At 46.8% G+C, this 144179-nt stretch overlaps 2 protein-coding genes and 1 long non-coding RNA gene across 8 annotated transcripts in view; 2 read left to right on the top strand and 1 right to left on the bottom strand.

The window, feature by feature from the left end:
* The window catches only part of LOC139049969 (cell surface glycoprotein 1-like), a 52038-nt gene extending 1148 nt beyond the window's left edge, over nucleotides 1-50890 (top strand). Inside the window, exons 2-13 of one of the 6 annotated variants that reach the window (XM_070525914.1) lie at nucleotides 3972-4051; nucleotides 4143-4172; nucleotides 8626-8667; nucleotides 11541-11564; nucleotides 24023-25558; nucleotides 31389-31602; nucleotides 34058-34211; nucleotides 34798-34925; nucleotides 43318-43465; nucleotides 48060-48236; nucleotides 49270-49382; nucleotides 50518-50890. In XM_070525914.1, the coding sequence (XP_070382015.1) occupies nucleotides 4048-4051; nucleotides 4143-4172; nucleotides 8626-8667; nucleotides 11541-11564; nucleotides 24023-25558; nucleotides 31389-31602; nucleotides 34058-34211; nucleotides 34798-34925; nucleotides 43318-43465; nucleotides 48060-48236; nucleotides 49270-49382; nucleotides 50518-50671 (2724 nt within the window). In that variant the 5' untranslated portion in view covers nucleotides 3972-4047 and the 3' untranslated portion in view covers nucleotides 50672-50890. Of the gene's footprint in view, nucleotides 1-3971; nucleotides 4052-4142; nucleotides 4173-8625; nucleotides 8668-11540; nucleotides 11565-24022; nucleotides 25559-31388; nucleotides 31603-34057; nucleotides 34212-34797; nucleotides 34926-43317; nucleotides 43466-48059; nucleotides 48237-49259; nucleotides 49383-50517 lie in introns of all 6 variants that reach the window. The other 5 variants (XM_070525910.1, XM_070525912.1, XM_070525911.1 and 2 more) reach the window with 5 other exon arrangements.
* A 28331-nt stretch (nucleotides 50891-79221) lies between these two features.
* On the top strand, nucleotides 79222-142449 carry LOC135907206 (uncharacterized). Its single transcript, XM_070525909.1, has 16 exons — nucleotides 79222-79343; nucleotides 79949-80028; nucleotides 80120-80152; nucleotides 80665-80691; nucleotides 83593-83613; nucleotides 89597-89606; nucleotides 92358-92461; nucleotides 95384-95512; nucleotides 107401-107478; nucleotides 112900-113113; nucleotides 115201-115351; nucleotides 117714-117838; nucleotides 122971-123118; nucleotides 133548-133724; nucleotides 134733-134855; nucleotides 142075-142449. Exons 2-16 carry the CDS (start codon nucleotides 80025-80027, stop codon nucleotides 142255-142257), a joined length of 1527 nt encoding a protein of 508 aa, XP_070382010.1. The 5' UTR covers nucleotides 79222-79343; nucleotides 79949-80024; the 3' UTR covers nucleotides 142258-142449.
* Nucleotides 92469-130360, bottom strand: LOC139049968 (uncharacterized). The gene is made up of 3 exons (XR_011508680.1): nucleotides 130191-130360; nucleotides 128943-128990; nucleotides 92469-95550 (listed from the first exon to the last, which is right to left on the bottom strand). It is a non-coding gene; the product is annotated as an uncharacterized lncRNA (long non-coding RNA).
* Nucleotides 142450-144179: the final 1730 nt, after the last annotated feature.

The raw sequence follows: 144179 nt of genomic DNA, 5'->3' as shown, positions 1-144179 counted from the left end.
TGAGTCACTGTGGCTCTCGGTCGTTCTTTAAACACCCGGTGCAACACGGGCACTTTCGATTACTATCAAGCCAGATAGGGGATCAAAATGTTTTTCGGTCCCGATCAAGAATGGTAGATCTTACGCTGTCCGACAATACGGATCAAGCTGGTTTAGCTAACTACAGCATTACGGTGCAGACGAGACAGCCTACGATCGCTATCGACTAGATCCGGAGCATGCAAAGTCGTGGTCGAATGTGCCCGTGTAGAAGCTCCCAATACGGATCGGACTCGACAGCGCTCCAATGAACCCGAGAGGCAGGCGTATAACTTCGTGGTTTCAGACAGCTCGGCGAATTCGCAGTCCTGTCACGCGAGGTGATGGTAAAATATTCTCTCTTGGTACTATGGAGGTGGCTTTCCAAGTGAGTTTCTCCACGACTTCTTTTCTTCTTAGCCTTTGACAAATCCTTTGCCTCGCTGCAACTTCGCGAAGCTGTCGCGCCGCCCGCCGCCGATCTGCCGTGAAACATAGCGAGGGATACGAGCCCTCATATCCCATTTATTAAGGGACCAAACTAATTACATGTGAGGTGATTTGTGGTGTTTAACGGCGCAAGGGTCAGGTCTGGCGAAACACGTGCATATGCCTTTTCAATTAAACATTGAAGTGCAAAGCATGTTCCCTGTTGCTCGGAGTCTTGAGGACGCTGTCTTCAACGTTCCATGATGTACGCTGCGAGTGCCACGAAAAAAAATGGCTGTGGCTTAGGTAAGGTTAAGCCCAGGATGCGAAGCATACTAGCCTTTATTTTAGTTGTTGAACCACTGTTTAGCCTGGTGAACTGCTGTTGCTTGGCTATATTTCGTTCGGCTAGACGAAGAAACAACTCATGCATTACTTCTTCGCCTTCAAGAGTGGAGCGCGACAGCGTTCCCGTCGACCCGCCAAGGGGTGTAAGATAATGGGCTACAGGGCAGCGACTACGCGTCCCGCATTGGACGCGGTGAGCGTCGAGCAAAGCAGCGTTCGGCGCGGCAACGAAATGTGCGCCTGAGCAAGAGACGCACGCCTTAGAAACAGCTTGTTTCTAAGGCAACACCGCATTCACTAGAGGCGCTTTTGTACCGCTTTGAAGCATCGTACTCGTGGCTCAGTGGTAGCGTCTCCGTCCCACACTCCGGAGACCTTGGTTCGATTCCCACCCAGCCCGTCTTGCAAGAGTTGAGCCAAAGCCACTTCTCCTCTGTCGTGACGTCACGGTGTCACGTGATTTCATGGCGACACCGCCGCGCCTGAGGAGCTGGGTTGAGCTCTCGTAATATGCTTCGCATAAAAAAAAATACAGGACGCTTAAGCTTTCGTCTTCAAGAGTGGAACGCGATAGCGTTGTCGCACCCTGTTCGCACCGCCCACTCATTCGCTCGGCATGCTCTTGAGTCACAGAGACACGCGGTGAGCGCCGAGCAACGCAGCGTTCGGCGCGGAAACTAAACGTGCGCCTGAGCAAGCGGAACGAATTAAGGAACTTGGTGTCTCGGAGGGACAAATGATCTACGCAAGCAAAACGCCGTGATCGGCCCGGACAGCCGGGCCGCGACGCGCCATGAAGGCGGATGCGATCATGGGGCTGACGCCTCGATGGGATCGTCCTCTATCACGCTTGGGAGCACCACGCAGACGCATGAATCCTCGTCAGCAGCACGGCACACATCGCAGGGGACGCTTTCCCACCAGACGCGCTTAGGCGCAACGATCACGTCAGAGGCGTCCCGCATCGGACGCTGTACCTAGGAATCGCGCTGTGAGCTGAAAGAGGAGCCGCGTCGCCTAAACACGAGAGAGAGAAAGAAGGAGATTCTTGATGATGGGTAGGAAAGGTTGGGGTAAAGTGCAGCGCAGTAACTGGTCCAGCCCATATCACCCTGCAGAGCTTCATTTGTAGTCTTCCCGTGAGCGCCCAATGCGAGGCGACCCACTGACCTTTGGTTAACATCGAGTCCTGATTATACCCCTGATTTAAAGTAAACAACCGCATATCGAAAAGTAAGGCCTGAAACCATTACACCTTTCCGCATACCTCGGAGCACCTTGTACCTATTGTATCACCATAGCGCATTGTATCCCCTATTGTATCCTCACACCGAGTTAAGTAGTGTGCCGCACCACGACTGAACTAGGCACATGTCTCACGAATTATGCGGTGCACCTACTTTTTGAACAGGACACAGTTCTACGCACTAAAGCGTGAAGAAAACTCGAATGCCAATCTATTTCTTCACAAAGTTCGGGAGTCAAGACATAAAAAATTAATTGTGGGGTTTTACGTGACAAAACCACGCTCTGATTATGGAACACGCCACAGTGGGGGACTACGAAAATTCGGACCACCTGCGGTTTTTTAACGTGCACCTAAATCTAAGTACACGGGTCAAGACACAAAAACACGTGTCACGCCATATTTGAATTTCTTGAATTTGCCTTGAAATTGAATCCGCCCTACGATCTCCCTGGATACAATTTGTCAATTGCAATATGTGCCGTATTGTAATTAGTTAGAACTTATTTATTGCATTTTTCTTAAGTAGCCGATTATCTACATTTAAAACTTCTCTTGCACGTCCACCTGTTCGAGCAACGCAGGTCTACGATCACAATTACGCTATGTACCACGCACGATTGTTAAAAAAAAAGACTAGTCTTCGCAGAAACATCAGCTATACTAGCTCGCATTCGCGACAGACGACTCGTAGTTCGTGGCGCTAGTACCCGTCCGCGTTCCTGTGCAGTACAGTGCAAATAAGTCGTTCCTTGCACAACACAAGCGCCGCGGCCTTTTTAGAGGGTGTTTTACCAGTTTACGGGGGCCTATTTGCATTTACTGTTCCAGTAACGTTCTTTCGCCTTCTGCCAGCGCAAGCGCGCCACGAAATGCGCGCATTTACACATTATGACTACGAAGACGTAACACTGAGAAACTTGAGATCGTCCTCTCAATGTGTTCTTGTTTGGTTGTGTTTTTCGCGAAGACGAATACATGTTGTCGGATAGGTGAAAGTTGGGCGAGCTTTTGCTGGATCCTACGATGCGTTGCCCGAGGAACACACCGAGCAGTAAGGAAGGCGCGGACGACACAAGGGCGTGCATGGGTCGTTCGTACATTCCTGTCCTGCCCACGCTTCGGCGCCGCAGCCCACAGTGTGAAGGGTCGAGCAGGTTGGCACGCTCATCCTAGCCGCCATATTGGAGGATCGAGAAGCTGAGAAAGCTGCGTCCATTGGCGTCTCGCATAGTGATACCTCCTTGGGTGGCTCCACGGAGGTGTAGAAACACAATTCTGGAGGCTACGCTCTCGCAGGTTCTTACGAGCAGAAGTGAAGCCAGCGCTTGCGTCACCAGTCAGAGGCGGCTAAACACATCTCACAGCAGAAGTGGCTTTAGTCTGCTAAGTGCAAGGCTGATTACAAAGTAAGATCTGGTGGTTCCAGGCGAACGTATTCTCTTCGGCAAGTAATCATGACGTGATTTCCAATAAAGTTTCCCGAGACGTTTAGCTTAATTATTAAATAAAAGTCAAAGTTCCACGTCGACCAGTCTCTATACGGTAATTTAGCGCTGGTAAAGTAGCGGGATGTCCTTACCATTCCCTCACTAAGATGGCGGCGGCCACGCGTCCCTTTTGGGACATCATTTCCACTATTGAAAATGCTTCTTCATACGCTCTTGAGTGGCTCTGCCGTGGTCCTGGCACATACGCCAGCAGCGATCAGACTGCTTCTCTGCGACATTAAGGCAGGCTGCCCGTCGCAGTGCTGGCCATGAGTGTGATGCACTGAGGTAATCCTAGCCGCCACTTCAGAAGAAAAGCGCCGGTGAGAAGCCGCACCCCTACCGTCATGTGCAAGCTATCTATTAGTCTTAATTAGTCTTTATTCTTGTTACTTTTGGTGATGTTGATGATCACTTTCAAATATTTGTCACGATTGCAGAGTGCCACCCTTTCGAGGCCGACTGCCTGCGCTCCCTGGCCGTCCACCGGTTTCGAGTGGTTGAAGCTGCCCTGCCATGTGTAAGTCTTCGCACCCACTGTAAATTGCGCAATTCGATAGGCGCTGAAGAAGCTTTCACTTGGCTAATTCTTCATTTCTTTTTTTTTTCAGCTGACTTTTCTAACCAGTCATTATACCCGAGTAAGTTCGGGGATTGCATATTGCTGCGAGTGTTAATGCGGTTGCGTCCACGTTTCCTGCGCTTGCCCTTTCAGGAAAGCCCTTTCAGTTTCAGGAAGTCTTTTCAGCTTGCCCTTTCAGGAAAGAGCAACGCCAACGCTATCGACTATCCAGGACAGTCTTTTACATTGGGCCCCCATTTGCACATTCAAAGTTAATAGGCGTCGTGCAACTGTAACGCCCCGTCTCATAATTTTGTATTTTTTTCTCGCAAGGTATAAAAAGTTTCGCTCACCGGCGCAAGAATTCACAGAGGCAACTGAGCCTGCCTGCAGCTGCTGTGTTTGGGATCCCAGCTTACCAGGATGAAAACTACGCGTGACGCTGTCGTGGCTGCTATTAATTTTTTCGATCAGCGTTGTTTATGTTATTTAATAATTTATAGCTCAAATTAAAAGAGAAAGAGAAAGTGAACGGCGTTAGCAATCACATTTGTTTGATGTCCCGATTGGCCATTGCATTTAAAGGAACGCCTTCCATCGGGTACCTGCCATGGTTGCTCCTTGGCTATGGTGTTAGGCTGCTGAGCACGAGGTCGCGGGATCGAATCCCGGCCATGGGAGCCACATTTCGATGGAGGCGAAATGCGGAAACACCCGTGTACTTAGATTTAGGTGCACGTTAAAGATCCCTAGGTGGTTGAAATTGCCGGAGTCCTCCACTACGGCGTGCCTCATCATCAGGAAGTGGTTTTGGCACGTTAAACCCCATAATTTTTTTACCTTTGGGTTCAACTCAAATGAATAAATTCAAGCACATTCGTTCAAATACAAAATAAGCACACGTGCTAATTTTACTCCAATAAACCGCTGTATCAATTCGAATCAAATTTCTTGCACTTCGTAGTGGAGGTTAAATTCCACCTACTGCAACTCTAATATCTCAACACTATAAAAAAAAGATTTGTTAGCTTGCAGCTTAGGTAAAAGCATTGCAATCGATGAATGAACCTCTGAACGCTGTCTTTTAAAACATTATTTTCTCTTTTCGAGCATTACACACGACATGTAGTTTATTCACGCAGAGTGAGTGATAGACAGACGGTAACGAAAAAATCGAGAACAGAGTGATTAACGACGGTCCTACCAATTCATCGTACAGGCATTGTAGCCCTTGTATCTTGATTCGTCATTATTTCGCTTATATCGGCATGATTTTCACCGTTTCTTTTTAATCATGTGTATCAATATTACACTCGAATAATGACCAGCACTGGTGACGCTGGACCAGGCATGGTCAAGCGAAAACAGATTATTTGTTCACATTAACGAGAAATGCACATTTGGCTAAGTACAAATCTATCTGTGAATTTTTTTCACGTTTTCACGAGGATTCTCCCGGACTGGATCGGCGAGTAAGAAATTCCTCTAAAACTGGAAAATCAAATACGTCACGTTACATTCAAAAAGACATAGGATAGCACATGACATAGTCATGCGCGGCAGGTGCCAGGGTATCTTCAAATCGCAAACATGTAATCAACAAACAGGTGACAGACACGCAGTAATGCAGAGTCGATCATAGGGCGCCTAAGTATGTTTAATGTAGTCATTTTGGAGCCTTATAGGTTTAGTGACTATTATTTCAATGACAACACTATTGCTTGATCATAGTGTTGTATTGTATATGTATGAATGTCACACTTCGAACACTACAAGAGTTCGTAATGTCAGACAAAAAACGATGGGGAAAGAAACGCAGCAATTAGAGACAGTTTCTACAAGTACACGCAGCGCTAGCTCGTGATTTTTAACGCGAAAGCGTTAAGGAGCTCGTGTCGCAGAAAATCCGGTGTCGTCGGCGTCGGCGTGATTGGCCGTGAGCGATAAATCCCGAGAGGCACTTCATGAATGATGATGACAAAATGTATTTATTTAGGGATGGCGCGAAGGCCTATAATGGAGAATAAGAAGAGGAGGGGGAGGCGTGTTCAGAGCCGTCCTAGAAGCTGCGCGTCCTTGGCGAAAGCCAAGAGCGAGTCCAGAATGACCCTGTCGGAGTCCATCGAGCCAGTTGCCGGTCTAATCCACTCCTCGTAGGACGACACTCGCACCGCCCTCAGGTGGTGGTCCCGCTGCTGAGTGTGTCGCTGGCACTCCCAAAACGGATGGGCTGCGGATGGCCGCGTGGCCATGTCGCAGTCAGGGCACCTGTGTGGCGCCTAGAGCGCTTCTTGGTTCGCGGAGGCGATGGAAGGCGAGTTGGGAGACGGAGATGGAGGGCGTCTTTCCCGGCGTGGCCGGTTTTGTCGCCACCGCTACAGCCCATCCGGTGTGAGGACGAAGCCGGAACGGAGCCTATGCAGGAGCACCTGCCCCAACCTGGGAAGACCCGCTGGAAGTGGGCCTGGGTCTGAGGGCGCACTCGCACGCAGTTCCCTCTTGCGTCGGTTGGCTGCTGCTCTCAGAGCTCTGTCTGGGTCATACGGGGTTCAATTTGTCGTGTTGCTTGTGCCGGTTGTGACTTCATGAATAAAAAACAACTTGCAAGATGGGCTGGGTGGGAATTGAACCAGGGCCTCCGAATTGTAAGATGGAGGCGCTACCTATCAGCCACAAATTCGATGCTTCAAGGCGGTCGATGCTTCAAGACTGAATGCGGTGTTGCCTTAGAAACGTGCCGTAGAAAGTTATACTGGTGTGTATATCGGTATTTATGAGCATGTAACTTGTAACTTACAGAAGTCGCAGTTACACGAGTAGCGAAGTACGTTTCCGCTACATTTCTTCTGCGCTCTGTGCACACGCAGAGCCATCTTGCGGCAAACACAGGAGACCCCTCCTCGCAATGTGCGGTGCTGCCCCGACACGTGGCGCGCCACTCGCCCGCTTCTCCCCGTCGGACTGTGCAGGGACCGGTGCGAGGATGCCCCACTACCCTAGCGTTTAATAACTTTTCTCGCTCTATTCCCTACCAACTTCACTCGTCACTCGTACCCTCGCGTTTTGACGACGCGGCTCCTCTTTCCGCTCACAGCGCGATTCCTAGGTGCAGCGTCCGATGCGGGACGCCTCTGACCTGATCGCTGCGCCGTAAAGCGTCTGGTGGGAAAGCGTCCCCTGCGATGTGTGCCGAGCTGCTTCCGAGGAGTCATGCGTCTGCGTGGTGCTCCCAAGCGAGATAGAGGACGATCCTATCGCGGCATCAGCCCCATGATCGCGTCGGCCTTCATGGAGCATCACGGCCCGGCTTTCCGTGCTGATCACGACGTTTGGCTGGCGTAGATAATTTCTCCCTCCTATACAACGAGTTGTTTGGTTGGTTCCGCTTACTCAGGCGCACGTTTCGTTGCCGCACCGAACACTGCGTTGCTCGGCGCTCACCGCCTGATTGGTGGGTGCAAAGTCCGATGCAGGGCGCCTCATAAATGATCGCTGCGCCGTAGCGCAATGTCTTACACCCCTTGGCGGGTCGACTGGAACGCGATAGCGTTCCACTCTTGAAGGCGAAGCTTCAGCGTCCTCCATTTTTTCGCATCCTATTTGTTTTACAGCAGTAAAACGTGGACGCAACATGAGGTCAGTGAGAAGAAAACTTGGCATAGGACGAGCCAAGATGTACGCACTGAAAGAGAAGCAGGATAATATCATCTGCAATTTCGAAGATATAGTAAAAGCAGCGGTAGAATTCTATACTGACCTGTACAGTACCCAGAGGAGTCCGGATACCTCCATTAGAAACAGTAATGAACAGGATACAGAAACTCCTCCTATAACTAGCGATGAGGTCAGAAGGACCTGGCAAGACATGAAACAGGAAAAACGGCAGGAGAAGATGGACCACCAGTCGATTTAATCAGTGATGGAACTGACATCATGCTTGAAGAGTGTGCGGCCCTTTGTACAAAATGTCTCAGGACTTCAGTGGTCCCAGAGAACTGGAAGAATGCCGACATTATACTAATCCACAAAATGGGAGACGTTAAAGAATTGAAAAATTACAGACCCATTATCTAACTTCCAGTGTTACATAAAACATGCACCTAGGTAATGTCAAACTGAATAAGGGCAACATTTGCCTTCAGTCAACGAAGAAAATAGGCTGGCTTCAGGAAGGGATACTCTACAATTAATCACATCCATGTCATCAATCAGTTCATCGAGAAATCTGCAGAGCACAATCAGTCGCGCTGTAAGGCTTTCATAGATCACTAAAGAGTATTTGATTTGGTAGAGAGACCAGCAGTTATAGAGGCACTATGCAATCAAGGAGTACAGGAGGTTTACGTAAATATCTTGGGAAATATCTACAAAGATTGCAAATTGGTGGTGGTGGTGGTGGTGGTGGTGGTGGTCGTGGTGGTGGTGGTGGTCGTGGTGGTGGTGGTGGTGGTGGTGGTGGTCATGATGATGATTTGCTTTGCACGTTTGCAGGCGGATTACCCATGATGATGATTTGCTTTGCACGTTTGCAGGCGGATTACCCGACAGTGACAGTGACAGTGACTCCTCGTCGGGTAAGACATTCTACTGAAGATCAAAAATCAAACGCCTTGTTTCCTTTTCCTTCTATTAAGGAGCGACGAGGACAACATGACTTTGACTATGTATGTATGCATGCGCAGCTGTCAGCAAGCACACAGCTAAAGGCGCAAACTGCAGGCACAGGGCCATGATGCCCCAACATTTACGCTAGCCTTTCCCGTGTGCCGCTCAGATCACGCCCGATCAGTATACATGTTCTCAACATCGCTGCTGCCTAAGGTAATGCTAGGGACTGTTCTATCATGACGCTTGCTTTCTTGATCTCCCGCTATCTTGCTGTTTAAGAAGGAACTGCATCAAACACCTTCCTTTGTTCCGATTGCGCGCATGAAAAAGGGTTGATGAATTCGCCTTGAACAGGTTGGCATCGATAGCTGCCACACAGGGGTGCTGCCCTTCTTTAGGCGTTTCAACAAAAGCATTTATGCGAAGGCATCAACATCTTTCTCATAATCTGTCGCCACTTGCATGTGTGCACGTATAACGACTGCGACCAAGACTTAAGCGAAATTCCCAAAGAGTAAAACCGCCGAGGCCCCGTTAAAGCTTAGACACTGCTAGAAGGATACGCGGCGTTATTGTCCACAGGAGTGGCATGTACGGAGGTTTAGCCCAGCCAGGGACGGACGAGTAATATTTCTATTCAGCTATACGCCTCGTCTATCTAGCTTCAAATTATCACTCAGCATTCACAACTGATCACTCTGCAAGATAAAGTTGCGGTATGAATGCAACAGTTCTGAATGATTATGAATATGCGCGGAGACTTCGCGCATTTAGAAAAATAAGCGCTCGGAAATTTTGAATTACGAAGCGCGATAAATGGTTATAAATGAACGTCATAAGCAACAATCGCGAATACAGTTGAGTCGGTTCAAGTTAATTCGACCCTCGCGTGACCGCAAGATTTCGTCAAAATATGCGGAAGGCGGAATTCACAAACGGTAGCAAAGGAGCGAATTCAATGTTTTTAAAGTGATCTGCGATGTCGTTTTGTTCCTTGCTTTTGAAGTGCGACTCAATCAGCATAAGGCGAAGGGCGCCGACACGTTTGAGTAGTGGCTGAACGTGACAAGACACAAACAAACGGCAGCGAATCGCTTCAGGAAGAGAAGGCGTTTTAGTGGAAGAGTGTCGGTCACTAAATTCAAAAAATAAGTTTGTTTAGAACAGCTCCACACCTAGAGAGGCAGTAACTTCGTCTACTGGTTTTCTCCTTTTTCAAAGCTTGTACTAAGCGCCGCACTCCCCAGGGGGCGTCAGTGTGGGAGCGTGGGGATGGAATTATGCAAAGCGGTATGCTTTCGAGATTGAACTGAGCTAACTTTCCTTCCCCTCTAATGCATGTTTTCTCTCGGGACCATTTCAGTTTGTTTGAATCAGGTGGAAGTAAACATGAGCGAGGTCGCATGAACCGGAGTGGACTGTGCAGACACATTTCATTGTGCTTAAACAATCGCAGTGCAGTATTTACCTCTCGAAATGTTGGTTCAAAACAAATACATTGAAAAAATGAGATCAAAGAAGGCGAAGAAGGATTTTATTGAAATTAAAACGAAGTAACTAAGAAGGCCTGCAATTTCATTTTTTCTATAAACAAGCACACGGTTCGGACGATGCCCCCATCTATTTCTTATGCGGATACATCGCGCCTACGCCAACAAGTTGGGGGAGAGAGGCAGGCGCCCAGGCGTAAGCAGGTATGCACTTAAATCATGCCTGTGACTGTTCTAGTGCGCCAAACCACACCAGACCGTACATATTACTTAATACGTCAAAAAAAAAATTAAGCTAAGGACTAACTTCGGTAAGCGGAGTGTAGAGTATCAAATAGCCTCTTTGGTAAATCGCCTAAACAACCTCAGTGATACCAGTCTTTGCACGAATGATGCTTTCACATCTGCTTCAATAGAACATAATGCCAAATTTGTGTAATTGGATATTTTTTTCTTCTTTTTCTTTGTAGTTGTAGTTGCTGCTGTTTTATTTTGTATGCGTAATTTGTGTATATATATTTGTTCTTGATATATGTCTATAATTTTGTTTATAGTTTCCATCATGTTGTATAGTAGTATAATAAACTATTCATTTAGTGCACTTGCTTGCTGGTTCTTGGTCACCGAGCGATTTTCGCATGCTTCTGCTCATCGACCTGCTTGGTGAACTGCCTTAGGAGCAGATGCCTTTATCAGCCTGTATAGCATTAATTTCTGCTCCCGCGCCTGTAAATACGCCGGACAAATACACTGAAACTGAAATCAGATAGTCGGACTTCATGATTGTCGACTAAGGTCTTCCTTCTCTTTAACGGAGCAAATTTTACCGCTCGTTTCTGGCTCAGTTTTCATATTTCATTAAAACAGCAGGTAGTTTATACCATTTAAGACAGCGCTTTTTTGGAATTACGGAGATCCTTTCGCTAATACATCTTACCCCTTCAAAGCTATGAACTCCCATATCAGTTTCTGCTTGAATTCGAATTACACAATTCGTATCTATAATTCACAACTTCATTATGTCATTGAAGCAGTATAACAGTGTGTGCCTCACATTCTTGCGCATGTTGTTGCATAACCGCGGTATACCCGCTGCACTAACCGGGATGCTCACACAGCTGGAAGGTGCATTAAAATTAAAAAAAAGAACTTAGATCGAACCTCAGATTGTACTTGTCGCGTACCATTGCGTTGTGTGTGTGGCTGTGCAGGCCGCTGCTGCAATGCATTCACGCGCCACCAGGCACAATATGGTTACCCTGTGCACGACGATTGGCAGGCAGTCAAGATCACGGTGCACACGCGAGAGGTGTTCTGATGAAATATTTCTGATGCCTCTGGTATTGCAGACCTCGAGCCAAGCGTGCTATTTCGTAAGTGTCCCACGTTATTTTGTTTTATCAAATACACTTTCTTAGAGGCGGAACGATACGAAACAGTTCGGGTAGGAACATCGTGCTACGCATTTCAAAGTGCATTCCCGTACGTGGGTGTCGTTGAGGCGCGGGAAAAGTTCTGCAAACTTGCGTCGTTCAGTCCGGGGCTCATTTGCGGCGCATTGTAGCGAGACATTGAAGCTCGGAGGAAATGTTTCAGACAAGAATTCGTTAGCCTAGGCTTGCTTCTTTCCCACGGCAGTGTTTTATACCTCGTTCTATTCAAGGAGGATGTTAAGTGGGTGCAAGAGTGAAAAGTTAGGTCCGTGAAACAGAGTTGGCATTGTTGAAAAGGAGGGATCGCTTTTGATAGTGAAAGAAAGGGGGGACGGAAAAAGTCTCCGGCATTTTCTTTTTTTTTCTTGATAGTAGCAGGCAGCTCTCGAACCTCCAGCTTCAATGAAACCGTGCAAGTAGGGAACAGTCGGGAAAAGAACGAGAAAACAGTCATGAGCAGTCAAAAGTAGTAGACCTAGTCTTGCTTGCTGAGGCATGCAACAGGAAAGAGAAATAGGTTTGAAATCCGTAATGTCAATTGGCAATAAGAACAACGGGAAAGAACACATCTCCTGCCGAATGTCGGGAGCGAAAGCATGACCACACATTGTAATAGAACACCCAGGTGAGATGCCTCGGGAGCGTTGATACGAAATACAAGGGCAGTAACTCCACAAGAAAACAATATAAAACGAAATGATGACAACCAAGTGTCATCTCTATAGCCTTTAAAGCACTACCGTACGGCAGAAAGCATCGAAACATATGAAAGCATGACTGAAAGAAAAATTGTCCATCTCCCGCTCAGTTTGGAGGATGTACGTGAAGCGGTAAATATATGCTAGACAACTTATTGCACCTCGTACAATCTTGGAAATTTTTATCCTACGCAACGCTAATTTCGTGTCATGTCAATGTCGCACTGTTTTTACACAACTTTATGCTTGCATACTTGACCTGACGTGACGTATTTCAAAGCGTTTTCACGTGCACTGGTAGTTGAAGCGCAGAAAATGTGTTTGCAGCAGTATTCAGTCTTTGGCTCCTTTGAATGCAGTGCAGTCCATGGTTACTGATGGAGAAAACTCTTTAGACCCAGCAGACACCCTCAATATCCACGGCGTCACAGTTTGCTGGCACGTGAAATTCAAGGGGGGCTCACCTCCAGTGTTTCCTTTCTGTGTCTTCTCTGACCTAACAATCTAGCTTTCGCTCTACAACTTGGGTTCTGCAGCACTGCACAACACAAACTCACACACCTCAGAATATTTCTCTCTTTAGTGAAACGACTAGAGCACACAATCGGACAGACTTTGCTGCAGTTTCCGCATCTCCGGGAGTTTCACCCCCCTGCGTTGGTGTCAGGCGTCGAACTCCCCATGCTGCAGATGCCGACTTTTTCTGAGGACCTGTGCGAGTCGCATTGACCTGGATGTTTGCCTAAAGCAAGCATCGACGGTAATGACTCAGCCAAGATAGACAAGCTCAGCTATTTGACGAAGTACCAAATGGGATCAGCCATTCAGCGTGCCCGCTTCGCTGAGGCAAGCAAAAATGCCACAATTCACCCGCGAGCGACCGCTTGGGTCGCGGCTACCTTTGGTCGTGGACCTTATGAACCAGTTAGTGGTAGTGGCCCACGTTCGTAGTTCACATTACTACAACAAGCTAAGAAATCTCTATGACACATTCTGCAGAAGCGTTCTAGAGAGCTTTGGCGTTTATCCGGGTGATTATTCTAATGTTTGAAAAAAATGTTATGCTGAAAGGCTTACCAGGTGCCCTTGTTAACTTGTACCGTCAGCAGCTCAACGATACTTCATCTTCCAATAGCTGCTCAGCTCAACCACAACAGCTGTTCCTGCAAAGAAAGTGTGGCAAGTGAAGGAGCCTGTTACCTTTGTTCGTATGCGGAACTGAGGTCAAGTATGGTACTTGCGACATTACAAAACATTCGTTGATTTTACAGTATTCGTCTGGCTTCACGTCAAGGTGGTAGGCTTTAAAAATTCCACGCCCTTCGCAATTCATCGATGCTGGATAGCGCGGAAGCGACGCGGGGTCCCAGATATTCTTTCAATTTCACCCAATTTTATCTTGTGAATCAATTCATGCCAGCTCATCTGTGAGCAAGTGCCTTATCATCGGAAGTCCCGAGCTCTTGGTATCGTATGAGAGCGATTAGCGCAACAAAAGGTACACACAATGGAAGGGGAGACGAAGACAAGCGCTTCTTCTGTGGTGCCATTTCTTGCACTAATTCCCCTTATCACCTATGCAAGACCAACTAGATGAACATCTAGGCCTTCTTAAGTATACCGCCCGGTCCCTGGAGTTGAGCCCAACCTGCGCCATGGCTCTCCCAATCGAAGTAAGGTCGTCGTACACTCGTCCCTGCCTGATAAGCGCCTCTTAGATCCTACAGTTGCTGAATGCTCCGCCTTGCTCAATCCGGAGAAAAAGAGAAAGAGAGGTTAATCGGGCATGTTCTGCTCCCACCTGACCAACTACCACCACTTTTCCTGTCCACTCAAAACTGCCCTGAAAAGCGAATTTTGCCCTATGTCCTGGGTAGCATTCCACGTCGCTGTGCGAATTCTCCACTCGAATGCAGAGCGAGTTCGAAGAGGGGTTATGGGGAATGCGAGTGCACCACCAGTGCATCCGGACCACACGTATGAGCCCGGTCACACGGCGCCTACAGCCTCAAGAGTGTCTACTAGTGGCATCAGACTCATGCCCGTTGCTCCACACCAGAACTGCCTGGGCTGTCCACAAGCCGAAGTATTGCTACTTTGCTTCTTCCAACAGAAAAGGGCAGCCAAACTGCTTTAATCCAACTAGAGTGTTATTCGAGTTCCATGCGTCCTGTTCAAGGCGTTCGAGTGCTTTAACCTTTTTCCGCTTTTGAGAAACACGACCCCTCATAACCAACGTCTGTATTCGTATCTCGATCACGCTACGAAGCCAAAAAAAAAAACGCATTGAAGCGACCGTACACATTGTCTAGGCCCCTAAAAATGTGCGCCGCGCCCAGCTCGGTGATGTACGGTGAGATCACCTCCAAAATGGCGCTCCGCGATGTAGTTCCAGCTGACGCGCGAACTTTCACCGCGATCTTCATGAACCAGCAGATTTGGCTGGCTGTTCTATTTCATACTGACACATTGGCAGCGGGCATATCACTCTATCTATCATTCCACAGTTTATGGCAGTAGAAACACATTTTGTTAGATGATTCAGGAAAAACTCTGCAAGCAACAACGAAGCTCGGCGAATCGGTGTGCGAAAGCTTCGGCGTCAACGGCAGCAGAGTGGGCGAGTGCTTGCCAATACTTCACCTCGTGCCGCCCTAACGCCCAGTCGGTGGCGATCCCCGAGTGCTCACAGGGGATACGCGCGATTGACCCCACATGTCCGCATCAGCCGCTTAGATCGGACACCACCAACACATGCAGACTGTCGAAGATTGCTCCTTCGTTTCGTTGGACCCCGAAACCCACGACACCTACGAAGTCCGAGCCGTGCAACATTTCAGAATGCGCGCACATGTTCCATTCCATACCCGCTCCATTCAGCGGTAATGGTGCCTCTGCGTTTTTCTACTCAATGCTTGGAACCCCGATACCCGAACTGACTCCGACGAGCAGGGGGGCTATCCGCTCGTCGCGAGGTTGCGGAGCTCCTTCCAGTACTCCCCAGTCCGCGATACGAGCTGGCATGGCGCAGTCCAGAACTCGTCCAGTGAACGAGGCACCGCGGTCATCGACCAAGCAGGAAGCAATGAAGCCATGCTCCGCGCCACGTGGACGATGGTCGCGCCTAAGGACGCCACAGAGCCTTAAAATGATGTGCCCACACACGTCCTCGTATTTGTCGCGTTCAAGTGGGTGCCACGTGCTTGCCTCAGGAGTCGGGCGACGTCCAACCACATTCAGCTGCTACGCATAACACACGCAGGCGCGCACGCACGCACGCACGCACGCGCACACACACACACACACACACACACACACACACACACACACACACACACACACACACACACACTACTTACGCAGTACTACCTTGTACTAACGTGTTTTTGAAATGTGATTTTTGTAATTAATGTAAATGTGACCCATTGCATTTGTATGTCCCAATAGATCAGTGTTTCTATGAGTTGACTTACTGCTGCCATGCAGGTCTGCTGAATGGCGCTGGTCTCCTCCTCAAGAATAATCCACAAACGGGAGTGCACTGGGTTGAGTTGAGGTAGTAAAGCGGGAGGGCGCTGACCCAGTGATGTAGCGTTGATTTACTATTCGATTGTTTGGTGGGGCGCCCTGCTGCTGCAAACTCTAAGACTACACCTCCAAGTGGAACAGAAATCAGGGTCGCGAACGAAGCTCTACAGAATCTTGTAGATACAGGTGGATGTTAACCTTTGCCTCTTTTTGCCACAGAAACGAGAGGAATGTGACCACTAGTGATTACGCCTGCCCAAACCTTGATAGACACTGCAAGGAAGTTTCAAAAAATCTTCGACTCGCTCCGTCTGCAAACCCCGACGTCGGAACAAGCGCACAGGTGTTGCGAGTTTTGTTGCGGGCCTCTACAGTGAAAATATTATCCATTGGTGAAGACAGCTGCAAAGCGTTCCCCATTTGCGGCCCGTGCCCACAGCCGACGGCATTTCCCCATCTTCCCTTTGTCTGCACCTCTGTCAGCACACGTCTTCTCTGGAACTTGTAGTACACCTTCAGATCCTTTCGCACGGCTTCTCTCATTCTTGCCTCCAGTGCATTCAGCTCCAAGGCCTGCCTTCTGATGCTTCTCCGTTGGTTGCATTGAATTCTCTCCCACTCAATTTTATAAAAGTAAGACGTGGCCACAAAGATAGGACCACCACTGCTGGTTACGCCCTTAAGAGTGCCACGTTTGATAGCCCAGTGGACACTCCTGCGATGAACGTTTGGAATATTCGGCGATCTCTGAAGGAGTGTCCCGCCTCGCTCAAGGAAGAGATGGCGATTGGGTGTGATTAAGACTGTACTATTCTCCAAAAAATAACTAAACCAGCATAAAACATGGCCGAAATACGTAAGAAATTTTTTTCGAAATATTTGACGAAACCACGTAGATAAATGTTAAAAAATCAGAGGCACAATTATCGATCAACGTGTGTCGATCAACACTAATAGGAAATGAATTGGCCTGTGTAACCTGTTTTATACCCGTTTCACACGGGCACATTTGGAAGGCCTTCCAGTCGACGGCCTTCGAAACGCCAGAACTCTATCGACTCAAAGGAGTTGTCGCGCTGCTACACGGCACTTTTGAAAGGCCGTTGAGTGGTTCCGGCGTTTCTCGCCAAATTGTGTGGCGTTGCGTATCTTTATTTTCGTTTTCATGTCACCAAAAGTTAAACAAGATTGAAACCACTTAAAAGCGCTATAATTTCTGTTATATTTGTTTATACATTAAAACAATTGTTTATACATTGCCTTACATGTATGTTTAGTTTTTAAGTTGTTGAGTAGCGAAACTGCGGCAACGTTTGCGTCGCTGCACGTCGCTGTTATCGAGAGGGTGCGTAGTTCGCGCACATCAAGTGGCAAAAATACTTTATTGAATAATTGATAACACTCATATATAGTATTTTTAGAGCATTTTGGTTTGATTTGTTCTTTCTAACCGTGAGTTGGAGCACACTGTGAACGAGAGGGCATGTCCGCGCTGTTTCCGTTTCCGTTGCTCAAAGGCCATCGAGATTTCGATAGAGTTGTAAGGTGCTCCGTTGACTCGATAGACTATTGACTCGGCGGCCGTCGAAACCGCCCGTGTAGCAGCTCGAACTTGGCCTTTGAGTCAACTGACTATCGGTTGGAAGGCCTTTCAAACGCCCGTGTGACACGGGTATTATTCGTTGAAGAAGGGTGGCGTAGTCAATATCTTTTCTTTTTTTAAGGAACGCACCCACTCGGGGAGGGGAAGGACCGGAGGAGGAAGGTTTCGAAGTCGGCATCATAACGCACAAATTTCAGGGGTGCACATTTCCGATGTACTGCTACCTGCCTACACCACTGGCATGGGAGCGAAATGCAAAATCCTGTGTTCCGTGCATTGGGGGGCACGTTAAAGATCCCCTGTTGTTCAAAATTAATCTGGAGTGACCCACTATATGGCGTGCCTCATAATCAAATCGTGCTTTTGGCACGTAAACCCCATGAATTCATTTTCCACTGGTAAAGGATAGGGGCTGGGACTAACATATCTGTTTTTGAGACACATTGTTATTAGGTTCCTTTTTTTTCAATTTTTTTACGGGATCAAAGTCAAGCATTTGGGTCTGGCAGCGGTATGGCAAACGGTTCTTGGAAACATTTGCGCTTCATTTTGCAGGTAGGCCACAATTACGCTTTAAAATGGTATAGGAACGATAATCGTTTCTTATTGCTGCTGCCAGTCCCTCAGCACTTTGTGCGTATTTTTTCTTGTGTACTGCATTCCTTAAGAATTTTGTTGCAACTGTCCGGCGATGTCGAGACTAATCCAGGCCCAAAGTCAGAGGAAATGCTAACAGAACTGTTAGCCGGACACGCACGAATAAGCGTAGAGATTACCGCACTCCGCACTAGAATTCTTTCTTTTGAACAGCGTCTTACGCACATAGAGGCGTTGGCTTCAACTGCAAACGAAGCTCTTCAGCGCGTTCATGATCTTGAGAAAACTGTTGATAACCTTAAAGATTTCATCACCAAACTTGACCGCAAAAACGGTGACCTGGAAAACCAATCCCGTAGGCGTTAATTTGATCATCTACGGCTTGAATGAGCCATCAACAGAAACTTCTGCGGAGATATTAACCTCTGTATCTGAGTTGCTGTCTTCCAAACTTGGAATCCAATGTGAAGGTATTGAACGCTGTCACAGGCTTGGCACGCATGGAAATGAAAAGGCGAGACCTGTAATTTTTAAACTGCCAGACTTTAGAACCAAGCTTTCCAACCTTAAAAACGCCGGAAAACTAAAGGGATCTATTACGTACATTCGTGAAGACTTTTCTGCGCGTGTACGGCAAATTCGAAAAGGCTTTCTGGGACAATTCGGTTGATATCCGCAAAGAAGCAGATAAGTATACATTGCAGTACGATTCCCTGATAGTCGACAGTGTTCCTTACACTTGGGATGACGTTTGCATAAGGCTTGTTAAGGCTCCACGTGCTGCAGTGCCTGCGAACACAGAGTGACTCGTTAATGAGCAGGAACTAACTCTTTTGAACATAAATGCTCAAAGCTTGCTTAATAAGCTTGAATATTTCAATTGGCTTGTTGAGTGCTACAATCCATGAGATATTTGCGTAACAGAAACATGGTTAGACAACTCTATATCAGATGCAGAATTTTTGCCTCCAGATTACTCGGTTATCAGAAAAGACAATAATAATAATAATATTTGGGGTTTTACGTGCCAAAACCACTTTCTGATTATGAGGCACGCCGTAGTGGAGGACTCCGGAAATTTTGACCACCTGGGGTTCTTTAACGTGCACCTAAATCTAAGTACACGGGTGTTTTCGCATTTCGCCGCCATCGAAATGCGGCCGCCGGGGCCGGGATTCGATCCCGCGACCTCGTGCTCAGCAGCCCAACACTCAGAAAAGACAGACAGTTTGCTAAAGGAAGGGCGTGTAGCTCTGTTTACTAGAAAAGGCGCTGAAATTTTTGTATTGCCAGAACTTCCGATTACTGATTCTGTTTGGTGCCGGATAAAGATCTCTGGTTTCGTGACAGTTGTGTGTGCTCTATACCGCCCGCCCGGTTCTGAAAATATTTTCTCGAACATTACAGAATACCTAGCGGAACACAGGCTCCACAATTATAAAATGATCATTCCAGGTGATTTTAGTGCTCCTTGTATCCATTGGAACTTGTTCATTTCAGAAGGTTGTGACAAGGCAGTTTGTGAATCCCTAATTAATATGGCTATATCATTTGATTTAACACAAGTGGTTGAATGTCCAACTCGAGTCAATTCTGTTCTTGACCTTGTTTTTGTTAATGAACCGTTGGTACAGTGCGGTTTTCAGTGTGACGTAGTCGACGGACTGTCAGATCACAAGGGTGTTTTCATTAAATTTAACACGGTTTGTGAGCCCCATAAGCCGACATTCAATATGGTTGCAGATTTTACCCGTGCTAACGACCATGCTATTTTTGAACTGCTAGAGTCGTCTTTCAGAGATATCGCGTCTGGCAGTGAAACAAGGAGTGTTGATGCTTTGTTAGAGCAGTTTCCCAGTTTAGTACATAGCTGTGTGCTTCAGTTTGTCCCCACAAAATGTGTGAAACATAACCCAAAGCATCCATGGTATCAAGCGTATGCGCAAGCACAGCCGGTCACAAAACGAAAACCGCTACTCACTACTTATTTCACTCAAGTCTGAGCTAAAAACCAAAATGACAGAAGCTAAACACTTTTACTTCAACACAACACTGTCAACCTTCATGAAAGAAAACCCAGCGAAATTTTGGAAAAGAATACTACCCTCTTCCCATCACCGTATCCTTCATTATCAACCATCAGCCTTGCTCTGATTCCGCAACCATTTCTGAAGTCTTTAATAGCTACCTTCACTCTGTCTTTCATCTTGAAGATAGTACCAATTCATCTTTCACTCATAGCTCGGAACATCAGTTACCCAACCTCGAAAGAAGTTGCGCTGGGGTCCACAATCTGTTATTAAAAATTGACACAACTAAAAGTGCTTGATCAGACGCCATACCTAATATGTTCTTAAAGAGGTACTCGGAATGGAGTGCCCGCTATCTTACAGTCATTTTCAATAAACCACTGGACATATCCGCCGTTCCCCAGGCTTGGAAAATTGCCAATGTGATCACTGTGTTAAAATCTGGCGATAAACAACAAATTAGTAATTACCAACCGATCTCCCTAATTTCCACTAGCTGCAAGCTTCTTGAGCACATTATTCACAAGCACATTGTTCAGTGTTTAAGTTTCATAATCTCACTCAGCTTATTGTACTGTCACTCAGCTCATTGAATTTACTCACGACAAAGCTTCCGCATTAAATAACCGTAATCAAATCTATGCAATATTTAGAGATTATTCCAAAGCATTTGACATAGTCTGCCATAATAAGCTTCTTCGTAAACTACGTATCATACTTAACGGCAATAAGTTACTCGACTGGATAACCGACTACTTATACTTAAGATCCCAGTTCGTCACTTTCAGCCAGCCACAGTCATCGTCAGCCACTGTAACTTCAGGTGTGCCCCAAAGATCGGTGCTTGGGCATCTATTATTTATAATTTGTATTAATGATGTAGCAAATGTTATTAATGACGCCGCAGTGAAGTTACGCCTATATGCCAATGACTGCATGCTTTATCGTAACGTTGCTAACGCCCATGATCAACAGGAACTAAACAAAGTGTTTCACTGTTCTGTGAATAGAGTAACGCATGGCAATTGAAAATTAACTTCACTAAAACAGTTGCGATGACCTTCGGTAACAAAAAGAATCCGCTGCATTTCTCTTACAGTAATAACGGTAACTATACTTGACCCATGTCAGCGAGTTCAGATACCTGGGTGTTATTTTTTCATATAACTTAAAATGGAATGCTCATATTAACAACGTTTCTGGGAAGGCACTTCGCAAACTTGGCTATCTCAAACGAACCTTAAAAATGCCAAGAAGGAATGTAAATTAACTGCTTACAAATCACTAGTTCGACCGATCCTGGAGTACGCGTCAACTGTTTGGTCCCCTCCTCACGCGCGCGACATTGACCATCTAGAATCAGTGAAAAAAGAAAGCAATGCGATTCATCTTCGGACGGTACGATCGCAACTTTTTACTCTCTTCACATAAGCTCACTTTATCTTTGCAAACGTTAGCACATAGCGCACACGTGAACGTATCATCATGCTGCACAAGATCGTTCACACGCCATCTGGCATTCAGGCACTCTTCTCATTTGTGGCCTCAAACGCACGTGCAACCAGACGGAACCGCACATTAAACATTGTTCCTTTCAAACCACATACAGAGTTCTTAAAATTGTCTTTTTTCCAGCTAAGTGTGGAAATCTGAAATCAATTGGACGGCTCACTTCACGCTTTGACAATTGAAGAGTTCGTGGTTCAGTTGCCTAACAATTTGACCTGTTGATCTGTTTTTAATACTTCTATTTTATCTATTTCTATGCTTCCCATGTTATTTTTTTTACTAATGTATGTGTTCACTCCTGCTATGTTTCCCCTACGAGACAGCAGTATTTGTAAATAAAACATAACAATAAAATAAATTTTTCATAAAAGTAAATTTCTGTCTAATTTAGGTGAAATAGGCCTTTTCCTTGCCTCAGTAGGTGGGTTGGTCAAGAATTAAACGAATACAAGACGTTTCTTTTCCGAGGACATTTCTTTACTAAAACCACTTTTTCCGAATGAACATTTGTCTGATGCGACGCAAAAGAAAATATACAGCTGTGACGGCTGCTTGTCAATCGCAAGATGTGTAGTTCAGGACCCGAAAGCGATGTTTGGACACGTCTAAAAATATATTTGATAGCTATTCAGCGAAAACCTGTTTTTCTTTTCGATTGCATAATGGCACTCTCCCTCTGAAGCCATGGCTACAAAGCAAGGGCTTCTTTGTACCATGGTCAGTTATGCATCATATGCAACAAACTTGAAACTATTGAGCACATACTGAATTGCCACGACTCCGTGTTCTTTTGGCACGTTCTGACGAGAACACCGAAAAATGCGCCGACAGGACCCTTCGGTATTCGTTTCTTGCCATGCGCAGACAGAGGGCGGGTGTCAGCTGACATGATAATGCCTTTGTGTGTGAAGAGCGCGTAGAAAACGTGCATGGATGTTATTAACATCCGCGTAGATGCAAAGTCTGCGAGACAAAACATATTTGAAAGTACACGAGCTCTCCGCTAAAACGCATCATTAATCCGTAAAAGAAGTTTGAGGAACTCGTCGGTTCTGTGTCTGCGATGACTTTTCGGAATGTCTTTGAAGTTAGTAGACCAGCCAAATGTATTCATTCATATATTTTATAACTGATCTGCTTTGTACGTGTGTATGTATTGGTGCCAACAGAGTATTAAAGAAAAGAGCGATTGTGACCTAACGATCAGAGTACGGGGCTGCTGTGCTACAAGAGGTTGGCTGCAAGCGTCATTAGCACGTATTTTTCTCTTTATTAAAGCGAGGCGAGTCAGGTACCTACCTAGCCACCCACCGCAATGTGCCAAGAGTGAGGAGAAAGAAACATGTCCCATAATAAACTCTCCCTATCTAACTTGCCTGCTTCTGCATGCATGTTACCGCTTTGTGGTTCCCACGTTCTAGCGCGTGTCCGCTTTGTGAATGTTGCATCGCCGGCACGCGTCGCGGTATTCAGAACCAGCCCAAAAACTCATGCGCTGCGGGGGACGATGGGCTAGACGCAACATGCTTACTTTACCCGCCGTGGTTGCTCAGTGGCTGTGGTGTTAGGCTGCTGAGCACAAGGTCGCGGGATCGAATCCCGGCCACGGCGGCCGCATTTCGATGGGGGCGAAATGCGAAAACACCCGTGTGCTTAGATTTAGGTGCACGTTAAAGAACCCCAGGTGGTCGAAATTTCCGGAGTCCTCCACTACGGCGTGCCTCATAATCAGAAAGTGGTTTTGGCACGTGAAACCCGATAATTTATTTTTAACATGTTTACTTCAACGCGCAGCTCGTTATAGCTCGCTGTCGTCGCTGTGCGTCGGCGCGTTTCAACGCGGTACATTCGTATATTGAGCGGCCTTTTAACACGCAGAAATTCGAGCTCCTCAAAATATAGCGCGTCGCGGGGAAATGAAGTGGCTGTTTTCGAAGCGGCTCTCATACCTATACTGTCGACATGACTGCCATAAAACTAATAATTAGAGATTAGTTAATGAATACTTACAAATATGTAATTAGGAAGAACGCAAAAAAATGCGTGAATCTTGTTCACGTCGCTGCTAACAATATGCGATTGGTTTCATCCGCAACGAAGGCTTCCGTATATTTAGAACATGGTGCATGGTAGCTGGAATGTCCTGTATACCACCTCTTTTTCTTCTAGTTCGCAGACTTGTAGATAATCGCCTGTCATCAACCGCACTTCAATCTGTTCAGGAGGATTATCTGACATGACGGCCGATACCCGCGCGAGAACTCCTAATATCCAGGTGCATAAATAAATATATTCGTGGATTACCTAAGAATATTTCACTTCAAGGACAATCATAGTAATTGTGAAATTTATGCCTAACAGTAGTGAAGTCAGTGCAATGCGTCTCTTCTTTGTTGACCCATATCTTTCAAATAAAAAGTGTGTTTCCTGCAGTACCTGCGCCGGCTGGTCGACAAACACCTGTGCCAGTACCTCTAGCCCCGCCAGTTATTAGCCCATCTACAGTACGTGAGCCTCCGCCAAGCCCAGGCCTGGAGCCTGCACCAGGACCTCGCGGCCCACCGGTTATTGGCCCGCCTGCAGTACTTACGCCTACGCCAAGCCCAAGCCCAAGCCTAGCTCCGACAACACCTCCCGCTCGGTCACCGAAACCAAGGCCCGCTCCAAAGCCCGCTCCAAGGCCCGCTGCAAGGCCCGCTGCAAGGCCCACTACAAGGCCCACTCCAAAGCCCACTCTAAGGCCCACTCCGAGAAAAACTCCAAGGCCCATTCCGAGACGAACTCCAAGGCCCATTCCGAGACAAACTCCGAAACCAACTCTGCAACCAACTCTGCAACCAACTCTACAACCAACTCTGCAACCAACTCTGCAACTAACTCCAAAACCAACTCAGCAACCAACTCCGAAACCAACTGCGAAGCCAACTCCGAAACCATCTCCGAAACCATCTCGAAAAACAACTCCGAAACCATCTCCGAAAACAACTCCGAAACCATCTTCGAAAACAACTCCGAAACCGTCTCCGAAAACAACTCCGAAAACAACTCCGAAACCTACTCCGAAACCAACTCTGAAACCAACTCTGAAACCAACTCCGAAACGAACTCCGAAACCAACTGTGAAACCAACTCTGAAACCAACTCTGAAGCCAACTCTGCAACCAACTCTGAAACCAACTCTGAAGCCAACTCTGCAACCAACTCCGAAACCTACTCCGAAGCCAACTCCGCAGCCAACTCCGAAGCAAACTACAACTACAACGCCAACTCCAACGCCAACTCCAAAGCCAACTCCGAAACCATCTCCGAAAACAACTCCGAAACCATCTCCGAAAACAACTCCAAAACCATCTCCGAAAACAACTCCGAAAACAACTCCGAAAACAACTCCGAAACCAACTCTGAAACCAACTCCGAAACCAACTCTGAAACCAACTCTGAAACCAACTCCGAAGCCAACTCCAAAGCCAACTCCGAAACCAACTCCGAAGCCAACTCTGAAGCCAACTCCGAAGCCATCTCCGAAGCCAACTCCGAAATCAACTCCGAAGCCAACTCCGAAGCCAACTCCGAAGCCAACTCCGAAGCCAACTACAACTACAATGCCAACTACAACGCCAACTACAACGCCAACTCCAAAGCCAACTCCGAAACCAACTCCGAAACCAACTCCAAAGCCAACTCCGAAACCAACTCCGAAACCAACTCCAAAGCCAACTCCAAAGCCAACTCCAAAGCCAACTCCGAAACCAACTCCCAAGCCAACTCCGAAACCAACTCCCAAGCCAACTCCGAAACCAACTCCGAAACCAACTCCAAAGCCAACTCCAAAGCCAACTCCGAAACCAACTCCAAAACCAACCCCAAAGCCAACTCCAAAACCAACTCCAAAACCAACTTTAAAACCAACTCCAAAGCCCACTCCGAAGCCTACAACGACTACAACGACAGGTACAACTACGAAACCATGTAAGTCAGAGCTGCCATTGTAATCTTAAACTGCTTGCACGCAGTGCTGTGCTCCAGTAGGTACCAGTCTAGGGAGTCTCTATACATACGCACGCTTAAATGCTTTTACAAGGGCGTAGGCGTTCGTGGGATAACTCCCATATAAATATATATTGCTTTCGCGCTGCCATTCGATGCTATGCTCATGTTAACCCAGAGCACCGCTTAACGGCGAAAGCAGCTACACAGCCATGCAATGAAAAACAAAAGCAAGAATGTTGGCAGGCCATTCGACCTTTAAATGAAGTCTATGACAAAACAATGTGTTCCTGAGCCCCTTAAGGTTCATTCACAGAAAGCCAACACGACACTGACTTCGGCCTGCCAGATGTCGGCGACAGCATTTTTTCCTTCGTGTCGGCGCCTCTGTCACACTGTACCGACGCCGACAATCTGCCGGCGGCCGGCGCCAAGCTCGGCGTCGGTACAGTGTGACAGAGGCGCCCACACGAAGGGAAAAACGCTGTCGCCGACATCTGGCAGGCCGAAGTCTGCGTCGTGTTGGCCTTGCGTGAATGAGCCTTTAGAGTTGAAGATGGGGCACGGTCACTGCACACGCCACTCTATCGCGTCACCAGGGGAGTAGGAGTGTCTGTCGGCTTAATTTTTTTTATGCACTATGTCCGGGAACTGGCCACGATTTAAGATCGCGCATAACCCACGGGGAGGACCCACCTAAGTGCGCTGCAGAACCTCCGGGATCGGCCCCACATTTCCACAATGCCCGTACCGACGCGGATGGCTTTTGACAGCACCACACTCGGGATCGGCCCACCTATTTAAAGTACACTGTATCCGGGATTGGCCTGGAAAGTGGCTACGAAAGACATACCTAATACGGGAAAAGTGGGAGGTAACTCACCAAGAAACACATTGTTTTCGAAATACTCGCAAATACCAGGCACTATGGGAATTGGTGTAAGCCAAGAGGCGGTGTAAAGAAGAGCGAGCTCGGGCCTGAGCTCCGGTTTTCACCTTGTTCTCGTTTAGCTCATCGTCTTTACGAAAACCAAGCCTTAATTGTATCAATGTAACAGTCGTTCGGCAGTCACTGAGCACAACAAAACTTGCTGAATCGAAGTTTTCATCTTGGCACGAGGTCAAAGGGCGTCATATTCCTTCACAGTCTTGTGTATTACATCATTGCAGCCTGTAAATGTTTTATTCCTTTGAACACGGGTATTTTAATTATTGCATCCTTTCCGAAGGCATTTTGCAAAATTTCATGAATGTCTGCAACATTCTTGCTTAGTTTCACACTAAATTTGAAGCTGATCTTCGTTCAGTCAGTTCGTACATCTCCACTTCAAAAAAAGACTAGGAATGGGTCGCACAAAATTTGCGCGCATAAGATTCCGCCTTGTCTCACTGCGCTGTGGCTCCTACATGATCACCGTTTCTGCAGTTCAGTTTATTACTTTACGTATTTCGGGGGGGGGGGGGGGGTATACTTAAGAGTTTATGTACAACATTGAACCATGCTTAGAAACGCATAATTACTGATAACAAAAGATTGTTACTTAAACGTAATCTATACAAAGTAGTTTCTAGTTGCTTTAGGGCCCAAACTCGCTCAATCTGCCCGTCAGTTCTGCCTGCGTCCGCCTACGTACGGACAGTTGCGGACGCCCGCAGAGCGGGTCGTGTCGCAAAATTTTCGTGTGCGCCGAATCCGCATAAGCGGATCGCACGAGCACAGCGATTGGACGACGTGGTCTGTTAACAGCTGACAATCATTCTGCGACTCAAAGGTGTTCGAAGTTAATTGGCAACTATCTTGAACAGCAGACGACGCCGGTACATTTGTTTTTTTTTTTTTGTATGCGTGAGTTCAAGTTTCAACGTCAGGGTGGAAACGCGACTCTATAGGCTGTCACATTTCTGTTCTGCAGCCGCATGTGCTTGTTCGGCGTGGTTCGTCCTCGTTCGAAACACTGCACAATCGTCTTACCTGCGCCACCTTTCTAAAAGTGCATTGCGATCGCATCACGTCGCAACACAGGACGCATTCTCGGACGATCACTTTCAGAGCGCGCCGCACTGGCTGGTTGAGCAAAACCTCTCGAATCGCCCAAAGTGCCGCGTTCTAACGTCATGCGAGAGAGATGGTATCGCCGAAAGTGATTCACCCGAGAATCCACTTATATCGCTACCTAAACGGTTGTCCCGCGTAACTTAAGCCATAACTTAAAGATATGCGAATGACACGTAGCTGGAGAGAAAACACTTCGTAGTGTTCCCCGTCGCATGGAAGTACATTATTTCTTTTTGCATTTCGTCTAATTACGTAATTCGTCTAAATAATTGATCCACTTCTTAACTATTATAATTAGATGAAATGTGTCAATGAGAAACTTGTAGAGCAACATGAAAAACTCCTGAAACAGCTTTCTGCTGCTAAGTACGTGCTGCGTAAAAGTGTTTTTCGAATGCTTGAAAAAAGCCCGCGAATACACGCAAAAGTGTCACCCAACAGCCATTCGAGGCACCTAGCGTGTATTCACAGTCCATAGGTGTACATGCAGGTATGAAACATAGTTACACCACGTGATAAGGTTGAAATTCGACCAGCTAATAGCTGTAAATAACATCTTTGATGGGGTATAGTTGGTGTGTCATGTCTTGATAGGAGAAGTTGTGTTGTTTTATTGACACTCTCACATGCACACAAATGCAAGGTCTGCATACACCTCGTGTTTTGAGAGACAGTGACATGTGAACACATGTAACACGAACATAACTTATACTATGAAGCCATATCACGTATCATAGTTTGCACAAGTGTCCGTACGTATGGCTCTAAAATTTATGGTTTGACCATGTGTTACCTGGCTGGGTAGTAAATTTATGTGCATAAAATACATAAGGAAACACGATGAGCAACACATATGCACAGGTAACTTCTGAGCATGCGCACATCGTATAAAACGAGCGCTTTTCCGCCTAATACCGCTGCGCCAAATCGCACTTTCTATAAAATCGAAAGCTTGCCCGTAGGCATATTACAAAGGATGTTAAAAGTACACGAACAGATTCGGACTCGTGCAAGAAATCTAGAAGTGAACGGTGATGTGGTTCATGAATCCAACGTTCAAGGTCGGGTGTGCGGCCAGGCCGCAGCCTGTTGCCCGGAGGTGGCGGATACGGCTTAGATGAACTCCTGGGCACGTCCATAGTAGGTGTGTCACTGTCACATTTTGGATTCCTATTTTACAAAATGGGCACGATGAGCCGTAAGGACCATGGTACTGTTGTGGCCAGAGAGCGGTCACAGACCGAGTGGGGGGGACCCTGACACGTAGTATCCTTAACATGACCTCTTCTCGGCGGTTTAACCCACCAGGGAGGTCTGACCCACACGGAGGTATAAGAGCTTGTGTGGTATGTCGGAGGTTTTCCTTTTCCCCGATCAGTCGTCCACAGGCGTCTTTAGTAAAATGTGAAAGTGGGTATGTTGTAATCTGTGGGTGGGTTGCCATATCTGCTTCAAGGAGACCAGGCAGGTCTGCTCGAGGCACCCACTGGACGCATATGAGGATATTCGGAGTGGCAGCAAGACGGTGAATGCTACCTGAGAATACAGTGGACCGGGATGCCCTACGTATGTCGTGGATGGCTTGAGTAGAGTCAGTGCGAATGATGAGTTGAGAGTATCGAGCAGCTTGAACAGTAGGTAGCAATGCGGCCAAGCCGCCTAGTATGCAAGCAAGCTCGGCAAGATAGGCCGGTGGTGCAGGATCGGCAACATACGAGTGCGTTTACGTCTGGCCTGCCTCTGGTATCAATGGACGCACGAGAGCTGTGCGAATCATGGTACCATTAACATTGGCATCAATTTATCATCGGCAGGACGATGCCGGGAAACTTGGGCATTCGCCTGACGAGGAACCGGGCTATACAGACGACCAAGAGGCTTATTGTCACTGAATTGTACCTTCTTCCACGGAGCTACATCGGGTCTCGTAGATGATGCATTGTCTATTTCGTGTCCCATGTACCGGGCCAGTGAAGCAGCCGAGCAGAACTTTGGTGGCTTTAAGGCGCGCACGCATCGACGTTGGTGCACGGGTTCATCGATAGTGCCGAGTAGGGACTCGGCCTGAAGGGTTGGAAACAGAGTGAGACATGGTAGTCCCGTTATGTTCCGCATGGCTTCGTTACTAATGGCCTCAAGGCGAGCTCATTGTGCCTTCGTGAGATGATGAAACTGCGCTCTGTAGACGAGTCGTGGTTGCAATACAGAACGGACAAGAAGGCCAGCCGTGTTGGTGCTCGCTCCGGCAGATTTTATCGCAATCCGACGAATCAACTGTATCGTTTCTGCGGCCTGTTGCTTTGCATTCTTGACCCATGGTCCCCCAGATCCAGAGGAATCCATTTCAAGGCCGAGTACACGGAGAGTTGAAGCCTCGTGTAGTGGTTGCTGATCCAGAGTTAGCTCAAGAGGTCGGAGTGCCAGTAGACAGCGCCCATACTTGTTCGTTACTGACATGTACGTCATCTTGTCGTTTGGAATTTCAAGCTCTATCTGAGCACACCAGTTGTGCGTCACGATTAGGGCCTCTTGGAACGCTTGTTCTTGGCGGCAGATTTCAGGATCAACTGACCAGTCAATGATGTCATCTGCGTACATTATGTACTGTGCGTTACGTATCCTCGCTAGCTTCCAAGCTAGTGCAAGGAGAGCAATACCGAAAAGGACTGGTGCGAGCACACATCCTTGGGGGACACGCCGATGTGCGACGATGTGCGACAAGCGATTCGAAAGCGCGCGGGTTATGCAGCAATTTTCCGGTACTGTCGGGAGCTGGGAGCCTGCGCGCGTGTGATCTGGTAACTCCATGCGCTTCGGAAACAGCGTCGTTGCATTCGCTACATTTGACACTATTTTCCCCCGTCAAATTTGGCAGGCAGTCGGGCAACATTGACCCGCAAAGCTGGCAACAAACTTAAACCACACCGGTTAGAACTCTGCCGAGGAGTGATTGGGTATGCGTGGTTCGAAATTTGGTTTGAATTCCTTTTGGCGAGGCCACGTCCAATGCTCGACGCCGGAAGCGGGATGCCTGATTTTCTGTGACACGGGCTCCTTAACGCTGTCGCGTTAAAACCAAGACGTCGACGGCTTCAACAATTTCTTGCGACGCTCGCGTAATTGCAACGAACTTCCTACGCTCCGTTTGTTTCTATTTGCGATCGCGCGCACTGGAGAGGCCTAGAAGGGTACACCGGCTCGCTGCCTTCAATGGCTTATCTGCGTGGGTGCTGTATAACTCGAGTAAAAATCAGAGAACGAGAAAAATAGACTGTTTCCAACGCAGCTGTACATTAGGCCTCGCGTCCCCGCTTCACATCACTTCGAGCGAACTCCATGCTTGCCGTGAAGATGTCACACGCAGTTCTCCTCGGAACAGCCAACGAGACACGAGCAGGCACCAGGTGACAAAGCTCCGAACGTTCGTCCAGACGACCGCACAGTCATCTTCAAGGCCGAGCGAGGAACGGCAGGTGTACTGAGGGAGTTTTGGCCTTTATACTCTTCAATATGCTCGATGAAATGCTGCGAATATAGAGATTAGCGGGTAACGGCAATGTAGTGGTGGAACGTCGAACGGATACGGCGAAATGGGAAAGCAACTTTCGTTCAACGTAACAATCTGCATTTAGTGGTGCCCACGCGGTCTCAGCAGTTAAACTTCTAATTAGGTCTACATCGATCGATAAATTCGGATGCAGCAGTTTAGGCGCTTCTTTTTGCCGCCCTAACCCTTTCTTCGCGCCCTGTTTGCAGTCTCTGTAGACGAGATCCTCTGCACGGTAGGCGGAAAGGCCGTCTTGTTCTACATGCACCCGCCTGACAGGATCTGCGACGCCGATTACTACACCAGTGTCGCGGTGATTAATGGCGCCATGTACGGCGTCGACAACCAAGAAAGCTGGGCGACGTTTCAGAGAGTAATGTATTGGCGCAGAAAGACTACCGGCGGCATCGGATTCGATATCCGGTAAGTGATTTATAGTTATCTCATTATGCGAAACATAGTAGTGCCGCTGAGAACTTCCGATTTTTATGAATTGGCAAACGGGAAACACCTGGCGCCGAAAAATATATAATTTGAGACGTGCGGAATGCACCGATAGTTTACTGTGTTTAGTCTGCGTAATGCGCAAGTTTAGACGAAACATTTGACCCAGCTACCTCGCTGATAAGGTTTCTGTTTCTAGCCACTACAAAAGCGACCAGGAAATCTAATCGCCTTCTTAGAGAAAATGGCTGAAGGCAAAGAAACCTGTAAGATAGGGTTTTCATAAGGGAGAGCCAGAGATGGCCTCAGGATGCCATGGTGGAGAACTCCGGATTCACAACATGGGCTTTCTCACCGGGTGCCAGAAAAATCATGGACAGGTGTTTTAGCATTTGGTCAGGAATATACGGTTGGATGACATGATTAATGAGCGAAAATTTGCGGTCGATACGCAACCGCAAATACAGAATGTTTGTTAGGTTCAGTTTTCAAAACAGCTGGTTGTTTTTGTGACAGGGTTGTTCACCAGAGGGCGAGCACCAGTACCTGCTTTGTTTCTCAAGAAAGGAAAATACAAAGAGATGCGATCTCAGCCCTGATTTAGCAACACTGTTTAGGAATTTGCCAACGATGGTTAGAACTCAGTCAGAAACATTTATGCTCTATAGAGTATTATTTCTGTTGCGCCAACATACCAGCCGTGGTTGCTCAGTGGCTATGGTGTTCGGCTGCTGAGCACGAGGTCGCGCGGTCGAATCCCGGTCACGGCGGACACATTTCGACGGGGGCCAACTGCGAAAGAACCCGTCTGCTTAGATTAAGGTGCACGTTAAATAACCCCACGTGGTCGAAATTTCCGGAGTCCTCCACTATGGCATGCCTCATAATCAGAAAGTGGTTTTGGCACGTAAAACCCTAAAATTTAATTTTAATTTCTTTTCGCCAAGATCTGCTATTTACTCGCGGACATCTTTTCGATATTTTCGCATTGGCAAAACATGCATTGCTCATCTCTAGACGCCAATGTTTTAGGAGGAATCGTTAGTTCGGGTGGTCATATCTAAAGACATGGAAATAGAGAAATCGTTCTTGTCACCCACTGCACATAATTTGAAAGTGTTCGATTTAGCCCATCGATTCTTTTAAAACAAAGCTTGTTGAAAATGGCAAACTTTCAGAAAACAAAACTGTCTAGTTTGCAACTATGTTCCTTACCAATTAAAAAGTTTTATCACACATCTGTAAATCTAATGGCGCATCTAAAGCCTACAAAATTTATATATAATCCATGGCTCCTAAGTGATTTTTTTAATAAAGAAGATAAAATATCGCAAATTTTCAGAAAACTGTTTGATGAAGTTTGCAGCTTTCTAACTGAGCAGTGAAAAAACGATATAAAAATTCCGCAAGTTCGCCTAATAGTACATCTAAAGCTGGCAAAATTGATATATTTTACATGTCTTTCATATAGACCACTAATTTGTGAGTAGAAATTCTGCAACACCCTTGTACACAATGTAACAAATTCACGTAAGGTATAAATTGACAAACCAATTTCGTGCACTTTGTATGTGCTGACGCATGCAGTTTCAGGAACTGCGAAATCTGTTCTAGGTGCCAAGCTACAAATTTGTAAACTTCGTGCTCCTACCTTTTCTTTTTCAGCCTTACCAATTTTTGAAAATTCTATTTAAAACGTACACGCCAGAAATCAAAATTCCGTTTCCATCAGTGACTAAGATGTAGTCATCTCTCAAATGTAACAAATTTGAGTATAAAATCGGCTCAGTGGTAATATCACAAAATCGTTTCTGCGTTTTACATGCATTTTAATAGGCGCCATTGGTGTTGAGGTCCGAGCTAACGCTTCCTCTTAATATTCATAGCTCAAGAAACCTGCAGCGGCTTAGCGAAACTCCGGCTAATGATACTTTTATCGGTAATGCACTATCTCATAATTTTCGCTTCGTTTACATCGATCGGTGTGGATGGCCGCATTCCTGGGTGAACTCAGCAACACAACGGAGTTCTTGGTGGCGAGGCCAACGAGATCAGCCGATTTCCGGCCGGATCTTTTATGTACTTCCGAGTGGCTTTAGGCGACATCTATTTATTCGCTGCATTTGACGGTGCTCTGCCATACAACACTACGCCTTTCTGACTATTTAGCTAGTTACTGTTAAGCTAGTTAAGCGTTATTCGCTGAGAGCGCCTTCGAGCTCGCAGTCCCCGGCAGCACGACCTACACCACCACCAGCCGTTACGAAATTCGACATTTGTGGCACTAAACGGACAGACGCAGCGCAGACATCGCGTGGTCGCAGTGCGGCGGTTTTGGGTGCTGGGCCGTTTGTTGGAGACGCCGCAAACAGGCAACTTTGTGAACGCCTCCACGAAAAGTGCGCAACACTGCACCACGTCCATTCGTTCGCAGGTACTGCACCCCGAATAGTGTGAATACAGCGACGGTAGAGAGCCTGAAAGATCACGCGAAGTCGCGCCACATCATACACTACGGCGTACTGGACGTCTTGGAAACATCGACGAATGTGAAGGCGCTATACGACAAGGCCAAGGCGCTTCTTGCGGTAAGTGCGTGGCGACGCCTATTTTCCGTGCCTGTCAACACGGGCCTCGCTCTCATCCGCAAAATGAGCGTTTCGACAGGCTTTGCTCGGATGAAGTGGTTTTGTTTGCCGGCGTTACGGAGATAGGTAATCCAGTGCACGGACAGCATAAAAGACGCGTGAACTGGATGACTACACAATACCTATACGTGTGCGTTTTCCCGCAGGAGCATTACCTCTCACAGAACTTGGTGCCATTGTTACTCGATGCTTGCGCACCCTCGTTCGTAACCAGCGCCCGGTTTTAACACGCGCACTATAAGTTTAACAGGAAAAGCTATATTGTCCGTTCTTGAACGCCTTTCCGAGCTTTTTTACAACAAGAAATGAAGATCGTCAAGAAAAACACGCGCTCGAGCATGGTACCTCGTGATCTAATGCCATTGATTTCTTCATATCAACCAAAAAAGCAAGAATAAGAAATATCTACACCTCTAAAAACTATAATTACTAATTGTATCTTTGTCTTGCCATTTTCGCTCTTTACCACTGACCCACACAATCATTTTGACTTTTCATCTTTTTCCTTTTCAATTGGATTTTCCAGCATTTGAAGGTTATACAAACGTCAATAAACGCCAACGAATCGAGAACATTAATTGCTCTCGGCATATACAATTATCGCGGCAATAACGCGATGGGCATCCTCAGCGATATGTTCAACGACGCCGCCAAGTAAGTATAAAATGGTTGAACACATAATTTCTCATCGTGTATTACAGCAAAGCTTTTCATCAAGGTAGAAGCACTTAAAAACTTTCTATGCATGTTTTTACAGTGTTTAAAAAAAACAAATCACTCACGGAGTTTGTACTGTGAGCAAGTGTGGGGAAGGTTAACGGCAGTGCATGGTCATATTGCGTAGGTTAACTAGAAGTTACAAAAAAATTGTAAATTTTCATTCTAGGCCCCTTTAGAGGCGTTATATGAAACCCTCACAAACTGTCCCCGCCCCTTTGGGAGGACCAATAACGCCCGAATTTTCATATTACCAGGAAATGAGGACGACTCCCTTACTACTGGTTGTCGAAAGTTTGAACTGCTTAGGCTAATATTGCGCAAAATATTATGTAAAATAATCACTCGACTTCTCCCAATTCCTCATGCATTATGAAAAAAAAGCTAACTTTTCGTGCACTTTTCATTGAACAATTCGCGATACCTTATTTGATTTCGCTGAAGAAACAAACATACGTAGTCATTGACGAACAATAAATTACGGTATGTAAACGTAGGTCAATTGCAAATTTTTTTGCAGAAGGTACCAAATTGAGGTTTTGCAGTTTGTCATGCTGCGCAATGTTTCTCATAGTCATAAAATTACATCGAAAGACATGAACTTCAGAGAAAATAAATGGAATATTTTGAGTAATGTGTGGCGGAACTATCACATTCATCGCCTCAATAAGAGCGTTGCAAATATTCATCAAACCCCCGTTGTTTCCCAACGTCATGCGTCAAACATGTTTTGCAGTTGGTCTATCCGCTGTGCTGTGTGAACTAAACGAGGAACCTTGTTTCTAATTAGCGAAATTAACGCCAGGAGGCGTTGAGTTCGCGGGTGTGCACACCACGGTACTTATGAAAAAACAGTGGCACATATGCCAACATTTATATGTGAAATGCCTCTCGTACACTTCACCTTGTACTTGCGCTGGAAATGTCATTATCACGTGCAAAGCGGTTTAGTAAAATGGGTTGGAAAGTATACGGCTGAATGTTTGCTGTTAGCGTCCGTATGCCGTCATGTAGTACCGCGCTCTGTACGAGCTGGAACTACGCGGAAGCGCGCGGCAAAGCGGTCGCGCGTACTGGCTCACAATGAGCACGATATTACCCATAGCTGCCCACATTCAGTGTTCCTTCGCAATAGTTTACGTTACACATCTTTTTTCATGTGGCCGGACAGACGCTTTGCGGATGCACCGAACATAAAATACTCGATGCTGTCATGTTTAACTTTCTCGTTGAGAAGTCTCGCATGGAGTCCACATTTCGTAGGCATGAAAAAGCATTCTGAAGAGACGAAAATTCTTAATCCGTTCTCAAACTAAGCTTTTTCTGTTTTCTAAGACGCAAGGAATCCCGTTTTCTCTGAGCAGAATTATTTGGCCCCTAAAGAGGTAAGGTGCACGCTACAGGTAATGTGCAGGTAAACTTCTAACTGTGTCGGTGAATTATGTATTTTTTTTACATACGGAAGTGTTCTGCAACGTTCTGACCCGGTTTCAACTAGCTGCTCAAAATTTAGCGCCCTGCCCGCATAACTATACAAACGCCACCGAGACGAAATATAACGAACATGAAACGAATGCTACGGCAAATACGTGCGTCAGCTTAAACGCATGCGGATAAAATGTGTCGTTTGTCAAACATTCACTGTTGCCTCTTCTCGTTATAGTTTCCGTTGGCCCATGCGAACTCCAGAGTTTACATTCTAAGAAAATAAGGCTCAGGCTACGGGTTATGCGTAGGTAAAGTACAAAGTGCGTAGCCTACTTGTGGGTTTTGCAATAAATTAAGCGCATAACTGCTCCGAAGCTTCGTAAAACAGTTTAACAACAGGCGCAAACTTTAGCCTGCTGCCATGGCATAACTGGAAATGCCAACCAATTTCATATTCGGCGCGCATGGGAGGCAAGTTTTGGCAATTGTATGTGAGTACTTAACTGCATGAGCAACAAATAGGGCATTTGTAAAACATTCCTTTTTAAAGGCTCTAAAGCGTTCTGGGGCCAATTTTAGTAGTTTCCCAATGTACCTGGCAAACACTTCATTACACAAAGTTCATATTTCATAAAAAAAACAAACGGGACGTTACGAGTAATGTTTATGGAACGTTCAAAACGTTCGAGGTAAATAACACCGGCTTAAAATACCGGACAGAAGCACTCCAAAGCGCGAGTGAACAAATTTTGCGAGTGGCAGAAAATGTACCCCGATGCTCTGGTAGAACTACCATCGCCGCTAACTTCAAATTTAGCGACCGTAGGGAGGGGGCCGGGGACAACGCCGTCGCAAATGCGTGTGCGAACTCATATTTATGCCGACCAAATACAGCATTTCTAATGTCAACAAGAGCAAAAGCGCGACATCACCACCCGCACGGCAGGGAGGTACAACGGAGGGTTCCATTAAAGTTGTCACACCGATCAATCGTAGCCGACAGGCGTGGGGTCACTTTGTTGCTTAAATTATAGTACCGCGAAACCTGGTAAGGGGACTGCCGTCCCCACAACCCTTACTATCTGACCGCGCCGTAAGCCCGGCTTCATGCGAAGCGCCGTTACCCGAGCCATCACGGCCGCAGCCGAAGCCTCGCAGGAAACCGAACCCACGACTTACAAGTGGTCCTAAGCGAACTCCATGACAAAGACCATTGCCTCGCTGAAAGCAACGCCTGAAGAGATCGTGACCGACGAAGCTATAATTCACCTGAGGCACTTGATTACCGCAAGAGGATCCGTCACGCCATCCACAGCATCCTTATTCCGGCGCCGTTTTTTGAATCCCCAACGACTGCAGCCAGCCCTTTTAGAGGACCGCACGCAGTATACGTCCAGTATGTCGACACGGTAATCAGGCGATCGCCATCGCAAACGCCAGGCCTACGACACCGCGCATACTAAAACCCAAGCTGCACACCGAGGCGAGGGTCCAGCGTCAGTTCATCCTGAACAACGAGCAGGCGATTGCCGAGACGAGGCCCCAGGTCACAAGCAGGACGGAGGACTAGTTCAAGCTGCCCAAAAAACGGAAGTGGAATAGAAAAATCTTGCAGACGTCGAGAGAGAAGCCACACGACAGTCCAATGACCTGCACAAGGCAGCTGGCATCCAGGCTCCCGACGGAATCCACAAGTAGAAAGACGGCCACTGCCACAAAACAACGTCTCCCGAACACAATGACCAGTCACGCGTAAGCCGCTGAGCCCCGAGCAAGGGGACTTTTGGTTGGCTGTTATATAACAGCCAACCAAACCGCCACTGCTCTTCCTCCTCACATGACCACGACAGCAGTGTGGATACCGATATCACCGGCTAAGCAGCTGTCGCAACCGCAGCTCAGGGTACAAGTTACCAGCAGCGTTGAGGCTTCTGAAGCGTTCTTCTTTGACCACAAAAGGGACATCAGCTGTTAAAAAAGTCGCTAAAAAGACCATCACGTGTGGCCCCTCCCCCAGTTCACGTCGGCACAGCGCGAGGGCTACTTCTTCTCCGAGAGGAAGATAACTTTCTGTTCAAGCATCACGCAACCTAACTACGTTCATGAACGTAGTTAGGTTGCGTGTTGGTTAAAGAGAAAATTTTCGGGTGATTGTGCTTTCTCCACGCACGCGCAGTGGTGTATTTCTGAGATGTACTTATATGTGGTCTTTGTGGAATAAAGATTAGTTGCAAGTCTGCGCCTGTCCTTGTGTGCTCTCTCTCTCTGTGCTCGTTTGTTTGCGCAGTTATGAAACCATTTGCTTAAACAGGGGACCTTGAGTATTGTAAGCGGTGCAAAGACATGTAAAGATTTTGAAATGTAGTGCGCTCCGAGAATCGGGGAGCCGTTCTTGTAAACCTTCACCATGTAAATTTGTACCTTTAGCTTGTTTTCTCATCGCTCAGACGTCGCTTTGGACCTGTCTTCCTCCCGGATTCTGGCACACCACCAGGCATAGAACCTTCGTGGCAGCTCGGACCCCAGACCTCACCTCACCATTCGTAACCCGCGCCAACAGCAGCCGCCATTTTCCTCGTGTTCCTTTTCTGTGCACCTCCTTTGGTCCATGCCTCCGGTAGAAGTTGTAGGGAAACAGTTTGAGATCCCTTCGCGCTGCTTTTCTCATTGTTTTCGCCAGCACGTTCAACTCCAAGGCCTGCCTTCTGCTGATTCTCTGTGGTTGACATTAGACTCTCTTGCCCACAATTTTTTTAAGGTAAGAAGTGGCCACAGGGACAGGACCACTGCGGGTAACGACCTTATGAGTGCCACGTTTGAGAACTCAGTGAACAATCAGGCGCCGATTATTCTTTATATTTGGGCTACCTCAGAAAGAGAGTGTCCGGCATCGCTGAATGACGAGATTGCGGCTCCATGTGATCCAGACCATGCCATCCACGGAAACATAAACAAACCAGCACAGAACACGGTCAAAAATACAGAAGATTGAACAAATGTTTGACGAGACGACCCCGAGGAGTGCAAAAAAATAACGCAGGTATAATCATTGACCACATGTCTGATAGAACTTACGGTGCACGCTGTACCGCACACAGCGTGCATGTTCGACGCGAAAGGGCTGGCGAGGAAACAGCGTCACCTGAAGCTAACTGACAAAAGGTTACTGCGTGCCAGCAAGCGATGAGTCAATAATGTTGCGTTTATTCACAATGTACATTATGACAACAGCATTAAAAACCAAATTCTGTGGTTTTACGCGACATAGTGGTTTGATTATGAGGCACGCCGTAGTGAAGAGCTCCAGTCTAACTTGGTCCACCCGAGTTTCTGGAACGTGCATCTAATGCACGGTACACGGGCGATTTAACAGCGGAGCCGTTCTTCGCCGAGCCTTCGCCGTCGGATGTCCGGTGTCACGCAGGGGGGCAGGGGCAGAGCGCGTGCCGGGAGATGGGGAAGAGAGGGGTACAGGAGCAGGTGTTTCGCCGGCACGCGCCCTTTCGCCCCACGGAGTCCGTTCGGCGCGAGCGGCGGAGGAAGCTCGCAAGAGAGCAGCAACTCAGGTGTAGCGCAAATGCTGAGCTTCGAGAGCGATAAGCGCAAGCAAAACGCCCGCGGAGGGAAGCCACTACCGCAGCAGAGGATGGAGAATACCCCCCACCCCCCTCCTTTGAAGAGGAGGCAACGCAAGCCAAGCGTCGGCAAAAGCAAGCTAACCCCCAACTTCGACATTAGTAGGCCGAGCAGAGACGTCGACCCGGAGAGATTCCTCCCACGGAATGTGCCGATGGACGGTTCAAGAGAGACTTCCTCGACCGTGAGTGCGGCCACAGCTGCAAGGCGTGTGATACACTATGGTTCGGTCCCAACCTCACGCAACTGAAGAGTGTGCGCAATCCGTAACCGAAGCTCGAGCCTGGCAAAACGACGACAAGCAGACAAAATACTATCACGTGGAGTGGCGTATGAAGAACACAGTAGTAATAGTGTGAAAGACGAAGCTAACTTTTATAGTGCGAACCTGTGCCCACAATAAGAGGCTACAATTAAAGAACGGCGACAACGGCGAACACTGTCGGCGATCGTCAAAATCTGATCAGAGAGTCAAGCGCGTCGGCTTTTATAGATCAGTCGTCGAATGTTCCAGAGTAGTCGCTGGGACCCGCGTGCCTTCCACAAAGTTCTACGCCAGTCGCGTCGCACACGCATGCAATCAGGTTGCACAAGGTTCGGCGACAACAGACAGCGGATAGAAGCATCGATAACAATCTAGAAACTTCCGATACATGTAGACGCGTCCTGTGCTGAGCGATAACATTTCTTAGACGGTAATACCGCTCACCCGTAAAAGATAAATGAGTTCACGTGTCAATACTTTCGTGAAAATCGCGCAAAACATGAGTTCAAACTTCAGAAAACGACCACCAGTATTGCTGTTCTGACAGCTCTCACGGGGTGGAACTGGTTTTACTTTTTATTCCCATTTCACCCCCATCGAAATGCGGCTGCGGCGACGGAGCATCGATCCCGCAAGCTCGGGCTTGATTGATAGTGCAACGCAATGCACACTAAGCCACCATGCCGGATACGCTAAACAACGCTGCTGTAGTGCACTGTATATCGATGTAGTTTTGATAATTGTTTATAACTCGCAGGAGGAAGAACACAAAGCACTGCCAGGCACTTTACGGTTTGTGGGTGCGAAATACTTTGACGGCGATGCCGCAAATACAGAACTGGTGAATATTATGCGCCCAACATTTTCTGCCTAATCGTGCGAAAATTATTCACACTGAACGCATGTGCTATAGTACCGCACATACAACGAGTTTTGTGCGAACAAATTTAACCGCAACGTCTTTTACATCAAGGAAAGGAAATGAAAAACAGCTGCGCGTTTGTCGCGAACATCGCAAATTTCTGTATAGTGTTAAGCACAACCATATGAAAACTCTGATTCGCTATCTACTCAGAACCAGTTCATACATTCCTCATACTTAACACAGGCTCCATTGTCTGCTTACGCAGACGAGCTCTATACAGACTGTGTGCGCAAGCCTATTTCCATCGACAGAGTTACAGTTGAGAGCTTTGTGACCGCAAAGATCAACAAGACGCATATGTGTATTCAATAAAATTGTGTGCTGGTAAAGACACCTTCACTAAATACAGGAGAGAATCAACATAAAATAGCAGCTTTAGGCGTTTCGGTGACCCCTAACAACCTCAACTGATCGATGCGGTATATCATGCACATCTTCTCGTTTCGGCAATGGCGTGCAAAGGAATGGAGACGGGACATTGCCCTAAATAGGAAAATTAGCCTATCTCGACATCCATGCGCCTCGGCGTGTTGTCGGAAGTGCTTCGGATTTTGAGTGCAGCCAGCCACCGCTGACTGTTTAAGCCTCGAACGGCTCCTCACCAGGTTTTGTTAACGCCTTAAGACAAGTCCCCTAAGTGTAAGTTGCGCGCTGACGTTCATTTCCGGATTTACTTACGGACACGAACGCGCTGCGCCGCTCAGTGCGAAGTTTCTTACGGAGCCTATGCATTGACTCCCAGCTATTCTACTTCTACCTCCGGTATTACTGAACCCTTAAAATGAAAATGTTTCCGGAATAAAGATTCCTGCTTCGGAGTGTCCGACGGTAATATCGAACAAGCATGTGAGAAGTCTTCTACACAGAGACCATGTCCTTTCGTACCACAACGTCACATTATGGCTTGAGAAAGATGAGGTTGAATGATTCGTCCAGTCGGGGAATCATCTGAGTAATTGAACATGCGCGTAGGCAGACCAGCACATCTCTGTCCAGTTCGCATTCTTATCTGCATAGGTGCTGTTTGCTTTAATGCCAGGAGACAGGCAGAGTAAGACATGATTGAAAATGGCTAGCTCAGAAAGCAACGTACGTGTTCGCCATCAGCTCTTTTGATGTCGCGGACTTAGCTCTAGGGAAAAAAAAGCTTATCATTTCCTCAATTTTTCTGGTGGAAACGAACGCAAGAATACAATGAATGCATTGACGTCCACGACGAAAGATGACGCACCAGCACCTTGCGGTGGGCGAGTGAAATTCGAAAAACAAATTTCTGCCCGTCGTTTCCATCCTATTCCTAACGGATTGTTTATAACCGAACAAATGAAAACTGTTCTTAAAGAATTCCCGCGCGATTTTAAAACTGCTTTGGTTTCACTCTTTAGTGCACGGTTCTTACCAAACGTCGAATGCCCGTGAATTCATATAAATGAACAGCGTAATTAGGCGGCTCAATTGCAGGGGGACATTGGGACTGTGAAGCAACAGGGACGAGCTGGCAAAAAAAAATTACAAAAGTACGCCAAAGGCAAGATAGCTGGCGCGAATCGGTAAGCAATTTGTTTTTCGCAAGATATTTTTTGGTCGTTGTTTATTTTTACTTTCGTTTTAAACTTTTCATCGCACTAAAACGATATGACAGCATTCGCATGTTACAGGACCTTCGAAGCAAGGACTTTTGTTTAAGATTTCATTCGCGGACTTTCCCCCCGTCTTAAGTCCTTTAGGAGTGTACATCCGTTGAAGCGTATGTTTTGACAGGAAGTGAAACAGTGTTTAATCAAGAACATCTCGGGCCGAATGCAAAGTTGTGAGAAGCGTACTTCGGCAGGAATGAACCGTTCGTTGCCAGGGCTGTTGCCTGACCAACCAGTTGCTGCCTCAGTGAAGCACTGGAACCGTTGTAGAGACTTTGACTCCAGCCTAGTACGTCCCGTACTGGGCTGGAGTCAAAGTCTCTACAAGGGCTCCTCTGAACTTTGAACTTTCGATACATATGCGTGCACCAGCTGCTATGCTAGCGAGCAATGCTTGTGTGCCTATATTTGCTGAGCATGGTGCATCCCTCGCTGCAGCAACCACGTGGCGGACACGGTCATCGCCTACAGCTCTGTGGGCTGGATCGAGCGAGAGAGCGAGTGCGTCAGCCACCCGCCATCTGTATTCCAAAGAAGCGACCTAAAAGGCGAGGCTGCGAAAAAGGCTGGCCGGGCACCTGATATCGTAAGTAAACATGCGTCGTTGAAAGCGTGGAGGGCAGAAATGCTCCTGCATTACCGCACCACACTTCGGCACATGGCGCTGCACTACGCGTATCATTTGAGACGCACACTTCGCTAAAATAACAGTAAAATAACAAACCAAGGTTTAGAACTGCTACATTTGCATCAATCCAACGCGAGAGGGCCGTGTCAAAAACACGAGGATGCCCAAGCACTTCTTATCAGTTGTGAATGCGAAAGCATTAACGTCCAATTACACGCCGCCGAGCGGTCCTTCGAGTTGTGAACTACTTCCGGGCAAGGGAGCGCGTTGGCACGCTTGGACTGTTTTGCTTTGTCCTTAAGCCAGGAATACATGGAGCGTTTTTGAGCCGATTTTCGGCTCACGGCGCCGATTTGACGCCCGGCTAGAATTTGACGCGGCGCGCACGCGTCTGACGCTACCGGAAGTGCCTGTCGGAGTCACTTCCGTCTGTTTTCGGCGGGAGCGGCCAGCCGTCTCAGTCGCACAAGGTCGCCAGACGAAACATTTCCGGCCAACTCTCTCCGCTGAACATACACAAAAATATCGATACAATAATAAACATACCTGGTAATGTGCATAGACATATTAGTGGGCTATTTATTGAATAATTTATTAATTATAACACAAGCAAACAACATATAAGCATTGTTCGTTCATTTAGTGGCAGCCAAAACATTTTTGCCTTGTCTGGCCACACTGCGGCGGCATTCACCGCTCGTACGCCTCATGTAGCCTGGCCGGCGTCCCACCAGCGCGTTTCTTTTGTTTTTTTGGCGCGCGATAATCGCGGGAGAAAAACACCCCATGTAGCCCCCGCTTTACCGAGGCGCAGGAATAACGCAGGCGAAAACTTGCGTTGTCAGGGAACGTGCGGATAACACAAGTTTTCGTGATCGAGAGCAAGTGATTGGGCGTCGCGCCGGTGCCCTCTCCCGTCACACAACACCTGGCGTGCCACTGCCGCGGCATGGGATCCCTTTCGCCCAATCCGCTCCGTCGAGGCGCGCTCGTGCCATGGCGTCTCAGCCAATGGGAATTTGGGTGCCGCTTCGCTGCTACAGACGCCGGACATCGGTGTTTTCGCTTAATGAGCCATACGACGTTTTGCGCATGAAAACTCGGCGAGCCAGCGTGGCGTTACTCGCGTCTGACGGGGCTGGACAAAGGCAGCACGACGTTCTGAGCGGAGACATCGACGCGTTCGAGCAGGGTTTCTGCTTCCCATAGCGGTGTGCACCTGATCTGTTTCACGCCCCTCGTCACATGGATGAGATTTCACTGCACAGCTCTTGTATTCGCCCTGTCCCTGTACCATTCCCACTGCCGACGCGGCACGTAAGAGAGCTGAAGTCTCGTTAGACCCGCGCGGGTCACATTGCTTGCTGATCCGACCTGTCTGTGTTTAATGGGTCGGGCTCGGTCAACCTACACCGTGCAGTCGAGCTGGCTCAGCTTGACTCGATCCTACGGCGACGCAACCCGATTGCGTTTCTTCGAACCGCCGACTCGATCCGCCTCTGACGAATTCATGTAAACACTCTGTGTGTTATGGTATGCTGCATTGCTGCGATTGCGAGACAGACATTCATACTATGGGGGTATGATAGGTACATAGGCTATAGAAAGAAACGCGAGAACTATACAAAAAATATGAGGAGCCCATGACAGGTGCCCTCTTCTTGGTCATCGTAAGACACGCCTGCCGTATACAAAGAAGGTGTTCGCTCGCCGCCGTCGTGGCTACACTGTTGCTTGTCTTTTTGAACATAAATTCGCCAAATAAAGTGTTCAGTGAGTAGCTGACTGGCTTAATAGTGTGATTCTTCAGTATTAGGAGGACAGTATATCCTCTGTCTCTTCATTGGAACTCTTGTCTTCTTGTCAGAGCCGAGAAGTCTCTGACAAGAAGTCTCTGCATTCATTTCTTGGTCTCATGCGATACTGCGCTAAACTGATCCCGCAGTACGCTGAATTGGTAGAACCGCTAACTGCTAAAGCAAGGACAACCGTTTGTCTGGGATCAGCATTCTGAATGTAGCTTCCAGACAATTAAGGAAGTGGTTGCATGCGCATTCGGCTCTTACGCCAAAAATGTTCAGACGTACACGGACCGTCGTCGCGCAACAAAATGTCCTCAATTTCGCCCAGGAGATCTTGTCCGAGTACGTAATTCGACAACGTCCGGTCCTAAACACTGTGGTCCTTTTATGATTTACCGTAGAGTAGGTCGCAATACTTTCAAGCTTGAAAATGGCAAATGTTATAATTCCTCCGAACTTGTGAAATGCCCTGCATGACACCTCAACTGAAAGGCGTCATTCGAGTGACTACCCATTTCTTGATGATTGTTTCCCACCTTTTCTTCCAGCTACTACTGATATAAGGGATACCTTACATTTCTTGCAGCGTAAACGTGCAGTACGCACACCATCACTACGGTGATGATGTCACACAGATGCTCGCATTTTCTACTTCTGGTGATGATGTCACACATATGCTCGCATTGTCTACTACTACTGCTCGTTGAGCTCTTTATTATTTGTGATCTGCACGTGCAATTGTGCATCTCGTCCTTATCTTTCCAAGACGAGTACTTTTCAGAGCTGTAGTGCGATCGCGTTCATTTTCAGTCTGCATGTTGTGTGTTTCTCTTAAAATGGGCAAGCCAAAGATGTCCGCTTAAAGAAAGTGTGTGATAGGTACATGCACCTGAATTTTCTACTGTATAAAGATGTCATCACCAAAACGCGCGTGTTACAGTGCTAACATGCGTTCTTCTTTAACTCAGGACTCGCTTTGTTGCGGTTAGAGGGAGTGGCGCATTTTTCTCTCAAGGGCGATGTGATGTAATATCCTGTGTCGGCTTCCAGTTTCGGTTTCGAATCGGTTACGTCAGGGCGCCACTCAGCGCCAAACGCTCTAAGTACACCTGCTGCGTTTCCCCTTGCTAGAATAAAATCATTCTTTGTCTGGTCCCCAACTTGAGCAGTCCGGTTCTTCTTCGCGGCACTGCGAGCCCCGGCCGTTCAGGCCTTATGCCGTAGGTCCCGCATCCGGTCGATCCGTCGAAGCTACTACAAGTATACCTCCTCGTTTATTAGTAGATTAGCTAACTTGCTGTAATTTTCTGTTGAGACCACTCCTGACGTCGCTACTGTTGGCGGGCTCATGTACTGCTCAAGGCGTGATCCAGAGGAGGATGCGGCAAGCGAAGTGTCGAACCAAACCGCAGCCCAAAAGGCGGCGACACCGAGCACAAGGCTACGAAACGACCGCCGGACCCGTTTAAGGGGCCATTCGGCGAGAACATGCGTTATCACTTGTTTGAAACATTCCATGGGCAATGCGTGTCCGTCAAGCTTATCACAATCAGTTGGGCGATGGCATTTGCAAGTAAGTTGTGGACGGCTGTCGAAGAGGCGAAGCGCCTATTTGAACTGATCGATACAAGAGAGAGAACACAGGACTCATAGAACCAAACAGAAGTAACCGTCGCATGCCACTGGTTACCCGTCGCCATTGGCAAAATATTAAAGAAGTGTAAAGAGGAGCACTCCAGTAGCTGCACGAATTGCACGAACATGCACGAATTTTCACACGACTTTTCTTCGATCACACTCTAGGGGGAGACCAAGGTTTCAGTGTCGCTTACGGACCACGTGACCTTCTGACGGTGATAAGGAATAGGTCAGCATAGCGTAAACCGGATTTCCACAATACACACAAAGAAAGGTCGCAACACGCGACATTATTAGCAAGCGCATCGTCGAAAATGCGGTAGAAGTGTTCGGCGAGAACTTCGGTCTGCAGGTTGCATGCTGCGGTGTGGTAGGGTGGACAGCACTGCGATCGGTGAGAAACGCGGTAAAAACTTCCGAAAGGAAGCCACGTCCTCTGTCACTAAGTTTTCAAGGGCGGCAAAAAAATGAAACATTTTAAAATAAAAAAGCAACCTACGGGGTCCGTTCTGAAAGTAGTAGGACGGGCTTTTTCCTTGGCGAACGGGCGGACAAGGGGCGGTCTGCGCACGCAGGATCGGTGAACGGGGATGTTGAGAACGCTGGCAAAAATCGGCAGTCGGCTCTCGGCCGTTGAAGAGAGAAGGTCGCTTGTACTCTGAACCCCCGTCGAAACGCCTCGTCACGGAGAATCATGGAGCGTTCACTGGATCAGCGATACGCGATCAAATTTTGTGTAAAGCATGGTAAAATGGGCAAATCTCGTTGGATGTACCTGGGTTGGGCAATATTTGTGAAACTCCACAACTTTCCTAGTGACGCCTGAACGTTTCAAGCTATATTTAAAAAGTAAATATTTTATCTCCGCTAATTACTAAAAGAAGACGAGCACAAATATGGTAGTGTATGTTCAGATAAACGCCGCTAACATCCACGCATGTCTGTTCTGAAGAACACAGTTCTTTTTCAAAATCTTGGTCCAAGTTCGCTGGGACGCGCTGTGTATATATATATATATATATTTAGATATTGGCAGGTCGCTATGTGCCATTAAAAGAACCGCCTCCTGCACTCTTTGCTTAGCGATTTTTATTTCTGCATTCTGCGCCCAGAAAAGTATTGCGAAGCTCATGGCGAGAGACAAGCCATTCCCTGACGACGTCAAGTTGGGACTCTCCTTCGAGATGGCCACCCTCGTCTACACCTTAAAGAACGCAACAAAAGGTCGCCACGCAGCTTTGGTCAACGCTGTGTGCAAAGCCTTCTATATCAGCAGCTTCGACGTCGCGGTAAGCTTTTCCTATTCTTTTTCGCGACCACAAGGTCACGTTGTGAACACGTTACTTGTAAATTCCGAAAGCGCTTTGCAATTGCCTCAAGCGGGGCTTTCGTTGCACCTGCGGAACAGGTAGGCAATGCATGTAGGCAACAGGAGTCGTGTAATTATGCGATCAAAATTGGGTTTCACGTCAAGAGAGGAGACAGAAAAATGTCGAGGACGACCACAATGTCGCCACATAACGCGCTCACAAGAACGAAATTCTTAGGCCGAGTTGTAATACTTCACGGTAAAAGTGTGCATACGCTTAAATGTGAATAAGGGTGCGTGTTGGTTTTGAAATCGCACCTTCGCACCAAAGAAGGGTGTTCTTGCTCCTATGCTGGAGCCCGTGAGACCAAATGAGGCGACGTGAATAAATGAGGGATCGAGTAATAGCATTGTTTTACACAGCCATTCATTTTTAAGAGAATGTGTCGGTGACGTAGCGTGTCATACGAGGTGCTTTGTTGAGTGATATTTTAAAGCTTTAGCATGTACACCTAAACAACTTGCAGTTTACGGTTTAGCGGTTTACCTAAAGGTAACCTCCCACCGCTGGAGGCTTCGGACCTCAGTGTTTGTTAATTTCTACGTAGTATTTCTTTCTTCCAGCGTTGAAGTTCGCTACACATGACGCCGGAAAGATTAGTAGGTACGTCTAGCACTAGACAAATAAGTACATAAATGGATAAATGCGGCGTGCAGCAGCTAGAAGGTTGAGGGTGCAGAGGAGCGAACGGATCCCCCTATTGGATCTACGTATGAAGTTATGAAGGATCTACGCATGCAGCTGCAAATGGACAAGGGCTCCCGTGCTGAGCCGCTTCTATTTCCTGCAGTGATACGCTTTAACCGCTCGCCTCCTAGACTCTCTGAAGGGGTACGAAGAACAAGCGCTCCTTAGTCTTGCTTCCTCATATAATCTCTTTCTTTCTTTCTTGCGCTAGCTTTTCTTACAGAGATATGCTATTCCGCTCTTCTTATTTTCCAGCCTTGCCTAGGAAACATCAGGAAAAACCGAGAACGAGTATATCCAGGGGTCGACGTGGGTCAATCACACGGCGATCCAAGGCAGGCCATCCTCTTCGAGAGCAGTGATACGCTCGTCTACAAGGTCAGTCCTTGCACACCTAGAGCGCGCACCCCGAATACATTTCTGCACACGTGGCGACACACTCGGTGGTCCGTTGGTTGTTCATACTGCGCCCCTCTTCCTCCTTTACACAGGTGGTCGAACATTCGCGCAAACATCACCTGTTGCGTTAATAGAACGACACCACGTGACTGGCATTCGTGACCCTATCGACCAGTCAGAAATTTCACATCACAAAGCCACCAACGCCGCCTTCTCTGCGACACGAGCTCCTTAAGGCTATCCGGTTCAAAATTCGAAGGCTCGACCGATCTTCCCATCGGGCGACAACCTTCACTGATGTTCGAAGCACTATTGCGGTGTGCGTGTCAGCGATGTAATGTAGCTTCCACGATAGCTCTGAAGTGACAACGCGGTCATTTTACCTTAATTAGGCATCTAGTGAAGCACCTGTGAGGCACATACACGACCGAGTGCGGGAACAGCTACATCCGAGGATCGACCTGTAATGACTCCTGTACAGCGGTGAAGTTTCTAAACAAATCCACAAATCGCCATCAGAGCGAATGTGTGGGTCCCTCTGACGGCGTCCCCTGTCGTGGTCTTGTATATTTTAGGTGTGTCTGTGCCACTACGCTTCGAAGTCGTCTTTTATAACCGCATCAAACACAAGAGCAAGTGTTTGCTTGCGTTCATCTAAATCCCCGTCCTTCGTCATTCAGTTTGTGCGCAACAACTATTCATTATGAGTTGCTACCAGCTCGCCGATACCGGTGCACTTTTTAATAATTTACCGTCGCTCTGCAATCAGCTAGCCTGCTCCGTAGAGAAAACGTAAAGGAAACCTACACGGAAGGGCGTTGTTCCCGGGTTCCCTTTGCTTGCCAGGGTAAATTTTTCTTCCGCGAGAAACCTTCTTTTTTAAAGCCCACGCGGTGTACTTCGCAACGTTTTGCCGCCCTTTGCTCGACCACTTTTTTTTTTGTACAGAAATAGTCCGGGAAGCACCTTGTCAGGACAGTGTGGAAACCTGTCCGACACATATGCCAACTAACGGGTTCGCATATCAAACATGCAAATGACTGAGACGCGCGCAAGCTATGCTCTAGCAGTGAGCTTCATCCGTAGAAAAACGCTTTTACGATTACACGCGCAGCTCAAGAAGATGGCCGACAAGTCCACCTTCCTGCGGCATGGTCTGTCGCTGCTGCTGCTCAACGTCGACCTCCAGGATTTCAGGACGGGCGAGGATAACCTGTGTAAAGCGTACAACGAAAGAGACCGAGACAAGCCGCACACTCGAATCATAACAGTTAGGTATGAGCTCGGGCTGCCCCATAACTTCGATCGTCGCTAAAGCCGAACCGAGACAGCTTGGGGAAGAGTGGTCATCGGACTGCGGAGTGGTGTGTGACAAGGGTAGTGACAAGGTTGTGACCAGGTTGTTAGTGACAAGGAGCGCTAGTGACAAGGTTGTGCCTTGGCCTTGACCCCGTGTGTGCTGGCATAAAGTGCGACACCCACCTGGATGACTGCGTTTGCTTATTGGTCGTCCCATTGCGTAGTTGAACAATATTAGCTTGCCTCTTACTCGTGTGTTTAGCGTTGTTCTAAGCAGGACCTGCAAACCGACAGCTTGATTGCAAGCAGCCACGGTTTTTTAAAAATGGACAGGCTAATGAGCCGCCGAAGATAAACTGCAGAGTGTCACGAATTTTCTAATGCGCGACTGCTCCCTAATTAATCTGTAAAACGCGCACGAAATAGTAAAAAAAAACAGCCCACGCATCAGAAATACAAGTTTGCGCTATTCATCAACGGTGCACGGTGGCCGTGAGGAATGGATGTGACATGAGTAATGCAAAATGCATGTATTTATAGATTTAACAAAAGCTTTTGACACCGTTAAGCACAAAATTCTAATACATAAACTTGAACCTTACAGCATAACTGGCCCACCACTTCAGTTTATTTCTAGCAACCTAACCAATCGTACTCAAGTTGTTCAGATTGTCGTACGGCAAACTCTGATCTGCTAAGAACATATATCAAGGCGCTCGTCAGGCTCGACCCTTGGCCCGCTGCTATTTCTACTATTTATTAACGACCGACCTAATGTTCTGAGCACTACCGACTGTACATTATATGCAGATTGAGACGAGACTATTTTTACTTGGGCTAATAATGTCGACGAGCTACAGCGAACTGTTACGTTGATCTGCATAACCTAACTTCCTGTTGTCGAAAGAACATGTTGTGCATCAATCCGCTAAATACGGTTCTTATGGTTTTATCTTACCCTCCCGACCCTAATTTCTAAATCTCTGTCTGTATGTCTTTACAACAACTTAATGCCAATATCTCATAGCGCAATGCTTCTTGGCGTTTTTTTAGAGAGGCAATTGAAATTCAATCTTCATGCGCAGTCACTTGTACGTAAAATTTCTTTCTGAATATGCGCCATAATGAAAATCCGCTCATAATTTCAGCCGCGCATTATCCATTGCCTTTATCGGACACACATTCACAGCCATTTATCTTGCTGCGTATCAGCCCGGGGTAACACATATTTCGCACACCTCAGCCAACTTCAAAGCGCCTGCAGAATCAGGCGCTTCGTCTCACACCTTTCAACCATTTTCTATCAATGCAACGCCGCTTTTTTGCAGTTTACACATTCATCTTCTTCATCAGTTCTTTCAGTTTAAGTTAACAATCGTGACGTATAAGCCATATCGTAATATTGCACATATAGGTGCCTTTGTCTTTGAAACTTTTGCAAACACTATCATTACTAGGTTCTCCGAACTCGATAATCGTCTTTTACCTAAAGTACGCACAAACTATGGTAAGTTCACTACCACAATTGCGCGAATCAATCTGTGAAATTCTATTCCACGTGCGTATAAATCATCACCCACAGCATATATTCAAGAACCAAGTTAAGAAATATTTTATGCAACAACTCTCTTCATCTTAACAACTGACTTTTGTGATCGTAATAATAATTCGCTTAGCTATCATACTACATCTTATATTACTACTATTTTTATTGGTCTGTAAACTAGCATTACTTGTTTATTGCAAAAGTTTTCTTTGCAGTTTCTAGTCATAATAAACAGCTTTATACGCTCTTGTTTTTCGCACGGTTCCTTTTTTTTTTAATTGTCAGCAAAGTCACTGTAACCAATGCCTGATCTATATCATGTTTTTTTTTCTTTCATTTTACTCATGTATGGAAGTCCCCCTGACAGTTTCTAACTTCGGGCTCCCTGTGTAGTACTAATATTGTGCACAATTCTTTGTATACAAATTCTTTGACATTGTTGATGAATAAACTTGAACTTGAAAAAAAAAAATAATATGGTGACCGTAATGATACAACATATTATTTATTTGTTTGAGTAGAATAATATTTGATGATTTTCCTGAACCATCATGTCACTTCAGAGAAGTGCACTAGAAGGTGGATACGGGTCGTTTTATGTTGTCGTTAACAGAACATATATTTTCAATCACCAGCGGCACGTAGTACACTTATGATTTTCTTGAGCCAGATTATTCACAGGTGCAGATAATATTTTGCACGATATATGAGGAGGAATATCTGAATAACCAAAAGAAGTGTTGCTAATTAAATCTTAATTTAGTTGTACCACGGCACATATCGAATTTACGAATCGTAGACGGTAACTTCGAAACTCGCATGCACTTGGAACAAATTTTGAGGGTGACAGCAGCTTCAAGATATCCCCTCCCCATTTTTACGAACAATTGCGCTGTTAATTTTCGAGCTGTAATGCATGAAACAGCGTTTTGTTAACAAAATAGTGAAACAATAGCGCATTTTTTACCACTTGTTTAAAAGCGCTTTTCTCAAAAGTGGGGCTGTCTCAAATTTCGTACCAAGTGAAAGTGCCTCGTGAGATCACTGGTTCCTATCCGTATATTGTTATATGCGCACTAAGTATACTTGCTCAAGTAGAATATTGAAGGCTCTTAATTAGCGTACTATTGATTTACACTTTGTGTTAGATTAGGCTAGGTTAAGCTAGGTCACGTTCGCGCAATATGGCTCAAAGAATAAATTTTACTATATGCCACACGGTATTTTGACAAGAAGGGAACATGTTAACTTTACGAAAAAACAGCCTGTACATTGCTGGAGACAGCTCTGTCACCGTCTTTCTCAGGCATATGGCTACGTCTAATCAGCTTCCTAGCGAATTCCTGCGTGAAAGTATTTAGGCGTTGAGCAAAACGTAATACAACGATCCTAATGTGCCTAGTCACGTAACGCTTATGAAGGCTGAATTCGTATTATACGCGAAATAAAAGGGTGTATGATCTCGTGCTGCATCGTTTCCAACCGCCAATGAAATGGTCGCCTTAGCCTTTAGCTCAAGCAGTCTTACACAAGGTATGTGAAATTGTTGGCAGGCGCAGCCGCATGCATGGCGACTTGCATAGAGAAAGCTTAGGGTTGTGAGGACCGCAGAACCAATGAACGCGATCTCGTGAACTCGTAAAAGCAGCACTCGGTCTTATCTGCAAGAAAACCGCAGCCACGGCGTTTATTGCTCGTTTCGAAGAGCCCAACGGTTCTTCGGGTTGTGTTATAGCTAGCGATATCGGTTGCATCCGCCATAGATACATAACTTTTTCCACGCCGGATGTATTGGGTGTAGTCGTCTAACATCACTAATCAGGGTTGATTGCCTGGCCTTTTAGATCAGCAAACGCAAGTGAAACTACAAGGCTTCTGAAGCCTGCACGAGAGCGCGGCCAATCACAAAGGGTGCACTTAGGAATCTAGAAAAATAGTTCTGACATTTTCGTGCGTTTCCGAACATGAGTGAGCGTTTCAACGCAGTCGGCCCTCGTTGTTTTCGCCTTCGCGAGACCGCAATAGATGGTAGAATTTTCCGAAAAGGCCTAATTACCAGTTGGCGGGAAAGGACACGCATTTAAACCTTTTTTTTTGTAGATTACTTGAAGTAGTATTACAACAACGATATCACAATAGCGTCGTCGTTGGTCAAGGGACCACGGTTCTCAACAGGGTCATCGCCGCTGACAAAATCCTCAAGAGAGACGTCGCCCAGGACACCGTGCCACTAGACATGGACTGTTCTTCGATGAAATAAAAACGGTTAACAATTTTATACGGCGCCGTATGGAATCGAACCCGTTTGATGTGTAACACTGGCAGAACATGTAGTCATACACGTACCACGCACGCACTTCGCGGCGGCGCTAGGTGGCGCAGCATTCCTAGAGGGATAAGCGAAAGAGTAGCCCGGCTGCATACGCGCTTGGTAGATAGATGCAGACCTTGGGACTTGGTGGCACATGCCCACTCTGGGGCTTTGACCGAGAATAAGGTAGGCTGAAGTAAAATGTCAAATACCAGCGCAAAACTTTCTTTACTGGCTATGTTAGAATCGAAAGATAGAAATTGGAGAGCCTGCGTAATTTTGTAATTATGAAACTTCTACCATAACCATAAAAATAAAACAATTCAACTTTAACGTGAGTGAGAAGAAAGGCGGCTTAAAAGTTTTATAGTCGAACTTTAGATCTCAGCGGCGCTGAAAGAAAATCTCGGATGGCAGCCCTAACGTTCCCGTCGCTGTGCACAAGTGTAGAGGCAGCCAAAGGTGGTACATTCCGAACAGTGAAATCTAATCCAATAAGGCGGAGTAGTGTTCCTAGGATTCGTTCTCTTAGGCTAATAAATCTTCGACAAGAAATAAAAGAAAATTCTATGGTCTCATCTTCCCTACACGCATGAGAAATCGGTGAGGTTGCAAGACCGGTCCTGTGTAAACAAAATGAAAATAATGTATGCGAAAGCGGAGCCTACTAATAGTTACTTCATTTTTTCTCGATTAACATAGATTACTTTTCGAGGGGTACAATAACTGTTTAAAATCCGTGGAACTTATTATTTATGATACAGAGAATTCTGGCAGCATCATTTGTCTCTGAAATATTGCAGATATATGATCAAGGACGGTGTAGGGAGCAGTTGGAGGGCTCAGCGGGCTATCGACGGCTTCGGCAACGAATCTGCCGTTTCAATTATAAGTATGTCTGTATGCCCAGTTACCCAGACAAAATTGACATTGCTAAAATGTTGAGGTGCTAATAATTTAAATATTCTAAAAACCTGAAATTCATTAGGTGCTGTGAGTGAATTGCACAAAGAAAAGAATCAGTTACAATTATTAAATATTCTACATATAGGCTTAATTTATGAATGACCAGTACTACGGCTAAAGTTCTTCAAGAAACATTGGTACAAAATCTGGAAGCCACCGAAGAAATGACCAATCGAGAATAGGGCTGAATATACCAATACCATGTTTTTCTTCGCTCTGCGTGACATCAGTCGCTCTGGCTACATTTGTTCGTGTTTTCATTCAATAATCCTGTAGAGTAGCACTTAACCTTCACTCTAAAAACTAGAGAGGGTATCGCAGGAGTGAAGCGGCCGATTTGCTCTTCAAAGCGTTGTTTTACTCTCTCAAAATGTCGAGTGGAGTGAAATGCATTGTTCACTCCGTCACCAAGGAAAGAGTGAAATGTGCTCTTCACTCTCCCCGTCGGAGAGAGAGTAGAACGTACGTTCTACTCTTGCGCCAATACAGGACAAAACGTAGCGTAATCTTCTGCTTCAACTGTAGAAGGCTGCCTCCGAACATGACAATGTATCAGTCACGCGCGCTGAGCAAAGAACACACCGTTTTGCTTCAAGAGTACAGGCAGCCACAGTTCAAAGGAACACGTAGCGAGTGCCCTACTTTTTCACTGGGATTTGCTCCACCGCACACGCGTTCAATGTCGCGGAACAACACAGCACTGGAGAAAGGTGCTCCGTCCAGCGAGCAGTAACGAAGGCCATCCAAGGGAGATCGTGTGTTAGCCATCTAGCGTCGCCGCGAAAACGCGATAGTCGTTCGACATTCGTTGGATATAACAACAAATCCTCCACGGTAAGTGACTTCTAATTTAGGTTCAAATTCTTCGTATATGTCATGCTATCGCCAGGAAGTCGTCTCGGCGACGCGATTGACAACGGACTAGGCATCACGCGCTGTGTCTCTCGATGTCAATCGAAAAAGCCAGTCGTCGCCAAAAGTGCATGAGATTTTATCACTTTCCGCTATCCGTAAGGGCTTTCCATATCGCAAACACTGCCAGAACCATGGTACGTTCAGTAAGACACGAGGCGAGAGGATGCTTAAAATGGTTTGTTCACCAGGCCATGATTCCGAGCCTATGCGGAGCGTGCCTAGCGTGCGTTTGGTGTGTTTTAATTTATTTAGTTTGGCAGTCTACTGTGTGCGGAATGCTGTTGAAATAAGGAGTCACATAACAGAAGGCGTCATTTTGTTGGCGGCATGCTTTCGTTATAAATAAGCCGCGCGCTTCACGGTGTCTCGCCCATAGCTAATCTGCGACCACTGAAGTTGCGCGCAGCACCATTGCTAGTTAAAACTTTGCCGCAGGCATTCAGCTGCATGCTGTAAGAGGTCAGTTAGGCGCGTTATCTTGAACTTACTGAAAACGCATGAGCAATCCATGTTTTATGCTAAATAATGTATAAACCCCATATAAGCGATCTTGCGCACGACAGCTACAAGCGATGCGATGGAGATGGTTGTCGCGTTCGCGCGTCGCCTACAAGGCGTACTCTGTGTGAGCGACGATCTTGAGCGCCGCCTACTCGGTGTTGCCAGTATGAGGGCTGCAAATACGCGTCAAAACTAGCGTGACGCGTGCTCTAGTAATTTAAGTTTATGTATTTTACTGTAAAAAGTGGCATAAAATATTTCGGAAGGTCTTGCAGTAAGTTCTTATCCCTGCACGTGTAAAAATTCAATTGTTTGCTTGTTTCGTGCGATAATCGGTAGTATTTGAGCGATGTACAGTCGCGGACAGAATAAAATGGACCACGGGATCTCCGAAAACGTTCAATTCCCGAGCAGCCTGTAGCAGTAACCAGTAAAACTGCCCCCGACAACGTTGTTAGCATATTCTAGTCGAGGTCCAAAATGCAAATACCAGATTGCGTTGTGAGGTTGCGGAGATATTCAGCTTTTTCTTAGATTTCATGGTCCGTAATATTCTGTCCGCGACTGTACATCCAGTTCAAGCTTAGCGGGATTGACTATAGCCGCTCATAACACTTCAGGGCGACGAGCGACGAATTCTAGATTTCCAGAACAGAGCGATCTGTTCAAGCGACGGCCCGTTTTGTCGCTCGAAGCCGTCGCTCGTCGCCGTCGCACACTAAATCGCTCTCGTGGTGTTTAACCCTAAGACAGAACTGTTTTAACGCGATAGCGTTAAGGAGCTCGTGTCGCAGAAAAGCCGGTGTCGTCGGCGTCGGTGTCGGTGTCGGTGTCGGCGTCAGCGTTTTGCGGCGTTGACCGTGAGCGATAAATCACGGCAGGCACTCCATAAATAAAAAGCAACTTCCAAGATGGGCTGGGTGGGAATCGAACCAGGGTCTCCGGAGTGTGAGACGGAGACGCTACCACTCAGCCACGATTTCGATGCTTCCAAAAGGTACAAACGCGCCTCTAGTGAATGCGGTGTTGCCTTCGAAACGAGCCGTGGAAAGTTATACTGTGGTGTATATCGGTAATTATGAACATGTAACTTACAGAAGTCGCAATTACACGAGTAGCGAAGTGCGTTTCGCTGCATTTCTTCTGCGCTTTCCGCACACGGAGAGCCATCTTGCGGCAAACACAGAAGACCCCCTCCTCTCCATGTACGGCGCTGCCCCGACAGATGGCGCGCCACGCGCGCATTGGAGCTGTCGCGGCTGGGACTCTCTCCCCTGACAACGCTTCGCCTGGCTCCCTCTGTAGAATCAAGCTTCCTTCCTTTCTTTAGATCACTATCTCTCTATCTCTCTGCCCGTGCCGATCACGGCGTTTGGCTGGCGTGCATCATTTCCCCCTCCGGGATACCGAGTTCTTTGGTTCGCTCCGCTTGCTCAGGCGCACGTTTCGTTGCTGCGCCGAACGCCGCGTTGCTCGACCATATGGCTCGACGCTCACCGCGTAGGATGCGGGGCGCCTCGTAAGTGATGGCTGCCCTGTAGCCCATTGTCTTACACCCATTGGCGGGTCGACGGGAACGCTATCGCGTTCCACTCTTGAAGGCGAAGCTTAAGCGTCCTCCAATTTTTTGCTCATGTATTGCAATGGGGTGATTATATGTATAAGTTTAAGTCTCCTGTTGCGGTTTTCGAGCACGGTGCGAATCTGAAAGGGTGCTTATGTCTGCGAACTCGATGAATTGTCAAGCAGCGAGCTATGCATCGGCATCGAATATAACGGCTGCTGAGTGTAATTACAGTTGCAGGGGCGCTTTGCATGGGCTTATCGTTTTGGACATGCCTGTGCATTCGCTAATATGAGTTGGTGTTTCAGAGTTATGTCATATGCACAGCTAAATCACCCTTCCGCTGATGGTTACAAGCGTAATGTGGGCATCCGATACTGCATGACAGATCAAAATGTGTTTATCGCTTTAATATTTTTAGTAGAGAAATACAGTACCAAAATAAAACGTTGCATTAATTTTGTGTTGCCGGTCGTCTGTCGTGCACAAAAAAATAGTTGGTCTAATAAACTAATAACTGCGGTCTAACTGCAACTTTTACATGCCTTCAAGAATGTAAAATGCTGGATTTCAAACTGCAGCAGTAGTCGAGTCTGTCAAAATGAACTCCATTGCGCACCTCATAAATGAAAATAAGTTCACGCCTTTTAGTAAGCTTAGACGCAGGCCATAGTGAACTTTCTTGTTATTATTGAAATGTGGGTAAGTTTGCCATAGCAAGGCTTGTTGCCCTTCATTATAGGAATGTGCAGTCATGTGCATTGAACTGGAAGGCCATATTTTCATGCCTACTGAGCATCATGATCCTGCCATCATGATTCATCATATGATCCTCAATTTATGGCTTGAGCAGTGACACAACCAGAGATGGTGAGGGGGGCGCACTGCGCACATGCTTAGGGTGTGTCACAAGTGGTGTTTGCGACACATCAGACTAATGACAGACCTATGACATGTGACAATGACCAACATTCTATTGATTAGCAGGAGTATTTTAACGTTGGTACCGAACGAGGATGAACACTCCGTTATTTCCTTTTCGTTTAAATCTAAAAATTGAAGTTAGTTTAGCAGTTGAGTGTTGCAGTCATTTACACGTTTTGCATGCATTTCAGTAAGAAGACTAAGAGCTAAAACTTTCTTTTCTTGACTGTGTTGCTGTTCTTTATACCATGTGCTTGCGTTGACATTCGCACACGATATTTTTCAGGAAATCGCTTTATATACCGCAACAAGGCAGCTGCAAGGACACAAGGATGTCAAAGAGCTAGCCAAGCACGACATCTCGAAGTGCAGAGGAGCGCATGCCAAAGAATCATAATACATTGCCATGCAATTTGGACAAGAAAATTAGACTGTGTGTATATTGGGTGTACCATTTGACTAAATGTCAACAAAATCAAAATGCAGTATGTCACACGAAGATAAAAATTCTCATATGCTCTAGGCAGTCATCTTAACATGGTATATTTACGTAATGTCTCTGATAGGAAAGTCAAATAGAAGTATGCTCTCTGGAGACACAGTAGTAAGTGCCATTGAAAAGTTAGAAATGTGTTTAAATGAAAGCTGATTAGTTGTGAGAAGCTACTGCTTTTCTCTTGCCTCTCAACAGTTATATCCACGTGACAAAAAATAGCGGTACAAATGAATTGCATGTTTGCTTAGTGAAATGATACATACTTGCAATGAGCACGGTACCTCTGTCCACTGTAAAAAGCAACAGCTCATGCTTGGTTAGGTGCTTACATATATTTAACAGCTTTGATAGCTTAGATATACCCGTGTGTGAATGCAAGTGGGCAAATAGAAAGCACTGTGATTCTGTATGTAAAGGCTGACATGAAGCAGGCAGATTATTATGTCTTCCTTTTTATCGATTTTTACACCTAATTTTAGAATTATGGCTTTCTTTTAGGTTCCAGAAAGGGGAAGCATTGGGGGAAGAGAATCGCATGTTTAAGAAGTCATTATCCTTTACGTGCATGCTCATGAAACCAATTCATTAGAACTGCTTGTGCCTCCCAAAGCAAAAGCGAGGAGCAAATAAGGCCTTTAACTGTGTACACCATGGTGTACACCTTACGTCTTAGAAGCCACAGAAACACTTACAATTGAAAATTATTTTAAAAATGTAAAATTGTGGGTTCTTCAATCTACTTGCCAACGAAGTATGCTCATGCCGGAGCTAGTGGAGGTAGCGATGCGTTCAATGCAAAGAACTGAGAGCATCTGAGTAGAACACTTGTTCATCAATTGGCGGATGTGATCATATAACGTTAAGCAAAAGCCCCTTAGTTTCATGGCTTCTGTAGACGTAATCCTTCTGGACTTAGTGCGGACAGTGAGGTGATGTATTAATCAACCTAGACACGTATGTACTTGTTCTGAGACGAAGATTGTGTAAGTGCGATTTTTCCTATTTTAGCGCATCTTTACCACTTCAGTAGGAAAAACACTTTGGTTTTAGGTAGTTCGTTTATTGTGCAAGTGTATGCATAGTTGCATGCAAAATCCATGTGCATGGAAGCGATATATGAAACAAGATGGTGCCATTCTCAGTTTGTTTTGCTTCTTTGTTTGTCTTTTTCATGCACTGCCCTGCCTGTACTTATGCTTATGTCACCTTTGATGCATCATATTCATCACATCTGATGTTTGGTTCACATCGGAAGCCATGCTATACTTCAGTTAGATTGCATATTCAGCGAGTCACAATAATTGATCACTTAATTATGCAAGCTGTTCCTCGGAAGTATAGCATTCTTACCGCAATGGGAATGAAAAGCTACAATATATGACAAGAAATTTGATGGGCAAGATTTTAATGCCAATGCTCCTTGCAGTTTTATACTCATTTGCTACACACTAGATAATATTGTAAATTTAATTTTATTAATTTGTGAGAAAGTGTAACGGATTAATTCCAACACCACCAGGAAACTACTTTCGTGAGGAGGCCAACCAAATAGGAAAAATAATACGCCTCTGTACCGGCTTCGGACCGGGGAGGATATTGCTGCAGAACCACGAGAAGACACACTTAGAAACAATGGGGTGCAGCCCATACATGAATAAAATTATGTAAAATATAAGCAAAGCGAGCTTGACCTGCCGCCTTACATGAGAATATGCAACACCTTTCTAAATGCTCTGTACTCCCAGTCAGAAACATCCATGTGCTGTACAGGACGTTATCAAATCAGCTGCGGTCTTAAAATATGGCACACAAGAAAAGTTTCTTGCACAATTTATCGACATTACCAGCCACATGCATAGCAGCTCATCTGGTAACCTCTGCCATGTAAGTGCATGCATTTTGTGCCAGAAATGCGTTTTCTGGCCAGTAATGTGGCATATATTTCTCTGCGATCACAGTGTCAATACTTTGTGAGTTTGTACATGTTTGTTCTATATTTAACTTTCAATTGTATGCTTTATTTTTGAAAAGAAGGAGCCAATTGAAATTAAAGGATATTTATACACTGTAACATTGATGAAACGTTAGAGAACATACTTAGGTTTTATTACAAGATGTGGTCGAAATTTCATGATCATTATAATTTGATTTTATGTGTTTGTCAGTATGTTTCTCAAATTATCATGCAGTTTGTCTTGTGGCTGATCAATAAAGATTTTGACCTTTTATGAGAGAAAATGTTTTATGTGAATAGCTCAGCGACTACAGATAACATGCCATTCACCAAGCATAAGTGCAGAAGCTGCTTATGAAGGGGATAAAATATTCCCCACATGTAAGTATTGCGAATCCCTTCAAACGTGACCATGGATCTATATCGTGCTTTCACGCCATTGGGAAGAGTACTAGCACTCCGTTCTAAAGGAGTACAAGCACTCTGTTTGGGGGAGTAGAAACACTCGGCTTGGAGGAGCAGAAGCACTCGGACAGGGAGAGTACTATTACCCCTGTGGGGAGAGTATTAGCACTCTGCGGAAGAGTACTAGCACTCCTTTGCGGTGGAGTAACAAAACTCTAAGGTGGAATTGCCCTACTCCCTCTAAAGAGGGTCGATCTACTCTCGAAAAGAGAGTGAAATTTGAGACAAGCAGATACTCCCTCAAAGAGAGTGCCCGGAACTCTCTTTGTTTTTAGAGTGATCTGTAAGGTAGGTGTTTGCCTTACTTGGAAAAATATCGTGAAATTCGATGTAAAGAGAACTTTCCCCGACGAAAATGCACTTCACCTCTCTGGTTCTAACTTTTAACGGATCGAGAAGAATTTGTAGAAAAATAATTTGAGGTGCATGAAATCGTGACCAATCTACATCGAAAAATATACTAGGCTGAGAAACGAACACTGTTTGGCAACGTCTTAGTGGTGATTCGTAGGTCCTTCTAGATTTTTGTACAGCAAGGACTTTATCGAAAAAGGAGGAAGAAGAAGAAGTGACGGTAGAGAGCATCTGTGTTTTCGGCTGTTCCACTTTTCTGTAGCTTTTTAATATTGTGTGTACACAGTGCTCGCGTCGTCCTTCGGGATGGCGGCCACACGTCCCGTGCAGCTTCCCGTCGACGCAGTTGACCTAGCTGCTGCTCGGCCGGTTGGTGCCCTCTGTGCTACGACCGTCACCGACGTGGAGCTTCCAGATTCGGCCGATGACTCCACGGTGCCTGAGATGGATTCCGACAGTAGCAGCTTCACGCCTGTTGAATCGCGCCGCCTGAAAAGGAAGTTGCGCCGGACATCAACAGCTGGTGAGTCGACTACAAAGACTATTGACAAACTTGGCGCATTACGCCGGACATCAGCAGCGAGGGAGTTGCCTGCAGAGAATGTTGATGCACCTGACGGGTTCTCTGTGGCCTTCGTAGCCACAACGGAGACGGCTAATTTGAATACCATCAACAGACAGCGGCTGTCCCAATTCTTCGACCAGCTGATTCCGGGACAAGTCCAAGAGGTCAGAATCAACGCTTGGAAGAATGTCCTTACGGTAGATGTGAAATCTCGGGCGTCCGTGGACAAACTGAAAGAAATTGGAGTGTTAGGCGGTATGCCGGTCCGCCCCTATCTCTCTCACGGCAAACGGACTTCCGCTGGAGTTATCACAGACGTAGACCCTGAAATAACGGACAGCGACCTGCGGACACTGATCAAATCTACGGCCAAGATAGTCGACATTCATCGTTTCGGCCGATCACAGTGTGTTAAAGTTGTTTTTGAAGCCGACTCCATCCCATCCCACGTCAAGGTGGGCTATGTGCGGCATCCTGTCCGTCTGTATGTTCCAAAGCCTGTTCAATGCCGCAAATGCAACAGGATTGGCCATGTGAGTGCTGTATGCAGAAACGACATATCCTGCCGTCGATGCGGCGGATCACACCAGCATGACACTTGCAAGACGGAGACAGTCAAGTGCACCAACTGCTTCGGCGCTCATGAGGCGACGGCTAAAGACTGTCCAAGGATGAAGAACGAGAGGCTTATCCTGAAGAAGATGGTAAAAGAACACTCCAGTCACCAAGAAGCGGCCGCGTCTATTCGTCGCCGCAAACGTCGTTCCCGACACCAACGCCCAGAGTCACGCGTCACTTGTCTGTCTCAGGCGCCGTCACAGCAACTCTCAGCTCCGTTGCCTCAACGTATTGAGCTGCAGAATGATAAGACGCCGCCTGCTGCAGCGGCCCATGTTACCACGGTGGTTCAGAAAGATGCGGGTACATTATCCACCTCCTCTGATGTGGAATGGCCTGCTCTGTCTTCAAAAGTCGTCGAAGCAACGCGTCCATCAATCCGTGCCGGTCCAGTGGACATTAAGGACAAGCCGGAAGACCAGCAGGTGAACGTTCTTCTAAAAGAACTTTTACATTCCATGCGTACGCTGCTTTCAGGCCTCAATACGCCAACAGCAAGGGTTGTTGTTCAGTTTTTGGATGCAATTGAGCCGCTCTTGGCGGCATTGCAGTGATTCATTATGGCGCTACCACACAACCCCTTCTCTGTGTCGATGCACATACGCCGCAGTGTAGTGATGCAGTGGAATGCCCGAGGCCTGCGTGGTCGCCTAAGTGACTTCCGACAGCGCGTCCAGAAGTACCGCTTCCCTGTGATTGTTATATGTGAGCCCAACATGCCTTCTGCTTTCCGCCTTTCTGGATATGTACTGCTGTGGTCTCGAGAAGCTGATGAAACCAGCAAGGTATTAGTGTGCATACGCCGAGATATTCCACACTACCGCCTTGCCCTCCAGCACCATAACTCGAACCACTACATTTGCTTGACGTTAACACTTAAAGGGCGGGTCTTCTCGATCCTCGGCGGCTACATTCCACCCAGAGATCACATTGATTTCTCGTATCTGTCCTCAGCAATCCAGAGTTGCACAGCTCCCCATATTATTGTGGGCGACTTCAATGCTCATCACCCCCAATGGGGAAGTACAGTAATGAATAACCGTGGCAAAGCCTTGTCCGACTTTATGCACTCACAGGATTTCGTCAATATTAATGATGGCTCTCCTACGTTTCTGCGTGGCGCGTCCTATAGTAGCTGCTTGGACCTGACGTTTGTTTCCTCACGACTACAGTCTTCTATTAGGTGGTTCAGTGATGTGGAAACACATGGCAGTGATCACATACCAACGTATATCTGCGTCAAGTGGTTCGCACCTACCACTTCGTCTCATGTGCGGTGCACGGACTGGCCCACTTTTAAGACATTCGTGGAGAATTCCTGTGCGAATCTCGAGTCACCAACGCAAATAGAAGACTTGATCACCTCCGCCCTCGGTGAGGCCACGCGGACCATATGTGCACCTTCATCGGGGTCTCCTATCGACGTGGAATACGAGAGGTTGCGCGCAGTTCGACGGCGCGCTGAAAGGAAATATAGAAGGACGAAATCCACGTACGATCTCGCCCTTTGTCGCCGAGCTCAACGACACATAAAGCGCCATCTCGAGAAATTAGGAAGGAAGCGCTGGAGAAAGTTCTGCTCATCACTGGATCCTCGCAAGCCGCTGTCACGTATTTGGCATGTAGTCAGGAGCCTACGTTTCCCCCCACAAGACAGGTACCCTTTCAGTGCTCTGGCCCTTTACCAACGCCGCAATGATGTAGAGGTAGCGGACGACTTCTGCAAAATGATTGTGGGCACAACTCAACCAGCCTCTATCCAATCCGAAGTTTTCGCGCCACCTTCCTCAAGTGACCACTACGACTTGCTCTTTACGATGCCCGAATTAGAGGCTGCTCTTGCGTCGTGTCGGCATTCATCTGCTCCTGGCCCTGACGGGATCTCGTACTCGTCTCTGTCTCACCTTGGCAGGGCTGGTCGCACTGCACTGCTCAATTATTACAACGACACATGGGTCTCCGGTATTGTTCCGCAGCAGTGGAAGATCAGCCGCCTGGTTGCTCTCTTGAAGCCTGGAAAGACTCCTTATGAGCTTACCTCATACCGCCCAGTTGCATTAGCCAGCTGTGTTGGCAAAGTTATGGAACGAATGGTCCTGGCGAGGCTCGAATGGTTTCTGGAAAGAAATGATCTTTATCCGAACATGATGACCGGTTTTCGGCGGGGTCGTTCTTCAATTGACAGCGTCATTGACCTCGTTACGACAGTGGAACATGAAAAACGTCAACGCCGACTCGTCGCCGCTGTTTTCTTAGATATCAAAGGGGCCTACGACAACATCCTTCATGAAGCCATTCTCGATGCCCTAGATGACTTGGGTATTGGCGGCCGGCTCTACCTGTGGATTGTGAGCTACCTCAGCGGCCGTTTCGTTTACATGTCCACGCCTGACGGAGACACTAACCGTCATCAGGTATGCCGAGGAGTTCCTCAGGGAGGGGTTCTCAGCCCAACATTATTTAATGTGGCACTGATTGGCCTGGTGGGTGAGCTTCCACCTCACATCCACATCAGTGCATATGCAGATGACATCTGCATCTGGGCTTCTGGTACAACACGCCCACAACTACGTGCGAAATTACAACGGGCTGTGTCATCTACTTCACGATACATACGGCGTCAGGGTTTGTGCTTAGCTGCCGAAAAATGTGCTGTGGTTGCATTCACGCGCAAATCCGTCTGCCGCTACCCGATCTCCATTAACGGTGTCATATTGCCGTATGTCTCCCACCACAGATTCTTGGGCATTATCATTGACCGCGATTTGTCATGGACGAGGCATGTTAACATGTTGAAGCAAAAACTTAATCTGTTTTGCCATGTTCTTCGCTTCGCAACAGGCATGAAATGGGGCCCCACGGAAGGCTCTTTACTAAGACTTTATCAGTCTCTTTTCGTGGGCTACATTCGATACAGCCTTCCGATACTCTCAAACTTGAGCATTTCCTGCTTACGGACATTAGAGAGCGTCCAAGCGCAGGCACTCAAAATATGCCTCGGGTTGCCACGGCGTGCCTCCAACAAAGGCACAATTGAGGAAGCCCACGTATGCCCATTACCGATATACCTGTCCCACGAACCACTTCGTGTGTATTTACGCTTACTGACATGACACCATTGCCATCCATTGACGTCGGTTCTACATGAGCGTCCGGAAAGTAGTTTCACAAGTGCACTCCGCTGCCATCTACCCCACATAACAACAGGCTATGCCCTTCCATATCACCCCGTCAAACCACCATGGGTGATGGTTCAACCTTCCGTGTGCGTACATGTCCCCGGCATACTAAAGAAATCATTGGTTCCCGTCAGTGGACTACAACAACTTGCTCTCGCGTACATCTGGTCAGAATACCAGACATATGTTCATGTGTACACAGACGGCTCCGTGTCACCTAAGGCATCGACAGCAGCTGTGGTGATACCAGCCCAACAGATGACTCGAGGTTTCATACTCGACCATAATTCAACATCAACCGCTGCAGAGCTTGTGGCTATTCGGGAAGCGATTCGCCACATCTGCGGGGAAAGACCTCAAGAATGGTGCTATTTCACGGACTCAAAACCCGCGCTGCAAATTTTGGGATGCTTCCTGCGCCACACCGCATACCAGGTTCTGGCCCTGCAGATCACCGAGCTGCTTTCATACGCTCAAGAAAAACACCACCGCGTAGTGTTCCAATGGATCCCGGGACACTGTGGGCTCAACGGTAATGAGATGGCCGATGCTGCAGCAAGGCGCGCCCTCAGCAATGGCCTGCGAACTGCAGTGCCATTCTCCAGACCGGACATCACATGCCTCCTGTCGGAATTAATGAGGAGTGCGACGAGGAGATACTGGGCCCAGCCAGACGCTCGTCACGTCCGCCTTAAAAGCCTGGATCCCGATATGAAATTTCCAATTCTGCGTGGAATTCCACGCCCTCATACATGCCTGATACACCGACTGCGATTAGGCGTCGCCTTCACGCGCAAATATTTGCACATTATTGGACGGACAGACTCCCCGGACTGTTCAGTGTGTGGCGTGGTAGAGTCTATAGAACATGTGCTCGTGGTGTGCCCTGAGTATGCGCGAGAAAGACTGACATTGGCAGGTACATTGAGACAATTACACAATGGACCACTGTCAGAGGACCTCTTACTAGGCGCGTGGCCACAGAGTTGGCAGACGACAGAGACAATGCGTGCACTGTCACGTTTCCTATGTGACACGGGCCTGGACTCACGCCTGTGATATTAGTTGTTTAATGTGTCAATCACCTCGTTCCTCCCATTATCATCCCCCATTGTGACCCTTTTTCTTCCCCTCTTCCCCTTCCCTTACGTAGAGTAGCAGGCCAGATGCTCCATTATCCGGCCGACCTCTCTACATTTTCCATTCATTAAACTACCTCTCTTATTGTACAGCAAGAACATGAACATGAAACCGAATTACGGAAGAAGGAATTCTTGCTTCTAGGTACAAAACCGTATTTGCTACAAATTTAGGTAGCCGTAAAGACAGTCCTAATGCCTGCTTTTCTAGAAACAGGGCGAATGTTAAAGGCAGGCGCGCCAGCGTTTATTAGACAGCCGAATTCCAAGACAGATCATTGTTCTGACTCGGTGTAGCATTTAGGTAAGAAATCCTCCAGACATAGGGATGAGTACGTCTTGGGGTAAGTGGCACTCTTTGGCGATACAACCCCGTGCGCAACTTAACGCACTTTCATTCATTCCGATAGTAAGAGGGAAAGGATACATTTTACATTATTTACACTGGCTCAGATACGGAAGCGCGCTCCGTGCTGGAGCACTTTAAATGTCTACATGTCTGATTACACATCAGGATGCGTCAGGACACCCTCACTGCTCCAAAGGTGTCCGCTTTTAAAGCAGTCGTCTTCCCTAGGTGACTCGACTAGGGAATCTCGTGACTGTGCTTCGGCCAAGCACAATAGTCGAATCTTTCGCAATATGCCTCCCATGACGTCGCGCCATTCCTCTGGACACCACCTCCAATGTTGTGCGATCGCCCCCCGCATACGAGGCAATCACGCGGCAATTTGGGAAACCGAAGTCGACGCCGTTCCCGCGGAAGTCTTCGACGTTGGCCCTTTTCATCAATTAGTGGGTACTCCGTGACGGTCAGGTTGTCAGAGTCAGGAGAGTGGCCTCCACAGTAGTTGCCGCTTCCATAGAGGGCGGCGGTTGTCGCCGATTCGAAGTGAGCTCCTTTGTTCTCACGTCACAGTCTGTGTCGAGCCCGTTGCCGTCTGGGCCAGTGCTGATGAAAGCGGTTGCCTTGTGCGAAGCATCGTTGCCGCTGTGAGACGTAGCAGCATGCATACATATGGTAGATTGATAACAACGTGGCTCTGCGCATCCCTCATCCACTGTTGCTCAGTCTACATTTGCCTTGGAGACTGACGCCCTTTGCTGCAATATAATCTAGGTGCGTGCGTCATGAAAGAGACCTATCGTATATAACACAGAGATACTGGACAACACCTACTTGTGGAAAGATGGCGAACTGGTACGACAGAGGTATATGTACTGGGTCTTTCAGAGGAAATACAAACAACGAGCACGTGTTCGCGTTTAGAGCCAGGCGAATTGAATTCAACCCTTCTAGAACAAATAAATACCTTTGCATGTTTTCGTAAAGTGCGCCAATCTCCTTTGGCGATAGAAGAAGACTATGTGATCCGCATACACGTAAGTATGCGTGTTTTCTTGGAATGGCATGGAGCTGAGCAAAATATTACATAATACTGCAGGTAGCAGTGCCTCCTGTGGAACTACTTTTGTCTGCTTACGTGTTCTCGAATTTAAGCCGTTCTTAAAGCAATACAATTTTCAGTCACTTAAATATTGCGCAATCCATGCTTGTAATTATATTCGTAGCTTAAGTTCTCGCAGCCGGCTTACCAATATCTCCGTGTTCAACGTTGTCGTATGCCCTGGTGATATCAAGCGTAACCAATGCCGCATACTGGCCTTTGCGCCGTGTAAGTTGAAGACGACTGTCCAGATATATATGCGTCTGCCATACTGAGCAAACAGAACCGAATCTAATTTGACATGGGCTGAGAATCATTCTCACATTAATAATATGCATAAAGCAAACATGCAAGACTCTTGCTATCGACTTTACAAAATTTGACGTTAGGGCAATTGGCCTGATGGTAATGGTGTCTAACGTATAACCATCTCCAGGTTTTTTTTTTAGGTAATGGTACAACCTTCGCAATTTTGCTTTCTGACAAGCCTCTCTGACAGAATATTTTATTGCGTTCTGCAGACCTTCTTGACGCTGTTTACATAAGATCGAAGTTACTCCATCAGGGAGTAGAGCCGCGCTCAGAATTTTCCGTAATACGTTTGGCACTTTATCCTCAGATATATCCGTAAAATCATCATGAATAGGGAAAAATCAACGTAGGGGGAGGAAGATTAGGAGAAAAGCGATGATCCAGCTCCTTAGCAATAACCTCCGACGATTCCATTTATGATTTGTGGAGATAAAACTGCAGATAGTACGTTTTTGGGCAACGAATTATTTTCTCATACTAAAAACGCCCAATAGCACATGCCGGTTTTTGATTTGGCATGAACATCAAGACTACTTTGTCATATTCATCTTTTGCTTTCTAAACAGTGCGCTTAATGTACGTACAAAGAATTTATACATTGACTAATTTTTTTCGGGCATGGGTTATACAATTTCTTCTAGTTAGCTTTTCTGCTAAAATCGCGCGAGCAGTCATCATTCCAGCAGGGTTAAGAGGATTTATTTTTAACTGCGTGAACCTCGAATTCAGCTTTTCTACGGAGCTCCTTAAGAGGGAGCAAAAGCTTAATGCTTTTTGCTTAGAATTCGCTTTAGATAGGTCAGCGAATGATGACCGTAAATTACTTTGAAATTTACTATAATTTATGTTTGTTGGCGTCTGAGACAGTAAGTACGTCAGCGGATACATCATCCCAAAAATCACCTGAACGTTGTCACTACTCGTGGCATAGTCAACAGTCGATCAAGATGATACGCAAGGACCTGAACCTGAAAATGTCAAATCTAGAGCAGAAGCAGCTAAACCTCTAACAAAAGTAGAATGCCCCAAACTTTGACATAAGAGATTGTTGTCCTATAACCAATGCCACACTCGAGTACCACACGAATCTGTTTTTAAACCCCACGCCAGATGATGAGAGTTCAACTCGCCCGCCAATACAGCATAATTTCCTCTAATAGAGATTACACCATCCCGATGCCGTCTGCTGTGAACATCTGAAATATAGTATACATTCGCGCTGAAAAATTAATGGCATAAAAGGTAGAGCTAAGGTTGTTAATATAATTTCGAATTCAGGGGACTGAACTTTCAATGCTATCTTTGTTTTGCGGCAAATTCTGGTTGGTAATAATGTAAGGAATATTGTAAGTGAATAATGTAAGCGCTTTGACACATGACCCGTTCCGGCGGCGGGATTTCGATGAGTCACTAAACTAAGTTGACGCCGGTCCACCCCCTCTTGTAGACCGAACTAAACAAAAAGAGAGAGCTTTTCTGAGATTAAAACTTTCTTTGCGGGGCTAGCCAAGTTTGTTGTTAAATGGTTATGTCTGCAAATATTTGGGCATTGAGAGAAGACAAATCTGTGGAGGCAGGAAAAATTGAATTACATTTTCACTGCGGTACCGTTGAAGAATCTACGGCAGAGACAGGATAGCACTAGCAACAGTTACACGTCAGTAGAGACGGACAACTACAACGTGTGATTTTTATCAGAAGTTGCCGAAGATTCAGATATCACACGGTTGTCATCATAATAATTACTTCTTCTGGAAACTTAGAAGTTACGAGAGCACGAGGTGGAGTTATATTTACCAAGTTAATAATTGACATGAGTACTTATTAGCTGGCACAAGCATTCTAAGAGGCTGGCTACTGAAAAAGATCCATCGCTTTCGTCACTGCTTTTTCAAGTGCGGCTTCAGCTGTCCGCGCAAAGGTGGCATCCGTGAAGGAAGTTGATGTGCGGTAACACCAGCGTATGCGTGTGCCCTCTTCTTGATAATCATCGCAGCAACTGCCCTAGAGCACCTCCTATCAATAGCTCCGAGCACTTGCACTTCTTGCATACGAACGGGAGAATTTGCGTAGTCTGTAATGTGTTCACCTTCGCAGAGGTACCTTCACCTTTTCATCTTGGGCAATGCAGTCGGTATTAGAGTGGCCCTCTCCACAGTGCAACAGCGCGAGCCAGATTTGCACCAATCTGCACTATGACCGAATCTCCAGCAAGTACGGCATTGTAGGGGACGTGAAGCGCTTGACTCACGACCCATTTCGGCGGCGGCATTACGATGAGTCACTACGCCGCTTCGATGCCGGTCACAATAAAGGGACCCTGAAACGATTTTGACAATTGTGTACAAACGTGCTGAGTCATTAGATTAGGTCCTTCTGATCATTAATTGACGCACCTAAGCGCTCCACGTAAAGCGTGTAATTTATCATAAGGTTTTAAGAATGTACATCACTGCCGATCGCAGCACACTTCTCGGAGGAATTTTCAGCAGCCCCTGCCCATATGACGTAAGTCACTCATTTGCCCAGGGCGCGTCATTGATAAATTTTCCACCTTAATGGTGAACAAATCACGTTCGTAATAGTTGGAATGTTAGTTAGCCTGATTCTATAAAAAGAAAGTAACAGAAAGAGAATGCGCAACAACTATTTCTCACTAAACTTAAGTACTTCCGGCACACAGCGAGCGTCGTCTGCATGTGTCCCAACGTGCTCAATTTTGACAGAGAGCTCCGCGGTCAGAGTCGGTCTCAGTTTTTCGCGAGCACTGTGATTCGACTTTCTTGCGTTGTGGACTGCAAACGTAGCCGCTGGCACGATGTCAACCTGCGACATTGTGTCCCTCTGCAAAGCAGCAGACGAGTGGGCTGGCAGCAGCGCATCGGACTGCTGCTATCCGATCGCCGCCAGGACATGCGCGTTTGCGGCAGTCACTTTTCACCGGAAGATTACTAACGCAACACCGTTTCGCCAATCCGGTATTAGGGTAAACGCAAGCGCAAGGGCACAGGGCCTGGCTGTTTAACCATGTCATTTGACCGAACCATTTCAGGGGCCATTTCACGTCAATATTCGTTGTGAAAAGCGTTTTGCAGGAGCTTTTAACACGGTCTTCCACGGCAGCATAAAGGCAAAGGATATTATGTTGGTGGAATTCTGGTTAAATTACACTGACTGCACAGCATCTTTTCTCCAAAACCAATACCGTTTCCTTTTCCTCTGCCACAGTCGGTCGTCGAACGAGCTACCTCGTGCTAGGCTACAGATAGCCGTAAGCACAAAGTCGTAGACAAAAAGCTGCCAAGGGCGGTTCATTTCGAACGCTGCACTTCATTATAATGTTTTTCTTTAAACTTTATTACAATTATCTTTAAGTAAATTTTTAAGCTTTTACAACTTCGTTTTCATACCGCCCACCACGTCTCGGCACAATCCACCATAGTGGGCAAGAGCTACAGCCTGTTCGAACCGACCCTAGCAATCAACGATGTGATTGCACGTGAACCTCGTGGTACCCCGTGACGCGAGACTACCGTTGCTGGCCCCGACCTCCAGTTCGTATATCCTCGTCGGTCCGCGAACAAAAGCGGCCGTCGCTCTTCGTCGCTGATCTCAACCCGCCCATTCAGGCAGCACTAACCGTGTGGCTGCGTCTGTGACCTTCGCCACCCTTGACCCCATCTTTTGTCCTCGACCGGGCACCTAGAATCTTCCACCGCACAGGCCGAATAAGGTTAGCTTCCGTTCAGTATACGAAGTCCTCCCAGCGACTGTCGCTTCAGGTGGGAGCGAGGGGTCGTGCCGCGATAGAACCGCAGGCAGCCGCCTACCGTGAGCCGTAACGTAGACTTCGAGAAAAAGAAAGCTACGGTCGCGAAAAACAAATGGGCACTCGAATACGGGCACCGTATTCGAGTGCCCGCAAAGCACGCGCTTCGTACTTACTCCAATGTCATCGATAGTTAAATGTGACGGCAGCGTATCTACACGTCGTGTCAGACTAACGTCGCTCCTAATCGCTTTACACTTAACTTCCAGTTCCAGTGACTTCAACTTTTAAACATTTAACCTGTTGACTGGTAAGAATCGCGGCGAGAAGAGAGAGATTACTGTAGTGAACGGTATGGTGTGATTGAGAGAGATTACTGTCGTGAATAGTATGGTATGATTGCCGGGTCGGCGCTGCCTTTTCACGAGCACGCGTAAATATAGGCTTTCTGTATTTCTTTCTTTTTTCTTTACACCACAGAGTGACCTTTCAGTTCTTTGTGTGCAGTAGTTGGTTACGTGATACTCAAGCTGCGTGGTTCCCAGCACTTTTTGCGCTAATGAGAGCGTTCGACGCACCGAGCTTTAAAGCGTATCAAAGCATTAAACGAGTCAGCTATCGACAGAAGCGTAAAAAAGCTTTTAGTGTTAGCGAAAAAACAAAAACAAGGAAGAGGTTAAGAGGACAGAATTAGTGAGACATAAGTAACTGTATGCGGGGTGGCTATAGAGGTTTTAAGGGAAGAAAACATATTTAGGAGAGGTAATCAAAATGGCAGCCTTATAAATATCTATAGATCACTTCAACAACTCAAGCAGGCTACGTGACTATTTGTCCTGGCCCCTCTTCGAAGGTGATACCAGGAATGAATCATCATCATCATCATCATCATCATCATCATCATCATCATAACGCATATATTGTGCTACACAAAAGCGAGAGTCTTGATGCATTGCGGCTACGTTCGGGCCCTCATCAATCATCGGTGCCAGCCTTCACAGGTGGCGAAAAATCCACCGGCCGCCATGAGGCTCACGTAGCGCGTTTCCATCGCTGAACACTCTACATTTGTGTCGCTCTTCTCGTTTTTCCAATTCCAATTTGCAGTTAACCATGCCATCTGTTACCTCGTCGAAAGTTATACGTGATTACAAAAATGCTGATTTTGCCGCAATTAATAACGAACTAGAAACTTTCATCACTGACTACATTCCAAGTTTCCACACTCGATCGGTTGAAGAAAACTGGTCAATATTCAAAGAAAAAGCCAACTCCTTAATTAACCGGTACATCCCGCAAAAACGTATTTATTCCAATTCTCGCGCACCCTGGTTCAACGCGCGTCTTAAACGTTTACTGAACAAAAAGAAAAGGCTTTTCCGACGAGCAAAATTAACTGGCAATCATGATCGTTGGAATGCTTACACAATAGCACTGAGCGACTACAAGAATGCTGTAGCAGAGTCCAAAACAACATTTTATGAGCACACGTTGCCTTCTTTTTTGAAAGACAACCCACAGAAATTTTGGAGTGTGGTCAACGGTAAAAAATCTAGTGCCATTGAACTGTGTGATCCTAACAACGAACCTGTCGATCGGAGTGTCTGTTGTGAAGTATTGAATGACGCGTTCATATCTGTATTTTCTGATTCTGTGTTGTGCGCAAGCGCTGTTTTTTCCGATATGCATTATTTTCCAATGGTCCCCATTACCATTGACCTTGATGGCGTTGTAAAGTTGATACAGACCTCAAAAGTTTCTGCATGTAGTGGAGTAGATGGTATAAACACGAAGTTTCTTAAGGGAACTATTACTTATTCATCTATAATTCTTAGCGAAATCTTTGCTCAGTCACTTCAAACTACCATCCTTCCGAATGATTGGAAGGCAGGGATGGTGATTCCCGTACATAAGTCTGGCAGTCGGTACTCCCCACTTAATTACAGACCTATATCCCTAACTAGCGTTCCCTGCAAATTAATGGAGCACATAGTTTACTCACACCTGGTTTCATTTCTCGAGTCAAACTTATTTTTCACCCCCTACCAACACGGATTTAGAAAACACTATTCCTGCGAAACACAGCTTTTGTCATTCACTAATGATTTATTCCAGGCGATGGATGCTAACTTTATTATTGACTGCATTTTTTTAGACTTCGCCAAAGCATTCGATACTGTTTCACACGAATTACTTTTAACTAAATTAAGTAACCTCAACATTGATCCTAACGTGCTTGCTTGGATCAAGTGTTTTTTGTCTAACCGTTCCCAATTCGTTTATGCTAACGAATACTTCTTATCCACTGGTCGAGTAACCTCCGGTGTACCGCAAGTCTCGGTTCTGGGACCATTATTATTTTTAATTTATATTAATGACCTCCACGACCAAATTAAACCATCAATTAAGTTATTCGCCGATGACTGTGTTCTCTATCGTGTCATTTCTAACCCTGGCGACTGCGATACTCTTCAATCAGACATTGGCATAGTAACATCATGGTGTGCTAGATCCCGAATGAAGCTCAATTCTAATAAATGTAAGGCGATGCGTGTGTCCCGTGTTGTAAGAAATACCACCCTTCCTACGTACAATATTAACAACATACCTGTAGAAAATGTATCATCATATAAATATCTTGGTATCTACATTACACACAATCTTACATGGAACATTCATATAAATTACATTTACGGTAACGCTAATCGCATGCTTGGGTTTTTACGACGTAATTTTTCATCGGCAACTGCAGCTGTCAAGTTATTTCTGTACAAAACTTTAGTGAGGCCTAAAATTGAATATGCATGCTCCATTTTCGACCCTTCTACTCTAAAGCTAAAAAACACCATCGAATCCATTCAAAACCGAGCTGCTCATTTTATTCTTTCGAATTATTCTCGTCATGCAAGTGTCTCATCAATGAAACTAACCCTTGACTTGCCTAACCTAGCGTTACGTCGTAAGTACATTTGCCTATGCCTTTTTCACAAGATTTATTACTCTAACGAAACACTTAAGGATGAACTAATCTCCCCGCCATCATACATATCGTCACGCACGGATCATCGTTTTAAGGTTGAAGTTCCAACTTGTCGCACCAACGTTTATTTTGATTCCTTTATACTAAGAACGACGAATGACTGGAATCGCCTCCCTGCCTCCATCACTGCCATTTCTGAAGCCACCAACTTCAAGAATATTGTTAATGAATTTGTTTGCAGTAATCACCACTCCTCTCTGTAATGCCTCCGGGCCTCGAGAGTATGACAATAAATAAATAAATGACAATAAATAAATAAATGTCAGCATTTGCAGCCTCCCCCCCCCTCCATTTTGCATAACACGACGTAGGCACGACCGCAGTTCGCGGTTCACTGTTAAAGCAAACACATTCTTGTAGAGTGCGCAATGTGACGTCAAGAACATTCTTATACAAGGTGCTAATTTCCCTGAAGACTAACCCCCCTATTCTATAATGATAGTTAATTAGGAGCCTTTTCTTCACTGCAGCGAGGAAAGCAGTGCGCGGCCCCTCGACTGAAATAGGCACTACATTTCTCCCGAATTCCCGTGAAGTATTAAAAAAACGCAGTGACCAGTTCTGTCACTCGTTGGCGCTGCATGCCATCCACTTTCTCGAGTCGAGGTCGATTGTTAAGTGGGCGAACGTTCTAGATACGAAGGTAACTAATTTGCATAAAATAGCCTCGCGAAGGTAGCACAACTCTAGTCCTTCAGCGCGTCTGTTCGAAGAGGTGTTCATCACTTGCATGAGATTGAAATGCATAATGGACTAACTAACAAAAATTCAGGAATTTGCTTTTTTGTCTAATTACGCCACGGAAACTTGCAAACAGACAAATTATAGCCAGTGAGCATTCAAGGATTATACTGACACGTGCACTTGTGTGCCCTCACTTCTTTTTTTGAGAACAGTCTCTGAATGACATCTCTCAGTTGTGAGGAATCAAACTCGCAGTACAAATGCACAGTAATTAAACTTACTTGAACAAAAGACCATTCCAGGAATTATAGCGAGAAAGTAACTGAACAGCCAGTGTATTTTTGTTCGCAGAGTTTGGGAATCAGTTCCTCAAAATTAGTATCATTGTATGAAGTGTTCCAACTGAACCTGCCTTGCGATTTTGCTGGCTACAATTTGTAAATTGTACCGTAAGGTATTTAGTTAGCACCTAATTTTCGGTAATTGGTTGATTGTACGTATTGACGTCTCTCGCAAATAGGTCCACCTGTACGAGCAATAGAGCTCAAGAATTCAAATGGTCCTTTCTGATGCAAGTGCTATATTCTTAAATTGCAGCAACAGCCATCTGTGTAGATGACTCTCGGCGGTAATGCATTTAACAGTGAACCACTACAGCAACACAGCGTATTGCCACCGTCGAAGCGAGTTATGCGTGAAGTTTCTAGTGCGGCGGCATTCCTCTTATCGCTTCCCTAAGAACACTTAGCGCCATCTGGCGCCGCTACCGCGAAGCCTGGGCGTGGCCTCAGAAATGCACGGCTCTCCGTGCGTACGCACGCTGAGAAATCTCATGCGGCAAGAGAGCTCCCATCTCGCGCTCCTTTCTGCACACGCTGCGACATCCAGTGGCAGTGCCAAGCGCGCTGGTGCCTGCGAAAGCTGAAAATTGTTCCCTGGCTTGCCAAACTCTCAGTGGCACATCCCCAGTCAACGCAGAGGACTTGTAGTTTGTGGCGCTGGCGCCCGTCTGCGTCCTGTACAAGTGCAGCGCAGTGCATCTAAGTCGTTTTTTTTTCTCTTCGATCTTGCCATTCTGTTTTTACCTTCCTGCAGCGTAAGGTAGCCAACCAGACGCTCTTCTGGTTAACATCCGTGCCTTCGCCGTTTCTTTCCCCCTCCTCCTAAACCCACCCAGTTAACAGAATGGAATCGGCAGTCTTCGTTCATTCAAGCCTTCCGTCTACCTCGGCTAGAGCAGCGTAATAAAATATGGCTATTGAAAGGACAGTCACCGGACACGAGTAGCCCGAGCGTGCGAACGTTTGATGTTCAGAATTCTAAAGCGTACTGGCGTGTGTAGCTACGAGGTGGCGCCACGAAATAAGTTATACGCGTTCGAAATTCGGCGTCCCGAACGCGCCTGTGCAAGGACTTTCCTCGCTGTCTTCTTTGCAAAAGGCAGCCGATTTCACTGAGAGTCGTACAGTAGAGGTACAAAATTATTTGCTGTGCATAGCTGCAATCAGACAGAGGTATAATTTATTTGGTAAAAAAGGATAACTCAATAGACACTACCCAATAGAACCCAATAGGCCGTTAAGACACAGTCGCCGATGTGACCATGGCTCGGGTCACCACTGTGGGAAAAATCCACTACTTGGAAGAATCAAAACTAACGATCACTGCTCTCTACCGTAGGGGGCAAAACACGGTAACGCTGACAATGATTCTTGGCCGATCTCCCACAGTGGGTATGCACCACAGTTTCCGATACCGTCTTTCAACGGCTGCCAGCGCGCGTGCACTTCACGCGACCGTTGCGTGCCCCCGAACGTTGATTCTCATTCCTTCGGTGACGTGTGCAGCCGAGCGGACGTGTACGGTCTTCGGGAAGCGCCGACCTCTCACCGTGAGCCACACCGCCTTTTAACGTCGCCTTTTTCTCCTTTCACGTCCGGAATTTCCCAGCGCTAAGAAAGTAGGCCTCCGTTCTGTCCCGAGTGCTTCCCACGCCGGTCGTGGGAAACAAGACGTCGCGCTGCAATAGCATCGCGTGCAGTCAAACCCGTAAGCTGTGCTGGTGAATTCGGTATGTGCGAACGGTGCTGCGCAAGGGGAAATACCACTTAGGGAAGAACGTAGCCCGTTTACCTTAGGCAGTCCCGTTTGACCGTTAGAGCGGTTGCAGAACAGACGTCGTGCCGACCTTGCTCTCCTTATCTGTCGGCAAGCAGTTTCTTGCAAGTGCACTTGGCAAACGATTTATTCCGCTTACCTCCGCTTACCCTCGTTTTAGCTTCCAGCCCCTAATGTCTTGATTGGTGACGGCCAATACCATAATATAGAGAGAATGCTCGTGAATTACGACGCATGTGGGCTTGTCTGCGTGTGCGTGCGTGTGTGCGTGCGCTGCTGGACACATAATTTAGCAACTTCTGTGCAGAAGGCTATAGGGGTGTTGTTGCTCGTGCGTCTTGGTCTCTATCTTATACGCTTTGCTTTAACTCTTCGCAGAGCACGCCCTTCTGAAGACATTCTGTGTGTGTTCCTGGACCGTTCTCCGGTTTCGAGCGAATAATCCACTCCAGCCATGGGTAAGTCCCGGTAACCACTAGCACTTCCGGAATTGATTCGCCCGTAACGAGCTCGAACGTGCTTAACGCCCGATTCCCTTTTTTTCTACAGCTGAGATGTCTGAGATGTCGGCATTTGGAGGTGGTGAGTCACTTATGTTTTCGTCCTTGTTTTCGACCCCGTGTGTCGGCGTGCCTTTTGTCGCAGCGCGGCTCCGAATCGACTTAACGGAACCAGTTTTCATTTACGTGCACGCTTTGACATCGAAAGCTTGCATGCATCTTTCAATAGGCATTCTGGGTCTCACAGTTTCATGATTGTTTTTGTAATGTCTGGATGTAACACGAACTGGCAGCAAACGTTCAATGATAATGTAATAGTACTTTGCAGTTGCTGTGTTAGGCGTCAAATTGCGGCGTTTTTCAAACTGGCCTCGATGTTGCAGGTTTCGCTGTTACTTTTACTTGGATCAGTGCTGGTTTCATCACATACTAACCATACTAACGACAATGAGCAGTGGCGGCGATGCAACACCAGTAAGCGTGAAGCAAAACCAAGAAATTACATAAGAATAACAACAAATGAATTTCCTTTGATGCTGATATTTTGTATTTTTTATTTTTGCTGGCGTAATTTTGCTTTTTTCTCAATTCCAGGCGAACTCTCCGGGATTGAGCCGTCGGGTAAGAACTGTTAAAGGCGACGCCTTTCTTTCTTCTGCTTCGTTAAGTCCATCACCAATGCGACACCGCAACTGAGAAAGATGCGTCTTATGCCCGCATAAGGGGTTCTTCGAACCGCGGATATAAGAAGGAATGCGTAGAAACTGGCGGCACAGCGGGATAGTGGTCTAGGTTCCAAGACATGTGCAAGCTGCGTCCGTCTTCTTTCTTTCCGCCTGTACCCCAGATATTGTGTCCTATAGGTGCACCTAGTCCGGTGTTCTTCCTAAACTAATTCACCTCGATGAAGTACCCTACGCGACAGGTTCTTTCCTGCATAAGCGAGCGCAGACGAATGTAATACTGTGAAATCTCTCTCCCTCCCTTCGTGGTCAAAAAATCCGCATGCACTGCTGCTCGCTTTTTGAGGCCCAATGCTGCTGCATGGCCGAGAACTGCGCCAGCGGTAGCGGCAACGTCCCCATTCACTGCTGTCTGACGTGACTTATGCGTCGCGGCGTCATGAACAAATAACCTCATAGAAGGAAACAAAACTGGCTGTAAAACAACGGCGATTATGTTAAATTAGTGAATACTCCGATATGCTTGCAGCCTTAGACATCTCGAAAACATGTCAGAAATCAAACATGTTAAAAACATGTTAAACAGAAACGGTTCCGCTGTAACTAAGGCCACACAGCAGCCAGCGTTGCTAGCTCGCGCACTCAGCGTGTTAGCATGCGCGTGGTCTGCGGTTCCCGAAAACGAGGGCACCGGTTTACCGAGTGGACATGTCACGCACCTTCGCCAAAAACGTTGCAGGAGCAAGGAAGGTGCACGTATGCAAAAAAAAAAAACAAAACAACGAGTGCATTCACATCAGAAAGCTTTCGTCGTCGTTGGTTCGTGTTAGCTTTCTCCTTGTCTTTGTCGCCAACAAAAAGTATCCCGCGAGCAATTAAGCGGACGCTATTGGCGCATTCATGAACAGCAGGTTGCCAGTATCCCTCAAGAGAAAAGTGCATAATAGCTGTGTCTTACCAGTACTCTCCTACGGGGCAGAAACCTGGAGGCTTACGAAATAGGTTCCACTCAAATTGAGGACGACGCAACGAGCTATGAAAAGAAGAATGATGGCTGTAACGTTAAGGGATAAGAAAAGAGCAGATTGGGTGAGGGAACAAACGCGAGTTAATGATATCTTAGTTGAAATCAAGAAAAAGAAATGGGCATTGGCAGGACATGTAAAGAGGAGGGAGGATAACCGATGGTCATTAAGGGTTACGGACTGGATTCCAAGGGAAGGGAAGCGTAGCAGGGCGCGGCAGAAAGTTAGGTGGGCGGATGAGATTAAAAAGTTTGCAGGGACGACATGGCCACAATTAGTACATGACCGGGGTGGTTGGAGAGGTATGGGAGAGGCCTTTGCCCTGCAGTGGGCGTAACCAGGCTGATGATGATATTGATGTTGATGATTATGATGATGACGATGACGACGACGACGATGATGATGATGATGATTGTGATGATGATGATGATGATGATGATGATGATGATGATGATGATGATGATGATGATGATGATGATGATGATGATGATGATAGGCGCATTCACGCCGTCGTCGCCGTCGCCGCCGTTGTCGTGCGTTCATGCGCGACGGCTGCGTCAAGCCAACACGTGTCACCTGCGTATTGTGGGTGCGCCCTGGAGGAGATTAAGCCTAACGTAGGCCTTGCTATCGGTGTCGATGCCTGAAAACTTTTTGGAAACTTGGGAACTGGTAAGGCTTTGTTTTTCAATATATTTATGTAAAATAATTTACAACGTTCAAAATGAATAAGGGTGTAAATGCGTCTATAACAAACACGCTTACACCGTTTGGGTGTGGGGTGTAAGTTAGAGATTGATTTACACCTGCGCTCATTTCTAAGGATGGAAGGTATATTACGGTGCAGGTTCGTTACTTCATTGAGATAGCGTATCGTTCATTATATTCCATTCATATCTTTTATGTATTCTCGCGCATATTTCTGCTAAATGCCTTTCTTTTTTACTTCCTCGGAGATCAGATTCCGCTATGTCTGTTGCTGACAACGGGTTAACGCAAAGAAGGAAGACAAATTGATAAACAGCGGGCGAACAAGGGAAGCCTCCGCTCGGAGTCAATGCTGCATGTATTTCACCTATTTATAGTTTAATTGAAAAATGTGTACGATAATTATGCCGCATCACTGTGTGTCTGGTGGTCACGAGTACCTGTATGCGTTTATCTCTTAACCGCTGACTATCCAGCAGACCACCCGGGACGTTGAAGTTTGTCAGGAGGCACCCAACGCTTGCCTAATTTTGTCGCATCTCGTGGGCACGCTATACGCATGTATGAATAAAAATGTGATTAAAAAAATTTCAATTGCATATCAGGTGGCGCAAGTCATACCAGTTTTTTACATACAGTGCACCACTTTTTTTAATTTTGTGGTAGACAGCGCAATTCTAACCCTTGATATAAATTACTCGATGAGGCAGACATCATTTCTGCGAGACATAGGCTAGCCTTATTGAATATTTAACATTGTTCCACTAGCTAACTATTCAAATAATGAGTTTTCAGCACTTATTGCAATCATAGAATTGCAGCCGGCGAGCTTGCATTCACTTGTAGCGAATTCTCGCGATGGCACCAGTTTCTAGATAATTATTTTCCAGTTATGCCACGAAATACAATGGCGTTCCAGCTATTTTTGTGCTGCAATGCATCAAGCACTGGCTTTTTTTTTGAGTGACACAGCAGTGCATTTGCACCGCGAGTTCGAGTTTGCATAGCTCGAAACTGGTGCCATCCTTAGAAGTCGCATATGACGTAGAAGTGACGAAGAAGTAATGTTCTCATGCCTTTTTCCTTGTGCTTCTCTTGTTTTGCAGTGAACATCGCTGGAACATCCTGTGAGTTTCGCACAGTGGTTTTATCACATACTCTTTTCATAGAGGCACAAACCACAACGGTGTGACGAGAGGTAGTACGAACAAGGGAAGCCTCGGGTCGGAGCCAACGTTTTGACCGGAAGACTTTGTTAGGCTAGGCCAGCTTCTTTCCTACGGCAGGGTTTCTTAACACACATAACAACATAACAAACATAACATGTTAGGCGAGAACAATGTGAGGGACGGGAAATGTCGTTGGGTATGTTGAAAAGGAAACATTAGTGCTGATAGTTTAATAGAACAATGAAGCGAGGTCAGTGGTAGATATAGTTTTACTAGTACACCTAGGCAGTCAATTCTTTAACATTCTAGAAACTGTGAGCGCAGAAAATCGATATGAAGAGCATGAAAAATTAATAATAATAAGCCGTAAATACATGGTCTTGAACGTTTAATCAAAGAGCACGACGTGTACAAAAATGGGATTTCTGTGGATGAACAACGGATATTGGGAGTAGGGTGTGTGAATGGGTAACAAAAGAAATTAAAGCATGCACACGTGTTGTCGAAACTAAGGAAGGAAAGCTGCGTAAATATATTTACAGAATAGACAAGTGAGCTTCTTTGTAAGTGGTCCTCACGAAAAAAAAATGCAATGTGAACAGTCAACAACAACAACAAAAAAACCTCCCAAGGACGGAGCGACCACTACCAACTGCCAGGTTTATTGCACTAAAAGCGATATGTTCAAGAACTACCGCGGTAGCGTAGTGGCTATGAAATCGCGCTGCGGAGTACGATGTCGCGGGATCGAATCCCGGCTTCGACGACCGCATTTCGATGGGGGCGAAATGCAAATACCATGCATCGTGCATTCGAGGCACGTTAAAAGGAAGCTCGGGCCCAACTCCGCGCGCCCTATTCAAATACATGTAAAACACAAAAACACTTTTCTGAGATAAATCCTGGACTGATTTTAATGAAATTTGTTGCATTTGTGAGAAAAAATTAAACTCTAGTGACTGTTACAAGCGGAATTTCGAGTTAGGGCCTGAATTTTGTTACAATAATTTTCAACTATTCGAAAGTTTAAACAAATATAGAAGCACGAAGTTTACTGCTTAATAGCTCTGAAACAAGAACAGATGTCACGGTTCTGTAAACGGTATCTATTAGAACATTCAGAGCGGACAAATTCGATATGTCAATTTGTGTCTTACGTGAATTTATTACGCTGTGTACAAGGGCTCTGCAAAACCTGAATTCCCATGTTACAAATTTTTTGGAGGTTCATGTGTAACATATAAATTTTGTCCGCTTTAGATGTACTATTAGATGCAATTCACAGAATTGTGGTATCGTTTTTGATGGTTGAGTTATAGAGTTGCAAACTTATTAGTTTCGTTTGCCTAAAATTTTCAACTTGTGCGTATTTTTAACAAAAAAATTGAAGCCCTAAATAAAAATTTCGAGACAGACATTCACTAGAGTTTACGTTTATTTAAATGCAACAAACCTCGTCAAGTTTAGTGCAGTGGTTGCCGAGAAAAACGAATTCTCCTTTTGCATGTATTTAGATACACTCTTAGAAAAATTTACACCCTTTGGGGCGTATCTTGTCCCACAACAATAATCGTCATCCGTGCTGCCCGCGTATCCTTTCTTTAACGCTGCGAGCCCGGTACTTTCCAGTCACGAACGGCATGTGCCTTATCGGTGTGACGCAGCATTCTCGACAGGAAAGTAGCGAGCGCCAAGTTTTCAGGAAAGGAAACGCAAGCAAGATGACGATTATTGTTGTGGGACAAATATACACCCCAAAGGGTGCAACCGTTTTAAGAGTGTAGGTCAAATTAATCACGAGTCCTCCACCACGACGTGCCTGCTAATCAAATTGTGGTTTATGCACGCAAAACCCAGCAATTTAATTCATTTCGATATATCCAACAGGCAAGCCGCAAAACTTAAGAAAAGCATGACTGCAAAAAAAAAGGAGAGGTACAGATAAAAGGCACTTGCTAGCTTATTAAAGTCAATCTTTCGGGAACGGCTTCAATGCTATCAAACATAACGGCAACTTTGTTTACTTTCATGCTGTGCCACGCCTAATATCATGCAGTGTTTATGTCTACAGGGAGCACCGGTCTGAAGGTTAATCTCATGCAATTGTGCGCTCATTCACTATACCCCTTTCGCAAGCTATGCCGAAATACAAACGTGAAATTCGGCAGATGCGCCCTGTTAGATGTTGACGCTGCGATGTCGCCACGACGTAGGCGATGTATGATGCTTATAGTTGTCGTGGCACAAGGCATATACTGATACATAAGAAGTTTCTTCAAAGTTCAGCGCGCAGGACCCGATGTAGAATGTGCAGGAAAGCGAAGACGAAATATCTAGAAGTAAGGCGTGTTTACTTACCGTTTTTGGCTGGTGGACCAGTCTTCGTCAGAGTACAGTGACAGCATACAGTGCAGTACAGTACAGAGTACAGCGCTGTAGTCTGATGAAGGCTGGTCCAATGGCCGAAAACATTAAACATTAAGTAAACACGTCTATATATATATATATATATATATATATATATATATATATATATACATATATATATATATATATATATATATATTTATATATATATATATATATGTGTGTGTAGATCTTGTTACGGGGCTAAAAACAGTCAGACGTATATATACAGAATGTTTACAATACTCGTAGCGGCTGACAAGATGGTAGACAGCGCGCAAAGTCCAGAGCGTCGTCGAGATGTATGGTGCAGCGTCGGTGTTGGTCGCGGAGGATCTTCGGCGCATCGATGAACAGCCGCACCTCCATCGATTTCGGCTTTGAGTTTTCTGGGTAGGGGTTAAAAAAACGGGCACAGGTTGGGCCAGTGTACTGTGGGCTATTTAGGGACAGGTAGCGGATTGGCGACGATGTTGATATTGCTATTGATATTGCTCTCGTTGTCTCGGATAAGTAGACGGTACAAATTACATAGACCTCGCACTTCGACGAAGCCATCTAGTGATCATATTGCCTGATGCGCATTTCTAGCGTCTTTTCGATGGCCATGGCTTCCCATCAAAATTCCGCAATGTCTTGGCTCTATTGCTTATTAGTCCGACGAACAGCGCTTGGTTCAGAGCCCTGATCAGGAAACGAGGCTTCACCTGGCATGTCAGCCAGCCTGACAAAGCAGGGGGTAATCTCTTCAGTGAAGGCAGCTACCTTTTCGCTGCTCAGCTGTTTCGACTTTCTAGCAGAATTTCAGCCATTTCTCTCCATACGGCCCTCGTAAAGGTTTGAAGGAAGCTGCTGCGAATTAGGTCTCATGAGGTTACGCACGACTCACCGTTCTCGACTAATGTCCGAGTAGCGTCTTCCAAAAAGAAATAGGCATGCCGTCACTTGTCATCGCAGTTCCAATTATTGAACGTCGCGGCCCTTTCCGAAGTGGCGAGCCAAACTTCTGAGTTTTCAGTCGATGATAAGTGGAACGTCAATGATTACCTTGGTTGCTATTGCATGACTGCTGCAGACGACGGTGCCGCGATCACTGCACCTGTTTACTTGGCCATGAGTTTCATAGTATCAGGTAATACTCCGAACTTCAGAGGCAATTGTTGTAGCCTTTGGCTAGCTCGCCGCTCCTTGGTGATGTAGATGATGTCTTCAGGACCTGGGTTTGCAGGGGGGTCCGTTACAGAACGAAGAAGCGCCTCTACCAGATGTCACGTCATAGTGATGGTGCAGAACCAGAGTGGCACTACGAACGTCACACAACTATAGGGCGAACCTGAGCCTAGAAAAAGAAGTAACACTCGCCACAATGATAGCGGCGAGCCCTCTGGAAAATCGATGAAATCTGGTCTAGGGGTGAAGCGCGTTGACCTGTGGACATGACTCGTCGAAGGTTTCAGTTTATTCGTTAATGGACGCGTGCTTTCCAAAAATTACTAAACAATTCATCTTGCTCACAGAATCTCATAACACAGGATTTGGGGACAACGGATAGAACCAGCGATAATATTTCACAAGCTTCGGAATCAAGAAAGCGCATCTTGCACTGAGCAATAATTTTTGCCATTTATTAGCCGGGGAAACGCGGTCACCGGTAAAAGACAAACAAGTACTAGGGTCAATACAGTCTGTCTAGGTCCCTGCAATCTGTGCTATCACCAGCTCACCGGTGAACGGCTAAATGAGGATGCGTTGGGTCACCTCCATGATGGCGCACCACGATAAAGCTCCAGATGACGCCTGCACTTCCGCCGCAATATTATGAACGAGTACATCTGGTTGGCTCGTACAGATACTAGAGCACTGCCATCATGCATATCACTTTGTTATTACAAAGCTTATGGCTCTAGAAAAACATTGAAGGACGCTTCAGAAAATGCTCAATGCCGTGGCGGCGCAACTTGAATCTTGATGCGAAATCTTCGACGTTACCGGCAGCAGAATCGGTGAGCCGCCTCTATCACATCATCAGGAGTAACCGCGACGGTCAGTCATGTAGATCCCCAAGCTCCGATAAGGAGATGCACGACTGACACCGGAGATCCCTATGGCTGGATATGACCCGGAGCGCATCATACCTCCAGATTATCGGGACTTCATCTTTGTTTCCTGGGAACCCAAACCCCCGATGCCAGCGAAAGGCGAGCCATACAGCTTCATAGAATGCGCATGAGTTTGATTCCATACACATAGCAGCTACATGCACCAGCGATGGTGCCTGTGTTTTCCTAAGTGACACTTGGAAACGAACACGCACATTGACTCTGACAGGCCGGGGCAATCCGCCCGATGCGAGGTACGGAGCTCTGTCCAGCCCTGCATAATCCGTGACGCGAGTTGGCATGGCGCTGTCCGGAACTTGTCGAGCGAATGTGGCACAGCGAAGGCGCGACAACCTCTAACAAATTGTGCCGACACACATACCCGCACTTGTTCTTTCCAAAGGGGTGCTACGTGCTTGGCTGAAGAGTTGGGTGACACACACGCATGCTCGCAGGCAAAAGTCTAGACATCTGCTTTAAGGTACTAATTCTGAGGAAGAGGTTTTATACAAAGCACAAGGTTAAGTACTGACTGATTCTCAAGTATACCAAAAGAAAAGCACACACACGCATTGCTCATTATGCAATATGCGCATTACATCAACAGAGACCTAGGCTCCTTCACTAGCAAACAGTGCAGGGGTATCCATCTAATGAACATACCTTGTATGTTCATACAAAAGGTTTAGAAGTACTAAACGTTCTAAACTACCACCTGGCAGCTGGCAGCAGTAGACCATTCCCACATGAAAGTTCGCAAACTGTGGAGGCCGCTTCAGATGCAGCTCGTCAAGAACGTGTTGGGACTGAATGCATGAGTCTACCAGGAGGCCCAGAAAAGAGCCCGAGTTTCTTTGGGGCTATCAAGTGTTATTTTTTTCTCTCTCTAAATTACATAATGTAGTGCGTGATTTCAGGGTGATGGAGAGGTCAGTTTTTTGAAGCACGGTTCAGGCGCTGAATGGTAGCAAAGTGGGAACAAGGAGCAAGCCAGATAAAGCTTACATAGAGAATAGCAGCGCTTAACAAGTAGTGTTTTAATTTCAATCGCGCGATTCAGTATTCAAAACAACGCAGTGAATAGCGACTACAGGATAAATCATGAGCGTTCTCAGGGTGCAGCCTTGTTCTCCTAATGCATTTAGGATTGTGACATTATTTAGTGTAAAGATTATTCGCAATACGTCAGTTAGGGGTAAGATTGCAGTACCCGTACTTGTGATCGCGTTATGTAATTGAGTTCTCTCAAAATATTATTTGCGCTTAAATACTCACTCAGTACGCATTCAGTATACATGACTTCAGTAAAATACGTGCAATATTAAACAAAACTTATATAATAATCACTTTGTGATTGCACTACTGTCCACTATATCTGCTAATGGGAACTTAAAATGGACCTAATTACTCACGCTTTTCATCATTTTACTTTCCAGCTTCTGCGGCGTAAGTCAATATATATAGCTTAGGACTTGTTGAGTCCAAACGTTTCCTTTTTCTATTAATGGAGCTGCAGGGCACGAAAACAAGCATGCAGTGTTTCGAACGCTGTTGTACTACTCATAGTCTGACACAATGCCCATTGTAAAGCAAACATAAAGCCTTATTCGTACATAAGTCCTAATCTTACCACAGATTGCTCGACCATCGGAATTTCCTTTAAAACCATCCCGTGAAAACATGTTGAATGCACTTGAGAGAATATGCTGGCGCCAGCAGGTACTAAACATTACCTACAATGCTGAGAAACAACTGCACTGCCGGAATAATTTCAGTTCTTTCAATGCTGGCGTAATTTGTTCCTTTGGGACGGATTGTCTAGTTGAATACCCACAGCTTTCTTCCGGTTGTATTAATAGAGCAGGGTGGTATGGCAGCTTTCATACAAGAACACCTTATGTATAAGAGTAGAATAAGGCGTGCCTCCTAGTGCCCGTGCCTGAATAATTCATTTGCACTTGAATGAATAAACTTACGATACTCATCCCAGGGTAATTTTGGTCTAATCAAAAATACATTGCTGGGCTGGTTAAATATCTCCTAGTTTAAGCCAATTTATGTCCTCTGCAGTATGAAGTCCTCCCCCAGAGATATACAATAACCTTTTGCCTTGTCCAATCAGACGCAATCTAATGTCTACAAATCTCCTAATTTCATCACATCACGCCACTTCGTTACCTGCCGTCTCGTATTGAGGAGAGACGGAGTACAAGCGTTCGATCCCGCTCTGTATTCGCTTATCACGCCTGCGCTGGGACAGCGAGTGTTCGTGCTCATCGAGCAAGCTCTGTTCATGTTTGCCTGTGCGCACGTGGCAACATGCTGGGTAATTGAATCAGCGAACCTTTATTGCAATTTCTGCGAGGTGTAACGAATAAAACTGCGAACCTCACTATGTGTGGTTGTCGAATACTGAGCTATTACTATTTACGCTGTGCCTTTCGGGCGAAAGCGCAACTTATTTTTTTTTTTAGGCGCACAGGATTTTTCAAAATCGCCTATACCATATAGCAGATAGTCCAAGAACAAGACAGGGGCTGACCGATTGCATAGCACACGGCGGTATAAAGTTCGTAAACAGGGATAAGGTGCCTCAGAAAGGCTGGCCAACCTTTCTGAGGCACCTTATCCCTGTTTACGAACTTTATGCCATATAGCAGATAGGCATTCATTGAGCTGGATTATGCGGAGAGGTGGACATTATAAGGCAAACAAAATTCACACCTGACAAATAAACAAAATTTTGACTTATCAACACGTTAGGTCTCTGACAAATTGAAGCCAGTGATTTCAAGGCAGACTGACTAGGTTTTGAATATTGAGACTAGCACCAGTCTTGAGATAAGCGCAGTCAATTTCACTATCAGAATTCACTGCTTTTCCTTTTACTTGAAAAAAGAAACGCCTTTATGCAAAAATTATTGGAACAAGAATGCAGGTCATCCCACACTTTTGGAATACACATATAGAAACTGATGTCATGCCCATAATTTGTCCTTAGCATATATGACGTTTGAAGTCACCGGCTACAATTCATCATTTGCAGTATTTGCTGCGAAGTAATAATTTAAATGTGAACGAGCGAAACAGGGTTATTAGCTATTCATTTCGATTTCCCGGGAAGACATTGTCCTCCTCTAAGTGACCAACATGAAGAAGAGGAATTGCGCTACATGCCAAGTTTGGTTTCGAAGACTTCATTTATTATTTACAAAAATGAGAACAAAGCCAGCAATGGCGTAGCTTTCTAGATCTTTTTCCGTTTCACAGAGGTAACCACAGCTGGAGCGTCAGTTTGAGCCCAACGTACCCTTTCTTCTGATGATCCGGTTCACAGAAGTATCTTATTATTTACTATAATTATGTTTCACTTGATATTTTTTTAAATTTTTAATGCGTGATCGCAACAGTTCGCTGACACAGTTCCTCTTTTACGGTTATACATTGATTCGAAGCACGGCACGGTTTATTCAATCAGTTCAGGAAAAAAATAATGAAGTATTTCCGCTCATTGTACATGCGGCTCAGTTATATGTAATCAAAAAGTTACGATAATAAATCAAGATTATTAGTAAGATTTCTTTTTCTGTAACTGTGTCGGGCAGCTGACTAATATCCTTGAAATGTACATACACAGAATTTTTTTTACTGCCAACACGTAAGATAACAAAACTTGGTGACACATAGGCGATGAAAAAGCGGATGTTCTTGTGAAAATTTCAGACGATATTGAAGGAGGAGTTGACGTCTAGGAGAATAAAAATTAATAATGATGGAGAGTGGATTATAAAGGGAAGGCGGGAGGAGAGTTCACATTCAGGACAACAAACGCGGGTAGACGATAACGGTTCTTTCTGCTGAGCTAAAGGAGAACCAATGAAACGCTGCGCAAATCGTTGGTTCGCGCACATCAGCTGTGTTTGAATAGAGAAACCGTAAGGAAGGGAAGCGCTGCGGTGGATAGCAGAGAATTGCGCGGTGTGATAAGTGTGAAGGCACAAGACAGCCTCGACTGACACAAGACGCAGGCTTAAGAAAGGGTAACTGTGAGTGGCCTTCATCCTACAGTGTACACGAGGTATCGCTATGCGATCGCCCTTTCGGCCACGGTTATGTTTATCGCGTGAAGCGTCTTAGTGGCATTCTTTTTCGCGCACTGCTGATTGTGAATGGGTAAACAACCATCCAAACTTCCAGCGACGATTCCCAACAAACGTCGATCATCGTTGGTCTCATCGGTATATGCTGCTTCATCCTTCTTGCCGTCTTCGTCGGCTACTTGTTGCTGGGATCAGCGGAACGTAAGTGAAAAGCAAATTTTTACACGCAATCACAGTGAAATGGCAGGCAGCCATGGATGTCCTTCTGAATCGCTGCTGATTGCGAATGCCTCGAATGATTGCCATTGAAAGGAATATAGGTATGTGTGAGCGGCTGCTTCAGTGACGTTCTCGACGAAATATCTATATTATCTAAATCAAGGCGTAGAATGTATACCAAAGATTGTGAGACTTGTCCTCTCAGCAAAATTTTTCCCCCTGCCCATCACTCTCACCTAGAGCACTATTTATGTGCGACGCCTCTTAAACCATTGGCGTAGCTAATAATCATGCCAACGTTCTGTGAGACGTTTCGTTTCGTAGGGGGCAAGGCGCCGTTAAGGGCCGTTTATAGTCCGACGTAACGCACGCGCGCGCGCGCGCGTGCGCACGCTACGTCACGTCGGCGAAAACGACACCTCTATAGTCGGGCGCACCGGCGCAGCTAACGTAACCGGCGGCTTCCAACGCGCCCCGGCGGGCCCGGCGCCGATTTGGCTCCGGAGCCATTCGCGCGTCGAAGTCGGCGGAACTTTCGCACCACAATGCACTGCGCGCGAAGAAAAAGGCGCCAACAACTCCGCAGACGGCTTTTGCGGACGGCGCGCGACTTGAACCTTCTGCGCATGCTCCGAAGATAGCAGCCTACGGCGTGCGCGTTGAAGTATAGAGGGGATGGCATCTCGGCTGGCGCAGCGCAACCGACGTAGCGTGGCTGACCGCGAACGACGCTCGCCCGCGCGCCGAGAACGTCGGACTATAAACGGGCCTTAAATTACTCCTATCCAGCAGCAGCTGAACGATGTGCCGCGCCGGGCCGACATGGCGCAGCCGCGTATGAAATGAAATCCGTCCGGGCAGTCAAAGCACAGCGCTCAACTTTGTCATTATTGCGAAGCAATTACATGGACACTCCTTGCGCATTTTCGTCGTCACCGTCGATGTCGCCGCGATGTTTTCCCTATGCAGACCAAGGGCGATAACACCGTCGCCGCGCGTCGTATGCTGTGTGTGTGAGTGAAAACACGCGGGGGAAGCCGACTATTGTGGCTCAATCTGGCGCGCGCGAAGGAAGAAAGCGGGGAGACAACGCGCTGTCTTCCGTCGCGCAGAAGGACGTCGGGGGGTGGGAGGCAGAGAGTGGGGGCGGTTATGCTGCATCTTGAAAGGGATCTGCAGGCGGCTCATACCTTTGAGTGCGCTAGCTCCTGCGTTGGAGTGATAGACCGCAAGAAGGTCAGCGCACTCACTACAGCTGCCACTTTTTCTCACACCAGCGTTTTCATGGCGAGTGTCCGTGCCCATCGAATGCGAGGTGTTCATGTTTGCTTGCGCGTGATAGCGCAATGCTTGTTAGATCAGTTAGTAAGCGAATGTTTCCAAGCTTACACGGTCAATAAAGCTACTATCCTTACTTCAGACAGCTGCCAACTAATTCGCTATCACAATCGATTATTCGCCTTTCGGGTGAAACTGCGCCTTCTTTCTTTCAATACTTCGCCCTCCGAGCCGAACTGCCAGCTTCCAATAAATTATTTAATCAAATTGCCCGACGGTCGGATTTCAAAAGCACACCTGCAGCATAGAAGCCCCACATTGATGTCATCACCCAACGGACGCTCTTTTCCTACAACGGAGTGCATCATATTGCAGTCCCTGTTTTCTTAAGCAGATCTCCGGAAATAATTTAAAATATTTGACACATCGTCACACGTCCAACTTAGAGACCATCCCTAAGATACTGGAGCAAAAAAAAAAAATATGCACCGTCCGAAACTCCTCCTACTCTCCTCAGTCTAGCGGTGACGTGACAGAGTGCCGTGAGCACTGACTCCGCCCCTATTTCACCCGCAACTCGCTCACGAAGGCAGTCTTTCATGAACTTCAGGTGGAGGTTGAATCGCCTCCCAACTTCTTGTTTAGGCTGCCGCTTGTTTAGGCAACACTAATGGAAATTGCTAAATTTAAGACAACTCAATTACGATGACTAGAATTCCAAATTACACTAGCGCAAATTCTGTCGCAGGTTACACTTAGAACTTACAAATTTATTATATTATACACCGCTCTGAACTGTGCCCATAATTCGTGATTAGGACTTTTGAAAAACCCTCGTTAACATTGTAACAATCGCACGTAAGCTGTGTATTCAGTTACTTTCTTTCGGCTACAGATAGCAGGTACAGTCCACATAAACGCAGAACTTGTTTCTGGTCCAGAATGGCGCGCATGACGCGCAATTCAGGATTTATCGCATTTATCTGTCTTTATAAATTGCATCACATTTGATTAAAATCGATCTAGTGCTTATATAATAAAACAATCTTAGTTTTTTTTTTTTGGTGTGAGCGAAAAAAGTAAGAATTGGTGTTGGCTACGAGCTGAAGCTCCTTTATAATGAACCACGGACATGATGGCCACAAAATAACGTAAATACGTGTATCGTCTGCAATCATATTTCAAGCAGAACACATAGGCCGAAAGATGTGGAAAAAGGAAGCGTATACAGGACAAGCGATTATACCGCCTACGTGTGCCGTGTCTTTCGACTACAAGAAATTGTCCCGTGCACCTGTCCCGCGTCTTTTGAGGACAAGCAATTTACCCGTGTACTTGTCCCGTGACTTACCAGGACAAGCAATTGTTGCTTATACTTCTTGCCGTGTCTTTAATACCACGTGCGCTCTTTCAGCTAAAAGCATTACACAACTCACCCAACCATATACTTTGCTGCTACTCTTCCCATCTGCCTTAGACGTAGCGAAAATTGAAACGTCTTGGATGGTCTTTTTTTTTTTGTAGTACAGTTCGTAGCGTTACACTGAACGCGGACTCGACAAAGATAGCCTTCAAAGATAGGGTTCCATACAGTTCGATGACTTCACATTCTCCCTCTCTGTACAGCTGAAGAGGCGGAAGGAGCGGACATTTTTGGTGGCGGTGGTGGTGGTGGCGGTGGAGGTGGTGGAGGTGGAGGAGGAGACTCGCTGCCACCAGGTGTGCCATTACCACCACATACAGCTGGGACGCCCGGTGAGTGTTCGTCATCTTGCGCTTTAAATTTATTCTTCCTATTTAGGTGAAGGAAAGAAAAACAAGCAAAAGTACTTAGACACATATCCATTGAATGGTAGTTGGTCTAAATACTTGTAACTTGCATTAGTAAACGGAAAAACAGTCACTGACAAAACAAATTCGCGCAGAAATGAAACTGTCAGGTAAAGTGATTATTAGATATTTAGCACAGCTAGATTAAAAAAGAAAGACCATTTTACCTGTAGATAAAACAGCAGGACGTACCCCTACCGCGACCGAAATATTATACGCGAAATATATAAATGAGTGATTTTACCCTACAAGGATGCTGACAAAGACTTTCGCATTCTTTGTGACAACGCGATGCAGTATAAACTGGCACAAGTCTTTCAGAAACAGTTGTCCAAAGAAACCGTTAAAAAGAAGGCAATTTAACTGCTCGCGTCAACGATGGTCGATGCAGATGTTTAACCTGAACATGAAAGAGTACTTAAAATGTCTTTAAACAAACGAGGCTAAGTAGCGTTGTCCATAGTTAAAACAGCTGAGGCAGCTGAAAGCGCCAAGGTTTGATGGATTCCTATCTACAGCAGGTAGTTCACAAGCCGGTCCTGAGGCAGGTAGAACAATGTTCTGAATAGTTCCTTTACCAGTTATTAACCACCATACAACGGTAGAGGGAGTCGAGACAAAAGCCTCTTGAATATATGCACGCCTGCTTGTTTATCCGGTGAGCGCCTCTGTGCCGGTTTCCGCTTCTACAACTTCACGCTCATCTGGTATGGAGTTATATCAGCAATACTTCATCTTCGGCGTTTCAAATGAATGCCGGCATTCATTGAGCTAACTGCCACATAGAAAATATTTACATATTGAATACACAAACCTCATAAATGCATAAACCTCAGTACTGTGGTGTCACTTACGCTTCGATTCTTGTACTGAGGAGCTGTCCTGCCGCGATGTGAAAAAAAAAAATGCTACTCCCCAAAGGTTGGACAGGGATGAGGGTCAGCGAAGCAGTCTTTTACAATATTGTCACGTGGTAGTGACGGCGAAGAAAGAAGCAGTGCGGTGGAATACAAAACTAGCTTTTAGTGGGCGAACCTGTGCCCACAAAACAGGCTACACTTATAGCACAACGAAAGCGGCGAACACAGTCGGCGATCGTCGAAAATCTGATCAGCGGGTCAAGTGCGTCGGCTTTTATAGAGCAGTCGTCGAATGTTCCAGACTAATCGTTCGGACCCGTGTGCCTTCCACAAAGTTCTACACCATTCGCGTTACGCGATGAAATCAGATAACACAAGGTTCGGCGACAACAGACAGCCGGGTAGAAGCATCGATAACTTTCCAGAAACATCGGATACATTCAGGCGCGTACCTCGCCGTGCGATTACAGTTGTTAAGTAGTGAAACGTGGTCGCCCGATAAAGATAAGTACACGTGTCAATACCCCCCTCTTAAAAAGCATCGACCCGATGCTACATACAAGCGAAATAAAAACACCCGTAGCAAAGAAAACAACAACAAAAGAAAATAAGGAATTTCGTCAGCGTCCGTAAAACGGTTTAAGGCGCACCACGTGGACCACTTCAGATCGTGCGCGGCGCCGCTGTGAATGCGAAATGCCGTCTGGCACGACGTCATAGTCCAGAGCGCCAATACGTCGGATGACCTTGTAGGGTCCGAAATAGCGTCGGAGTAGTTTTTCACTGAGTCCTCGTCGGCGTATCGGTGTCCAAACCCAAACACGGTCGCCGGGCTGGTACTCAACAAAGCGTCGTCGGAGGTTGTAGTGTCGGCTGTCGGTCCTCTGTTGGTTCTTGATCCGTAGGCGGGCGAGCTGTCGGGCTTCTTCGGCGCGCTGGAGATAGCTAGCGACGTCAATATTCTCTTCGTCAGTGACGTGGGGCAGCATGGCGTCGAGCGTCGTCGTCGGGTTCCTGCCGTAAACCAGCTTAAACGGCGCGATCTGTGTTGTTTCTTGCACCGCCGTGTTATAAGCGAATGTTACGTACGGCAGGACGGCATCCCAGGTCTTGTGTTCGACGTCGACGTACATCGCTAGCATGTCGGCGAGGGTCTTATTCAGCCGCTCCGTAAGACCATTCGTCTGCGGGTGGTAAGCCGTTGTCCTCCTGTGCCTTGTCTGACTGTATTTCAGAATGGCTTGGGTGAGCTCCGCTCTAAATGCCGTTCCTCGGTCGGTGATGAGGATTTCTGGGGCGCCATGTCGCAGCAGGATGTTTTCGACAAAGAATTTCGCCACTTCGGCTGCGCTACCTTTCGGCAGTGCTTTTGTTTCAGTGAAGCGGGTGAGGTAGTCCGTCGCCACGACGATCCACTTATTTCCGGTTATTGGCGTCGGAAAGGGTCCCAGCAAGTCCATCCCGATCTGCTGGAATGGTCGGCAAGGAGGCTCGATTGGCTGTAGTAATCCGGCGGGCCTTGTCGGCGGTGTCTTGCGTCGCTGACAGTCTCGGCATGTTCTGACATAACGGGCGACCTCGGCGGTCAGGCGCGGCCAATAATACTTTTCTTGTATCCTCGATAGTGTCCGGGAAAATCCGAGGTGTCCAGCGGTCGGATCGTCATGTAGGGCATGCAATACTTCTGGACGAAGTCCTGACGGGACAACAAGAAGGTAATTGGCGCGGACTGGCGAGAAGTTCTTCTTCACGAGTAGACTGTCTTGAAGCGTGAAGGAAGATAATCCGCGCTTAAATGCCCTGGGGACAACGTCGGTGTGCCCTTCCAAATAATCGACGAGGCCTTTAAGTTCCGGGTCCGCTCGTTGTTGTTCGGCGAAGTCTTCCGCGCTTATTATTCCAAGGAAGGCGTCGTCATCCTCGTCATCTTGCGGCGGCGGGTCAATGGGGGCGCGGGATAGGCAATCGGCGTCCGAGTGTTTTCTTCCGGACTTGTATGTTACGGTGATGTCGTATTCTTGTAGTCTGAGGCTCCACCGTGCCAGCCGTCCTGAGGGATCCTTTAAATTCGCTAGCCAACACAAGGCGTGATGGTCGCTGACGACTTTGAATGGCCTGCCATATAAGTAAGGGCGAAATTTCGCTGTAGCCCAAACGATGGCGAGGCATTCCTTTTCGGTTGTAGAATAATTGCCTTCCGCTTTTGACAACGACCGGCTAGCGTAAGCAATCACGTGTTCCTGTCCATCTTTTCTCCGTACCAGGACGGCGCCCAGGCCTAGGCTACTGGCGTCAGTGTGGATTTCGGTATCGGCGTGATCGTCGAAGTGCGCAAGTACGGGCGGCGACTGCATGCGTCGTTTGAGTTCTTGAAATGCCTCGGCCTGCGGCGTTTCCCACTTGAACTCGACGTCGCATTTAGTTAGCTGCGTCAGCGGCTCAGCGATGCGTGAAAAGTTCTTGACAAATCGCCTGTAGTAGGCACACATGCCAAGAAATCTACGCACTGCCTTCTTGTCGATGGGCTGTGGGAACTTTGCTATGGCAGCTGTCTTCTGCGGGTCGGGGCGGACTCCAGATTTGCTGATGACGTGGCCTAAAAATAGAAGCTCCTCGTAAGCGTAGCGGCACTTTTCCGGCTTCAGAGTAAGTCCTGATGACCTGATGGCCTCTAGTACTGTTGCCAGCCGCCTAAGGTGAACGTCGAAATTTCCGGCGAAGACGACGACGTCATTCAAGTATACGAGACAGGTCTGCCACTTCAATCCTGCTAAAACCGTGTCCATCACGCGCTGGAACGTTGCAGGCGCCGAGCACAGTCCGAATGGCATAACCTTGAACTCGTAGAGGCCGTCTGGGGTGATGAAGGCGGTCTTTTCGCGATCTCTTTCGTCGACTTCTATTTGCCAATAGCCAGACTTTAGGTCCATGGACGAGAAGTATTTAGCGTTGCAGAGCCGATCCAATGCGTCGTCTATCCGTGGGAGGGGGTATACGTCCTTCTTCGTGATCTTGTTCAGACGACGATAATCGACGTAGAAACGTAGGGTTCCGTCCCTTTTCTTTACCAGAACAACAGGGGATGCCCACGGGCTTTTCGACGGCTGGATAATGTCGTCGCGCAGCATTTCGTCGAATTGTTCTCTTATAGCTTCACGTTCTCGCGCCGAAACTCGGTAAGGGCTCTGACGGAGTGGGCGAGCGCATTCCTCGGTGATTATTTGATGCTTGGCGACTGGTGTTTGTCGAATCCTCGATGACGTCGAAAAGCAGCCTTTGTATCGTCGGAGCAGACTTCTGAGCTGCTGTTGCTTAATCATAGGGAGATTTGGATTAATGTCGTAGTCTGGTTCGGGAACCATGGTCGTCGGGGTAGATGCAGCGGAATCCGAGAGGACAAACGCATTACTTGTTTCCAGAATTTCCTCGATGTACGCGATCGTCGTGCCCTTGTTGATGTTGGTTCACAGGTTCGCACAGGCACACAGGCTCACAGGCACAGGTTCACAGGTTCACAGGCACATGTTCGCCCTATTGGGCGAACCTGTGCCCACAAAACAGGCTACACTTACAGCACAACGAAAGCGGCGAACACAGCCGGCGATCGTCGAAAATCTAATCAGCGGGTCAAGCGCGTCGGCTTTTATAGAGCAGTCGTCGATTGTTCCAGACTAATCGTTCGGACCCGCGTGCCTTCCACAAAGTTCTACACCATTCGCGTTACGCGATGAAATCAGATAACACAAGGTTCGGCGACAACAGACAGCCGGGTAGAAGCATCGATAACTTTCCAGACACATCGGATACATTCAGGCGCGTCCCTCGCTGTGCGATTACAGTTGTTAAGTGGCGAAACGTGGTCGCCCGATAAAGATAAGTACACGTGTCAATATCTTTAAAGTGTGTGTGAGCGTGAATCATCGCACCTTTCGCCACAAAGACAAGAGGAATGCGGCCAGCTGTTCAACTCAGCTCAAACCACGACAGTCACCGCAGGCGTGTTGCTTAAAACTGTTCATCTCATTGCATCTGCGAGCTCTGACGTCGGAACAAGTACACAGCTGTTCTGAATGTCACTACAGCCCTCTAACCTGACATTTTTCTCATAGATGAAAACAGCTACCTAGTGTTCCCCATTCGCGGCCCGTGCCAACATCCCCCAATATTATCCCCATCTACACTTTCTTTGCACCTCTGTCAGTCCATGTCTTCTCTGCAGCTTAAAGTAGGAAAATTCAGATCCTTAGGCAGCGCTTATCTCATTATTGCAACACACGCTGAGCTCCAAGACCAGAGTTTGATGATTCTCCGGTGTTGGTATTCGATTGTCTTCATGACATTTGTATTATTGTAAGCAGTGGAGACAGGATGACCATTGCGGGTTATGTCGTTATGAGAACCACGTTTGAGAGCGCAATGGGGAACCTTGCGGTGAATTTTTAGAATATTTTTTCGACCTTAGGAGGAGTACCCGGCCTCGTTCAATGAACACATTGCGGATGGGAGTAAAGGAAGGCGTTGCATTCTCCTAAAAATAAATAACGTATCAAAAAAATGGGCTCAAATCCATTCTGTGAAGGTCGCTGGCCAGCGAAGCTGCGGTATCACCTGATCCAAAAGGCCAACGTGACGTAGCCTCGGTAATAGTCCTGCCGAGCCTGAGAAAAACGCCGTTGTGCATGTTGACATTGCTGTTGCTATTGTCGCTCTTCGTTTTCGCACCGCTCTTCTGGAGTCCTAACTATACGCGGCCTCCCCATAGCGCTATGACAACACAAATTAAACCATTTGCTAGGCGGGTTCCTTTATAGATATGAAAGTGTAGGGCCATCAATACCTGCTTCGTGTGCTACAGCTATAGCTTCCCAGCAAAGGCAGCTTATGTGAGCATAGTTTTTACCGGGAAGCACCTGCGGAGAACGCTATGCGCGAAGGCGAGCGTTCAGGTTCTTTCTTTTTCTTTCCTGTGCACGGCCGACGGCGCCGCTGCCGCGGATGCACGGAGGCGAGCGCCATCTCGTGGTGCTGCAGATAACTCAGCGCAACATGCGCAGCGCGCCTTCTGCTGTGACTGGTTGAGTTTTCTCTCGACGAATTCGAAGAAATGCCGGGATGCTAGTCATATGCAGCTTCGATATGAAACACTATCGAAATATGGCAGATTTAAAATATGGTTGATGAAACGATGTGAAGATATGTTTAAAATTAAATGCAAAATTATCGAGCAAGATGTGTGTCAGTAATTATGGGGCACCCTGTATACCGTAGAAACACTACAAATGAAAGAACTAGCCAGTGCAACTTGTTTCATTCGGTGAAGAGCATAAGGTTTGATTACGTCTACTGATACTCGCTTATTATTGCTGTAGAGTTCGTCAATGTTGCCCGCTATATCCTGATGGATTAGGAATCGTACTCGTTCTACTTCTTACCTGGAAGTCCTCTATAGAAGAGGACGCGGCTATTACCATTTCTTCAAACCTCACCAGTTCTTCTAACCTCACGAAGACCGATGAAATCCCCAAGAGTGTGTGATAGTTCCCCAGAGACCTCGTAAGTTAGCTCCACTCCAGAAAGTTCGGGTGTTAGATCCTGCCAGGGTTAGTTTCCATTGGCGGCCTGTCCGAGTCTAGAGATCCTTAGCACCTTTGGTTGCGTTACAGGTCTGACCACCGCCTTGGTGAGGTGCTCGACAGCGGGTGGGGACTGAGGGCCATTGGTTGATGAGTAATTTGGGAGGGAGTGGCGGAATACTGCACCAGGGAGGCCAATTCCTGCTCTGGTGTGGGAGCAAAAACAATACCCTAATGAAGTGTGCCTTGATCAACTTCGCCCTAATTAATGTCAAAGGAAGTGGATTTACTCTCACCAAAGGACAAGCATCGGACTCTCACCAAAGGCCGTGGGTTCGAGGGCCCTAATGAAGCCTATATTTATTAACTGTGTCTGAATTGTATTGGCCTTATCACCAAAAGTCGCGGGTTCGACTTCCACATAAGCTTCAGGGTTCGACTCCCACCGAAGGTCGTTGTTTGAGTGCCTGAACTAACTCTATCTTCATACACTTTGCCTTTGTTGTTCACTTGATAAGCGGCATCTGAGCCAGCTGTGGAAGAAAAAAACGACGAACGCGCGAGCAGTAGCACGAGCGCGTATCTGCGCTATGCGACCTCGCATGACTTTCTGCACCACACGCCGCGTTTTCAAGACCATCGGTGTATCAGCCTCTTAAGGCTTTCGCCTTAAGAAAAAACTTCCGATAAGACCTTTCGATACAAGTTTATCGTCATGCACTGACGCATGACATGACATGATAATGCCTTTGTGTATAAGCACCGCGTGGGAAACGTGTATGGATGGTATGAAAATCGGCCTAGATAAAAAATCTACATACTGTATGCCTAATTCAAAGTGTTGCGTGTATGCAGGATACCCTAAAACTAATGATTGGTTAGCCACAGTGATTTCAGCAACTCGTCAGTTTGGTGTCTCATGACCTCTATGAAGTTGTTGAGATTAGTAGTCTAGCGAGACGATTTATAAAATTTTTCAGCAGTGTCTCTACTTTGTACGTATGCACGTATTTTTCCGAACAAGGTAAGAAAGAAAAAAGCGAGCGTCGCCCAATGGTTAGTGCACCGGGTTCTGCTAGAGGAACGAGCAGGTTGCCAAGAACCTAACTAGCAACCACGTACAGGCTCGTCCACTCTTAGGGTGAACACGGCTCACCGTGGCCGCGCTCCGCGGGGCGCCAGTGCGTCCGGTGCGGCGGCGCATCGAAGCGAAGCGGCGCAGGCGCACACGGACCCAGGGGAGCTGCTTCGCGTCGTCTGCTACAGCGCTGGAGCGCGCCGCATCTTGCTTTGCTGTACACTTCGCTAGACCCAGGTGACTGAGTGCCCGAGGCGGCATTGCAGGAAGGCGCACTTCACTAACTTTAGCATTTTCCAGCTGGTTCCATCCACAGCTTGTGAACAGCCTGCTTAATCAATATACATAAACAGAAGCAATTTCTCACCACATAAGTCACTTAGCATGTTTTTCATATGTGATGAGGGTAAAAATAGTCATTTTAGAGCGCAGCTCTTTGGCGTCCGTTCCTGGGTTTCGCGTCGTCGTCGGCGTCGTCGTCGTCGGCGTCGGCCTCGTAACCAGCTCGCCTCCGCCGCCGCGCTCCGCCGCCGCGCATGCGCCGCTGCTCCGCCGCCGCGCATGCGCGCTGTCGGCTCTCCGGGCGAGGGAGGATGATGGAAGGGAGGAGGAGAGACTGTGGAGGAGGGCTGGCTACACAAATGGCTCTTTGGCGTCCGTTCCTGGGTTTCGCGTTGTCGTCGGCCTCATAACCAGCTCCGCCCCCCTTTCATCCCCCCAGCGCTAGCAGCGACCGACTGATACCGCTTTCGTGAGTCCGCTACCGCACTCACGAAAGACGTCGTGCACTTCCTGCAACTCGCATTAACCGTCCATCGATCCACACCGATGTTAGTAGTGGGGGACTTTAATGTTGACATAAAGAGAAACAGCAATTTCCTAACACTTATGCGGGAGAACATCCCGTTCCTCTCGCTCGTAACGAGTCCCACGGCTGTGACAACCTCGCGAGGCACTTGTATAGATCTCGTCTTTGAGAATCAAGCATTGGTGTACCAAGTCGAACATATATCAGTCTATTTCTCCGACCAGAAAGCTTCCTTCATGACTGTCAAGAACTGTTAATGGAGTCTTTGTTAAAGGAATACGTGTGAAAAATAAAAAAAAAAAAATTCTGTGATAGCGCATACATGTGTTGCTCGATTTCTTTGCCTCAATCTATCGAAAAGGTGAAACAGCTTATTTGCTGCGCTCAAATTTCGCATTAGGAAGTAACGTAATCGTCGGTAATTTTTTTCGCGCTCTTTATTAGGCTGGGGCCCTCTTATTTTACTTTCCCAGCACTTGGTGTAGTGCATACCGAGAAACCTATTAGGCGCGCTCTTGGTTGGAGTCATCATGGTATGAGCCTAGCGCACCGTTTCGCGCATGTCTTGATGCTAGCACGAATTTGCTTAATTTACTTAAGAAAACGACCGAAACCCGCTATAAATTTCGCAGAAAGTTAGAGAGCGATTGTTCAATCACGCATCATCATGTTTGCCTTGGATTTTACCATTAAGGAGGGCAATACTATTACTTCGACAACAACTAAGAAGTAATATGCGCTGCTTCGCACTCTCTTATTGACGCGTTAATGTCGCTGGTAGGAGAGCATGGAGTGCTTACGCGATGTAAAAAAGTGCTCTCCCCGGCATAGCAACTGATTTGGCGCCCATTTTACACCCCCTTTTCATCTTTCTACATCCTATAAAAAAACTAAATTCATTTTCGCTGTCACAGCTTGTGTAAAATCACCGAAGCGGTGCCGGTCCTCTGACGGCTACCTGATCCGAGATGTCGCATTCTCATTTTGAGGAATCGTCGGTCAATTATTTGATTACATTGATTAGGTGAAGTAAAACATATGGCGCCGACGTTTTTTTTGTTGTTGTTGTTGTTTTCTCTCCTTGGAATCAATGCACGCCGCTTGCGAATGCTGTTTCCGTCCGTTTCGTATAGGAAATTAAAGTGGAAAATCTATAATCTACATGTCTATTTTCTAGTTTAAATTACGTCTTGCCGGGTAATTAAGTCGTTATTCGCTTCTATTTCATTTCAGTACTTCCTCACAATGGGCCAAATGCATATTCTCACTAGCATATAATAATTTGCTAATTGTGCGGCATACGTCCCGAAGCGACACATGGAGTTACGCCATAGAGGTGGGCATCGGATAAATTTGGAGATTAGGAGGAATTTATTTCTTTTTTTTTGGGGGGGGGGGGGGGGAGGGTTGGGCTCGGCTGAGTGGGTAAAACTCAAATATGAATACGGCACAGGAACCCTTGCCGCGGACAAACGATGCTGTTGCCGTCGTGGGGAAGTGGCCGGTCCGTGTGTTGGACGAAGGCGGCCACGACATTTAAACGGACGGTCATGATGCCGGCATAGTGTCGTCTGCCCACAGCATGCCGGTGGTCGGCAAACGGACTCGCCGTTTGTAAACGCTAAGCGCGGCCCAAGCCTAATTTACCATGGGCGTCAGCCCGATCAACCGCTGAGCCCCCCCCCCCCCCTTTTTTTTGCGTAGGTCATGCTACCCCATCCTAGCTTAATATGATGATGCGGTGCAGCCAACGACTACTCAACTGGGTGAATGGCCACTCAGGAGTTACAGATTCTGGGATGACTCGCCAAATCGAAAGACACCAGAGGTGCTTCCATTAAACGCATTTCCGTCGACTTGCATGATGAATTGCATTTTGTTCGGTTGCTGGTTGCCATGGCACTTGGGTGATAAAAACGCTGTAAAAGTGCAGGATAATTTCATTTCCCCGGTGTGCTTTGGAAACTCGCCATGTCGCGGGTACTGAAAAAGAAAGACGACGCACTGTAGATCTGTGCCTACAAACTATGCTCAACGCGTTATATCGGAGATGACAAAAAGCCCACTGAAAACTGTAAATAGAATCGTCCAGGTTTAAAAGAAGGATGGAAGAATTGCGGATGCTCCCCGTAAACCCGGCAAAGAGCGACCATTATTGCAGCGGCTGCTGCAAACCCGACCTCCACCGTTCGAGAAATTAAGAACAGCTGCAGGCTGACTTACGTGCCTGACACGACTATCAAGCGTCGCTTCTAGGCCCCAGCCTAATTAAGAACGCGAAAAAGAAATGACTGTATTTTTACCCTCATCACTTATAAAAAACATGTTAAGTGATTTATGTGGTGAGAAGCTTGTTTCTGATTAGGTATATTGATTAAGCAGGCTGTTCACAAGCTGTAGACGGAACCCGCTGGAAAATGCTCCAGTTAGTGAAGTACGCCTTCCCGCAATGCCGCCTCGGTCACTCAGTCACCTGGGTCTAGTGAAGTGTACAGCAAAGCAAGATGCGGCGCGCTCCAGTGCTGTAGCAGACGACGCGAAGCACCTCCCCTGGGTCCGTATGCGCCAGCGCCGCTTCGCTTCGATGCGCCGCCGCCCCGGACGCACTGGCGCCCCCCGGAGCGCGGCCACGGTGAGCCGTGTTCACCCTAAGAGTGGACGAGCCTGTACCTGCCGCAAAGTGCCAAGAATTAGGCAAGGAATGGTACGCAGTATACAATCGCTCGAGCTAACTTGTTTGCTGCTTCACGCTTGTTATCGCTTTGCCGTGACCATGTTCGTGCGTGCGTGTTATTTTACGACGACAAGAAATCGGCGCACGCCACGTAATATAAAACAATCCCAAACGCGATGCGATGTGATGGGTGATGCTCTAGATGCAGCAAGGTTAACTTTCGTACTCAGCTCATTAAATAGCATTGTCGTCCCTGCGCGCCGGCGTTTTGTAACGCGATACATGTTATTATTTCGCAGGCTTTCTTTAAAGCGCGGAAAGAAGAGCCGCTCAATATAGAGCGCGTCGAAAGCAACTGAAACTGATATTCTCGAAGGCGATCAAACACCTAAACTATTGTCAAGTTTGCGTAAATGTAATAATAATAACGAAGGACACAAAAACGATGCAGTTATATCCATCGTCATCAAAAGCTTTCATTTCTTTTTAAGCTCGGTGCAGGATAGCGGAAACATACAGTATTTACCAGTGTTTTTCTAAATTACTGATTTATATCTTGCCACCTATGTTAAGTACTGCAACTCGGTGAGTTGAGGTACATTATCTAAAGCAGCAGTTGTTGCTTGAATCCCCAAGCAGCAGTTGTTGCTTGAATCCCCATATCCCCAGGCTCCTCGCTAAAATTACTGATTACCTTTAACTAATAAACTGTATGGTCGCACGTAGCAAATGTGAAATTTAACCCTAATGTACCGAAGCCCGTGAAATTCCTCCCTTCTTTGCTGACCGAAAGGTTTCGAATAAAACGTAATTTCTTCAGGAACAGCGCCTGCTGGTCCAGGAACACCTGAGGACACAACTGGATCCGCTCCAACGCCTACGGACACTACGAAACCATGTAAGAACTGGCATCGTAAACTTTAACCGCTTCTACGCAGTCCGGTGCTCCATTCGGCACCAATCAAGGGAGTCTTCGTACCAACACGTGCTCAAATGCTTTTACCATGGCGTAAGCGTTCGCGAGAAGACTCCCGTATAAATATATATTGCTACTGCACTACTATTTGATGCTATGCTCATGTTAGCCAAAAACAATGCAAACGTTGAAAGCGGCTACACAGCTATGAACTGAAAAAAAAAGCAAATTTACTAGGCAATTCAACATTCAGATGACGTAGATAGAAAATATCCTCCTTGGGGAGTTAGGGATGAAGATGGGGCGGTGTCACTGTGCACGGCACTGTATCGCGTTCGACCTCTCTTGGAAGAAGTAGAAGGATCGTACGTCTGCTTAAAATTTTCCACTACGAAATCTTCGGGATCTTCCAACATCATTAGATTGAGCATAACCCACGCTAAAAGCGAACATTTTTAAGCTGCACTACCTTAGAGATGGGGGGACCATTTTTAGACAGTGCATACCCACAGGAGCGGCCCACATAATTTGCACGGCACAACCTTCGGGATCGGCCCACTTATTCAGACTTCACTATGTCCAGTATACCGGTAAGCTATCGCACGAGACGAAAGATCTGTATAAGAAACGCCCAAATATGAAAGCCTCTAATGCAACAGCTAGAATAGAACTGGCAGAACTTTCCAGGTTATAGAACAAGTCTAAGATAGTTGACATAAGGAAGCCTAATATCGATAGAATTGAGCATGCCCTTAGGAACGGAGGAAGCCTAAAAGCAGTGAAGAAGAAACTAGGAATAGTCAAGAATCAGATGTCTGCGTTAAGAGACAATGCCGGCACTATCATTACTAATGTGTATAAGATAGTTCAAGTGGCTGAGGAGTTCTATAGAGATTTATACTGTACCAGCGGCACCCACGACGGTAATGGAAGATGGAATGGTGTCGAGGAATTTGACATCCCACAAGTATCGCCGGAAGAAGTAAAAAAAGCCCTGGGAGCTTAGGTAACAGCATACTTGTTGATGGATGGTGGGCAGATTGTTCTAGAATAACTGGCCACCCTGTATACGCAATGCCTCGTGACCTCGAGCGTACCGAAATCTTGGAAGAACGCCAACATAATCTATAAGAAAGGGTTCCGTAAAGGCTACTCAACATTAAACCATATACACGCTATAACACGGCTGATTCTTAGGCTAAAGGCCTTGTCACTATGCGTGAACACACTATCAATCAGGTGATAGACAAATGTGCGGAATATAACCAACCCATATATATAACTTTCATTGATTACGAGAAAGCGTTTGATTCAGTCGAAACCTCAGCAGTCATGGAGGCATTACGGAATCAGGGTGTAGACGAGCCGTATGTAAATAATCTGAAAGATATCTACAGCGGCTCCACAGCCACAGTAGTCCTCCATGAAGAAAGCAACAAAATCCCAATAATGAACGGCATCGATACGATATCTCCAACGCTATTCACAGCGTGTTTACAGGAAGTATTCAGAGACCTGGATTGGGAAGAATCGGGGATAAGAGGTAATAGAGAATACCTTAATAATTTACGATTCGCTGATGATATTGCATTGCTTAGTAACTCAGGGGACCTATTGCAGTACATGCTCACTGACCTGGAGAGGAAAAGCAGTAGCTTGGGTCTAAAAATGAATCTGCAGAAAACTAATGTTTAACAGTCTCGGAAGAGAAGAGCAGTTTATGATAGGTAGCGAGGTATTGGAAGGGGCAAGGGAATACATCTACTTAGGGCAGGTAGTGACCGTGGATCCGGATCATGAGACTGAAATATTCAGAAGAATAAGAATCAGCTGGGGTCCGTTTGGCCGGCATTCCATGCACAGCAGGTTGCCATTCTCCCTCAAGAGAAAAGTGTGTAAAAGCTGTGCCTTACCAGTACTCACCTGAGGGGCAGTGATCTTCTACGTATTACTCGTAACATATTACTGGTACGCAAGCAGTTAGCATAGAGCCTTGCAATAGCGTTCTGTAGTTAGCTAACTTACTTACACTTACTTGCAGTAGCCTGCGGAAGAACGATAATTGTAATCAGGATTAGCGGAAAGCAATAAATGTGCAGGTATAACGTACACGCGTAAATCTATCTGAAGTGAAGCTTATTTAAACATCCACCTAAATTTTGTGTACAACTAAGTACGGTGGGAGCACCTGCGTTTATTTTCACTCTGCGTAACGTGTAACGGTATGTAAAGTTAACGTCTATGCACTCCACAAATGAGAAAATAATGTCAGGCTATGTGTGCGTTAATGAGCTACATAGTTCGCCACGGACGAATATACACAGTTGAGACTTCGTCGCAGTCACGTCAAGGCAACCAAAGTGATGGTCGTAATTTGTCGAGTGGAGCATGGTGGCGCAAGTTGTGTTAACACAGATTTATGATATATACGCAAATATGTTTAGGACTTCTCTACATCCGCGTTAGAGAACACGTGATCTGCTGCTTTTCAATTTCGTGGCACAATATAGATCGCCCCTCTTTCAATAAAATTGGTCGCACGTGGGGGCAGACAATTCCTCATGCGCGTCAGGGCTTCCACGCAAAAGCCTCATTAACCTTTCGACCTATAGGTACAAACTTGAAGTGCACAATTCTATCGCACTAAAAAAAAGAAAAGAACACTTCAGGGATACTCTAAGTATGCGTAAGCATCGTGCAACTTCCTCATATCTATGGCGCCCGGTGCATTATCGATGTTAGGAAACTTGATGCGACCAGTACAAAGATTATCAACCCATAGCAGTCGTTATCAACCTTATTGGACTAGCTCCTACGCTTAGCCACCTTTATCGGTTACCTTTTCAGACTCCATCCGATCTTTATGAAACCTCATTTGTCCTTATCAGCGGTATCAGACATACTAGACATGATCAAACCTTTCTCAACTCTTAACGGTCCTTATCCACTTGATCGAGCCTGATTCAACCCTTATCAACCATAATCAGGATTAACTGATAATTCCTATTGCCTTGCTAAAATTATCACAATTGATCCTACCATTTTAAGCCCTTATCCTTCTTTAGAACGTTATCCATCCGCGTCGAACCATTATCAATGTAATGAGACCCCTTTAACCCCTCACCACTCTTTAAAGCCCTTATCAAGTCATTGACTGCTGTCTGTGTTGCGCGACGTGAAGCCCATGAGCCCTCAGAGATTCGTGGCATTTCGGTTCGTGAAGGAACGCCCCAGCGGGAGGCGCATCCTGCGACCACGGAAACGCAACGGGTACGCGATGGTTTGGCATTAAATTTTCACGAAACTGGAATTTTTTCTGATGTGTTCAACACACCAAGTCAGTTCTGCATGTGGTTGTAGCGACGGCTTTTATTCCACGAAATTATATCTTTCAACAAAGCCTTGGTAGAAACTAGTCTTTTATACATTATTTTCTTTATAACAATTCGTCTTATGTGACGAACAAGTTCCCTCGGTGGGTAGACATCAAAATGTTTACGCATATAAAACGCGCTCAAGACCGAGAAATTAGAGTTTAAATGCGTAAGCATTTCTGTGCTTACTCGGCAAAATAACCGCCCGCCCGTCCATCCGTTTATCCGTCATGTAAGGCGAACGCTTTCACGATAGAACTCGCCGCAGCTAAGGACTCTACCTTCGTGCTGTGTGTCGCTTCAACGCGACCGACGCGCCGAGAACACACCGCTCACGGAGCTCTCAGTACAGGCCGCCCTCTGCCCGTTTCGCAGATCGCTTTCAAGATACGCGCCCGTGCGTCTCTCTTCAACGCCAAGCAAGCGCTGAGAACACGGCGCGCCAAGCTATCAGCATTCAGCACTCTCTGTCGGCATCGCACATCGCTTTCAAGATACGACCTGCGCCACCGTGCCCGACGTAGCCGCGGCTGGAGCACGGTTGATGACGGTTCATATTGGTTCGACGCGGATAGATAAGGCGCTAAAGGGGGGCGACGACTTATAAGGATTGGAACGTCATCAGCGCACCTGGCGCCACCACCCGCAGTGCTTTGCTTGCGTCATCAGATCACGTTGCGCCACCTTGAGCAACACTTAGTGTCACCGCACCACTGTCGCATTTACCGTCATGGCGCCAAAACGACTTCCGCCGCTTACTGAAGAATAACGGACACGCAAAATTGCAGGGTATTGGTGTCAATACAGATTACGACAGAAATAACTCAACGACGCTGCAGAGAGCGGGGCAACTACAGCAACACGCATCAAGAGTGAACATTGCTTCTACTCGCCTCTTCTACACGTCGCCTTGTGCAAATCTTCATTAGCTCGGTGTTGAAACCGCGCTTCTCCGTTTCAGAATTCTTTCGCGGTCGTTCTCGCAATAATTTCGAAGCACACCACGTTGCGACCACGAAACATCATGTCTTTAATATATTGGAAATGCTTACGCATCGTTTAGCTAACTCCCAGAAGAAATGCTGAGCGGATCTTTTTCTTTGTTCTTCCACAATATTTCGTTTATTTTTTCAGCCTTGGCTATTTTTTTTTCCAGTTCTTGCTCTGCGGATTCGATTCGATGTCACATTCGTAAATCCAAGTTTAGTTGCCGACGACGACCGTTTGCGAGAATTTATCCCTGCCGTCTGATGTTTTCAAATTAACACAACATTATTTTCGTCGCGCATTTCGCTCAAGTGTTAGCTGTTTCGGAAAAAACCTCTGTCACTTCCAGTCGCAATCCGACGAACGGACGACTTCGCAAAACCAAGTGTTTCTGCTATCCTCCTAACACTCGCTGGGCGGCCCACAGTCAGTTCGTCCTTCTCAATTTGAAGACAGACTCCAAAGGTGCTGCTCCAAAGGCGCACGCATAAGTTTCGACCTTGCCACACACCAGCGCAGATCATACTAGACACAAACCGGGTCACTTGCAGTGCAGAGCTTTAAGACTGAAAGGTGCTGTCGATTATCACTGTTTCTGCAATAAAATTTATTACTTTTACGTACTCTGGGCGGCAGAGGGGGGGGGGGGGTCGTATAATGTAAGGGCTGACATATAATTAATAGTTTATACACAAATAACCGTGAATCATGTTTAGTGTTGCACAAATACTGGCAACAAAAAGGTTTGCTTATTCATAATATGTACAAAGTAGTTCCTACTTGCTTTACACTTTTCAATATGCTCCACGAAACGCTATAGAGCTTAGGATGTGACGGCAATATTCCTGAACATCTAAGGGAAACCGCGAAACGAGGAAGCACATTTCATTCGAAGCAACAATCTGCATTGAGAGGTTCACGCGGTGTCCCAGCATTTAAACTTTTTTTAACTAGATCTACATCGACCGAGAAATTCGGATGAAGCCGCTTAGGCACTTCTCTTTCCCGCCCGAACCCCTTCTTCTTCACGCCCTGTTTGCAGTCTCTGTAGACGAGCTCGTCTGCACGGTGGGCGGAAAGGCCATCTTCCCCGAAATGATCCCGCCTGACGGGCTGTGCGACTACATCTACTACACCAACGTCGCAGTGGTTCACGGGTACATGCGCGGCATCGAAACCGAAGAAAGCTGGGCAATGTTCAAGCTGGTAATGAAGAACCTCACAAAGACTTCCGGTGGAATCGGGTTCGATATTCGGTTAGTGACCTTTAGTTATCTCATTATGCCAAAGAAAGCAGTGCAGCTGATAAGAACTGCTGAATTTTGTGAATTGGAAACCGGGGAACACCTGGCGCCGAGAAATATCCAAATTGAGGCGTGCTGTGCGCATCGGTAGTTTAGTGGCTGTAGCCTGCCTTCAGGTTTAGAGGAAACTTTTATCACTTTATCACATATTGATAAGGCTTCTCTTTCTAGCCACTACAGAAGCTACCAGAAAATTCCAATCGCCTTCAAAGAAAAAATTGCTGAAGGGAAGAAAAACTCCACGCAAAAGCATTAAAAAGTAAAATAGGCAGTCTCGTAAGAAAGAGCAGGAGGTGAAATGACGACGACATGGTGGTGGCTTCGAATTCACCACATGCGCTTCTTCACCGGGCGCCCGACCGGACATCGTCTTGGTCCAGCGACCATCGCCATGGTCGCTGGACCAAGCCTTGGACTCTTAGGCCATGGTCTTGCGACCACAGCAAAAACGTCGGACCAAATCTTAGCCGTGGATTCTATACTCTGCAAATTGAAAGACACGACGACCAAGTTGTATACCTGTATTTACTCCAGTATGTTCACCAACTGTTCACAACGCTGAACAAGGAAATGCAGGCAGATAGAGCGAGAATACACATGCCGAGTGACCGCATTTCTACTGTTTTTAAAAAATTGTTGAAGCATATCGCAACCCCGATACCTCCGTGACACGCTGCTCAATTGATTGCGTTACAAATGCCGAACTAACTTCGTCCCACTCGAGGAAGTCTACTTTGGTGGCATGGTAACGTCAGAGTTATATAAACCACTTTACGCAGACCCTACAGCTGTGCACAACTTCCGCCTGAAATATTTGGAATTTTACATTGAAGGCAAAGTCAAATGATCAAAAGATTTCCGCTAGTCAATTTACAGATGACGCGGCTACAGGCAAACGATCCCCGCTCTGTGGTAGATACGTGTTGCGTCGACTGCTCCTCTTGTTTCTTCGTTCCCCTGATTGTTTACGCCAGAGAACATGAACAAGCTCGACAGCTAATTGAGGCATCCTCGAAAACACTGACCCAGGTTTGGCTGCAGATGTGAGTGTGGAACATTTTCGGAAGTCCGTGCCACAAACCACTCAAGGTGACGTGCGCCTATGTTTCCAACACTCAGTGACTTCTTGAGAAAACTCTTCGGGCCCCCTCACTGCAGCGCTACTGTGCACAGAGTTTCCTTTCAAATGAACCTTGTCAAGGCAAAGACAAACAACAAACTGGAAGCAGATACCTTGCAGGCGACCCATGATGTCAAGCAAAATTTGTTAGGAGCGCACTGTTACGATTTTTCTATGCACCAGCGGCACATGCATCTCATGCGAAAAGACATGTACGACTTGGGAAGAACGATCTATAGACCATTGAAACATTTATCTTTTTTGCAACACCTTACGCGAAAAACGGGTGGGAACGGTCGTATGCCTCCATCCGGGCCGTAGAGCCTTCGTTAATTTTAGCATTTATTGCAGTTTTCCTTGATGTATGCATGTGTTTTAACATATGAATAATCTTGCTCCTACGTTTGACAATGTCGAGGCTGTGCACAAATAAATTACCGTTGCCAGCAGTGCAACTTTCACTTGTCTCATCATTTTAGCTTAAGCACAGTGACTTGAATAAATCCTTTAGAATGAATACATAAATATGTATTAAAAGTAACATCTAAAATATATTTGCACAGCACGAAAGCAGCTGATCTTACAGAGAACACACTAAACAGCCGGATTTTCTCTATATCTTGAGAAATGTATGCAATTTTTTTCTATCCGAATTAGGTGGAAATTTGCTTTCGAGGTTGGCAACATTGAATGCGAGCCATTCGGCAAGACAGCAGAAGCAGCACCCAGCAAACAGACACAGCGAAGAAATTTCGGAGGGGCTCGCAAAAAAGGCTGCGCCTACCGAACCTACTCAGGCGTCTAAAGTGGACATAATTATTGTTACATTCCGCCGTGGAAACCATCGCTATGTTCTAGGATTTCTGCGAAATGCTCCACGAAAAGTGTATAACATTCCACTACGTTCATTCGTTCTCAGATACTCAGCCCCGGAGAGTATGAACGGAACGACCGAAGAGAACCTGCAATCACATTCGATGAACAACATCAAGAACTACGGCGTGTTGAACGTGTTGCACACATCAACGAAAGTAAAGGGTCTATACGACAAGGCGAAAGCGCTTCTTGCCGTAAGTACATCGTTACTCCTGGTGTGCGTGTCACATCGCATTCTAAAGTTTTTTGACAGTGCGGTTGCTCTGTTCCCTAAAATAAGCGTTTTGGCATGCGTTGGTCGGATGAGAATTTTAGTTTACCAGCCATACCGCTTTATCAAGTCCGCCTCACGGACAGAATAAAAGACACGTGCAGTGGATGGCCACATAATACCTGTACGTGTGAATGTTCCCGCAGGAACATCACCCTTTGGACTACTTGGTACAACTAAAGCTCCGCTCTTACGCACCCTCGTTTGTAACGCGGCACCCGGTTTCAACACACAAATTTAAAGAAAAAACTATATTCCACGATTGTAAGACGTTTCTGAACTTTCGTACTTCGAGAAATCGTAAATTTTAGCCCTTTGCTGTTTCACTGACCAGTTTTCCACGGTATGAGCGCCAGTAAGTGCGATTTCGTGTCACGTGGACAAACAAAAGACTACTGTGCGCTATCTCCACTGGACCAGTATCACTAGCTGTCGCGTTATCACGTCACAATGGTCGCTTGAGATGGGGAGTGCTTCGCTCGCCCGAGGCGTCAGCTGCTCATGTCAGACCACGGTACCAGTGCATGTGACTGGTATCACTGCCCCTGAAAGGTGCGATGGCGAGCGGCTACGGGCAAGGCTCGATGCGACGCTCCCTTGGGTGTTGTCGCCGCTGTCACCGGCGGCACGATTCCGCCGCGACCGAGGGCCCGCTCTCTTCGTTTGTGGAACGAAACCGTGAGAAGGAAAGCACAGTGCGGCGCAAGACGGGCTGTTCGCCGACGATGGCTACGCTGTGGCGCCAGAGTACCGTGCTTCGTCAGTACGGAAACAATGCGTGCTACTCACAGCGTTTTCTTGTTATTATAAACCGCGTACCCATATAATCTTAATACAAAGTATTGACAACAAGAAATGGAAACCCGTACAGAGCTTCGCTCAAGCTTCGCAATAGGGCGTATCGTAATTGTCGGTGTCTTTTTGTTGTGTTTTTTGTTAACAGTGTGCGTAACAAAGACGAGCGAGAGAAGTCAGGGATCGGGAACGAAGCACGACATAGGTTACGCAAACAGACAACCAAGAAAATGAACGGCACGTAGTCTAGCTGCCGGAATAAAGCAGGAGTGAATATACGCAAAGGCAGAAAACAGCAATCCCGATATGCACTTCCCATGCGATATGAGGATGCGACTTAAACAGGTGGTAAATGCGTTCTGCGCTCCTTCAGGATACTTTTAGAAATGAAATTTTAAGCCACCACCACCACACACACACACACACAAACAAAAGAGTGTTTATATTTGCGCGATATCAGGTTCGGGCACACTAAAAGCTGTGAATTTGTTCATATACCTTAGGCTGTCGTTGAGAACTTCAAGATATTTCCAAATCTGTCCGTATCATCAAGGGTTCGTTTTAAAACATGATCTTTAACGAGGTCTAACTTTACTACTTATGGCATATCCAAATATTCGCAAACCACAACACAAACAATACAGCAACCCAAAAACCCAAAGGCGAGTGTAGAGTATTCGAATGTAGAGGTTTCACTATTTATAGTAACTGTTTTTTGTAGACATCGTGCAAGGCTGCGTGCTGTCAGGAAATCTGACATTTCAACTACCTTCCCGAAGAAAGCTAAGTGTCCTCGTGTAGTTAAAAAAAGAACAGAAGATCACCACTCTGCACGAAAGCGAAGTATTGATGACTATATAGATGGATTAGGCAACAATGCAAAGAATAGATTGGTATTTCAACAACATATACTGGAGCAAACACTTCGCCTAATATTTAAATTAACAAATATGGTTTCACGCCGGCACAGGCGAACTCACTCGATGACCGGGAACGCACGCTGTATCGACACTGGCGGGATGAGCGCAAACAGAAAGAAGCAAACGCTTCCGCTGCCTCTCGCTTCAGCGCATCTCCAAAACGTGAGATTGCGCGACCAGCAGCACTAGGCGCATGGGTTCACAACGCAAATGCAGCCATCAGCCATCTCGGCTCGCTTGACCTTTGCACCCGCCACAGATAAAGCTTACGTGCAGCATACGCGCACAACTACACGTGCATGCATGCACAGCCGCGGCCGGGCTAGAAAAGATGCGTGTCCACCTGCCCTACTCCCCGCCCCTAAACACGCTCGAACATGGCACCTCGTGATCAAATGCCACTGATTTCTTTATGTGAACCAAAAACGCAAACAGAAGAAATAAACACACCTAAAAACGAAACTATCATTACAAATTGTATATTTGTATTACCATTTTCGCTGTTTACATTTGCCATTGACCCACGCAATCAATTCGTCTGTTTTTTCCAACTTTATTTTGATTTTCCAGCATTTGAAGGCTCTACAAGGGTCAACAAACGTCAACCCGAAAACGTTACTTGCTCTCGGCATATTCAATTATCGCGGCGATAACGCGATGGGCGTACTCAGCGATATGTTCTACGATGCTGTCAAGTAAGTATGGAATATCTGAACATATCATTTTCCATTGTGTATTACAGCAAAGCTTTTAATGAAACTAGAAGCACTTACAAACTTTATATCCATGTTTTTTTATAATGTTCTCAGAAAAAAATCAAGTCGCTCACGAAATTTATACTGTGACAAAATGTGAAAAAGCTGAAGGGCAGTGCACAGGAAAATTTTCAGTTAATTAGAGGGTAAATAAAAATTGCTAAGCCTTCATTTTCGGCGCCTCTAGAGGCGTTATATGACACGCTTACTGAGTTTCCCCGCTTCTTCGGGAGAACCAGAAATGTTAGAAATTTTATATTAGCAGGAAATGAGGACCACTCTCTTCCTAATGGCTATCGAAAGCTTGAAATGCCTATGCGAATAATGCGCTCTAAAATAATCAGTCCAGCCCCAAATTATTACGCCGTATTAAAAAAATTTACCTTTTCGCGTTCTTCTCAGTGAATTACGCTAGGCACCTCATTCTATTTCGTTGAAGCAGCAAATATGTTGTGATCAACGAACAATAAATTATGCAGTGTAAGTGTAAGTTAATAACAAATGTTTGCAGAAGATGCAAGTTTTCCAGGGCGTCACACTGCGGCTATCCGCAATGCTTCTCGCAGCCATAAAATGACTTTGAAAGGCATAACTTCTGATTCAAAGAATATAAATGGAATGTTACGAGCCATGTGTGGCGAAACCATCACAACCTTGGCCTAAATAACAGCGTTGCCAATAATTTGTAAACCACCGCCTTTCCCCAATGTCATGCCTCAAACATGGTTCGTAGTTTCTCTTTGCGCCATGCTAGCTGATTTAAACAAGGACCCTTGTTTTTATTAGCCAAATTAGCGCCATAGGTTGTTCCGTTCGCAGTTGTGCGCGTCATGGTGCTTAACCAAAACAGTGGCACAGATGACAAAATTTATACCTAAAACGTCTCTCCTACCTCGTGAGCCACTTCACATTGGATTTCCGCTGCAAATTTCAATATTATGTGCTTGGTGTTTTAGTAATAAGAGAGGGAGAACAGACGGCTCAATGTTTGCTCTATGCGTCCCTATGGCGTCGTGTAGTATCGCGCTGAGTACGAGCTGCAGCTACATGCAAGCAAGTGACAAAGCGGTCGGGCGTTCTCGCTCATACTGAGCACGATATTTGCTAGTTGTCTCGGTTCGCTGTACTTTCAGAATATTTTACGTTAGACATCATTTTCATGTGGCTGGATGGATGCTTTGGCGATGCAGTGAAGAAAAAATACATGATGCTGCCATGTTTGATTTTCCTGTTGACATACCTCGCACATAGTCTGCATTTTCTAAACCCGACAAAGCGGACCGAAGAAACAAAAAATCTTAATGAGTTCTCAAACTAAGCTTTTTGTGTATTTAAAGATAAAAAAATTGGAGGACGCTTAAGCTTCGCCTTCAAGAGTGGAACGCGACAGCGTTCCCGTCGACCCGCCAAGGGGTGTAAGACAGTGGGCTACGGCGCAGCGACTACGCGTCCCGCATCGGACGCGGTGAGCGTCGAGCAGCGCCGCGTTCGGCGCGGCAACGAAACGTGCGCCTGAGCAAGCGACGCACGCCTGAGCCTTAGAAACAGCTCGTTTCTAGGCAACACCACATTCACTAGAGACGCTTTTGTACCGCTTTGAAGCATCGAAATCGTGGCTGAGTACAATAAAGAAAAAAAACTCGTGGCTGAGTGGTAGAGTCTCCGTCTCACACTCCGGAGACCCTGGTTCGATTCCCACCCAGCCCATGTTGCAAGTTGTTTTTTATTCATGAACTGCCTGCTGGGATTTATCGCTCACGGCCAACGCCGACGACGCCGACGCCGACGCCACCGGCTTTTCTGCGACACGAGCTCCTTAACGCTGTCGCGTTAAAAATCTGAGGTTTCACCTGCCAAAATCACGATTTCATTATAAGGTGCGCCGTAGTGGGGAACTCCAGAATAATTTCGACCACCTGGGCTTCTTTAACGGGCACACAAATCCAAGTACACGGGTGTTTTCGTATTTCATCCCATATCGAAACGGGGCCGCAGTGACCGGGATTTGATCCCACGATCTCGTGCTTGGCAGCTCAACGAGGATTTGAAGATGGAAGGAATCTCGTCCAATTAAATTTTCGACGAGCCAGATTAGCGACTAGAGGTGTAAGCTGCACCCTATAGGTAATGTGTAGGCAAACTTCAATCTGTATGGGTGAGTTGTGCTTTCTGCATTAAATGTAGAAAATGCAGTAAATGCCTGCGCAAATGTTATCTCCCTGCCCTGCCATATAACTGAAAACACCACGGAGTCAAACTTAAATACCATGAAAAAAACAATATGGAAGATACGTGTATACGCTCAAATGCATGAGCAAAAAATGTGGCGTTTATAAAATATTCACTAGGGAGATTTAGAATTGTGTTTCTCGCGTTAAGTACGTTAAACACGAACATATGTGCGAGTCATTACGGCGCGCGCCCTTTCAAGACATTTATATTGCCGTACGGGAAAGCAGACGCACGGAAGACGTTCTAAAACAGCAAGCCGTAAGGTACCTGCTGCCAAACGTATCCAAGCGAAGACGCTCCATTAGCAACCACTAGGTTGCTGCGTCGCGGTGCACGCGTCTCTTTAGTATTTCGGGCGCAGCAAACGCAAGACGATCTCAGAAATGGGATACGTTATGCACCCATAACTAACGTTTCAGGTTAGTTTAAAGAAAGCGAAAGCTGATTTCAATAGTTATTTACGATCAACGGGAGTCAGAGCACAGCCATCACGAGAGAATTCCCTCTGAAGCGGGAGCCATGGGTGCCGCCATGTTCGACAACGCTACTTCATAGCGTCCGTCGAAATTCAGCTTTGGTGGAGCATTTCCAAAGCGAGTGTCACACGTCCGTTATCAGCTGTGTTTCGGTTTCCCGAGGAATCCCTGGGCCACAGCAAGTTCATACTTAACAGCAATGGGCAGCATTTCAAGCCTCTTGTATAACGCAGTTTTAACGCCTCTTCCCGAATTAGCCGCGTTACAAATCATTATTATGCCCTTTCGTCGGAACCTCAGTGCGCTGTACAAGGTTTACCTGGTGACTTCAGTGAACTAATTGAGGCGGCTTGTTCATGTTTGGTGAATGTAAGAGCTGGATCATAGGTAACGTTTAGGCAGAGGTGATCGCAGGTGCTTTTCTCACGTTATGTCCATTAAATTATGCTTGCGAGCATTCCGGATATTTAAGGGCATGCTAAAAACCGTTTAATTTTACCCTATTTCTCTGCCAGGACTCTAAATCCTACCGATATCAAATTTATCCAAAATGGCGCGAAAGCTACGTCACACCTGTGAGCAAAGGTACTTGCACGTTGATGAAGTATAGCCTTTCGGAACAATTTCTTGGCCAAGTACGCGATGGCGTTGCATATGGCCCGTCTACGCTCATTTCCCAGCGTCGAGGAGGGAGAACTGCGTGCCCCAACATTTGTATTAGTCGACAACAATGTGTAAGGTATGGGTTACGTTTAGGCAAAATTTAAGCGTTTTCGTTAATTAGGAGCTGCGCATTTATTTGCATAATCATGCACTTCAACGCATGCATGACTGAATTTCCTGAGCGCCAAAAAAATTCGCGAGAAGTTTTATGGGAACTATAGTGATATACAGAAAACCTTTTATAATTCCGCAGTATAGTAATCACTCAAGAGAAGTTCTCACAATTGCTCGAAGGAAACAGCTTCGATCGAAATTGTGCTGCGATTCTGCGAGGTCGTACAAGTCACCTGCCATACTTTGGAGCATTAAAAAACGACTAAATTATTATTCATCTTTGTAGTTGTTTGAGAATGTCAGTTTTGTATAATAAAATTTAGAAAAAGGGGGAACGACTATACAGAGGGTTGCAGTGAGGCCGATCTCATACTTGCAGTATAAGGTGACCTCTACATGTGCTTGACCAATCTGACAGCCCTGTTAGCCGCTCTGACATTTTGACACTGACCCGTGCAATAACGGGCGAGGCTGTATACATTTTATAGGATACGCCCTAAATTCTGTCAGAAGATTTACGCCAAGCATTTAGCTAGCCTGAGAATAAAAGAAATATCAGGAAATGCTTCGCGGAAAATTCACCCGACATATAATCAATGCAATGCAAAACATTTTATTGAAACTATCCACTCTGAGCCTTTATCCTAGTTTTTATCCTAGCCTTTAAGTTTACTGGGTACGCTTCCATCACGGCCCCCAAGGCATCCCCAGAAGAATTTTGTTCAACGATCCCGTCAGGGATGCTTTCAGGGCCGGCACGCTAATCTGATGCCTCGCTTTCAAGAATAGCGAACACCCAGAAGTCCACTGGATTTAGTTAAGTGCAGTCCTCCGGCCACTCTTCAGCTGGAATGAAGTCGGTCGCGAGAGCGCGACATCGGCTATATGGTGCAGATTCGTTCGTGGATTGTTTTGCCGGGGCGCCATCCTACTTGGAACTCCAAGACTATTCCCAGAAGTGGCAAAGAGATTGGGGCAGCAAAGGAAGCTCCAGAACATCTTTAACGTACACGCGCGAGTGTCGATGTTTGCGCATTTTGTCACAAAACGAGGAGGAATGTAGGATAAGGGTGGTTACCCAAGCTCCAACCGTGACCGACATCGCACGGGAGTTTCGAAAATCTCCACGAATGGCTCCATCAGCAAGCCCTGACGAGTTTTGTGATGGGCCACTAACGTGAAAATACTATCATCGGTGAAGACAATTGCCCACTGCTTCCCTTTATCTACCCGCACCATGTGCAGAAGGCATTTTCCTCATCATTTGGTCTGCACTTCCGTCAGGTCACATCTGCCCTGGAACTGGTAGTGGAACAGGTTGAGATCCTGTGCCTGACGAAGCAGTTCCTGCCTAATGAAGCCACTGGAGCCCTTGCGAGACTCCAGCTTAGTGCGGGACGCCTCCTGAACATTGTTCGTACAATATATATATATATATATATATATATATATATATATATATATATATATATATATATATGGAAGTGTGTGTTTATGTGTGTGTGCGTGTGCGTGTATGTGTGTTTGTAACAAACCTTGCATGCCTGTGTTGGCTGAACAAGGGGCATCGTGCATCACTCGCTGCAGCAACCACGTTGCGGACACGGTCATCGTGTACTCCTCTGTGGGCTGGATCGAGAGAGAGAGCGAGTGCTACAGCCACCCGCCATCTGTATTTGAAAGAAGCGACCTGACAGGGGCGGCTCACTCAAATGCCGACCGGGCACCTGATATCGTGAGTAAACCTGCGTAGTTCAGAAAGGGGGGGGGGGGGGGCAGCAACGCTCTTGCATTACAACTTCGGCACATGGCGCTGCACTACGGATATCCCTTAAGACGCGCACTTCACTAAAATAACAATAAAATAAGAAACTAAGGCTTAGAACTGCTACATTTGCGTAAACCAAATGCGAGAGGGTCGTGTCAAAAAACATGAGGTTACTTAAGCACTTCTTACGAGTTGTGAATGCGAAAGCATTATTGTCGAATTGAATGCCGCTGAGCTGTCCTTGGGGTAATAAACATCTCGCAGGCAAGCGACCGCATTGAAACGCTTGGCACGTTTTAATTTGGCCTTGCCGAGGCGCAGTTAGAATGCAGGCGTGCACTAGCGCTGCCAAGGAACGCACTGATAACACAAGCTTGCAAGTAATCGGGCGTCGCGGCGATGTCCTCTCCCCTCACACAACACCTGGTGTGCTACTGCGGCAGCAAGTGTCCGCTTTCCCACGCTCCGCTCCATCGAGGCGCGTTCGTGCCATGGCGTCTCAGCTAATGGAAACTCCATCGAGTCGTGCTCGTCACGTGACGTGGCAGCCAACGGGATTTCAGCTGGAGTTTCGCTGCTACAGACGCCGGCTTAATGAGGCACTTGATGCGAACCAGCCGTTTGCAACAGCTCAATTTCACGCCCCTTAACAGATGGACGACGTTTCACTGCACTGTCCTTGTACTTGCTGTGTCCCAATACCGATTTCGATGCCGGCGCGAAAGAGCCCTGTTGTCGTAGTGGACCCGCTCAAATCGCATCGCTTGCTGATCCGACGCGTATGAGTTTCCAAGCGCGTAACAAATGGGTCGGGTTCGGTGAACCTACACCGTGCAGTTGGCGGGCTCAGCCTGACTCGACGCTATGGCTACGCAACCCGATCGGGTTTACATGAGATTGAACGCCCGATTCCAGCCTGATCAGCAGACTCGATCCGCTTCTGACGGGTTCATATCGTTACGCGAACCACGAGTCAGTAAGACGAGCAACGCCATGTGTATACTGCATTGCTGCGATGGGGCGACATATATTATGAAAGTATGAGTCCTTAAGCCAGAACGAAACGCGAGAACTATACAAAAGAGAGAAAAAAGAACTCTATGATGACTGCTATGTTATTGTTATTGTATCCTATGTTATGCTATTATTGTTATTGTTATTGATTTGCAGCGGTGGCGTAGAGGTAGAACAACCGTCTCGCGTGCAAGAGGTCCGTGGTTCGAATCATCCCGGTGCCGGCAATTTTCCACCGGATTAAAAAAAATATGTTCATAAAATATGTTGATAAAATTGCACGAACAGACCTGGAGTGTGGCCTGATCCCGGTGACCAGAACCGGTAACGCACTCCCCCACCAGAGCAGGATTGGCCACCCTGGTGAAATACTTGGCCACAACCTCCTATATGAACAACACAATCAAACCCCGGCCCTCAGTCCCCTGCAGCTGCGAAGCAACTGACCACGGCGGCGGTCAGACCTGCGACGCTGCAGATGGTGCTAAGAATCACTGGCTCCGGACAGGCCGCCATTGGAATATGAACCTGGCAACGTTTAACGCTAGAACGTTATCTAGTGAGGCGAGTCTAGAAGTGCTATTGGAGGAATTAGATGGCAGTAAATGGGATGTAATAGGGCTCAGTGAAGTTAGGAGGCCAAAAGAAGCATATACAGTGCTAAAAAGCCGGCACATCCTGTGCTACCGGGGCTTAGCGGAGAGAAGAGAACTAGGAGTCGGATTCCTGATTAATAAGAATATAGCTGGTAACATACAGGAATTCTATAGCATTAACGAGAGGGTTGCAGGTCTTGTTGTGAAACACAATAAGAGGTACAAAATGAAGATTGTACAGGACTACGCCCCTACATCCAGTCACGATGACCAGGAAGTTGAAAGCTTCTATGAAGACGTGGAATCGGCGATGGGTAGAGTGAAAACTAAATACACTATACTAATGGGCGTCTTTAATGCCAAGGTAGGCAAGAAGCAGGCTGGAGACAAGGCAGTCGGGGAATATGGCATAGGCACTAGGAATAGCAGGGGGGAGTTATTAGTAGAGTTTGCGGAACAGAATAATATGAGGATGATGAATACCTTCTTCCGCAAGCGGGATAGCCGAAAGTGGACGTGGAGGAGCCCGAATGGCGAGACTAGAAATGAAATAGACCTCATACTCTACGCGAACCCTGGCATCGTACAAGATGTGGACGTGCTCGGCAAGGTGCGCTGCAGTGACCACAGGATGGTAAGAACTCGAATTAGCCTAGACCTGAGGAGGGAACGGAAGAAACCGATACATAAGAAGCCGATAATTGAGTTAGCGGTAAGAGGGAAAAAAGATGAATTCCAGATCAAGCTACAGAACAGGTATTCGGCTTTAACTCAGGAAGAGGACCTTAGTGTTGAAGCAATGAACGACAATCTTGTGGGCATCATTAAGGAGTGTGCAATGGAAGCCGGTGGTAACTCCGTTAGGCAGAATACCAACAAACTATCGCAGGAGACGAAAGATGTGATCAAGAAACGCCAATGTATGAAAGCATCTAACCCTACAGCTAGAATAGAACTGGCAGAACTTTCGAAGTTAATCAAAGAGCGTAAGACAGCTGACATGAGGAAGTATAATATGGATAGAATTGAAGATGCTCTCAGAAACGGAGGAAGCCTAAAAACAGTGAAGAAGAAACTGGGAATTGGCAAGAATCAGATGTATGCGTTAAGAGACAAAGCCGGCAATATCATTACTAATATGGATGAGATAGTTCAAGCGGCTGAGGAGTTCTATAGAGATTTATACAGTGCCAGTGGCAACCACGACGATAATAGAAGAGAAACTAGTCTAGACGAATTCGAAATCCCAAAGGTAACGCCGGAAGCAGTAAAGGCGATGTCCTCTTTGTCCTCTTCCCCCTTTGCATTGGGAGATATGCAAAGGGGGAAGGCCCCTGGTGAGGATCAGGTAACAGCAGATTTGTTGAAGGATGGTGCACAGATTGTTCAAGAGAAACTGGCCACCTTGGATACGCAATGCCTCATAACCTCGAGTGTACCGGAATCTTGGAAGAACGCTAACATAATCCTAATCCATTAGAAAGGGGACGCCAAAGACTTGAAAAATTATAGGCCGATCAGCTTACTGTCCGTTGCGTACAAACTATTTACTAAGGTAATCGCAAATAGAATCAGGAGCACCTTAGACTTCTGTCAAGCAAAGGACCAGGCAGGATTCCGTAAAGGCTACTCAACAATAGATCATATTCACACTATCAATCAGGTGATAAAGAAATGTGCGTAATACAACCAACCCATATATATAGCTTTCATTGATTACGAGTAAGCGTTTGATTCAGTTGAAACCTCGGCAGTCATGGAGGCATTACGGAATCAGGGTGTAGACGAGCCGTATGTAAAAATACTGAAAGATATCTACAGCGGCTGCACAGCCACCGTAGTCCTCCATAAAGCAAGCAACAAAATCCCAATAAAGAAAGGCGTCAGGCAGCGAGATACGATATCTCCGAAGCTATTCACAGCGTGCTTACAGGAGGTATTCAGAGACCTGGATTGGGAAGAATTGGGGATAAAAGTTAATGGAGAATACCTTAGTAACTTGCGATTCGCTGATGATATTGCCTTGCTTAGTAACTCAGGGGACCAACTGCAATGCATGCTCACTGACCTGGAGAGGCAAAGCAGAAGAGTGGGTCTAAAAATTAATCTGCAGAAAACTAAAGTAATGCTTAACAGTCTCGGAAGAGAACAGCAATTTACAATAGGCAGCGAGGCACTGGAAGTCGTAAGGGAATATATATACTTAGGGCAGGTAGTGACGGCGGATCCAGATCATGAGACGGAAATAATCAGAAGAATAAGAATGGGCTGTGGTGCATTTGGCAGGCATTCTCAGATCATGAACAGCAGGTTGCCATTATCCCTCAAGAGAAAAGTATATAAAAGGTGTGTCTTACCAGTACTCATTTACGGGGCAGAAACCTGGAGGCTTACGAAAAGGGTTCTACTCAAATTGAGGATGACGCAACGAGCTATGGAAAGAAGAATGATAGGTGTAACGTTAAGGGATAAGAAAAGAGCAGATTGGGTGAGGGAACAAACGCGAGTTAATGACATCTTAGTTGAAATCAAGAAAAAGAAATGGGCATGGGCAGGACATGTAATGAGGAGGAAAGAAAACCGATGGTCATTAAGGGTTACGGACTGGATTCCAAGGGAAGGGAAGCGTAGCAGGGGGCGGCAGAAAGTTAGGTGGGCGGATGAGATTAAGAAGTCTGCAGGCACGGCAGGGCCACAATTAGTACATGACCGGGGTTGTTGGAGAAGTATGGGAGAGGCCTTTGCCCTGCAGTGGGCGTAACCAGGCTGATGATGATGATGATGATGATGATATTGTTCAGTGCGAGACACGCCTAGGGTACATGAAGATGGTGTTAGACTAAGGCCTCAGTATCGGTTGCAGACCACGTGACCTTTGCACGGCGATAAGGAATCGGTCGGAAAAGTGTACACAAAGTAGGTCACAACCGGCAACATTATTAGAAAGCGCGCCATCGAAAGTCCGGCTGAAGTGTTCTGCGATACCTTTGGTCTGCGGGTGATGTGCCGCAGTGGAACGGGGCAGGGTGAGGCGTTCGTTTACAAGCGCGGTAAGAACTTCCGGAAGCAAGGCAGGTTCGCCGTCAGGTTCACACTGGCGAATCCAGCTTCTAGGCGAACGGAATTTTCCTGCCGCCAAATTTCGCGTCGTTTGCACTGCTTGCATACCGAGTCGCCCGAACGCGATATAGGCGACATCTGCCTCCTAAAGTACTAACCTCCAAGCGAGTGCCAGACATGGCCGGGTTGGCATTTTTAGAATTGCTAGTAGGTACGGCGGTGCGTGGCACTTTTGACGGAGTTTGACATTTCTGCGCAGGCGCGAGTAAGAACGGGCGCGAGAGAGAAAATATGGGCGCCTTTGCTCGTTGAATGTCTGACTCGGTCTAGGCACTACGGAGGAGGTTTCTTAGCGCACGCTGTTTTCGTTTGTCCCCTAGACATGCCGACATTGCGGAGTGCGGCCGAGTTGGTTTACACGCTCCGCCGATGGCTGCCCGCACGGTGAGGCAGTGGGTGCGGACGTGAACGCTGTGTCTGAAGAGACAATGTTCTGACTGGTGTTGTTTAAGTCGCGGGTCGCTTTTCTCGTAGCGGCGATAGATAGGACTTTTTACGAGCGCTCCTCCAGGAGGGCACATGTAGCCGGCAAACGGAGGCCTCAAGGGAGCACCTGAGGTTATATTAAAACAGGTGGCGCAGGATTTCCGCGGCACCCAAGAAGTAGAGGGGAGGATCAAAGCTAGAAGCAGGGCAGCCCATGGGTTGGGGCCGCAGAGGCTGAAGCGTGCCAGGAGGTGTTCGCAGAAAAAATGGGCTGTCCACGATACCGGGCCGCCGATCCGTGCTTGTACTGCGACAGGAGACGTGACGGCAGGTGCGCACCTATATCACACTATATCTTCTGACAGTGGCCGCTTTCCACTCTTGGTACACTACGCCGCAATACACCACGTATGCTTGATTGCGCGATAGTTGCAGCTTGCAGCGAAGTTGACTTTAGGCAAACGGCATTATGCAATGTTTGAGCTGTCTTGTCTGTCACTGCGGATAGAAAACGCATGCACGTTCAAGCTATTTGAGCTGCATCATTTTGTCGATGTTTACCCCTCTATACTAAACGAAGAGGATAACATACGCCTGTGTGGGTGATTTACATGATTGATAAAAGGCCTGGTTACCTTTGTGGAGTCAGTCAAAGAACAGTATTTATGCAGGTGGCCACGCTCCTGTAAAAAGAAATGCAATTCAGTGATGACCCTCTGGAGGCGTATCTGCACCTATGTAAGCACAGCCGGCTCAGCAGTCACAAAGGAGGAGCTGAAGAGAACTTTTTAATGCTCATTATAGGACATTGATAGCGATTATTTGTGGTCAGCCAGTGACAAACGCATTGCATTAAACACTGAGACTTCGTCTTAATCCGCAATGCTTATGTAGCGAACAGGCGAGCAAAACGTGCAAACAATCTTTTCATACAAGGCAAGTCATCCATGTAATGGAATTGCGTTTATCGTTGGTGTAATAATGACGCACGTACTTTCTGAAGAAGTCCAACTTTTACTGCAACTTAGTTTACGTAAGTGCAGGTGCTTCTACTGGAAATATCCAAACTATGATTTATTAAATCAGGTTGCCTTCTTGTAGTTTTAGAAATTTTCCTCTGGTCTTAAGTCTTTTCAGAATATGGAAGAGCTGGCTGATTACACAAACCACGAAGCCAATATCAGTCTTACTGTACAGTTTTCACAAGGGTCTACTGCTATGAAATTCCATGACAACCATTTTTCTTTAGCACACATTTCTTCCTTATTCATCCGCAGGGCGCAGTGTTTTTCCAGTGTGGCTGTACAGCTCTCACAACGATCTACGGCTCAGATTGCATGGCGACGCAACTTTTAGTAGTTTCACATACAGAGTACAAAATGTTCCATTCCCACGAATGCCCAAGTGTGTTGTTTGCTCAGTTACATTAAGAACTAATGTATCAGCACGGCACTCGAATTCATAAACTCTTCCCGTTCCCGCGATTCGCCTGAAGTGTGTGGTATGCTCAACGACACTAATGGACAATGCATCGGCACGACGTAATGCTTTGCCATTAAAGACATCCGAGAAAACGGCTCACGTCCAAACGTATCCCCCTGCGACTATCAGAATCTAATATGGTACGACCGCAAAAAGAAAAAGAAACAACAAACTCGCATCGGCAGGGCAGTCTAATTCATAAACTATTTTCTTTCCCGCGAATGTCCTGAAGTGTGCGATATGCTGACCTTGCTCAACGACACTAGTGAACAAATGCATCGGCACGATGTAATGCTTTGCCACTAAAGCCATCCGAGAAGACACCTCACTTCCAAACGTATTCCTCTGCGACTATAAAAATTTAATATGCTACCGTCGCAACAACATACCAACAAACTCACCACGGACATGGCTTTATCGCCTTGCCGGCCACGCCACAGAACACCTGCCACGCATGCTGTCGATTGTGCTGCGAGCTCGGCCATGGACGAACGGAGCTAACAACTTTCTTCCCCGTAGTACCTAGGCGAAAAAAAATCCCAAGGACCGAAATGGCTAATTCGCACCGGGGACTTGAGGAGATCGCACGACCATTTGCGACTCGCGATCAAAAAGGACTGAAGGCGACTGAGTTTCACACCGGGAAGCCCGGCTGAGCGCGACCAGCAAGTCGCAATCCCGTATATTATCGTTCTCAGCGAGAACTCTCGGAATCTACGCGGAATTTGCTGCGACGCGGGAGGAGGCCAGATATATAGACGCATGAAAGATCACTTCCCGTGCGCCGCTGATTGGTTTATCAGTTTTGCTACCACGGTCGCGCGACTGAAAAATCGCGCACAGAGCGACTGGCCCAAAATGGTCCCTTTTCGAGAAAAGCGACCGTTTGCGACCATTTGCGACTGGTCGCTTTGCGACCAACTTGGTCACGCGACCACTGTCAGTCGCCGGTGTGAATGAGCCCAAAGTCCCCGCATTTCTCTCTCGCAACCACTGCTCATCGCGCATGCGCAGAAAGAGCGGAGAAATCCAATAATGATGTGCTCGAGTTTTGTCGTAGGCGTTTGTCCCTAGGCGCGCAGGGATTGCGGAGTGGGGTCGATTTTGTTAGAGTTCGGACGCTGGCTGCCCGCGCGGTGCAATAGGTGATGGCAGCGGGCATTGACGCCCGATTTGGCGACCGCTGGACCTATACTACGGCCCCTGCTGTGCCCCGGAATAATCAGCAGGTTTTTTTAAGGTAGAGCGGCCGCAAAAAGCAAGAAAGGTTCAATCCTTCATGACTGACTCAGCACCAGGGCCGCAGGCGCGAGATTGTCTTTCCGACCTACTTTCAGAGGCAAAGTTCTGACTGGTGTTGTAGAAGTCGCGGGGTGCGGTAGTGCTGAACTTAGCGTTGGTTGGTGGCTAGACGTAACGATATTTATTAAAGAGTGCTCTTTACTTATTGCAACAACGTGTCATTACTTCGCATTATTGGCGGAGCCTCGTGGAAACGAAAGCGGCAACGAGGACAGCAAAGTTAGAACCGCGCAAGCCACGGATGTATAATATCGGCTGTCTGCTGTCGCGGACCAGCAATTTTTCTATGCGAACACCCCCTGGAACGCTTCGGCCTCCGCGGCCCGCAGCCCACGGGCCGCCGTGCTTCCAGCTTTGATACCCTCCCCCCCCCCCCCCCCCCCCCGCAGTCCCTTGGGTGCCTTGGAGATCATGCGCCATCTTGCTTTCCTGAGGCCTCCGTTTGCCGGTTACATGTGCCTTCCTGGAGCAGTGCTCGTAAAAAATCTACTCTATCGACTGGACGAAAAAGGCAACCCGCAACTTGTACAACAGTCAGAACCTTGCCCCTTCAGACACAGCGATCACCAAATGGGGCGACCATGCCCACTGCCTCTCCGCGAGGGCAGCCAGCGTCGGTGTGTAAACAAACTCGACCGCACTCAATAGCGGCATGAGTGGGGACAAACGAATACAACGCGCGCTAAGAAACCTGCTCCGTAGTGCCTAGGCAATGCCATACATTCAAGAAGCAAAAGCCCCCAGATTTTCACTCTCACGCCCGCTCTCACTCGCGCCTGCGCTCAAACAGCTGGCGATCCCTCAAATGAACGCCTCGTGGCCGGCTCTGCATCACGGTTGTTCCCGCGGCTCGAATCTACGCAGTTATCTCCGCTCGTGTAGCGTTCGCGTGTTTTCACTTTGCGTCTCATCATCACATCTCGCAACGACGATAATAAATCCTGAGCAAGAAGAGGTACTACTGCTAGAGCCTGCTGGCGAGCACCTTTCTGAAGATGCAAGACGCGTAGAGGAAGCGTTCACCGAAGAGACGTTGCCAGCGGCGTGTTGGCGACAGACCGTATTCCCCAGGCCCTTCTTAGCACATTGTCCTTGTACTTTACGTTGCGCTTGTCGAAAAGAACGAGGTGTTTGCGCACAAGCTAGATTAGCATTTCCGTTGTCGCAGCTCCCTGCGACAGAACTAGCGCATCGGACTTGGGCCCCATCTTTGGAATTCTTTACTCCCGCCTGATTGGTACGCGGTGAGATAATCCGGCACCAACTAAATATCGGTCCGGGACCGATCGGCGCGGAAAGGGATATACCCGCGGATATCGCCGCCGCAGAAATTGGTTCCACGCCGCTCCAGACGTCAAATGTCGCAGTGGGAACACGTCTTCGCTCCGTTTTCAAGGCGCAGCGCGGCAAAAAAAATCAATTTTATAAAATCAAGGAAGCAACACAGATCACTGTCTGCGACGGCTGACAAGGCGGTGGATTTCGCATAGCGTGACCCGTGGTTGACGGCCGCAGTAAACGATCTCCTGCCGGAAGCAGCCCCACCACCAAATTAAATCCCCGTGGTGTTAGCTGTAGAGAGAAAATTTCATAGGCTTGGCTGAAAGAGGCGTCCATATTTGAGTTAGGCATTGTACATGTTTCAGAGAAAAAAAAGTAGCCGTTTACAATAAAAAAAGACCGTTTTACGAATTTTGCTACGATGACGGCTGTCCTCACATTAACTTTCTTGGTTGTTATTGCATGCGTATCTCTGGTTGCGCTAGCAAGCGAAACTGATGGCCATCGTGAAGTCACATGGCCATCGTGACTTCACATGGCCATCGTGACGTCACATGGTCATCGTGACGTCACATGGCCATCGTGACGTCACATGGCCATCCTGACGTCACATGGCCATCATGGGGCATGCAGAACATCCCTTTGTGATGTTTGCTGATCATGCACTTCACGTATCGTGTCGCATCATCGGCCAAAATGTCAGACGTGTGACGTCAACAGACAGTTAAAATTACGAAAGCATAGAGTAAATTAACTACTCATCGCAAGCCTAGATTTAGAACACGCGTAATACTGAACACGAGTGGATGCGAAAACGGCGCTGCGGTAGCTCAGTTACGCACGCGAAATCCGGATATTGTGGTTCCGGCTCCCACCGCCGACGAGTTACCTTATCGCCCACTTTCATTTCCCTTTCCTTATGTTCTACATTGCAGCTTCAACCACGGTTATTTTCCCCGATGCTTTCCTTGGCTTCATTGTCTCTTGGCACTATATGGACAAGACAAAATCGAGCCTCTGGATTTCCGATCTCTATCTCAAATATATATGCACAAACAGGGCACATAGAGACCTGGCAATAAATATATTGCCAGGTTTGTATGTGCCATTTAAAGAAACGCCTCCTGTATTACTTGCTTACAGATTTTTATTTTATTTCTGCATTCTGCGCGCAGAAAAGCATTACAACGCTCATGACGAGAGACAAGCAATTCCCCTCCAACACCAAGGTGGGGCTGTCCTTCGAGCTGGGCACCCTCGTCTACACCGTAAATTCCGCAAAAAAAGGTGTCCAGACAGATTTGGTCAACATTCCATGCAAGAACCTCTACGTCACCAACTTCGACGTCGTGGTAAGCTTTTCCTATTCTTTTTCGCGACCCCATGCTTATTTTGCGAACACGTTACTTGGCAATCCGAAAGCTATTTGCAATTGCCTCAGGCGGGGATTTGGTTGCACCTGAGCAACAGGTAGGCAATACATGTGGGCAACACTAGTCGTGTATTTGTGCGATCTAAATTGGTTTTCACGTCAAGAGAGGGGAAAGAAAGATGTCGAGGACCACCACAACGTCGCCGACTTCGCGTGCTTACAGACGCGAAATCCTTACACCGAGTAGTAATACTACACGGTAAAACTGTACACAAGCTTAAATGTGAATAAGGGCATATATTGGTTTAAAAATCGCACCTTCGCACCAAAAAAGGGTGTTCTTGCTCCGATGCTCGAGCCCGTGAGAACAAATCGGGCGACGTGAATAAATAAAGATGCGAGTAATAGAACAGTTTTACGCAGCCATTCATCTTTAAGGGCATAAATAATCTTAGAGTATGTGTCCGTGACGTCACGTGTCATACGAGCTGCTTTGTTGCATGATATTTCAAAGCTTTAGCATGTGCACGTAAACGACTTACAGTTTACTGTAATTTGGAACATACAGTTACGAATACAGCTGTATTCTTTTATTCCAGAGTTGAAGTGTGATGCGCATGACGCCGGAAAGATTAGTAGGTCGGCGTAGCACTACGCAAATATATACATAAATTCATAAATGCGGCATGCGGCAGCTAAAATGTTTACCGTTCAGAGGAGAGAACTGATCCCCCTATCGGTTCTACGTATGAGGGTATGAAGGATCTACGTATGCAGCAACAAATCATAACAGCCAGCAAGTGCCCTTGTGCCGGGCCGCGTCTATTTCCTGCAGTGATACGCTTTAACCGCTCGCCTCCTACAACTATCTGTAGGGGTACGAAGAACGAGCGCTCGTCCTTCATGCGGTCTCAGAAAATCGTGTTTTTTTTTTCTTGCGCTACCTCTTGTTACAAAGATATGCTATTCCGCTCTTCTTATTTTCTAGCCTTGCCTAGCAAACACCCAGACCAACCGAGCCAAAAGATTTGAAGGCGTCGAGGTGGCCCAATCATCGGCCCTTATATCGCAGGTCATACTTTTCGAGAGCAACAACACTCTCTTCGACAAGGTGAGTTCACTGCACACCTAAAGCGCGAACCCCGAATATATTTCTGCACGCGTGCGCCCCGTGTTGCACGTCTCAATTCAAACGCCGCGCGATGTATTTGCACTGCGGAACACGTGTTGTCGAGGGCGAAAGGTGCTAGCAGATCACGTGACGTGTATGCGCCGTCCAAATGCAGGCGGACACGTGCTAGTTGTGATGGACAGCGAAGTGTGAGCCGCGCACACATTGCGCGTCTTGGCTCATGGGGCATTTGCAGGACAAGGCCTGCTGTGCACTGGCCAGGCACGATATTTCACCGTACTGTTATCCCCTCTCCCGAAGCAGCAGTCGATGAAATTGACTGGGACAATCCATCGTGCCTCTTGTTTGCCTGATGCCCCATGTTCCTTTCAAGATGCCAAGGAAGCCAGCAATATGGGTCAAGAGGCAGTCGGGCAAATATACTTTCTCCGTTATTTGATGTATTTGCAAAGTTCACCAAGTAAATCGCCACTACAGCTTCATGGGGAACTACAAGACGATTGACAGCTTTATTAGACAGCTATACCAATGCTGGGAAGATAACTTCACATCCTAATAAAAAGTGTTGCATTGTTTCCCTAGCTTTAGCGCAGCAAGCACGTGGCTAGGCTGAAAGGCAATAAGATTGCACGCAGCAGAGTTTACTAAGAATCTCTGGATCCGGACAGGCCGCCAATGAAAACTGACCCTGTCAACTTTTAACACCTGAACTCTGTCGAGTAAGCATAGCTTAGCAGGACTCTTTGAGGAACTATCAGACATTGTTTTGGATATCATCGGCTTTCGCGATATTAGAAGAGCAGGTGAGGCTTATACATTGCTGAATAATGGCCACGTCCTCTACTATTGAGGTCTCCCAGATAAGAAGCAATACAAGGTAGGGTTCCTAATCCATAAGGACATAGCGGTCCACATTGATAAATTTTACAGCATTAGGGAGAGTGTAGCAGTAGTCGCAGTCAGACTTATAACAGGTATATATAAAAGGTGCTACAAGCTTACCTATGCTCCAACATCCACTCTCGATGATGATGAAGAAGATCAGTGTTATGGAAATGATGAATTAGCGATGATAGAAGTGCAAACTCAGTATACTGCAGTAAAGGGCCACTTCAATGCAAAAGTGGCAAAAAAGCAGGCTGGTGAACAAGCAGTTGGCAACAACGGCGTCGATTCTAGGAACTCTAGAACAGAGATGCTGGTAGAGTTCGCAGAAAGGAATAAGCTGCGAACAATGAACACCTTCTCATTAAGCGCAGCAACACGAAGTATACCTGGAAAAGCCTAATGGTGAAACAAAAGATGAAATTTATTTCGTACTTTCTGTCTATCCCAGCATAGGGCATGATGTAGAAGTGATAGGTAGGGCAAATTTCAGTGATCATAAGTTATCGAGGGCTAGGGTTCACCTCAATATGAACAGAGAAAGAGTAAAATTAGTGAAGAAGAAACACGTCAACTTAGAGGCAGGAAGGGTAAAAGTAGACAAATTTAGGCTGGTACTTGCGAACAAATATGCAGCCTTACAACAGAGAGATGAAGGACATAGAGGTAATAGAGGTAATGGACATAGAGGTAATGAATGAAACCATAACAAGGCTGGCTTCAGAGGCAATAATGGAAGTGGGAGGCTAGGCACCAAGGCAACCAGTAGGCAAGCTCTGCAAAGTAATAAAGGACATAATAGAGAAACGACAAAGTACGAAAGTGTAGCACTCAAGAGATGAAACAGAATTCGCGGAACTGTCAAAACTGATCTACAAGGCGAAAATAGCTGATATTCGAAACTATAACGTGCTCAACACTAAAGAATCCATAACAAATCTACACAGCCTGAAATTACTGAGAAGAAAACTTCGCACAGGACTAATCCAGAGGTGTGAAGTGAAAGATAATCAGGGTAATATCATGAGTAATATCTAAGGTATAGTAAAAGAAGCGGAAGAATTCTATGCTGACCTGTGCAGTACCCAGAGGAGCCACGTTACCTCCATTCGAAGCAGTAATGAACACGTTGCAGACTCTCCTCCTATAACTAACGATGATGTCAGAAGGGCATTGCAAAACATGATACGTGGAAAAGCGGCAGAAGAAGATGTAATAACAGTCGATTTATTCAAAGATGGGGTAAACATACTGATTGGAAAACTGGCGGCTCTTGACACAAAGTGTCTATCGACATCAAGGGTTCTAGAAAGCTGGAAGAATGCAAACATAATACTGATCCAGACAAAGGAAGACATCATTTAATTGAAACATTATAGGCCCATTAGCTGACTCCGACTAATATATAAAATATTCAGCTAGATAATTCGCAAAAGAATAAGGGCAACACTGAGCTCAACCAATGGAACACGCTGGCTTCAGGAAGGGATACTCTACAATCGATCACATCCGTGTCATCAGGGCATCGAGAAATCCGCAGAGTACAATCAGCTTCTCTATATGACTTTCATAGATTACGAAAAGGCATTTGATTCAGTAGAGATAGCAGCAGTTATAGAGGGATTGCGCAACTAATGTTACAGGCCGATTGCATAAACTTCTTGGAAAATATTTACAGAGTTTCCACAGCTACCTTAATTCAACACAACAAAAGTAGGAAGATGCCTATAAAGAAACGGGTAAGGCGAAGAGGCACTCTCTCCAGTGCTATTCACTGCGTGTTTGGAAGAAGTATTCAAGCGAACAAACTGAGAAGGTTTCGGAGCAAGGATAGACTGCGAATACCCTGAAGCCTTCGGTTTCCAGATAACAGTGTTCTGTTCAGTAATACCAGGGACGAGTCACAGTAACTGATTGAGGACCTTAACAGAGAGAGTGTAAAACTGGGGTTGAAGTTTAATATGCAGAAGACAAATATAATCATGAATAGCCGGGCAAAGGAACAAAAGTTCAAGATCGCCAGTCAGCCTCAAGAATCTCTGAAGGAGTACGTTGTCAGGATTGGGGGCTCAATCCCATCGCTCGAGATCCGTTGCCAAGATTGGAGTCCGGCATGAATTCGAAGGTAGCTGGCCCATGCCGTCGTCCAACTTATCAACGCTGAGGACGTTGATGAAGGGAAGAACTGCTTCTCATCGAGAACGAGAAATATGGGTTTATTTACAGTATTTAAACCCGTCCAACATGACTGCTCAAGAGAAGTGTGTCGAGCATTCGCGCCACAGCAGTTTTTATACACTCGGTCCGCCCGCGATACAAGGTGACACGAACGTTCGATTACTCATTGTCAACTTGCCGCCGCCCCGCAGTACAGTTTACGAACACATGGGCACACACATTCCGATGCCCGGCGCCGGCGTCGGAGAGGTGCCGTTCCGGGAAGCATCGGAGCCATGGTGGGTAGCTCGTTGTCCTGCGTCCCGGAAGGCGTGTGAGAGGCAACAAAAAACGGCTTTCCCGCGGCAGCTTGCTCACGCGTAGCAGATCAGGTACGCGCTGGAGAGCTCCGGCACCATAGTTCGCGCACCGAACTCGTTTCGTCACAACGGCGATGGGGCTGGAGGAATGGCGGCGGTTTTCAGCACAAAGCCCGCTTCATCGAACGCATCCTAGGTGCAGCGACGGAGAGCGGAGTTTGGGTGTCTTGTTCCCGGTCGTAACTGGGTGGCAATCTGGCAGTGCAGCTCGCCATTCTTAACAACGTTTACCTAGGTCTATTAATCACATGGAGCCCGCACCATGAAAAAGACATTGACAGAAGAATAAAATGGGTTGCATCGCATGCGGCAGTCATTGTAAGCTCCTGACTGGAAGCTAGCCATTAACATTGAAAAGGAAGGTGTACAATCAGTGGCTTTCAGCAGTGCTTACATAGAGAGCAGAAACTTGCAGACTAACAAAGAAGCTCGAGAACAAGTTAAAGCCCTTGCAAACTGCGATATAATGAGGAATGCTAGGCATAACGGTAAGAGACAGAAAGAAAGCGTTTCGAAACAGAGAGCAAACGGGTATACCTAATATTTCATTGTCATAAAAAGAAAAAAATGGAGATGTGCAGGTCATGTAATGCGCAGATTAGGTAACCGGTGGACGCTTAGGTTTACAAAATGTGTGCCAACAGAAGGGAACCGTGGTCGAGGAAGGCAAAATACTAGGTGAGATGAGGAAATTAGGAAATTCCCGGGCGCTAGTTGGAATCGGTTCGCGCAGGACAGGGGTAATTGGAGATCGCAGGGAGAGGCCTTCGTACTGCAGTGGACGTAAAATATGATAATGATGATGATGGCGATGTCAATGTACCTTTGTATGCAATATACCAAGTATCGAAGTTTCACAGAAGTCCCCCCGTTCAGAACATGGCGGTTCATTCGCGGATGGAATGGTCGATGGATGGATGCTATGAGCACCCCTTTCAAACGGGGTGGTGGGTTGCACCACCAAGCTCTTGTTCCTATTTGGTCTATACTCCTACCAATGTTTTCGAAATACACACGGACACGAAGAATTCCCAGCATCAAACTTTCTGAACCACTACTAGTCATTTTGTGTTTCTACACCTCCTTTATTTTACGCCTCTCTGCTTTTTGGCCTCCCAACATCCAAGCGCTTCTACTAATCTCTTTTACGGAAATGTTTGCCCCTCCTATCTCGGAACCCAAAGGCTGCAAGGAAGCCAGAGGAGCCTAAACAGACAGCTGGGTTGATAATTTCACATTCGAGTATGATGTGTTGCATTGTTTCCCTAGCTTAACCGCAGCAAGCACATGGCTATGCTGAAGGGCACAGTATTTAAACCCGTCCAACATGACTGCTCAAGAGAAGTGTGTCGAGCATTCGCGCCACAGCAGTTTTTATACACTCGGTCCGCCCGCGATACAAGGTGAGGCGAACGTTGGATTACTCATTGTCAACTTGCCGCCGCCCCGCAGTACAGTTTACGAACACATGGGCACACACATTCCGATGCCCGGCGCCGGCGTCGGAGAGGTGCCGTTCCGGGAAGCATCGGAGCCATGGTGGGTAGCTCGTTGTTGAAGGGCACTACTGAAATAGTATTTATTAACATCTTGGGTGACTCTTCAGCTTCGCATTCGCGAATGAAACGCGATCAGGCCGGCTGAGTCTCTCTCGTGCTCGTTGCTGCTCCTCGGATCTGCGTCTCAGTCGCTTGTCTTGGGCCTCCTTTGCTCGATACTCCGGATTCCCGGCCCGCTTATTCCGCATTGCCTCCGCCTCTCTCGCCCTATATTGCGAATCCTATAGGAAACTATTCTGGCGCATCGCGTCCGCGTGCCCAGCCTTCATCTCCGCCTTGCCCGCGTCAGTCTGACGTGGCCGACCTCGACGCCAAGAGGGTATAGGCGTTCTATGAGAACCCACCGAAGAAGACAAGTCAAAAGAGCACCACGCACTGGTAGATGTCACCGCACCCATCGTACACATGTTTCCTCTCGGCGGCCTACAGCGGGCCCAGCCTGCACTTGATCGGGATACCCATTCCCCACAGACGAACAGTAATTTCAGGATGGCAACACCGCTTGGCAGACTCCCGGGCCGATGAATGGAAAGTTTACATCGGTCCACTACTCCGGACAGACGAGCCCTATAGTGTCCACTTATCGCGTCATCAAGCGGAGACCAACTCGGCGGCCCCTTGGCTGGTTTATACTGCTCACTGTTCCTGCCATACACAGGTGGCCATGCATTCGCGTAAACATCACCTGTCGCGTTCCCTAGAACGACACCACGTGACTCGCATTCACGACCCTATCGATCAATCAGGATTTTCAAGTCATAACGCCACCAACGCCGGCATTTCCGCGACTCGAGCTCCTTAAGGCTCTCAGGTTGAAGAATCGAAGATTCGATCGATTTTCCCATTGGGTGACAAACTTAAATGATGTCGGAAGCATTATTGTGGTGCACGTGCCAGCGATGTAATGCCGCTTCTATTGTAGCCTTGAGGTCCCGACGTGGCAGTTTTATATTAATTAGGCATCTAGTGACGCGCCTGACAAGCACATACACGACCGAGTACAGGAACAGCTGGATCCAATAATTGACCCGTACATTGGTAAAATTCCTGCACAAACCCACAATTCGCCATGCGTGCGAACGTCTCTGTCCCTTTGACGGCGTCGCCTGTCGTGGTTTTGTATAACTCAGGTGTATCTGTGCCACTATCATTCGACGTCGTCGTTTAAGAGGACATCAACTTTATTTCTTATTTTCCTGCCTCTCGTTTCACGCATAACAGGACAACTTTACCCAGGATAGCAAGTTCTATTTTGGTATCGTAAATGTTGGAAACGATTTGTGCAACCACTTATGTCACGTGCGCCTCCGAGACCAACGTCGGAGGGGAAAGTAGTCGTTTCCCCGACTGTCTGCAAGATGGCGCCACATGCGGGTTCACCAACTCTCACCTGAATTATTGACGAGCAAGACGACACAATTTGATGACACCGTTTGCAAGGCAGAACTGAAGATGCGCGTGAAATTACATATACCTGCTGTGCCAGGAGTCCTAACTTATTTTTTCTGCTTGGAACATAAGATCGTTGACAGTGCAATATGGAAAAGCACAATTTCCATCCCAGGACTAAGAATGCTAGCCTTTAAACTCAACCTGCATTTCCGTAGGCGGGAGTACTTCAGCTTATTAGCAGAAAGGCCAGAAGGTTGAAATCTGTTCATGTTTGTGACGAAATAACGACTGCATAGACGTTGTGCACAAGCTGAATAATGAAGGCCAGGGATTTCACGAACACAAGCGCGACTGTCAACTGTTCGCTTGTGTTCGTCAAAATCCCTGTACTTCGTCATTCAGGTTCTGCGCAGCAAGTATTTGTTATGGGCTGCCACCTGCGCGCCCAAACAATTGCATTTGTTCAAAAATTGACCGGCAATCAGCTGGCGTGCTGCGTAGATAGAACTGAAAGCCACCTGTACGAGAAGGCCATGTTAGCGGGTTCCATCCCCTTACCAGGGCAAATTCTTCTTCCGCAGAAATGAATTTTTTTTTCTCAATAATACGAGGCACTTCGCGGCGCTTTGCCGACCTGTGCTCAATTAGTTTCCTTTCCTTTGTTTTTCTTTTGTGTAGAAACGTTGCAGAAAGCCTTTTGTCGGTACACTGAAAACCTGTCCGCCGCATCTTCCAAATTGACTGAGACGCGCGCAAGCTGTGCTCCAGAAGTGAGCTCGATCCGTAAATAAAAGAAAAAAAACGCCTTTCTGCTTGCACGTGCAGATCAAAAAGTTGGCCGAGAATTCCACATTCCTGCGGCCGGGCATGTCGCTGCTGCTGCTCAACGCCCACCTCGGGGACTTCAGGAGCAACGCGACGAACCCGTGTGCCCAGTACAAGGAAAAAGACCGAGACGACCCGTTCTCCCGAATCAGAGTAATTAAGGAATGGCTCGGGTTGAACTAAAGCCGAACCGAGGCAGCCTGGGGAAGAGTGGTCGTCGGACTGTGGAGCGTTGTGTGTGGCGCTAGTGACAACCTCCTGCCTTGGCCTTCAACCTCGTGTTGTGCTGTCATGAAGTGCGACACCCGACAGGATGACTGCGTTTCCTCATTAGTCGTCCCTTTGCGTATTTCAACAATATTGGCGTACCTCTTACTCGTGTGTTTTGCGTTGTTCTAAGCGAGAGGTGCAGACCGACTGTTTGATTACGAGCAGCCGCGGTTATCTAAAGAAAGCTAGCTTAATGAGCCAGCGAAGAAAAAACCGCAGAGCGGCACGAATTTTCTGATACTCGATTCATTACGAGTGAACTACAGGGCACCCGCCCTGGTTGCTCAGTGGCTATGGTGTTGGGCTGCTGAGCACGAGGTCGCGGAATCGAATCCCAGCCACGGCGGCCGCATTTCGATGGAGGTGAAAACACCCGTGTACTTAGATTTAGGCGCACGTTAAAGAACCCCAGGTGCTCAAAATTTCCGGAGTCCTCCACTACGGCGTGCCTCATAATCAGAAATTGGTCTTGGCAGGTGAAGCCCCACCATTTAATTTAAATTTAACTACAGGGCATCTCGGCTAACTTTAGCGAGAATTTTAAAGCATGCGAATGCCGTGTAGCTGTACAGAAGCGAGTCAGTATTGCTTTCCGTCGCTCGGAGACACTCAGATTATTCTTGTTTTTCTTCAACCCGTCCCATTCCTTAATTAGCCTTCATTAATTAATCATATACTCAAAGGTTACATTTAAATGAAAGTGTAAGTGAGAAAAGTCTAGAGCAACGTGGAAAATTCCCGATACAGCTCAATGAGTGTATTGGGAGTACGGCAACGAAATACGTAAAGCACGAGGACGAACGGGAGCGACAACAGCTTGCAAATACACGCAAACCGCCTCGAGGGCCTGTCGCGCGGCTATTTTGCGAGTTCAGTAACTCCTTAGGAATTATGCAGTGGTTACTACAAGGAGTGTCGCGATATTCCTATCATTCATCTTAATCAATACATCGCAGTACCCGTTTCCTCCAATTGCAATAATGAGGTTGTTTAGTTAAGACTATCTAATTAGGCGGTATGCTAGAAATATTCTAAGTATCCCCAAGCGACGGCAAACATTACCTTGGTTCTGGCCAGCTAAGTAGCATTTGCAAATTTCTGAAGTTCGGCTCATGCTGAGTGAAACACCCTGTAATTGCCTAACATGTTTGTACTTATTATACAATGCACATTAATGTACATGGTACATGAGGATATATTGACAATCACAGAGTAAATTGGAAGATGAAAGATGCTGCCGGGTAAGCGTTTCCAAAGCTATGCTATCGCTTAAAAGAAAAAGAAGTGGAGCTCATAACCTGCAATGGGAGACGTCTCACGAATAGCATGGACATATCACTTTCAGAATCCTTTGTGCATTTAAGAATGCCATTATGGTTTTGGCATTTAAGGTGATGCGTTCCTGTGGCACATACGGTGGCACGTACTCATTCTGTACGATTGGTGAGAAAAACGGCACAGTGGCTCGATGGACATCGAGAAACGCGGGAGGACTGCACATGCTGGAAATTCTCATGTGATGATACTGCTTTCTTTGTGGAAGGCTGATTTAGGCAGAATTTTCTTTACCTCGCAGAGGACACGCTCGTCGTAACCTGCCAAAGAAACTATCGAACCATGTGGGTGTGCCTTGACAAGCGAATCCGGTATTCCATTCCAATATGGTGCGCACTGACTCGGTACACAAATTTAGGGGGCTATGTGAGACGAAGTTTGTCAGTTTGTGCATGACTACGTGGAGGCTGACACGCTAACGGTGTTCTTTCCTTTTTTGTGCATGTAGTGTTGCATCTGGGTCGCAAGCCCCAAGGGTAGCGTTGGCCTGGCGGCCTGGG

The sequence above is a fragment of the Dermacentor albipictus genome, chromosome 9 (genome assembly GCF_038994185.2).
Source record: "Dermacentor albipictus isolate Rhodes 1998 colony chromosome 9, USDA_Dalb.pri_finalv2, whole genome shotgun sequence".
Taxonomy (NCBI): domain Eukaryota; kingdom Metazoa; phylum Arthropoda; class Arachnida; order Ixodida; family Ixodidae; genus Dermacentor; species Dermacentor albipictus.
Note: the sequence above shows the minus strand (reverse complement) of the source record. Positions and strands in the feature narration are given on the sequence as shown.

Coding starts and splice junctions, on each gene's coding strand:
- LOC135907206 (XM_070525909.1), top strand. Junction 95,513..107,400: donor ACATACAGCTGGGACGCCCG/GTGAGTGTTCGT, acceptor TAATTTCTTCAG/GAACAGCGCCTGCTGGTCCA. Junction 134,856..142,074: donor ACAACACTCTCTTCGACAAG/GTGAGTTCACTG, acceptor TTGCACGTGCAG/ATCAAAAAGTTGGCCGAGAA.